At 40.1% G+C, this 144,179-nt stretch overlaps 4 protein-coding genes across 5 annotated transcripts; 1 reads left to right on the forward strand and 3 right to left on the reverse strand.

Moving 5' to 3' along the window:
* Nucleotides 1-788: 788 nt before the first annotated feature.
* safb (scaffold attachment factor B) lies at nucleotides 789-15,674 on the reverse strand. Of its 2 annotated transcripts, none has more exons than XM_017693344.2 (21): nucleotides 15,373-15,674; nucleotides 13,364-13,451; nucleotides 13,202-13,263; nucleotides 12,863-13,081; nucleotides 11,817-11,870; nucleotides 11,627-11,672; nucleotides 10,444-10,891; nucleotides 10,002-10,045; nucleotides 9,714-9,811; nucleotides 9,271-9,420; nucleotides 8,740-8,837; nucleotides 8,590-8,633; nucleotides 8,402-8,481; nucleotides 7,944-8,089; nucleotides 7,326-7,616; nucleotides 7,030-7,164; nucleotides 6,877-6,922; nucleotides 6,540-6,643; nucleotides 6,114-6,169; nucleotides 5,971-6,025; nucleotides 789-5,772 (listed from the first exon to the last, which is right to left on the reverse strand). In XM_017693344.2, exons 1-21 carry the CDS (start codon nucleotides 15,538-15,540, stop codon nucleotides 5,652-5,654), a joined length of 2,553 nt encoding a protein of 850 aa, XP_017548833.1. In that variant the 5' UTR covers nucleotides 15,541-15,674; the 3' UTR covers nucleotides 789-5,651. The 2 variants fall into 2 exon arrangements, with proteins under 2 accessions (XP_017548833.1, XP_017548832.1); XM_017693343.2 differs by having other exon boundaries at nucleotides 7,326-7,619.
* Nucleotides 15,675-21,524: 5,850 nt separating this feature from the next.
* malt2 (MALT paracaspase 2) lies at nucleotides 21,525-38,802 on the reverse strand. The gene is made up of 17 exons (XM_017687099.2): nucleotides 38,474-38,802; nucleotides 35,539-35,700; nucleotides 32,595-32,761; nucleotides 31,830-31,960; nucleotides 31,163-31,301; nucleotides 29,952-30,136; nucleotides 29,399-29,495; nucleotides 29,257-29,301; nucleotides 29,110-29,154; nucleotides 28,448-28,651; nucleotides 27,540-27,717; nucleotides 27,096-27,170; nucleotides 26,880-27,007; nucleotides 26,383-26,532; nucleotides 24,959-25,116; nucleotides 23,169-23,306; nucleotides 21,525-23,077 (listed from the first exon to the last, which is right to left on the reverse strand). The coding sequence occupies exons 2-17, from the start codon at nucleotides 35,673-35,675 to the stop codon at nucleotides 22,655-22,657; spliced, it is 2,400 nt and encodes a 799-aa protein (XP_017542588.1). The 5' UTR covers nucleotides 35,676-35,700; nucleotides 38,474-38,802; the 3' UTR covers nucleotides 21,525-22,654.
* Nucleotides 38,803-41,625: 2,823 nt separating this feature from the next.
* Nucleotides 41,626-53,594, reverse strand: mrpl54 (mitochondrial ribosomal protein L54). The gene is made up of 3 exons (XM_017687098.2): nucleotides 53,431-53,594; nucleotides 44,259-44,415; nucleotides 41,626-44,137 (listed from the first exon to the last, which is right to left on the reverse strand). The coding sequence occupies exons 1-3, from the start codon at nucleotides 53,558-53,560 to the stop codon at nucleotides 44,005-44,007; spliced, it is 420 nt and encodes a 139-aa protein (XP_017542587.1). The 5' UTR covers nucleotides 53,561-53,594; the 3' UTR covers nucleotides 41,626-44,004.
* A 204-nt stretch (nucleotides 53,595-53,798) lies between these two features.
* Nucleotides 53,799-57,188, forward strand: fam32a (family with sequence similarity 32 member A). Its single transcript, XM_017687101.2, has 4 exons — nucleotides 53,799-53,945; nucleotides 55,576-55,717; nucleotides 55,998-56,051; nucleotides 56,721-57,188. The coding sequence occupies exons 1-4, from the start codon at nucleotides 53,872-53,874 to the stop codon at nucleotides 56,787-56,789; spliced, it is 339 nt and encodes a 112-aa protein (XP_017542590.1). The 5' UTR covers nucleotides 53,799-53,871; the 3' UTR covers nucleotides 56,790-57,188.
* Nucleotides 57,189-144,179: the final 86,991 nt, after the last annotated feature.

Consider the following 144,179-nt stretch of genomic DNA (forward strand, 5'->3'; position numbering starts at 1 on the left):
CCATTCCATTGTTTACATCATTTACACATGAATAAAAATATACTACATCAATATAGTTATAGCCATAAGCAAGTAAATTCAGGTGTTTCAGCCACACCCATTCCCACCTGCCAAGCACCAAGCACACAGCTATGCTCTCTCCATATACAAACACTGGTCGTAGAGCTTGTTGACTTGGCAATAGGATGCCACAAGTCAGTTTGTGAAATTTAGCCATGAAGCAGTAGACCACATAAACTCACAGAGTGGGGCTGCTGAGTGCTGAAGCATGTACCACGCAAAATGGCCCACACTCTGTTGTATCTCTCTCTACAGAGTTCCAAAATGCCGATGAAAGCAATGTCAGCACGAGAACCGTGTATGTGAAGCTTCAAGAAATGGGTTTCCATGGCTGGGCAGCTGCAAACAAGACTGAGAACCAGAGCCAGGCCTTCTCGTCCAACATCAATGTCTGACCTCACAAATGCTCTTTTGACTGAATGGGCACAAATTCCCAGAGACACAGTGGAAAATTTGAGGAAGACCTTCCCCGAAGAGTGGAGGTTGTTATAGCTAATGTAAAAAAGTAGCTTATGTAATTGGGGGGGGGGGCACACGGTGTCCACCTAAGCGTTTGTAGGTTCATGGATCATCATCCTGTATATGCTAAACTCAAGCAAAGCTTATGGTTTATCCTCACAATAAGTGGTCATTGTTCTGAGCTCCTTGATCCATGTTCCCATATTACATCAGCATTGTTATTTACAAAAGTGAAGATAAACGATAAAAGAAAACACAAAGACTTGCACTTTAATTTCAAACCAGAAAAACATTTATTTGAGCCATGAATATCATGCATATGTGCCACATATAGATAGGTCTACAGCCCATGTTTCCTCGCAGTAAACCTCTAAAGAAGTTGACTAGGACTAAGAGATTGACTGCCAGTGAAGGATGGTTTCCCAAGAGCTGGTTGGCTGGCAATGGAGTTCATTTACCATCCGGATGTGCTCCAAACGCTGCTTTCCATCTGTTTCCACATTGTTCCAGATGTGAATATGTGCCAAAGTAAACAAGTGGACGTCAACTGCTTTGTTGTTGTTATTCAATGTATGCATATGTTACAGTAATTCTCTGGAGGAAATGATATAAGCCCAGGCTGTATTGTAGTGTTTTAAAACAATAAGTAATAAAAATAGGACAGAACTTTGTACAATTAATAATAATTAAAGCACCTTTCATACACAAATGCAGATTGAAGTGCAATTTGTTTTGACGGATGCATAGAAAAGCACAGGCAAAAGTCAGATGAAGACCCTTGAACCTCACTGTCATAACAACATACAACTAGCATGATTTAAAACATAATTTGGCATAAGAACGTAAACTCAATCTTGGCTCCGCCTAGTTTGCTCTGATTGGCCAATGGCGAACAGCCTGATCAGTGAATATGACATCGCGAACATGGTCCACCCTCTACACTTCAGCAGAGGTTACTTTAGGGCATGTTGGGTGGGCTGTAAAGTCCAACGACCCTTCTGGAGTAACATCCACTGTGTCATCTGTTCCCAGGCTGCTGCGTTTAATTAAAGAGTCAACATGAAGGCCTTCAAAGCTGCTTAAGAGCTTTTCGCTTTTAAATAATTTGGTGAGAAATCAGATTCCTCCATGTTCCATGAGACATGTTTGATGACCAAAGCTTTATTTTGTGATGGGCTGGAGGTCAGGGAACCAGCCTCGTGACCAGAAGGTCGCCAGTTCGATCCCCAGAGCCGACAGCACATTAACTTAAAAGTAACTTAAGTAAAGTTTGTAACTTAAAGTACGGCAAACTGAATAGTAGCACTTCAAAGTACACTCTTAAAAAGATGGTTCTTTAGTTAAGACAGTGGTTCTGTATTGAACCGTGAACATTCAAAGAACCATTTTCTTGCTAAAAGCGTTCTTTGCATCATGAAATGGTTCTTTAGATTGATGGTGTGTGTGTGTCGTTCTAAAAAATGTTTATTTAAAATTTTTTTTTAGAAAGGGTTTTTTTCAATTGTTACAACCTTGGCATCATACCAAAAGAAGAACCTTTTTTTGGTGCTACATAGAACCATACACAACACATTCTACATCAATGTGAAGTACAATTCAAAAAAACATCTCAGCATGCAAGTGCTTCTTTAGTGGAACGATTTTCTTTACCAAAAACCCTTGAAGAACCATCGTTTTTAAGAGTGTAGTTTATTGCTAAAGCTCTGTTATTATTATTTGGCCATTATTTCCAGGTTTGAAAAGGGAAATGCATCAGGTGGCAATGACTTCCGAGCAAGTTCTGGGGGTAATTTTGATGTTGAATGGGAAAAATAACACAAGATAATGGAGATTCGTTCATACTGACAATAAACACACAGTTTGGATCGGTGAGAAAATCCAGGGCCAATTTCTCAGAGGCCAAATTTTAAAAAGTCTCAAGTGGGACTTGTGGCCGAATTCCTAAATTATTCAAACTGTCTGCGTTAGAAAGTGGTTAAGATGCGAACAGTCATTCACAGCGGTATGATGTGTGATGTCAAAAGTTCTGTTCTACAGAAACTTTTAGAATTAGGATTGTTCATTCACTGCAAAGAGGGACGTGCAAAACCAGGTAAAGCTAAATAACTTTCATATTGCTCACCTTTTCACTCATTTGTGATGATTGTGACCCCTGGTTCCCATCACCAACACTGTAAAGAAATCTTGAGTTGCTAAGTTTATCTGCAAGTGAGTTATTTCACATCAGACCGCTCTGACTTGGTTCACATCTCAAGAACCGAATTATTTAAAGCTTTGAATTGTGAAAAAACAGCGAGATGAGAACTGAGGATACTTTTTGTCCTCTGAGGTTACCTAATAATTCCTCATGGTCTAAGGTCAGTATGATGTAAGCATGATGTTAGCGCAATGGTAACTGGTGGCCATTACTTTCTATTTCTAGTAATTAAATTAAGTAAGAAGTTCCAGCATAAAAGCCAAGCAAATTTCAGATAAACATGTCATGAGTGGTCACCTACTATCTATATCTATCTATCTATCCCTATCTATCTATCTATCTATCTATCTATCTATCTATCTATCTATCTATCTATCTATCTATCTATCTATCTATCTATCTATCTATCTATCTAAATAAATAAAAGATGGGTTATGTTGTAAAGGGAACGGTTCTGTTTTAGAATTACATAGTTCTAGAGTTCTATGCACAACCACTTCATGTTTAAATGGTTCTTTGCATGGTGTTGTTCTTCAGATTGATAAGAATGCATTATATATTTTTGAAAATGGTCATACATAGCAAGAAAAGGGTCCCTGACATTGTAACAGTAGAACTCTTTTTGGAGCTATATAGAACCAGGACTATTTGAGCATGAAACTCATGGTTCTCAGCAGAACCATTCCCTAGAATGAAGAATAGTCCTTTTTTTTTTTTTTTTAAATGAGTATTGCAGGGCAAGGGAGAAACTGCACATCACTGAACTGCAACCATAACCAAATGCCCTTTTGTCTATTTCTCCTTATCTTCTGAGCACTTACTCAACTGCCCTGAACTTTCCAAAGGAGAACAGTGGCTCCTCAAGAGAGCCATTTTTATTCTTATCACAATCTCCTGTCAGATTGCTGCACGGGTGACCCAAGTGACAAACTGTTCAGATTGCATTTAAACGGCAGTTGTTCAGCAGAGGAAAGGCAACCCAAAGTATCGTCACTGTCAATTCTGCTTCAGCATTAATAAAGTACTGCTTTAGGAAAATGTAAAAAATGCACGGTTTGAAATGAGCCAAGATCTTTTGTGTAATATTTTTGCTGGAGAGCTGTTTGGTCCTGGCTCAACACGGGTCAAATTCTTTCAACAGTTTCCTGCAAGCTTGCAGACTGAATCTGGGCCTAAATTTCCAGGGTTTACACAACTCTTATCGTACACTGTAACCAGCCCTAGAGAAAACGAGTCTTTGTACAGCAACTCAAAGAAAGAAGGTATGATATCATCTCTACAGGGACAGAATCCCTTGCACAGGCCTAATGATTAGCACATTTAGCTTCTTCAGTAGTGATATAGTAATGCAACTTGTAATATTGCCTGCATGATTAACATTATTTGTGACAGACCTCTGTCGACCTTGTAAATCTGAGAAAATGTGGTTATGGCATCTTCACTTGAACCAAAAATGGCTGGTCAGCAGAGGCAACAGCTAACGTTTTGTCCCGCTCCACACTGCCCCCTATGGTACAGGAAAAAAATTACAGGATAACCAGAAAAAAATTACTTGCTTATAAAATGCTACTGCATAACCAAGATCCTGATGTTTGAGTTCCATTTAATGTTACTAAAAATTCTATCTTGCTGCAAAAGTGGCAGATATTATACTGTCCGGAGCCCCGCTGGTGACATCCTGTATGAATAAAAATAATGCATGGCCACAACTTAGTAAGGCGTGGGAACAAGATCCTAAACCATGGCCAGGATTTCAATCATGCCGTATTAACTCCCTCACCTCACCAAGTCGTGGCAATGCATAAGGATCTTTTATTTATGCAGGATGCCACCAAGTCAGCCCTGTAATACTGTGATCATGGTTTGAATAAATCACAAGTACGGCAGTGCATCTTGCTGTGGAGGTCATGCAAGGTCTTTTCTATTTGCGTCAGCCCAGAAGACACTGAATAAAACCATTTCAGCACAAGGTCAGGCAGTAAGCACTCTAGAACCAAGAACCTAACCAAGACAAGCCAACCATACAAGCTCACACCACCATTTCCACTTTAGCGCTTAAACTCAAATAGAAAAACAGCATTTTAATGTATGGATTTAAACATGTATCCAATGTATATGTACATAATGTAGGCCTCTGGCGTTATACTCATGCAGTACAATGCACAGAAACAGGATGGATGCTTGCTTTCCCATCAGCAAAGACATCCACTTATTTAAAAGTTAAAACCGATTAAGACTTTCTCTTAAGAAACAACTTTATTCAGAGCGTTTGTCCACTTAACCAAACATGTACTGAAAAAGAAAAATGGACAGCATGCACACCGGTGACTAAGACTTCATCCGAAACAGTGACAATGAAAAAGTGTCCGTATGTTACAGCAGGGACTGGAGTTGCTCTCCTAAACAGTACAGAAGAGACATGAAACTTGTCTACAGCAACGCAACAGCACCATCCACTGGGCAAACATGAATTTCACTACAAGGGTTTGGGGGTCAACTGGAGAGAGAAAACTGCAGTTAGACCAACATGATCAAAACAACGAATTATATCAGCATTATACCTACTGTGATGCAACAAAAACGTCTGCAATTTATCCACTGAAACTTGTCTTACAAACACTGGGTGTGACAGCACGCATTACAGGTTTCAGTTGAGCAAACCATTCCTGAGTATGTACTGAGGAAACTAATCCACTACACAACAATGATCCTAAAATGTTTTGGAATGGATGGAGAAGGGGGACAAAAAAACAAAACAATAAAACCATTAGGTTTTACCCATAGCTGTGGTGGGTAATAGATCTTTTTTGTCTGTTGCATGGCCAAAAAAAAAAAAACCCTTTAAAAAGTCAAACAAATTTACAACGCTTTAGAAGCTATATACAAGCTGTGAGCTCACAAACAGGTACAAAACGGAAGAAAACGAGGATGGGGGTTAGTAGCGCCGGCCAAAGGCTCCACCTCCCTGCATCCCACCACCCTGCATCATCTGGTTCTGTCGGTTTAAGGCTCCAGAGAGGGACTGGGATGTTCCGGTCTGCATGTATCCACCCCGACTGAGGACCAGCAAGAAACAGCATTAGCATTTACATTCTTAACATTAAACAGAATTATTACAGGGATTTTCAACAATGAAATAAAAACAAAATAAAATACACACAAGTTTTAAATTTCCTTGTTAGCCAATTCAGCTTCGTTAAAACATCCCTTTCAAGTTAAATTCAATAGGCTGACAACCATCAAATGTTTCTTACTTTGCCATTCCTCCTCGGGCCATGTGACTCTGGCCTGGAATGCCCCGGTCGGCACCTGAAACGGCCAGGACAGCGCAGGTCAACATTTGCTCATTATGGCCTACCTACAGGAGAGTATATGTAACGTTATGAGCTGGACCTACCTTGCCAGGGCCGGTCACCTTCCATCTTGCGTCCAGGCTCCCATTCCCTGTTATCCCTGCACCAGAAAGAAAGTTGTATCTACAGCACTTTTTTTACATGGTCTGTCAAACAGACAAAGCCAACTCTTCACTGGAAATGGTCAGTTTCAGTACCAGTATTCCACTTTTGGTCACAAATTTAATGCTCAAATGAAATGCAGCATGTAGTGCTGTTACAAAATTAGAATCTATGACTTCAATAAACTACTCAAAGAATCAATATTTCACACTATTTTCAATAACATTCGTGGGGCTAAATACACTATACACTATAGGGGATAGATAGACAGAGATATACAGCCAGATAAATAAGATGAACAATTTCACGTTTTAATTTCTTATATCAAGTATTTACCAAATTTAAGCAAAGTTAGGATGCAAGCTTACCTGCCAGGCACTGGCCTTGTGGGATTCATGGGACGCTTATCATAGCCACTTGCACCCCAGTTATCCCTAGAGTCCCTCCCATGTCTGTCCCGATCCGGGAAATGCTGGAAAATAAGAGACAGATGAAGAAAACGTGTGTGTCCACTAAACAAAGTATCATAGTGAATATTAAACTCATAGTTAGCGCCTTTATTATAAACGTAACTGTTTTTATTAGCCCTATTTCAATCTTGGTATATAAAATAAAAAAAAATAAAAAAACAAACTTGTGAAATCCATCAAGCATTTTGTTGATCTATAACATGCAATAAATTCACAGAATTAAAAATATATCTACCTGGCCTTCTCTGTCTGCAGGCATACCTCCTCTGGCACCATCCCTCCTGAAGAGCCAAAAGCATCAAGATCAACCACAAGTCACTGATGGGTAATAATAACTCCAACTCTGAGAGGATCCACACAAACGAGAGACAAATTTGTCCAACATTACCTGTCCATAATCATGTCATCCTGGTATCGGCTGCGGTCTCTGTGGTCGAAGTCTTGGTAGCGCTCCTGTCGTCCAAAGTCTGAGCGGCCATAACGGTCATCTATGGGCATCCTCTTAACCTGCCAGTCGTCTTTCCTGCAAAAAGCATAAACCAAGATGCGCAACAGTTTACACAAAGTACTGTGTTCAACAGTTCCAAAGACAAAGTGAAAACAAATTAGATATTTATATAGATGTCTATAGATTATATAGATTAACACTAAAACTGACTCTAAACATCGTAAATAATACTCTACCTGGCATCCATGTCGTAGGGCCTCTTGAGAGGGCGACGGTCTTGTTCATATCGAAGCTGCTCCTGCTGTCTGCGCAGCTCTTCACGCTCTCGATGAATTCTCTCCTGCTCACGCCGCCGCTCGTATTCCACTCGCACGCGCTCACGCTCCAAAAACTCTCGCTCCATCCGGTCGGCCTCCAGTCGCTGCTTTTCCACCTCTAGCCAGTTGCGCTTGCGCATCATCCTCTCTCGTTCCTCGCGCTCGCGGAACAGACGAATGCGCTCACGCTCGCTGCGACTGTCGCGATCACTGCTGGGTAACAACGTAATGTGTAGGTTTATACTGCTTACAGGTCCCATTCAAACATCTAGTGTAGTGACCTCTCCATTCTTTATAACAGCCATCTGCTGGCGATTTGGCCCCAAAAATAACAGAGGTGGGATTTGTCACAGGAAAACCAGCATTAAAGCATCTTAAGTTAAAAGCTCTACCTCATGCTCACACCTGAACGATTCCAAAATTCTACTCCACCCATTATAACACATCAGCTAATTACCAAGCTCTAAAAATTGAGCTATGCAGTTCTCTGGCCTTAAACGACAGCTTCAGTGTATATCTGTGAACAAGTAGAGGTACCCAGAATGCCGACGTCTCTCTGCCTCACGGATTTCTCGCTCACGCTGCCTCTGTCTCTCACGCTCACGCTGTTCTTTGATCTGGTCAAACGACAGGATGTCCTTCCTCTCTTTGCTGGAGGACTTGCGGTCACGACTCTTCGTGCTCTACAGATCCAAATAATAAGGGTCACATGACTTGAGCAACACCAAAGTACAACCTTCCCTAATAAAATAATAATATGGAGATGCTCCTAAATGCATTAAATTATGGCAGGAGTGACATCACAGGGCAGCAGACATTCTGGATGAGTGTTGGACATCCCCACCATCGCAGAACATTCCTAGTCCAAGTTTTCTGATCTGCTATAATTCATTCTACAGTTAAATGAGCCAGATATATTAGAGCAGGGACTAAGATGTAGATGTGCCTCTGAAATGCTACCACGCATTAACAGAACTGATAGAGGAGCCACTTACCCGCTCCTTGCTCTTTGTCTTGACACTGATGACTGGCTCCCCTTTCGATTTGTCCATCACAACAGTCCTCTCTCCACGGGCTACAGCACAAAACAGCCCATTTAAACAAACACTTAGATACAAAACTAGACTGGCTCTGCATCATTAAACGTAGATTAACAAGACAGCATAGCTGAATAATTACTCACCTTTGTCATCAGAGCCTTCAGCCTTTTCATCCTTGCCATCAGACCTGCAAAAGATGAGAAACTGATGAGGTTCTGCGCTTTTTATACAGCCAACGTAACACTGACTGTCCTCCATGTCAAGCTTTGAAACTTTATGTCTGAGATGCTTACTTTTCAGTCTTGGACTCGGATGAGTGTCTCCTGTCACTGCTGGACTTTTTGGCATCGTTTTTGTCTGCAGGCTTTTTACCAGCTGGCTCATTCTTGGCCTAAAAGACATCACACCAGTGTCACTTCAGATATACAGATAACACCAACACATTTCTGTCTCGCTACACAACCTTTCCGTGAACTTTGTGTAAATTGCAAACAACAAATTGACAAAAAAAATTGGCTGCCCAGCAGCTTTTTTTTTTTGGCTTTACATAATGCCAATTTCCCCAAAATACACTTAGTTTAAAGATTAAAAGTACTTGAGAAATTTCATCTCTAATTTCACTAATGTAGCAACCAGTATACCTTTGACTTCCCTGACCGTTACCTGTTGCTAATTAAACAGTCATTTTTTTTGCCTAAAGAAAAAAAGCTACAGGTTCTCAAACAAGTTTTCTACTGAAGTTAAACAGAAAAAAGTATAGTTGATATTCAGAAAATATTACAGCCAAGTTCCCTTTCCGTAGCAAACATCCAACTTCCACTTGCCCTTTCTACAGAGATCATTCGCCCATGAAGCTCAGTTCGGTGCAGATGGTTGATGCATTTTGTAGCCTCCTCTGTAGAAGACATTGTAACGAAGCCATAGCATCGAGCTCCTGGGCTACGGGCGTTTGTCACTACCTTAGCACCAACAACCTGTGAATAGACACATAAAATATAAGCACCAACACTCCGAACATACTTCAGAAAAATACAACTCTGGAGATACAACATCAAAAGCATGTGTGCACCTTTTATCAAACAAAACGAAATGCATCAATATGGACATGAACCTACCTGGATTAACATTACAGAGAAAAGCTTGTATCTGTATAAATGCCTTAAGTCAAACAAACAAGATAGATACCATTCGTATACCATGGCGCATCCGTAAGACAGAAGCATATTTGCATGTGTTTAATGAAAGCCTTTCCCCACAGCATACAAACCTTGCCATATTTGCTGAACAGATTCTTCAGATCAGTCGCTCTGGTGGTTGAAGAGAGTCCACTAACCCAAAGGTTTCTTCCACTGGCTGCAGCACTACCTGTTCAAATGAATAATACTTTGTGTATCCTTGTAGATAATAAGGAGTCAAAGTCCCTCATTGATATTATTCAGAACATTCTAGTGTCAAGACTCATATTACAAGCAATGGTTAAGGATCTGTTTACTTTCCCCCCTCCTACGATCTTAATATAACTTTTTTTTTTTAAATAATAAAGGACTAAACTTACCTGCGTCATCCTTTGACTCACTTTTCCCTGATTTCTCATCGCCGCTAGAGGAAAAGAAAAAAGAACAAAAAGAAAGTTTAGAGCGTTTCAAAAACTCAAAACAGGGAGACACTGGAACTTACTAAAAAAAAAAAAATACCCACCTGGGGAGGCTGCAGCCTCAGGCAGTGAACAAACTACATTTAAAGTGTTGATTCTATGACTTGAGAAGCCATCTGAAAACAAATTTCTACACATGCCACTAAGGCATTTTTGATGACAATCGCTTTAAAGTAATTAAAACAAGGGGAAAAGGGAAATGGGAATGAAAAAAGGAAAAGAAAAAATGAGGGACGAAATGCGCAGTCCATTACACATCCCAAGAGCACCCAAACTTGTTAACAAAGGAGCCAATGTAACAGATTGTAACAGCCATTGTTCTAGTAGACAGAAAACAACAAACCTCTTTTTCTGATCATCACCCTCTACAGAGGACTCTTTCACTTCTGAAGAATCTGCAGCGCTCTCTTCAGTCTTCTTGTCTTCCTCAGACCCCTCTGCCTTCGACGCGGTTTCCGAATCGGCTGCGTTTGCGATTTCATGTAAGCCCGTTTCGTTTGCGTTAGCTGCCTGAGCAGATGCGCTCTCGGCATCCGTCGAATTGCCCTGAGCACCTTGATGGTCCTTGCATGTTGGCTCGACATCGCTTTGCTTTGACGTGTCAATGTCTGCTTCACAAGCTGACGACTCTCCTTCCATATTGCTGGCCTCCTCAGCTTTACTGAGGTTGGACACATTGACTTCGTCTTTGTGAGAATCCCAGACTGAAGCTTTCTTCTCTTCACTCGACTCCTCAGTTGGTTCTTCTTTATGCAGCTCTGATATACAAGACCCGGCTACTTTGTCACTTTCTACGAATGTAACAGGAATAGAATGGCACAGAGTTTAATTACTTCTGAGACATTGCATTGGTTATCGTGGAACTGGACTAGGACGTGACCCACTGCTTCACATAAGACAAGTATTACCCTATAAAGAGACTGGAAAAACCAAAGAAAGCAAGCAACCTGTTATCTGTTTTTGGGCTAAAGTTGAACCTTTGTCAGTTCACCTGATGCCAAGCTGAGACAATGTGAAGAATGCCACAAGACCAGCACACAGATCCATAGTGTCCATCGTTGATTCATTTTGCAATTCAAGCGTCCATGAAACAGAAGAGAGCTTTTGTGCTGTTTTTAAACGTATCTTTTTTTTCTTTGAATCAAGCAAGTCCATTAGTGAATCTCCAAAAAACAAACATGAGTCCTATAAGTGAATGTGATCCGTTTCTTCATCTTCTTTCCTGAAGTCTTCTTTAGGCAACCTAGAAACATCTGCAAGAACTGCCTAGATTTCACTAGAATCTAACAACCACTTATTACTGGCTCTGTGCATAAGCTTTTAGAGCAAAAACGTAAATTCAGATATACTGCTCTGTACTAATGGTACTCCCAGAAGGATTTGAATAGCATGACTTACACACAAGGCCAGTAACATCTCTGGGTTTCCAGTCTCTTTGTAAACTCTAAGAAGTACTTTTAACTACTACTCGAGCTTAAAAATTGGTCCTGCAATCAATAGAGTTCTCAAACTTCTCCATACAGTACCTATTTCCCCTTTTATGTCTTCATGTTCCTCTTCTTGTTCACGATCCTACAAATCAAAGCAAGAAATACTTTGGGATATCGTTCTATACAGCAAAAAAAACAAAAAAAACAACCAGCAGTCAAACCACTTAGATCATGTAACACCAAACATGCATTTGAAGTAAATGCATAAAGTGCCTTCTTTCAATACCTGAGAATCCAGTTTCTGTTTTCTTTCTGAGCTTGAATCTTTAGTTTCCATGTCCTAAAAAAAGTCAACATAAATAGTAATCAGATTAAACGCAATTTCAATTTTAATTAAGGACATTGGCAAAGTCGTAAACAGGGGTTCTTAACCTAGGAGGTCACATCTTGGTTCCAGGGCAGTCACAAGAGTGGTGTAAAGGGTATATACAAATTATATACAATTATCAAACAGAGAAAAATCTGACAAGTGCATACAAGTTCTAAGGAACGCCTCCACATACAGGCAAAGGACAACAAACTAATGTCGATTATGAATTTCTATCAGGTGTGCTCGTTACAGAGAGAATCTTGACTGCTAAAGTAGAAACATTTTGGGGGTGGGGGGCTGGTTGGTTAATCAGCAGACATGTTTGGTTTCCAAGCTATGCTTATTTAGATTACCATTGAAGCTACATCAATAACACTGCTAACAAAAACAAAAAAATCTAAAGTTGCCCAAAATCTTTTCTGTCAATGCAACCCAAAACTTCTCAACCCCCTAAAACTGCTTTCAGGCCTTGTACAGACTTGTTAATGTGATTTAGAACCAAGTATGACTTACTGTGAACTACAAAATCAGACAAAACTTTAGCGAATGGCTGAATGATGCTGGTATCCAGTTTAGACAAGAGATGTTATGCTGACTTCTGACTAAACTTCATGAAGGCAGCCATAAACCAGATTATATCTGCAATTACTGCATCTATTTACCACGTTCAACATCATGGTAAATGTTTGTTTATTTTTATAGTTCACAGGAAGTTGTCATGGGTCCTAAACAACATCAAGATGTCTGCATGACCTTAACGAAGACCTGGATGCAGTTTCATTGAGCTGAGAAAAGGCCGAGACTTCATATTTGTTAACTACGTTAGTTAACATTGCAGCTCCAGCACCAAGCTAACGAGGAAAGTTTGACAACAAACATGTCTTGGTTGATCAACTCCATCTGGATTTAGTGGGAAGCTGTGCAAACTTGAACCAAACCTTTAAACAAGAGATGGTACTGACCTCCTCTACCTCCGATTTTCCTGGTGAGTCGAGAGCTGAAGCATCCCCGATTTCTTCATTTTCATTCCCTGCTTCATTTGACATCAAGTCTAGAAGTTCATTCTCATCGTAGTCGTCACCGTCAGCCGCCACACCGTTATCAATGTCAGCTTCGTCCAGAATGTTCATGTCCATGATATCCATCTCCTGCAGATTCTCCGCATGAGCATCAGGATCATCCTGGAGGAAAACGTAAATTATAATCGTCACATCAACCTGCTGCTATCAAACAGCAAGAAATTGTAACTTTCGTTACTGTTGCTCTGTTGAATTTTATAGAGAATTATCACTACAAACCACCTGGCCATCAACAGAATCCTCTTCGATTGTGCAATCCTCCGATTCATCGTCTTGTCTCTTCCCTACAAAAACAAGCATCACAGTTAAATAGCAGCCTTGCAATGCGTAACACCTTCAGCACAGCGCTACCCACTTTTATTATAGTGTTACATCCACATTTACCTTTAGGTGCTCTTCTAGGTGTTTTTTTAGGAGTTATTTCAAGTTGAACCACTATTTCATCAGGATTGCCTCCTTCCTCCTCAATGGCCTGAAAAGGAAAATTACCACAAATTTTTAAAATGATTGTTTCCATTCAAACATTTTGCAATGTTATGCAAATTCACAAAAGTTTTGCAGAGAAATGTTGAACCAAGTTGTGTTTCGATTCACTACAGTTATGCGTAGAAACTTTAGATGACAGGCCATCATGACTAGAGGCTGCATCGAAACAAGTAAGATGGAGAGATTTAACTGTTTTTGCTTTAAGTAGAATTATGGTTACAGCCATTTGCCATCTTTTTATGATTGTTTGCAGCTCAGAGACGCCAGGTAGGATGAGCAATGGGCCAGCTAATGAGATCTGAAAACCGCACCACCCCAACAACGTCAACCTTACATCTGTGAGCACAAACACTTGACAATTCTGGGAGCGCACTGTGCAGAGCCATTTTTCAAGTGAGCTCTGATTAGGGATTTCAGGATGTGGAAAACTACTTCGGAAAAAAAGCTGTGCACCACCACTGAACCATCTGCAGGGCCAATCGTTTCCTAGTTACACCGTAATATCATTGTTAAGTCGAAAAACCCTTTTCCAACACTTTATAGCTTTATCTATAATTAACCTTTAACTCTTAATTAACTCTTTTTGCGTGTTTTCTCAAATGTCAGGCCTATTCCAGTCAGCTCTTCTTTTCTGTGCATGTTCAAAATGTGCAAAAGAAATGGTGGATGGAAAACCAGCTAGAGGCAATACATTTATTGTTGTGATCAATTACAGTATATCGTGTCACAATAAGCGTTTCTGACTATGCCGTGGATATCGGCAGCTCTTCCAAACTGCGTGTCTGATCCAACAGCATAGACTTGAGTAGTAACTATACTGCTTAACTGGATTTAATGCAGCATCCTATGTAAATGTTCAGTAAAATAACGGAACAGTGTTTGACCACATTTTAAAAAGCAGCACTACTTTATCGTGAAAAAATAAACAAGTTTGGTGAATTTAACGTTACATTAGTTCCATATCGATACACATTACATCAACCCCTATTTAGCGTTAATATATAAGATAAAATGCGTTTATTGTCATTGCACAGTGTAGAAGGAAATTGAGCAGCAATCCAGCGGCACTTCCTACATACAAAACAATTCAAACATAAGGCTAAAATATATAAAGTGCAGATTTAAGGGGAAAAATGTATCAAAAATCTTAAACATAAAGAAAAAGCACTATAAAACTATATATTCTAAAACAGTCAATAGACAGTAGACAGGTGAGGTAGCAGTTGTAGTTGCACATTCCTTGGGCAGCTTATAGCTTATAGCGCTATATAATACTGCACATTAAGAATTATTGCACAGAAAGTACAGATCGCACTCCCGGGAATAAACCATATAATAAAAACCAACCAACCAACATAAACCAACATCAGAGCTTTAGCGGCAATATGAGATTAATCTGTGTATTCTGATCGCGTTCCCACACAGAAGCAAGGTATTTTTTTGGATAACAGTGACTAAAATATCCAGCGGCGCTGAAAGAAAAAACGGTCGGTTAACACAAAACACGCGGGCCTGCTTAACAGCAGCGGCGCAGCCACGCATTAGCCAGACAAGCTAACCAAATGCTAAGCTAACGTACCTCCGCGAAGGATATTTAGCGTTAGTGAGGGGACTGGGTTGGTACTTCGAGGCCAAATGCAACGCGGAACGAGCAAAAAAAATGACCTATAAGTTAAGCGACTCCAAAATTTGAAACGGGCAACGTCGCGTCGAAAAAGCTTCACCGGCTCGAAACAGAGACCGGCTGGCTAAACCGCGCAGAACTGCACATTAGCTTAGCTTAACTAGCCACCAGCTCTCCTGCAAAGCCGCTGAAGTTAAACGCTGTTCCGGCTGCAGACGCACTGGTGCTCAAATAATCGACGTTTTTTAATGTGATATATTCGCCGGCAGCTCGGCGGCTGTACCTTCTTGAGGCGCTCGGACAGCAGGCTCTTGTTGCCGCTGATGTCCAGGTTTCGCTTCTTCAGCTCGGCCTTCAGGTCGATCACTCTGAGCTCGGACAGTTTGCGGACACCAGCGCCTTCCAGCACCTCGGCGGGTACCAAATCTGCTGCCGAAGTGTTTTCAGACATGGTTGCGATTTCGTGAATGGACTTCGCTGTCGTTATTAAATAAGCCTGGCCTCGAAACTCCAGCGTTGGAATAACACCGCTCCGCTCCCGACCGCGACCCTGCAGCGCTCCAGCACCAGACGAAATGGCGTTGCTGCTTGCTAGTGCGCATGCGCGTGTTGTCTCAATACGCCACCAGCTCGGACCCGAATCGGAGATCCACGGTTGCCAAGTCCGCTTATTACAAGCGACTTTGGGCTTATTCTTTACGGAACCCCCGGTGGTGACACCCTGTTCAAATGAGAATAATGCGTGGCCCCGACTTAGTAAGGCGTGGGAATGAGGTGATGAAGTCGTGGGCACGACTTGGTAACGCGTGGGAACGAGATCGTAATGCGTGGCCACTCCTTAGTAAGCCGCGATATTGTTCCCACACCTTCCTAAGTCATACATTAAAATGCTGTTTTTCTATTTGAGTTTAAGCGCTAAAGTGGAAATGGTGGTGTGAGCTTGTATGGTTGGCTTGTCTTGGTTAGGTTCTTGGTTCTAGAGTGCTTACTGCCTGACCTTGTGCTGAAATGGTTTTATTCAGTGTCTTCTGGGCTGACGCAAATAGAAAAGACCTTGCATGACCTCCACAGCAAGATGCACTGCCGTACTTGTGATTTATTCAAACCATGATCACAGTATTACAGGGCTGACTTGGTGGCATCCTGCATAAATAAAAGATCCTTATGCATTGCCACGACTTGGTAAGGTGAGGGAGTTAGTATGGCATGGTCGAAATCCTGGCCATGGACTAGGATCTTGTTCCCACGCCTTACTAAGTCGTGGCCACACATTATTCTTATTTGTACAGGATGTCACCAGAGGGGCTCCATGTATCCTTCTGTAATTCAGCTTGTAAATATTTCTAGCCATGGGTTGCAGTTTTTTGGGCTTGTTTGTAACTCGTAGTTTCTTCTTTGGGCTTGCTCCCTGACCCTGTCCCTCTCTCCACGATACCCGTCTAACAAGGCGAAACTGCTAGTTTGTCCGGTTGCACGGTCTGTCCACAGCGCTGTCCTCCCCAACTCAAAACTATAAAAATCATTGATAAACATGAGAGAAACGCAGCTCTGCTCTGGTCAGTGAGGCTTATTATTCTCCATACATTAAGTGAGATAGTCAAAGGCCCAGTAGGCCGTGTGTAATATATTTTAATTATCTGTTTTTACCTTTATTGATATAACAGTTAATTACATGATCGGTACTTTAGTTACAATTTATTATTATTATTTTTTAAATCAATAAATTATATCGAGGGCGGCACGGTGGGTAGTGCTGTCGCCTCACAGCAAGGAGGGTCTGGGTTCGATTCCCCGGCCGGGTGACCGGGGTCCTCTCTGTGTGGAGTTTGCATGTTCTCCCTGTGTCTGTGTGGGTTTCTCTGGGTTCTCCGGTTTCTTCCCACAGTCCAAAGACGTGCAGTCAGGCCAATTGGACATGCTACATTGCCCCTGGGTGTGAGCGACTGACTGTCTGTCTGTCTGTCTGCCCTGCAATGGACTGGCGAACTGTCCAGGGTGTATCCTGCCTTCCGCAAATAAAACACAGACATTCATGTGGCATTGAGATTTGCGAGACTTTAATAGATCTACAGAGTAGACGCAGATATATATTATAGCGAAAAGAATGGTGGCAAAGGCAAAGGCTCAGGCCTATGATGAGATGTATGAGAGGCTGGACAGTAAAGAAGGAGTAAAGGACTTGTATCGTGTGGCTAAACAGAGAGATACAGCAGGTTAGGCTGATAAAGGATAGAGAGGGAAATGTACTAGTGAGTGAACAGAGAGTGTTGAGTAGATGGAAGGAGCACTTTGAAGAAATAATGAATGAGGAAAACGAGAGAGAGAGGAGGACAATGGGGGGAGAGATAGTGGATCAGGAAGTGCAGAGAATTGGTAAAGTGGAAGTGAGGGCAGCTTTAAAAAGGATGAAGCATGGAAAGGCAGTTGGTCCAGATGACATACCTGTGGAGGTATGGAGATGTTTAGGAGAGAAGGCAGTGGACTTTTTAACCCGGTTGTTTAACAAAATCCTGGAGAGTGAGAGGATGCCTGATGAGTGGAGAAGCAGTGTACTGGTCGCCATTTTTAAGAACAAGGGTGATGCGCAGAGCTGCAGTAACTACAGAGGTATAAAGTTGATGAGCCACACCATGAAGGTATGGGAGAGAGTTGTTGAAGCAAGGCTAAGGCGAGAGGTTCAGATCAGTGAGCAGCAGTTTGGTTTCATGCCCAGAAAGAGAACCACAGATGGAATTTTTGCATTGAGAGTGCTGGTAGAGAAGTACAGAGAAGGACAGAAGGAGCTACATTGTGTCTTTGCGGATCTAGAGAAGGCATATGATAGGGTGCCAAGAGAGGAACTGTGGTACTGTATGAGGAAGTCAGGTGTAGCTGAAAAGTATGTTAGGGTGGTGCAGGACATGTATGAGGATAGTGAGACAGTGGTGAGGTGTGCAGTTGGAGTGACAAATGGTTTCAAGGTGAAGGTAGGGTTACATCAGGGATCAGCTTTGAGCCCCTTCTTGTTTGCAATGGTGATGGACAGGTTGACAGATGAGGTCAGGCAGGAGGCTCCGTGGACCATGATGTTTGCAGATGACATTGTAATCTGTGGTGAGAGTAGAGAGCAGGTGGAAGAGAATCTGGAGAGGTGGAGGTTTGCACTGGAGAGGAGAGGAATGAAGGTCAGTAGAGACAAGACGGAATACGTGTGTGTGAATGAGAGGGAGGCAGGTGGAAAGGTGAAGATGCAAGGAGTAGAGGTCATAAAGGTGGATGACTTCAAATATCGTGGGTCAACCATCCAGAGCAATGGACAGTGTAGAAAAAAGGTGAAGAAGAGGGTGCAGGCAGGATGGAGTGGGTGGAGACGGGTGTCAGGGCTGATGTGTGACAGAAGGATAGCAGCAAGAGTGAAAGTGAAGGTTTACAAGACAGTAGTCCGTCCTGCTATGATGTATGGTTTGGAGACTGTGGCTCTGTCTAAAAGACAGGAGGCTGAGCTGGAGATGGCGGAGATGAAGATGCTGAGATTTTCGTTGGGAGTGACGAGGCTGGACAAGATTAGAAATGAGCAGATCAGAGGGACAGTGAAGGTGGAGCAGTTTGGAGATAAAGCCAGAGAAGCCAGGTTGAGATGGTTTGGACATGTGTTGAGGAGGAATAGTGGATATATTGGGCAAAGAATGTTGGAGATGGAGCTGCCGGGTAGAAGGAGAAGAGGTAGACCTCAGAGAAGGTTTATGGATGTAGTGAAGGTGGACATGGAGATGGTTGGTGTAAAAGTAGAGGAGGCAGTGGATAGGGCAAGATGGAGGCAGATGATCTGCAGTGGCGACCCCTAAAAGGAGTATCTTATTATCTCATAATTATGACTTAGTATCTCATAAGCATGACATAGTATCTCATAAGCATGACCTAGGATCTCATAATTTTGACTTAGTATCTCATAATTATGACTTAGTATTTCATAATTATGACTTCGTATCTCATAAGCATGGCTTAGTATCTCATAAGCATGACTTAGTATCTCATAATTATGACTTAGTATTTCATAATTATGACTTAGTATCTCATAAGAATGGAAATGGAAAGAATGGAAAAATTACTTATTTGCTCATCATTTAGGCTTATCATAACTATCATATGATGAATGCGATTTGTTCTATCGTATTAAGGACTTCTCCTAAATATGAGAAAATGTTGAGAAAACGATCTCATTATGAGACACTAAGTCATAATAAGAGATACTATATTAACTTATCTTATAACTTAGCTTTTATCTAAGTAAGAGACATACAGGGCTGTATATTTACTTTTTCTATATAACAGTGGCTTAAATGAACATGTAGCAGTAGATGAAAGAATACATTCATAAACTGTTATTTCATTAAGAATAAACCGGATTAACTTAGTCATTTAAAAGTAAAGGAAATCTGTTCTCCACTGCGGATAATCGTTCAGTAGATGTTTGTTGTTGTTGTGCATCGCCGGTAGAGTTTGTTTACAAACAGCTGCTGAAGTTTAGGTGTTTTTCTACGAACAGAGCTGCATAAATCTGAGAGTTCCTGACCTTTTGGGAACTCACTGACGAGCGCGTGGCCGACGCTTCCGTGACGAAAAGCCGTTTGAGGTTAAACCGCCTGCTCTCTGCTATTTACAGTCGCCCGTCACCATGGAGACGAGTCTCTATGATGTCATAGCGTCGGGTGGCCCCATTATGCCCATAAATGGATTTCCGGTTTAAAATGCCTCCACATAGAAAATAAACTGAATTCATTACATCTAAAGGCAAAATCTATGAACAATGGTTTATTTTTATATCTGCATTCATGAATTCTTACATTTACTGATTTATGCATTTATATTTTAATCACTTATTTATCTCAGTGCTTCATCCTTCTAAGTAAAATACCCTTAATCTTCACTCGGTTGTTTATCAATACTAATAATAATGATAAGTTTCTAATCATGTGGAAAAACACTGAGTGTGGTTACCTGTTTAGCTACTGATAGTGGAGATTTTGAATCAATGTTGCTGTCACATTTACAGAATGGCCATAGTATTTTACAGTATTCATGCTTTTGTAAAGTTACTTTTGTAAATAGTGTGAATTTGACACATATATTGACATAATGATACTGCGATAAAATTGATACTGCGGCTGAATAAAGGGTTAGTTTAGCACCTGTAGCCTAGCATTAGCTTTGCCATTACTTATCCAAATATAAAAACTCTAACAAAACCACATTACATGTAGAAGTTGTGAAATCCTTTGTATGTTCATAAAAAAAATGATCAACTCCTTTTGAGATCAAATAAGGCGTAAAGGGTTTATAAACTGGTTTTTATTTAGGAAGCTAGTTCAAACCAATGGTGTAGCTTTGAAAATCTTTCCCAAAGCTTGCACTATAGCAGATTCCCCTGAATTAAAGTTACACTCTCAGAAAAAAGGTTTAAACTGTGACTTTATCACTGCGGTTCCCCTCTTGTCACTGCGGTGGTATCCTCAAGGGTACATCTCAGTACCTCTAGTCAGAGAACATGATTGTACCAATTGTTTTATATAGAACCCTCTTGACAGGGTTCTCTATAGCAGTAAAACTGTTCTTCTATTGTGACAGTGTCAAACCTGTAGCAATAAAAGAACCCTTCTGGGTGCTATATGTACCATTTTCAAAAGGTTCTATACAGAACCATCTATAGCACACTCTATCAGTCTGAAGAAAAAAGAAACCTTTAATCATGCAGACGGTTCTTTGAGTGTTTATGGTTCTATATCGAATTTTCTTTACTAAAGAACTCTTGAAGAACCATTGTTAAAAGTATAGTTAGACACTTGAACAATTTACTACGGGAAACATGAAGAGTACTGGCTGCAGTATTTTGTGCACCATAAGCTGTGAAACCTTTTTGAATCTGTCTAACATGAAGATTTTGTCTGGTTGTCTTCTTATTTTCGATAGTTCAAATATTTTATTTGATTATTCTCACACCTGAAAGCTGCTTTGTGCATTCAGACTTCAAAAAAGGTCCCAAAGTCAACCCTGACATTCACCCATCGACTGGATGGACATGTTAGATTTGTAAATGACTAAAGTATAACTCAGTTAACAAGTTTGAGAATAAGTGCATTTATCTGAAAATGCTCGGATCAGTACGAATCCATGACTAGTTATTACCCTCCTTAAAAGAGTTTCAGACGTACATTACACCATTTGAAGTGGACGGGGAAAGTTGGCGAACAAGCTTAATGTTTGGATAAGAATGTCAATGCTAGGAAGCCATAGGTGGTTGCTAAAGTGTTGCCATGTTGTCCCAGGTGGTTGCTAAGTTGTTGCTAGGCTGTTGCTGTGGTATCCCAGGTGGTTGTTTTCGGTCCCAAAAGCAATAGCATAATTCTATGATTCTGCAAATTTATCTAGAGCCCACTTTCACAACTTATTTAACACTCATCACAAATCACAAACATTCTTTATTAAGGCGCTTGTAGAATATATTCATGACATAAAATATTAAGAAAAATTCAGTATAATGTTTTCAAAAAATTAAATAATGCATAATGCATTGGCCTATCAGAAGCTTAAGATTGCTTTTACATTCACTGACCTCATATGGAGACCAACAGTCTATGGTATTGACTACTGGTTCTCTATAGCTCTACAAAGACATTTGATTCGATTAATTCAATTCATTCATTTTGTTACATTAAAACTGAACACTAACACGAAACAGTACCATACGCTACTATGCTCCAGTTAAGGTAAAGGCTTAAATGGGGCACTAAAATTGGCTTAAAACGGAAATGTACAGTAAGCTGGTGCATTTAAGGAATACAATAAATTACTGCAGTGTTTCTGATGTAAATTGACATCAATTCTTTACTATGTCAAACGATGCATTTCATGTCAAGACACTCTGACTTTGTTTACATCTTAACCACTTAACTAAACAGAACTTTCGAATTGTTCTCTGATGTCTGCAGAGATGGTATGTGACTTTGCTCAGGGTGAAAATGCCCAGATGTGGTTTTACACGCCAGATTACCATCCTATGATTTGGCCCTGGAATGAAACAAGCCGTTTTTCCTTTTTTGATGGGGCTCAGGGATTATATTGATGAACTCTGCTCTGATTTGCTGGTTTACATTGAGGCACCATAGTGGCTCACATAGAAGCAACATGTTGATAAAGACACAGGCAGGAAAATAAAAAGTGAACCTCTGTGTAAATAAGCTTGGTCTTCATACTATTTAGCTACCTATGGTAGTAGGAATGTTCGCTATACTAGCTTCTTGCTGTCAATCTTGACAATAACACAAACTAAATCAAAGTTTTTAGCTCACTATGAAACTTTAACATAATGTGGCTTCAAACGTCAAAAAGTGGATAAAATCATAGCATGGTGAGCTGTGGATTTTGGAATTGGCCCCTTTTACCGCCCTCCTTTGCCAACGAGAGGATTTGCATTTGAAAGAGAGACAACAGTGTTTGAGGTTGACGGTGCGTCAGTTCCATGTACCAAACTCCTTATTCAACTACGCCAGTGTAAATACAGTTTTCCCATTCCATTCTAATCCATTGCACTAGAAGGAATGAAAACTGGTGAATTTGAAAGGTTTCTCAGTACCAGCATGGGTCAAACTTTTAGAGGCAGGAAGCTCCTCTGATGTGAGGAACTCCAGGCTGGTGGTCTCCTCAGGTTCATTTATCCTTTGTGAAGCAGAACCTGGGGAAACTGCATGTGGATAATAGTAGGACTCAGCTGACTCAGTCAAAGAAGCTTCTAAGGAAGGCAAGCTGGCCCTCAGATCCTCAGCAAACGATGAGGAGTCTGGCAGGGTGTGAAGGTCAGAGGAGGAAGAAGGTGAGGCGTGGAGGAGCCTTTGCTCATGGAGGTTGAGTTTGGACACCAGTGGTTTGCCCACAGTCACTGTTTGCCTTTCCAAAACTTCTTCATCAAGGTTAGTGTACTGATAGTGCAGACACACTGTGAATGAGAGCTCCCTCTGTGACAGAAACAAGGACATTTAAACATTTTAAACAGTCCAAATATTTCCACTGCAATATTATAAACACACTAATGAAAATCGCACTGACCTTGAGTCTTTGCAGAGCGCAGAGACGGGTGTACAGTCGTGGCTGCTCTTGCGGTAGACGGTCATCCATGGTCAGCAGTAAGCTCCCAGCATCTCTGAGGCTCTCCTGATTGGTTCGTTTAAGGTCTATTTCTGGGCCCTGAAATAACATCACAGGAAAGAACTACTGAGTGGTTACTGCACTTTTAAAAATAAAGGTGACTAGTGCAACCTAAAAGGAGCAATGGCATAAAAGAAGCACTTAATTCCTCAAAGAGCCTTTTAATGGATATTTCTTTAAAGAAAGATCCATTCAGAATGAGTGTGATGATCCTTTTAATCTCATTGTTTTGGTCCAAGGCCATCGAAAGAGTGGACCTAAACCTGTTCTTTCACAGCCTTGTTGCGGCTCCCCAGCAGAATTAGATTTGTAGTTAAAAATAAAATGATCCACTTTTATAGTAAAATAAAGCTCCGCCTGATCGTTCAACACAGTTTTAAAAATAAATGGTCTCCTCCTCTTAATGTAGAACTGCTAATTCACCCTTTTAACCCTAAAGGTTGGCGTGCAAAATGCAGGTCACCATAGAAATGCAGCCAAAAATCTCGCTTAGGTAGTAGCCAATGAAAGGGCAAAGAGAAAGATCACTCCAGCTGGTTTACTGATATGTTTAATCTGCAACGAGAAACTTTCAAATCTTATATTTTATTGGAAAGAAGGATTATTTTATTTTTATCCACAGGCTGCCGACCCCTGCTCAAGACAGTTATATCTTTCCTGCTCTTGCCATACTTTTCAGATTTATTCAGCTGTAATGACAAACGAAAACTACATGTAGTCCCAGAAATGCATCAGAGACATTTAATGGGACATAAAACAATAACTTAACAAGTAAGCACGAATGAACTAAAAACAGTAATGATCTAGAAATACAGTGATGTCATGATAAACTTATTCACTTCTTATTTTCCTTTTATTTTGTAGTGTTTTTTATTCACAAAATATAGTGTGGTAGTATCTAATATCTGAAACCTGTCTACCTTTGTAGTGGTTTTGTCCTCTTGGCCCTTCACCTACCACAAACACTACACCCCAAGACAAAAAGTTTGGGCACCCCTGCTTTAGTCTTTGTTCTTTCATTTATCTGGTGCTTTTTAACTTTTAGTGCCATGTTTACTGTTTATCGCCTTTTAATTTTTTCTTAAAATATATTTTATATGAAGCTGTGTTTGTACATGTTTGTCTTCACATTCATTGATATTGTGACGTGAAACACATTAAAAATAATAATAATAATAATAATAATAATAACAATAACGAAGTTTAAAGAATCTCAACAATTTTGGGGAAATATTCTATTGCAATTTTTCTGGCCAATATTTCGATTGCAATTTAAATCTGATTATTTGTATATTAAGCTCCAGGCATTTTTAATCAGCAAGACAACCAGCACGTTCATTTCTCTGGACTTGAATGATGTATCCAGTCTGCTAGTTCTGGTTTTCTGCAGGATTAGGTTATATTTGCCCAATTAAAATATGTTAAGACTAAATAATGTAATACATACTTAAAATGGAGGATGTAGTGATTTTAGTCAAATTGCGATTTTCATGACAAAACAATTCTTCATTCAGCCCTACTCTACATGTGTAAATGTTTTTTCGATTTACAGTTTTTCCTAAAACTGTAGGTCTGAGCCAAGAACTCTTTATTAATCTTTATTTTTAAAAGTGTGGCAGAAAATCAGTGGCCACTGATTCATCAGAATAAGGTGTGATGATGCAGATCTGGAGAACAGACACTCAATGTACCTCCGTGAAGTCTGAGAGCTGGGCAGAGCAGGACGTGATGTCTTTGGGTTTCTCTAATATCCGGGTGTAGATGATCATGATGTTGGAAAACTCTGCTGCAAAACCCAACTGGACCTTCACACCGCAGTCAAACCGAAGAACACGACTCTCAGGTAGGACTGTACAAAAACAGCAACAACGTTAAACTGTCTGAATCGTTATTATTGTTAATCATCCACTGCAACTATATGCTAAAAAGAAAGGGGAGTTTAATTCAAAAACTCAAATATGTAGATAGGACATAAAACAGATTCTTGTTGTTTATTGTTTTCCAATAAAGTACTTTGGAATTCGGAAATTTGGAAAGCGCTTGGTTGCATACTTTTCTAAATAATTGGTAGATTACTCAATTACTAATGTAAGCAATAGTTAGAGTCCTTATTACAACCCCATTTCCAAAATGGTTTGGACGCTGTGCAAAATGCAAATAAAAACAAAATGCACTGATGTGCAAATCATTTAAACACTATATTCCATTGAAATGACGAACAAAGACAACATATCAAATGTTGAAACAGACATTTTTATAGTTTTTAAAAAAAAAAATATATATATGCCCATTTTCAATTTGATGCCAAGAACACGGGGGGGGGGGGGGGGGGGGCATATTTCCCACTGTGTTTTAACACCTTTTCTTTTAACAATACTCTGTAAGCGTTCAGGAACTGAGGAGACCAATTGCTGTAGTTTTGAAAGTGAAATGTTTTCCCATTCTTGTTTGGTATAGAATTTCAGCTGCTCAACAGTTCATGTTTTCATGTTTTCAGTGGTGACAGGTCTGGACTGTTGCAATATGTGCAGAATGTGGTTTGGCATTGGTCTTGCTGTGATGCCGTGATTTCCACTACAGAATCACGTCCGTTTTTAACGCAGTACCGTCTGAAGGCCCAAAGCCAGCAAATACTGGTTTTCACCCCTGTCCCTTACATGCAGAGATTTCTCCAGATTCTCAGAATCTTTTAATGTTATTACGTACAATAGATGAAAAGCTCTTTCTTTGCTATTTTATGTTGAGAACCGTTATTCTTGAATTGTTGCACTATTTACCACTCTGTCTTTCCCAGAGTGGTGAACCCCTCCTTATCTTTACTTCTGAAAAACTTTGAGAGGCACTTTTTACACCCAGTGATGTTACTGACCTGTTGTCAATCAACCAGCAGGTGGTTTTTTTTTTGTTGTTTTTTTTTTAGCATTACACAACTTTACCAGCCTTTTTTAGCCCCGTCCCAACTTTTTTTTTTTTTTATGTGTTGTTGCCATCAAATTCAAAATGGGCTTATATTTTTCAAAAACAATAAACCAGTATAATACTGTTCAATACCACAGTCTTTTACTGGCTCTCTACTTAAATGCATTGAAACGTTACTCTAAAGAAGATTTCTCACCATGTGCAATTGACCACTGTAGATTACGTGTTGATGCCATAACTGGGCAGTCAATGGCCTGAATGCGATCTGTGAGTGCACGTCGTTCACAAAGATTACTGCGCAGCTCCAGTGCCTGACGCCCACGGGTGAGCTCACACCTCCCCATGTCTGCAACGCGAAGCAATTAACTCTATCAACCTCCAATATAATAATAATACTAACAATAACAATAATTTGGAATGCTAACACAACACTGTTTAAATGAAAAAGCAAAACACATGAACTAACAGAATAATAATAATTACAAATAATAGAAGGAAAAAAAAATTCTGTGACTTCAACATCCACAGCGAAGAACAAGAGTCACAGCTGAGCTAAACCTCAAAACCACAGTGTCAGTGCTCTCAGCAAGAATAACACCAACTATCACTCAAAATAGCTGGCAGATAAAACTGGTTTGAGCAACACAGGATAAGCAGGCGAAAGAACCAAAAGATTCTCATGAGTCTCAGAACCTTCAGCTACTCTGTCCAGCATGACTGTGACCTTCTCCTGCTCCATCAGCCTTTTCTTCAGGAAGCTGATGAAGATCCCATTGGAGAGGTCATCTTTGTTCACCTCGAAGGCCTCAGCATCAACACACCTGCATGTGGAAAGATGTTCAGGCTGTTTACAAAAGCAGTGCACTTCAACATTGTTCAGCACGCTGCACCAGAATCTGCGAGACTCACGTTGCATAGCCAAACACAATGTTTGCCGTCACTTTCAGGGGTCCAGGCTGTTGGATGATGTCATCATTCAGGTTTCTGTATTGATAGAACAACCATTAAATGAGGCTGGGTGTGAACAGACTGAGCAAAATGCGGAAAAAAAATGCTTATATTTTAATATAAACACTTCTATTTAGGGCTAGAGTTATGAATGTTATTCTGCTATACTACCTAAATGTAATTATGTAGTTAATTTGTTAAGTAAGGAATTACTTTTACATTTGATTTACATTCTGTATCAACAGGTTTAAGTTTGTGCCTGTCAACTATTTTTCCCATTAAAAAGCCAACAATAAGAGGAAAAAGAGCAGTCTAATTTTACTAAACCGCTTGGGTGTATTCTTATGTTTTTGCTTGCGTTATGACCACAAAAACAGCCCACAGTGTTATTTTGATCAACGTTACCGCTTGCGACACATGTCCAGGAGAAAGACATTGAGTCCAGTCTGGCGTTCCTGCATGCGCTGTAGGACCTCCTGCACCCACAGGCAGTGCTCCGAGGTGTACGAGGCCGGAGCATCTATAGGCACCATGAAACTGTTGCCGTAATTTTCATAGCCATGCCCAGCATAGTACAGCAGCCCTGTGTTATTTATACATGCATAACAGAAGCAGGAAAAAAGCTCAGCATATTAACCATGTAAATAATAGGGACTATAGCCAAGTAAGTCAGAGGTATGTTCAAACACATTCCTAAAGAATGACTCCCTCAGAACATTTTAAAGAGGAATTTCACAGATTTTCCAAACTAATTTAAGTCTAAGACTTCATTCAGAACGATCTGATGTGAAATTCTGCGTTCTAGAGAAAAATAAACAAAGTCACAAGTTTACTGCTTCTTAAACCTCGCTCACATAAGAGTTTTTACATCGAATTTTTACAAATATGCTGCCTGCAACATGTTTTATGAGAGTTCTGAGAACTCCTTTGGTCTAAAACGCATTAATTTAAATGCATTCATGTTGGAGAAGTGTATGCAGGGTGCTGTAAGACAGTAGCTCCCAAGCCTGGTCCTGGGGGACCCCTGCCCAGCACATTTTCCTGTTTTCCTGCAAAAGACTAAAATGTGCAGGGCTGGGAGTTTTCCAGGACCAATGCTGAGTATTTTGCTGCAAGACAAAATAGTCCCCAAATGACTTCTATTTTCAGATTTAAAACAGTTGAAACATTTACAACTGAATTATGCAGAAATTTGATGAAACTGGTGGAATTCTCCTTTAATGTAATTTCAATGTAATGCAGCACACCTTCGAATAAGCTTCATGTAGCTTTTTTATAGTTTTTTGCTGTGATGACAATGGTAAAAGGCCTACCGTAGACACCCCGGCCCAGCAGCAGCAGGAATTCAGTAACAGCTCTGTGCATCTCATGCCAGTTGAGGTCCAGAAGAGACACCACCTTGAAGTCCAGCTGCCGCAGCAGATTGGTCAGCTCATACACATCGGCCATGGGGGCTCTCAGCTGCCGGTGGTGCAGGTAATTCATATTCCCCATCAGCAGTGCCACTTTATCCGTCGCTGAAAAGTAGTGCAAAAATAAGACATAAATGTTAGCAGGTATAAAGAAAAGGGGCTCAACTGTTTTTTAAAATTTCCACCCCAATGCAACCCATTTTACAAAATGTTCACATATTCTGTAACTAAAGAATACAGAAAAACATTCACGTGAATCGGCAAATAAAACTACTGTAATCCTGATGTGGAGGGAAGAGGGTTGTTTGATCTTCTTCAGTGCTATAATGCTGTGATAAAGAGCAGCAAACAAATAAACCGGACAAATAAAACATTGATCACAAAACAAAAACCACTGTAATCCAAATAACAGATGCCCCATATGCAAAAATGCCATTTTTCCTACTAGTAAACTATTGTGCCCTACTATATCATTTTCTATGGCAAACCACAGAAGAAGCACCCGTGTGTAGTTTCCCTTCAACCAAGAACACAAAAGGAGGCCGACCTCGTATTCTACATACCATAGAAATCACCCATCTGTCTTGGAGGTGTACAACAGGGCGTATCTGAAATGTATGCACAGTTATGAGTGGGTTAAGCTGACATAACACTCAAACAAGAGAAACGTAATGAGACTAAGAAGCTGTGATGAGGAAGACAAAGTGTACCTTCTTCATCTGTCCTCCAAGAGGCATCGGTACAGGATCCAGGACCTGAAAAGTTATGGACCACCACACCACAGAGTTAAATTCAGAAACTGATCGCTCTGCCAACTTTTGTTTCTAAATTGTAAACCCACCCCATTCCTACCAATTTCAACCTGGACGTGGTCACTCAACAACTCGTGATAAAGGTTGAACACTCTGCAGCTGTACGTCCCTCGATCGGCGGTGGTTACACACGGAATCTGAAAACATCATTAACCAGTCTGTGAAAAGTGTGTTCAGCAAACTGATGGCAGTGATGACCAGATGAAGCTGTGACATATAGATGTTAATCTAACTATCTGCACATCTCTGTTCACGTACGTGGGGTTCCCTGGAGGTCGTGTGGTAGTCAGATGATTTCTCTTGTGATGCCAGTGTTAACAGTAAACACAAACGGCCTCAATATGGCTTTAATTTAACATGGTTATGGCAAAACACTGATGGTCAGCGTGATGCACGTGAACTAGCCACATTTCAATAACTTCTTTAAAACATAAAACTCATGTTTTATTGAATTATGTTTATTTATATTTATGTCATGCAGTGTTTTTATTGGCTGAGATGAATAGGTTTAAACACATTTGTTGGCTGCTACAGTACTGCACTATGAATTTCACAACGTTAAACCACATATCATGATGAAGAACGTGCAACACCTTTAAGAAGCAGCTGTTAGCCTTTGCCAGCGGCTGTTTGTTGTGGTACCACTGAAACTGAGGAGGAGGGTTCGCCTGAGCAGAACATTCTAGACAGAGAGTGTCGCCCTCTGAGAGCATCTGAGAGCGGGGCTGCTGAGTGATACACAGACCACTGGCTGAGGAGGGGAACATCACACCAGAGCCTGTCACATAAACAGAAAAAAACCCTCAAAAATATGAATTTACTTTTGTTCAGTTCAGAGAATATAATTTTTCCATGAATAATATACATCATATCAACACGACTTTTGTTTCAGTTGACTTATTTTGGCAATAACTGTGCAGCTGGAACGCACATGTGGCCATGATATACACTTATGAATCAAATTCGGTATAAGAGAACATCCTTCATTTAATTTCCGGTCAAAATGACTGTTGGTCCTTCTGAGGAACTAGACAAATGGTAATCCTCTTGTATGAGGAAGGAAAATCAAAGGAAAATAAGTGAAAAATCAGGAGTTTCCAAACCTGAAGTTCAAAAGATGATTTAAAGCTACAGGAAAAATGGGACTCCTAACAACCACCTGGAAGACCTGTTAGACCCCAAAACTGCCCAGATAAACAGCACTTAAAGCTTTCCTCTCTGAGAGAGAGGAGAAAATCAAGCTGCTTCAGATCTGAAAACATCCACAGGTGTTCCTCTCCATCCTTCCACTGTGAGAAGACGACTCAGCGCTATGGGTCTGAAAGGACGTGTAGCTGTTCAAGAAGAACCTCACTGAGAAAAGGAGACGGACACATCAAACAAAGGAGCCGAACAATGGACTGACCACCCCAGAGTCCAGACCTCAGCATCACTGAAAGATAATGTAACATCTAAGATAGCTAACATCTTAGATAGATAACATCTAAGACTGAACATCCCTGCAGATTTCTTTGAAAAACTGAAAAGAATGGAAACTATAATAAAAGTAAAGAGTGGACAGACTAAACCCTGAAACATTTGATATTATATTTAGTTGATGAGGTGCCCGTGTAGCTTCCCTTAGAATATATGTTTTCCATAATGATATAAAATGATCATTTTATACATAAAAGACATTTTGACTGGAAATGAAAGCAATGAAATTGACTTTTAAACGTGACTGTAAATGTTATACGTTTTGGGTTTTAGTGTAGGGTTGGTTTCAGCTGGTCAGCTTCGAGTAAAGTGTTTAACTATACGTTACCTGCAGAGCAGACCAAGCGCACATGGGCCCATTTGCTGAAGACACATTTCTCCCCAGCGTTAACACGGCAGATGTAATGTCCTTCCTGACTCGGTGCAACCGAGCTCAGAACCAGCTCTGCTGCATTTGCTCCTGGCACCTGCACAACAAACATACCATCAACTTTCATTAGAGGTACATTCCTGCCTGAACAGAAAGGCATTAAGTTCTTTTTCTGTCTTTTCTTTTCTCAGTGAGGTTCTTCTTGATCAGCTACACATCCTTTCAGACCCATAGCGCTGAGTGGTCTTCTCACAGTGGAAGGATGGACAGAAGCACCTGTGAATGTTTTCAGATCTGAAGCAGCTTGATTTTCTCCTCTCTCTCAAAGATAAAACCCTTAAGTGTTGTTTATCTGATAAGGACAGTTTTGGTGGTCCACCACCAGGTCTTGCACAGCGGTTGGGAGTCCCATTTTCTCTGTAGCTTTTAATCAATTTTTTTTCCCCCAGTTCCAGTTTTCCACTTATTTTCCATTGATTTTGCCCTTCCTTATGTAAGTGGATTGATTATATTCAGCTGCTTTGACTGAAAATTAAATAAATGATGGTCTATGACTTTTGCTCAGTGGTTATAAATAAAGAAGTAACTCCAGAATAGCGCTTTAAAAGGGATTTGTTTATCTCACCTCATCTTCCCGCTTGAACCACTGGTAGTTCAGCCCAAGAGGGCCCACTGCCCTGCAGCTCAGCATCACACAGCTCCCCTCCAGTATCTGCACGCCCTGCGGCTGCACCGTTATCTCTATTGGCACCATCACTAAAACAAACACAGACACACAGACTTTTAGAGTCAGAGTAGTACAGAAAAATGGGTTTGTGCATTGTTATGACATTATTATATGTTAATGATGTACAGAGGATACAGTCACTTGCAAAAGCCTGAACACTCCTGGTGAAATTACATGTTTTGTAATCAACAGAACGTTATTTTACCAGGGGTGCACAAACTTTCACATAGAAATGGAAGTTAACACGGCTTTCCTTATATTTAGTTTGATTATTTTTCACTTGAATTTCATTGAAACAAGTAGAGAAAGTGCGGATCCTAAACTTTCAGTCTACACCATGTTTATGTTCTTACAGGAGATTTTTTCAGGATGTTTTTAGGTGGTACTGTCACAATATTTCTATTTATTTAAGCTGAATAGTCAAACCTTTTTAATACAGAACTCAAGCTAGACAGAGTCATTATGTAACTACGTAATTAATTGCCGTAAAATAAAGCATTATGTAATAAAAACAATAACTCTAGACTTTTAATAACGTTTATGTTTATATGTTTAAACATTTTTCATGGTTACTACTATTCCTACAACACCTTCTGAATAGTCCGGGCTTGTGTTGGAGATACTGCTTCATAACTAAAAGAGAAAGTGCATGTGTGCCCATACCGCTTGTTGTGAGGAAATTCACAGCTTCATGATGCTCAATCTTTTTGAGGCACTGTAGCAGGAAGGCAAGGGAGCAGTGCCGGTCAGTGAGCAGGGCAAGCATGTACCGCCCTGGACTCCCTCTGGCACTGAGCACCTGAAGAGAGCAGCTGGTCAGCTCCTTCTCACTGCACACAGGGAGAGACTTCATGCACACCAAACATCTCAATTTCACAAAATTAAACAGACATTTAATACTAATTTTCTAACTAAAAAGTGGTTCTACAGATTTTTCAACATTCCTGCATAATTCAGTGGTTGAGACGTGAAGACATTCAGAGTGGTTTGATGGTGATGGTTTACAGTTTGAACGCAAACGCAGCCATTGGATTTAGTATGTAATGTTGATGATGGTAAAATAGTGATCAATCTGGGGGACTAGAAATACACATCGTGAATTTCTTTTTTTATAGCATAATTAAACTCAAACTCCTTGAGGCCATCAGTGGTTCCAAAACGCACTTCGTCATGGTCTTCATAACGTTCATATTCCATAAGCTCCGTTCAGAAGCTGGGCGTCGTGTGAGGCTGTAGCTCTTCTCTCCAGTCTAATAGACGGTGATGTCATTTTAAACCCTTATAATAAAAGAAGCTGAATTTTGTTTTTCTACTGAAATTCGACCCGTTTTCCCCCCAAATCTGGGCTCTAAACTATAAACAGACGGCGTCTCTTCAGTGATCTGCTCTGGAAACATCACTTTTAGAAAATAACACAAAGAGCGTCGGAGATTTTTGGCTTTCAGCAGTAAATTGTAAGCGTATAGCGATATGTGTGGTCATAAAACACATGTTCTGTTAATTTGAGGGAAACATCCACCAAAAAAAATGTTACATTGCCTTATGAATTGGTCACTCAGATGGAAATTCAGAAATATATACCAAAATATACCACGGACAATAAGAGGCTATGGTAAAATAGTGGTAAACCCAAACAACATAGTTTCTTTGGGGAATATTTTGCTTTACAACACTCTGCATGTGCTCCACTATGAATAGGTTTTAAAAAGCATATTGTAAGCCAAAACTTTCTCTCAAAACAATGTCTCCGGCATGGTTAGGCATAGATTGGCCAAGACATTTTGGTGTCTGAAGCGTTTCTTTTGCACTTTTTTTGCAATGTTTGTATAGCTAAGAAGTAATGGAAGCTTATAACCCACCAAATCATCATACACTTACCTCAAACCACGTCCAATTGTAAGGTATTCTCAAACCGACTAATGCGGTGAACAAGTAATGGCAGTTTATGCCTCACAACTTAGCACTGTGCTAATAAACAGACTTGCTCATGTGACACTGTATGACATACTGTTATTTGGGTCATTCTACCATTGCGGTGGTAAATAGTGTCCCACTCTGAAACCATGAAAACACCCAAAATAAGAATATATCTATATATGTCCTATTTCTAAATGAACCAACAATCAACTGTAGTAATTCTTCTTTTCTGAATTTTTATTTTACTGATTTTTAGTCATGTTGTGCACTGAAATCAGCAGGTCAAAGGAGCGACTTCACAAATGTATTATTATTATTATTACGTATTATTTAAGTGAATGTTTCTCAGTTTCGATTCTAAATAAAATTATTGGCTGTTTTATGATTTTAAAAATATTTAAACATGATTTTATACTAATGATAAGCCTTGTGTCCAAGACTTTCGTCAGTAGTGTTACAGAAATATGTCAGCGGAAGGCCTTTTGAATGATCTCTTGTTGCCACACCAGTCGTTTCTGGCGCTCCTGTCATGCCTGCACCTGGCTCTGACAGTGAGAACTTACCCATGGACTCCGACTCCCATAATGCCCTGGACTCTTGCATCTCACCTCCCACTGATCACATGACTAACCAGGTCCTGGTCACCTGAGTTTTAGATTGCCTTCACCTGTTACCACTAGTATATATACCCCTTTTTTCCCTGCGTTACTCACTGAGTATTGTTTGTGGTTCCTTCCCAACTCTACAAAGCGTCGCCGTTTGCGAACTTCACCTTGCCTCTGATACTGATCTGCCACGTTTCAAACCCTGGACTGTTAGTTCACCCTGGTATGTTTTGTTTTTTGTTCATTTACTTAACGTTGAGGCCCTGGCCTCTTTTGGACTTGCCCTTTTTAATAAAGCCTCATATCCACGCTTATCTTCTCCCTGCCCGGTCGTGACACTTGTATGTGCATCTCATCTCAAAGAAAGAAACACTATGTTAAGGTTAACTCTATATTTAGTGAAATCTAATATTTCTAATCTCATATTAAATAAAAGTATCTCACTATATTGGCAGATCATTTTGCTTGTTTTAAGAAATGTGCTTGAAACCAGCTAAATGATTTGCCAGTATAGTGAGAGAATAATTTTTTTTTTTTTTTAAGTGAAAAAAGTGTCTAGAAATCTAGACAATCTCTTAAAATAAGTGCACACCAATCTCAAAATGAGCGAGAGATATCGACTAGATTTAAGATATATATATATATATATATATATATATACATACACACACACACACACACACACACACACACACACACACACACACACACTACAAAAAAAAAAGGTACTTAAATAAAATTTGCTGGAATACTTCCAATTTCATGTGTTGCAAAAACATTGTGTCAGTGGTTTTACACATGAAACATGAAGTGACTTTAAACCTGAAACCAAATAACATGAAAGAAGCATTTGTAGTTTGTAAAGTGGCGATGGACTATAATTCAGAAAAGCTCAGCTCTCAGTAATTTTGTCAGTGGTGTAACTTTACTGGTGTTTTACATTTGAACTACACATCAACATTCGTTGGCCACTGTATTTGTAGAAGGACCCGCCTAAAAAAACCACTAAAGACGCAAACTTCATACACCAAACACGCCTTGGCTCACCTACTACTTTACTATTCGGAGTAGAGAAAACATCTCACCTGTAGCGGAACTGCGGCTGCTCTGTAACTGCTTCTGCCAGTTGCCTCCAGCCACACGCTGAATTGTCCAGCATCTCTGCGAGTCTGCACAGAGCTACATCACTCAGCGTCTCCAAACCCACATTCCACTCCTCCATATCTCAGCAACGTTCCTAATGTCTCCTACCAAAGCAAAGAGGTTTGGTGAGTTTTTTGACGGATGCCACGTTGAGCGCTTCAGATGATCTTAATATTACCATGCTTGTACCCTCAGTCCTCTGTTCTACACTCTTGGAAAAAAATGGTTCTTTAGTAAAGAAAATGCTTCTATATAGAACCATGAACACTCAAATAACCCTTCACTTGATTAAAGGGTTCTTTGCGCAGTGAAACGGTTATTTAGATTGACGGATAATGTGTTGTGTACAATTCCATATAGAACTGTTTGTAAGATGTTTCTATGTAGCGCCAAAAGGGTGCTTCTATGGTTACGATGTCAAGCTTGTAGCAATAGAACTCTTTTTGGTGCTTTTCCATCAAACTGAAGAACCATTTCACCATGCAAAGAACCCTTCAGTCATGCAAAAGGTTCTTTGCGTGTTCATGGTTCTATATAGAACCATTTTCTTTACTAAAGAGCCCCTGAATAACCACATTTTCAAGTGTTTATATATCTTATTTAAAACCTTAAATATTCAATAGCGATGTACTTCATGCATCTTGAATCTGTGACTCGAAATGCACTTTTCCTCATTTGTTTTTTAAAGGTCTTAATGTAAATGTACAGTTTGGCCACTAAGCAGCAACAATAGCCTGTTCTGAATTTTTTGTTTTTGTGATGGCACCAAAAAGCAACTCATTTACATATGACCACCAATTCCACCAACATCAATCTAGCCCCACCCAGTCACACTGAAGTGAGGGTTTCAGCCTGCACTGGACTGCGCAGGGCAGACGGTCACCATAGTCAATTGTAGAGTGGTGGTTCACAACCCTGGTTCCGCACAATTTTGTGTTTCCCTGCCAAAACACACTCACTTCAACTCAGGAATGTCTTGTTAATTAGTAGATTCGTTGGATCAGGTGTGCTGGGAGCAGGTCAAACACTACTTTGGGCAGCACAGGGGGTCCTCTAGGACCAGGGTGAGGAGCAACTCGTCAATGGGACAAAGAAAGGCTGGAAAAAGATCAGAGATAATATTTGTGGTAAATAAAACCACACAAATATCAAAGTCACCTTAGGGAATAAAGTTTCCCAGTAGGATAAGGGGCCATTTAATGTTTTTGGCTAATTGGAACGTCTGCGTATGTGACCGTGTTGACCCAAACTCACAGCAGAAACTGACAATAGAGGCAACCAAAGCTTTTCTCAGTAATCATAGTTCAAACGTGGCCAAGCTATTTGGTAAAAATGCCCACAAGAGCAGGTGGTTCATGAGTTTGAACTGGAAGCAGGAGCTAAACATTGCAACAGTTGCCATTATGCATTATTGCATGGTAGGCAATTATGGCACCTCCAAAGCCTGGCACAGACATCACATAATGCAACATGCCAGGGCATGGAAATGAGTGAACATCTGTCATCAAATTTTCTTTATTCCTTTCACTTCCTTCAAGCCTCCCATCACCAGGTAACGGGAAACCAACTAGAAAAGAAAGAGAGTGGGGAAAGTCTCTTGTGCAAAGCTCATTGTACTCCCACGAAAGGTGGGACTTCCCAGAACAGCTCTCTAAGGTCACAAATCCAAAAGAATAGTCATAGCATCAGCAAGGAGCTTGTATTGAACCAGGCCAATGACTGGGGCCAGGTTAGCTCTTAAAACTTCCAAAAAAGACTTGGTCAGTATCACAAGTAGCATTGTGAATATGATGGTCCCTCTGATATATTTCACAAATATGCATGTAAAGTGAAGGTAAGAGACATCTTGGACGTAGGTGTGTCCTTCACAACAGCCAATGTTCATGCTTCAGGTAATTAACCCTAATCTTTTTTTTCATGCATCCCACTATAACTACACTTTATTGGGATATTGACAGAAAAGTGGACTTTGAAAGCAGAGCACCCCCCCCAGATGGCAAGAGCTCTTACAAAGAAAGGTTCTTCACAGGTTCTCCAGTAAGGAAAATGGTTCTAAGAATGGTCCTAAGAACTATGAACACTCAAAGAACCAATCAGGTTCCTTTGTATCATGAAAGGGTGTTCTTCAGATTGATGGAAAATGTGCTGTAGCTGTTTTATGTAGAAACTTTTTGAAAAGGGTTCTTCTCTTGTTACAACCTTGACACTGGAACAACAGAAGAACCCTTTTCAAAACGGTTCTATGTAGAACCATATACAGCACATTCTTAAGGGCCCTCTCACCACGCATAGGCTTCTGGGAGCGTTCAAGGCTCTTTACAGAACCATTTTCTCTCCTAAAGAACCCCTGAAGAACCGTCTTTATTAAGAGTGGAGTCCTTAAATAATTTTCTCACAGCTGTTTCTCGAATTGGTCTTTTCCAAAATAAAAGTCTGTGTGAATGGGAAATCTGTCTGAGGAGATTAAAACCTAGTGAGTGGGGTAATAATCTGGGGGTCCGACATCTGGTGGACCAGCAGATGTATATGGTCAGCGTAAAAGTTCATTTAAAAAAAAATAAACTTCATTATAAGGACATAAATCATTATGTCCTTAATGTCTTCATGCCATCAGCACAGATGGCAGTTAACCGCTTGGTGTATTTACAATTTCTATGCTCATTTAAAGCCACTGTTAGCAGCTAAAACTTGCTCAAATGATAGTTTCACCGTTTCTGAGTGGTCAAATACACGACTTCTTAGATTAAGTGTTAAAAGAATGGTTTGAAAAATGAGTAAAGTTGAAGAGTTACAGGCTAAACTGCCTCCCAATCGTGGAATCAACCACAACATACACCGAGTCACAGGGACTCCGGTGAGACCTCAGAGTCAAAATACCTGCGTAGTGAAGGGTCTTCCAGGAAGTGGTCTCCACTCAAAGGCCCGAATGAGCTCTTTAAACAATCAGGGTGCTGTGCGTCTGGCCGGCACGACGACCACGAAGCTGAGGGCTAATCTCTCTGCGGGGCTCCACGGCGCTGCTCTGCCGGTCACTCTGCTCCACTAAACGCAGCGGTTCACTCGCACCTTCGGGTCACCGTCAGTAACAGAACACGGACAGATCCGCTTCAGAACCCAGAGTTCAGCCCGCAAACCTCTTCTCGATCCGAGTGCCCTTGTTTCGCCGTAGTTCCTCTTTCTAATTCAGATTTGCATGCAACACCCATGCTGCCCCTCTTTACTTTCACCTTTAAACAGCCTATAGCTGAACAGCTGCATGACACGCCGGCCCGTGAGTCACAGCCTGCTCGGCAAAGTGCCTCAAAGGGGAATTCCAGCAGTTTTTCTAAATTTTGCATGATTCAGTGGTTGAGATGTAAACATTGTCGCTCCGACCGATTTGATGTGAATTAATTCACTTTTTCACAAGAAACTTGCAAAAACCACCCGTGAGCCTAACGTCACACATGTCGCCAGCGTTTTTATATGTGATGTCGATGATGGTCAAATAGTAATACAACTGAAAAATAAGTTCTGTTTGGGGACTATGTTGCCCTGCAACACCCACCTCCACCATGAATGGCCAAAATATACGCTTTAGACCAAATATTTACCTCAGAACTTTCCTAAAACAGTGCCTCGGGCATCAGGCAGCGTATTCGTAAATATATAATGTAGCTAGTACTTTACTGTGAAGGGTTAGACACTGCAGACGTCTGGTTCCTATCACAGCTCTAAGGCCAAGACACTGCAGACGTCTGGTTCCTATCACAGCTCTAAGGCCCAGACATTGCAGACGTCTGGTTCCTATCACAGCTCTAAGGCCCAGACATTGCAGACGTCTGGTTCCTATCACAGCTCTGAGGCACAGTCTAGTTTCTATCACAGCTCTAAGGCCCAGACACTGCAGACGTCTGGTTCCTATCACAGTTCTAAGGCCCAGACATTGCAGACGTCTGGTTCCTATCACAGCTCTAAGGCCCAGACACTGCAGACGTCTGGTTCCTATTACAGCTCTAAGGCCCAGACACTGCAGACGTCTGGTTCCTATTACAGCTCTGAGGCCCAGTCTGGTTCCTATCACAGCTCTAAGGCCCAGACACTGCAGACGTCTGGTTCCTATTACAGCTCTGAGGCCCAGTCTGGTTCCTATCACAGCTCTAAGGCCCAGACACTGCAGACGTCTGGTTCCTATCACAGCTCTAAGGCCCAGACACTGCAGACGTCTGGTTCCTATCACAGCTCTAAGGCCCAGACACTGCAGACGTCTGGTTCCTATCACAGCTCTAAGGCCCAAGCCCATTTCTTATTTTTACCCCTACCTCTTGTTTTCGAGTGTCACCTTCCTTCTTGGAACAGAGTTACAAGGGCTAGTGGTTGAAATCTTTCCCTACAAACGAGACCCTCAAATAAAAAAGGACATTACTTCATTAACAGGCTAACTTACTTAGCATTGCTCTATAAGTGACCCAGCCAGAATGGAACTGGAAAGCTTAGCTAGCTACCAAGAGGTCAGCATTACTAGCTACTCTTTATGCTTGTTATGAAGGATGATGGTTGAAAGCGGATAGGACCATGCAGACAGTTTGAAAAATCGATGGAATTCTCTTGAAAAACTTTTACGCACACTTTCACATTAAATGAGTCACTTTATGATGGACAAAACAAGGAAAACTGAGGTTCAGACCAAATTTGAAAGTTTCATGAGCTTGACGCTTTGACAGCTGCAAAAGTACAGCGTTGTAAAACACTCGAGCACCGAATGTAAGAACACCCACTAGATTAATAGTTACGTACTTATGAAGGGAATTTCCACAGACTTTTCAAAATTTCTGCCTCACTAAATTGTTAAGATGTATCCAAAGTCATTCAGGCTGGTTTGATGTAAAAATACCCTGTTCAAGAGAAACTCAGTTTCAGAATTGCTCACAGTGGTGATGATAGGAGCCAAATCTCTGAAGAGTTTAAAAGCTCTAAAAAACTCCCTCACTGAACGTTATTACATTAAATGGCTGCTAATACGTCGCCTGATGCCTGAGGCATTGCATCAACATTACACATGAAAACTTAGAGACGTGTAGGTTCTCTGGTGCTTTTGGGTAGTAAATAAAATGGCTAGATTTGTGTTGTAGTCATTGTGACCTCAGAAAAAAGGTATGACACTGTCACTGGGGTGGGACGCTCAGGGGTCCATCTCAGTACCTTTAGTCAGGGAACATAACTGAACCAGAATCCACTGAAATGCTATTTTCTAAGCTGTACTGACTCCACAGACCCGCCTCGCCTCCAGGCTTTTATTAAACGGCTCTGTTTTAAAACATTAGTTTATAGAAAGGTACAAATATCTACTTTTCCACTGGGAAAACTTATTTAAGGTACATCATTTGACCTTAAAACCGCTGTTGTACCTTTGAGGGAACGTTTATACTGTTTGTACCTTGATGAACGAATCATGTACCTGCATGGTAGCTTTATTTCTAACAGTGTGAAGAAAGCAGTCATTTCTTGTACAGTGAACCACTTCACCATTTCAACAAACTACTCTGATTGACTTTGTTTCCATCTCAGTGGTCGACTTATGAAAAGTGCTGTGAAGTGTAAGAACTGTATTAATATCTATCCATTTTAAACATTAAGCACTTATATGTTTCAGAGATATTCATTTAGAAAGAAAGCATTGGAAATATTTCAACAATACATCATTAATCAGAGAATACTCTCCTTGTGTAACATGTGACAATATTTCCAACAGCTGTTTTCCAGCTCCAGCCCTGTAGTCCACCAGCACCTGGGATTTCCCCACTAAGATAAGAACTTTTTTTAATTTCCCAAGTCGTTTTATGAATTTAGATGCAGACCTTCAAACGCACATGGAAACTGCAGAAGCAAAATAGAAGAAAAATAAAAAATAAGTTGGGGAAAAAGTGATAAGTAGCAAAAAAAGGGTATTTATATGCAGTTGTTGTAAAGTTCATTACTTGAGAGTATAGAGCATAATATTTCAAAGTAGGTCCGGAGAAGATCGAGATATTAGAAAAAAACAATTCCTGTTAAATGCCTGTTGTAGCCTTTAATGATCTCTTATCCACAAGGAGTGACTTAAGATAAACAACTTAAGATGTTTTATGCAAGCAGCCCCTGGCGTTCCCCTACTACACTGCACACTTTGTTTTACATGTAAGAACATTTTTTACAATAACATAATAACAATTCACTTTCCACTAATTAGACATCAATTAAGTTCATACCAATCAAAGTTTTATCCCAAAGTTTTTACTTGCAGGAGTTGAAATCCTACACTGTGACTTAAAAACCCAAAAAGAAAAAAAGGAACCCGGTAAAATGTGGACTTTGGTAGGAGCAACCTTTGAAAATACTGAATGAAATATGAGCCACTAATAACAGCTAATAATTTGAATCATTTATCAGAGCAGGAGGGGAATTCCATGAAACCGGAAATAGTGCAGTAAAAGGCAAGAAGGGAGCGAAATACAGAAACTCGGCCTGAGATGAATCAGACTTTGTAATATCACTGATCTGTAGTAAAAGAGAACACTGAAAAGAAGTGATGTGACTCACAGCCCAGAAAAATATGATGAATCAGTGTGAAAAGGTAAACAGGCAAAGGAATAAAATAAAATAAAATCCTTTCTATAATAAACATAAAGATGGAAAAAAAACCTTAACTTAATATAAACATTCATTTATACTAAGAACGTAAGTGAAGAATAGCAGCTTAAATGTGAAGTAACACATTCTGCTAATATTCAGTTAAAGGGGAAATTCCACTAATTTTCCACAATTTTAATTAAATACTGACATGATTAAAATTTGATGTGAAAGGTTCCATTTTTAGGAACCCTTCAGAGTCAGAATTACTCATAGTGGTGGTGATAGGAACCAGACGTCTGAAGCATTGAATGAAATGTTGACATGAAATGACATGAAATGACATGAAATGTTTACAAACAGGCTGCCTAATACATCGTTTTTCCAAAGTTTTGAGACCACGTTTTGGCCTAACTTTATTTCCTAGTCAGACTGATTACCATTTGACCATCATCAGCTTTTACATATAAAAACTTAGAAGTAAATAAAATGGCTATACTTGTGTTGTACACATTGTGACCCCCGGTTCCTATCACCACCACTGTAAAGAAACCAGAGTCTGTAAGCTTCTCCACAATAAACCACTCTGAATGAATTTCTTTACATCTCAGTGACTGAATTACAAAAAGTAGTGAATTTTTTAAATCAAAATTTAATCCACATCAAGCATTAAGCACTTCTGCAGTAGCCTGATAAATATGTTTGAGATATTTATTTAGAAATAAAACACTGAACATATTTCAACAATACCTCACGTAAGAAGTGACAATATTTCCAACAGTAGTTTTCCAAGTGCGGTCCTGTAGTCCACCTGCACCTGAGTGCAGCTCACAATTAGCAAACAATCTAGGTGGTCTACAAGTCTGCAGGTGGAAGACCACTGCCCCACAGCCCAAAATAACACAGTGAAATGATACACAAAGCAGGAGGCCTAAATGTCAATCCACAAAGGCCAGCCCCACAAGCCTAACAGAGCCAGGGGGGATTTCATGAAGCAGGACGTGGCAGTTAGCCAGAGAATTTGGTCAACAGTCAAGCTCTGTCCAACTGGAGGAGAGCTGAGGCACGTTTCCATTGAACAGGCCTAAATATTTGGCCTACACCTTAAAAATGATGGTCCTTCAAAGATTCTTTAGTAAAAAAAATGGTTCTATATAGAAACATGAACACTTTGCATGTTTAAAGAATTCACTGCATTGTGAAATTGTTCTTCAGAGTGATGGAGAAGTTGTGTATGGTTCTATACAGAACCTTTTCGAAGAGTTCTATATAGCACCAAAAAGGGTTCTTCTATTGTTATGATGTCGAGCTTGTTACAAAATAATAACCCGTTTCAAAAAGGTTCTATACAGAATCGTCCATGGATAATTTGTTGTGTACAACTCCATACAGAACCATTTGAGAATGTTTCTATATAGCAGCAAAAGGGTGCCTCTATTGTTACGATGTGAAGCTTGTAACAATAGAAGAATCCTTTTTGGTGCTTTTCCATCAATCTGAAGAACAATTTCAGGATGCAAAGAACCCTTTAATTATGCAAAGGATTGTGAGTGTTCATAGTTCTATATAGAACCATTTTCCTTACTAAAGGACCCTCGGAGAACCCTCTTTTTTAAGGGTGCTAGTTATGACTTAATGGAAAAATCTGATGAGAAAGCATCCACAAAACCCAAAAAGAGTTTATTACAAGTGCGAGTGGTCTTGACAGTGTGTTAAACGGGGGGCTGAAATGACCTGTCCCAGTTAAGCAGGTTCCTTTTCTCCACGAGGCTCTACAGCAGTCCTCAAACCCTGGTCTGGTCAGGGCTTGGAAAAGTTTCTCAAAACTTTTTGCCCTTGTGCAGTCTATTGAAACGCCACATGTGCTCCTTCCGTAACTGTTTCCAGTATTCGTGACTTTCTGGATCCAGCTCACTGAGCTTCTTGATGGGACCAAGGTCCAAGTGAAACAGCCTGGAGATAAGAATAACCAAGATTAGCAAACTTCAATTTGTGAATTTGTGAATCATTTACAAGAACCTGAAATCAATAATCGGAACACTTGCATTGTTAATCTGTACTGTATCATTCTTACCATTCTGGATATTCCTCTTTAGGCTTAAGTGGTGGATCTTCCCCCTGTTTGTAGACGTTCACTCCTACGGCATGCGTTGTGAGCTTCACTGGATCTTTGCACACTTCTGGACCCTTCAGCACGTCCTTTACCACGCCCTTCCCCTTCCCCTTAACAGCTGAGTGACATCACATGAAACATAATTAAGGACAAATGCATTTCATTAAATATGAGAAGTATTGCTGCTGCTTTAAAACTCTTTCACTGAGATAATTAGAGGCTTATGTTCCTTCATCATTTTTAAAAGGGACCTCATCATGGAAGACGTTCAAATTCGAACTTATTTCCAAACATCAGCCCATATGTGGAAGCTAAGCTGCAAAAACAGCTCATTTTGAATTCAGTGTTTGTGACAACAGACAAAGTTACATATTCAGCATCCAATTGTTTAGCCCTGCCCACTTATAATATAGTTATAAAGAGTGTTTCAGCCTGACCTACTTATTGAATCAAGCACAGTACAGGGCAGCCAATCAGAACAGAGCTCATTTACATATGTTGGTCTTAACTGTACAGTAACAAACTGGTGGATAAACTGGAATAAATAAAATGCTAGAAAAACGTAGGATCTGAGCCCTTGTGATCTGGATCAAGATCAACATGAAACAAAATTTAGATCAATGAAGTCATCAGCAACAATAACGCAACATTATATGCAGATGTTTTATAGGATTCTTGGTCAGAGGTCGGCAGTAACTACTTTTCTTTAGCCTCATTCTATGTGTCTGGGCATGATTTTGGTAGATTGTTTTCTGTGCTTTTTTATTTTCTTGATATTTATGATGATGATGATGATGATGATGATGATGATGATCATCATCATCTTTATTTATATAGCACTTTTCATACTTTAAAAATGCAGCTTAAAGTGCTTTACTAAATAAAAACAACAGAGAAAGAAAAAGTTAATCAAAAAACTAAACAAATCCAACAAATAAAATGCACATACATACATATACACACATATATACACACACATGTGTGTAATATATATTATACACACACAAACACACACACACAGGGTGAGTCAAAAGTCACAGGACACCGTTTTATTTCAGGAACGAAAGGGAAAATGACATATCTGAATACCCCAGCAAGTAATGGGTGAGGGGGCCTATCTTTTAGGCTATGTCCAGAACATGGGATCAAGGGCAAGTTTTTCCAATGGGAAGGTGGTTTTGTAGCAGATTAAAGAAGAGTAGAATGGTCTCAGAAATCAATTGCCGCAATCAGATTTGCAATATCTCTTGTGGTTCAAAAGTTATCAACACAGAAATTTGCAACTACAACTGGGAACGTTACCTGTGATGTACAGCTATTTGACGTGTTCGATGTGCTGTCCCTGGTGCTGAACACAGAGCTGAAGGTGCAGGATCCAATCGTTATGGACCCGCAAGCCTCCACGATGCGGTGCTGAAGGTGATGCTTGTTGCGGATTTTCTCAGCATACACAATTTATTTGAGATTAACCCAGAGGTAAAATTCGATAATAAAATAAAACGGTGTCCTGTGACTTTTGCCTCAACCTGTATGTACTGTTCATTAAGAAAGGCCTGTGTTTATATTCTGTTGATTTACCACCCCCTTGTGGTCGGATTTGAGTTAGGTTTCATTTTTTGCTGAAAGTCAGTCAGTCGAGCATTATCGCCTGCAGCACGGCAGAGAGACAGTGTTTCCAACGTTTTTAAGCCTTGGAGTATCTTTGTCCGTAAGTTGACTACTGTTATTATATGAGAACGTTGTTTTGAGGAGGAACAATTGAGATGTTGTGTTGCTATGCATAATGTTTCTGTGTTAGCCGTAACTTGGCCGAATATGTTTCTAGCTGCCTTAACAGCTATTCAGGTAAGCTAATGTTAATAAGTAATGCATAGATTGCTAACAGGTTTCTGTAGGTGATTGTGTGAGCAGGAATGGGTAAATCTGCATCATGTTTAGTTGACAAGGTTCACACACTTTGTTTAATTCATGTGTTTATTTAAAGACCGTAAAATTTGAGCTGTGCGAAATGTTGATGTATATGTTTATTTTCCTAGTTTTACATAAAAGATGAAAATGCACGCAACGCCTGAAGTCTTTTTTGTCAGCTATCTGTCTAGCATGGTCCAGAACGCTTGTGCGAGGACAGAATAGTAAAAGGACAGTTACACAGCGGGCTAGAACCAGAACCACTGTCGACCACACACTGCGACCACGACAAGAACATCATGGACCAACAAAGGCAAGCAGACCGAACTGGAGATTATGAGGTCATGTCACAAGTTGCAGGGTCCAAGTCATCTGGAAGATCAAGTAGGTCCTCAGCCAGTGCAGCAGCTACCAAGGCAAAAGCTAAGGCAGAGGCGGCCCTGGTAGAAGCCAAGTATGCAGCTCAAGAAGCGGAGATGATGAAAGAAAAGGCCCGCATTGAAGCTGAAAATCAAAAAATGTTAGCTGAAGCAGAACAGCGCAAAGCAGAGTTGGAAGCGAATCTGTATGTCCTAAAAGTAAACAGGAGCGCTAAAGCAGCCTCAGCAGAAGCAGCAGTCTATGAAGCCGCAGCAGCAATAGAGCCAGACACACTGGAAGGAATATCCCAAATATATCCTGAGGATCGCACTCAACGCACAAATGAGTATGTGCAGGCCCACTACGTGACACCAAACGCTCAGCAGCAAGCTCCGGTCTCACAGGAATCACCTGCCTTGCCTATGAGTGCAGAACGAGCACACCCCGACCCAATTCAGTGGTATCCAGTTCATGATCAGGAGCCCCGTTTATCTAAGCTCTGCATTAAAGATGAGGGAATGCCTGGTGCACAAAACAGAGGCTACTCACCTTGGGTTCCTGCTCCAATGTCTCACTCATCCAGTCTTAGAGATTACGCGTGTGAACCAGCGCAAATAACGGATCTCACCAAATATCTTGTAAGAAGAGAGATGGTAAGCTCAGGGCTACTGAAATTTGATGACCGTCCAGAAAACTACTGGGCCTGGAAAACGTCCTTCCAAGACATTACTGGAGAGCTCAACTTAACAGCACGAGAGGAACTTGACCTACTGATAAAGTGGCTCGGTCCAAACTCATCTCCACAAGCCATGCGAATCAGGTCAGTCCATGTCCACAATCCAACATCAGGTGTCGCTATGGTGTGGCAAAGGCTAGATGATACATATGGCTCCCCTGAGATCATAGAGAATGCACTTCTGCTAAAGCTAGAGACTTTTCCAAAAATATCTAACAAAGACAACCAGTGTCTTAGGGAACTGGGGGATATTTTAATGGAGGTTCAGGCAGCTAAGTCAGGTGGAAAATTACCAGGTTTAGCCTACCTTGACACAGCTAGGGGGGTTAACCCAATTGTGGAAAAGCTTCCCTATGGCTTACAAGAACGCTGGATTACACAGGGCTCTAAGTACAAGGAAGAACATAATGTTCCCTTTCCACCCTTCAGCTACTTTGTAAGTTTCATATGCAGTCAAGCAAAAACCCGTAATGATCCAAGTTTTGTGTTCTCTACATGCAGTACTAACACCCATGTAAAGCCAGAGAAACCGCTAAGACACAACAATTACAAAACAGTGTCAGTGAGAAAAACTGAAGTTGCAGTTGCACCTGCGCTCCACAATAGTGCATCAGTAAAGAAAATAGAGGAGCCGGCAGAGCGGTGTCCTATTCACAGTAAGCCGCACCCCTTGGCAAAATGTCGGGGGTTTAGAGTCAAACACTTAGATGATAGAAAAGCTTATCTAAGAGAAAACTCTATCTGTTATCGTTGTTGTGCATCCACTAAGCACTTGGCCAAAGACTGTAAAGTTGCCGTGAAGTGCAAAGAGTGCAATAGCGACAAGCACCTTACTGCTTTACATCCTGGCCCAGCTCCTTGGGTTACAGAGGTTGAAACAACACGGAAAGAGCATGGCGGGGAGCAAGAAAATAGCCCGTCTCCGGAAGTTATTTCAAAATGTACAGAAATCTGTGACACATCTCATGGACTCAGGTCATGTTCAATAATCTCCTTAGTGAGCGTGTACCCTGTTAATGAGCCCAACAAAGTCCAAAAAATGTATGTGGTCTTAGATGACCAAAGCAACCGATCTCTTGCGAAGACAGCCTTCTTTGATCTGTTTGGCATTAGTGCAGTCTCCTCCACTTACACTCTAAGGACTTGTGCAGGAATAAAGGAGGCAACAGGGAGGAAAGCTCACAATTTTGTTGTCTCGTCTCTAGATGGAAAGACTCATGTACCACTCCCACCTCTTTTAGAATGCAATACTATGCCAGATGATCGCTCAGAAATTCCTACGCCTGACATTGTGCAACATTTCCCTCACCTAGCTCCTGTTGCAGGTGAAATACCACCGATTGAGCCAGAAACGCCCATCCTTCTCTTATTGGGGAGAGATGTCCTGAGAGTGCACAAAGTACACGAACAGTACAATGGTCCACACAACACACCATATGCCCAGCGGCTAGATTTGGGCTGGGTCATTGTAGGCGAGGTGTGCCTTGGAGGGGTGCACAAACGAACAAAGGTGAACGTCTACAAAACAAATGTGCTAAACAATGGGCGCATTTCCTTTCTTGAGCCTTGTCTTAGTACAATACACGTGAAAGAGAAGTTTAGTGCTCCCATCCAGCAAACTACAGACCACGCATCTGACATCATACAAACAGCTCCACTCAAACTGACAGACAACCTGGGACTTAATGTTTTCCAAAGAAATCCTGATGATGACAAAACAGCCTTGTCTATTGAGGACAAGATTTTTCTTGAAATTATGGACAGAGAAGTTTATATGGATGATGACAATCACTGGGTGGCGCCGCTACCATTCCGTACGCCACGTCCTCTACTTCCCAACAACAGAGAACAGGCCTTAAAGCGACTCACTGTTCTGTTACGGACACTAGAGAAAAGAAAAGACATGAAAGAGCAATTCATTGAATTCATGCAGAAAATCTTTGATAATGACCAGGCAGAAGAGGCACCACCACTCGAACCAGGGGAAGAATGCTGGTACCTACCAACATTCGGAGTGTACCACCCCCAGAAACCAGGCAAAATACGAGTTGTTTTTGACTCAAGCGCCTCATGCAAAGGTATTTCCCTAAATGACATTCTACTTAGGGGGCCTGACTTAAACAACACGCTGCTCGGGGTTCTATTGCGCTTTCGGCAGGAACAAGTCGCGGTCACTGTAGATGTGGAGCAGATGTTTTACTGCTTCAGAGTCAAGCAAAGTCACAGAAATTATCTCCGGTTTCTGTGGTTCCAAGATAATGACCTTAGCAAAGAAATCATGGAGTTTCGCATGAAGGTGCCAGTTTTTGGGAACAGTCCTTCCCCGGCTATTGCAATCTATGGCCTAAGACGAGCAGCTGAACTTGGGGAAGAAGAGTATGGCTTCGACACAAAGCAGTTCATCTTGCGCAATTTCTATGTGGATGATGGACTGGCCTCTGTGTGCAGTGAAAGCGAAACCATTGAGCTCTTAACACGAGCAAGAAGCATGATGGCAGAGTCAAATATAAGGCTTCACAAAATAGCCTCGAACGTCAGTCATGTGATGAATGCATTTCCCCCAGAAGAAAGAGCAGCGGATCTCAAAGATTTGGATTTGGATGTTGACCCTCTACCTCTTCAGCGAAGCCTCGGAGTTGGCTGGAACCTGGAAAATGACTGTTTCACCTTTCGAGTTGCTAAAGACAACAAACCCTTTACCCGCAGAGGAATACTTTCTGTTGTCAACAGCCTCTACGATCCCCTTGGATTTGCTTCTCCAGTTACAATCCAGGGAAAGGCATTGTACAGAGAGTTAACGGTTGGACAGCAAGATTGGGATGAGCCTTTACCAGTGGACCGGGAGGCAGAGTGGTTAAGGTGGACTGACTCACTTACCGCTCTCGAGCATCTCCAGATCCACAGGCCATTTGTTCCAGTTTCATCATCACATGCTCAGAGAAGGGAACTATGCATCTTCTCAGATGCTTCGACAACAGCAATAGCAGCTGCAGCATACCTCAGGGTCATTGACACTGGTAGCCAATGTCATGTTGGATTTATCATGGGGAAATCAAAGTTAGCACCCTCATCTGCGCACACTATCCCACGCTTGGAATTATGTGCAGCGGTATTAGCAGTGGAGTTGACTCAAGTGATTATGGAGGTAAGCGACATTCAGTTTGATACAGTGAACTTCTACACGGACAGCCAAGTAGTTCTAGGCTACATTCATAATGTCACCCAGAGATTCTACGTGTATGTGGCCAACAGAGTTGCTCAGATTCGCAGGATTACCAAACCAGACCAGTGGCATTATGTCACTACTGACCAGAACCCTGCAGATCATGGGACGAGAGCTGTATCAGCAGCCCAACTGCAACAGACCACCTGGCTCTCTGGGCCTCGGTTTCTCACACTATCTGAGACCGAGTCAAGAGATCCAGCGCAGAGCGAAGAGACCTTTGACCTTGTGGAACCCTCAACGGATGTTGAAATTCGTCCTCAAGTGGTTTCCATAGCAACGAAAATAGAGGAAAAGGAGCTTGGATCTCACAGATTTGCACGTTTCTCAAGCTGGAAGTCTCTGGTAAGAGCAATCAAATCCCTCATTCATGTTGCAAAGTCGTTCTCTAAAGCTTTGAGCGCCTGTAAAGGTTGGCACAGTTGCAATCTTGCAAGTACTACAGAAATCTTACTAGCAAAAACAGCAATCATTCAGTGCGTTCAAACTGAGACTTACAAGGAGGAGATTGAAAGCCTTAAAAAAGGAAAAGACATCTCGCGCAGTCCTCTTGGAAAACTCGACCCCTTTGTTGATGGTGGCTTGTTAAGGGTTGGAGGACGCTTACGGGCAGCAGATCTTTTAGATGCGGAGAAACACCCCCTGATAATTCCAGGTAATCATCATGTAGCCATTCTCTTAGTTAGACATTACCACAACCAAGTAGCTCACCAAGGTAGGCAGTTCACTGAAGGTGCTCTGCGCTCAGCAGGACTATGGATTGTTGGTGGCAAGAGACTCATTTCCAGCACACTCCACAAATGTGTCACATGTAGGAGACTTAGAGGTCGCTTAGAAGTGCAGAAAATGGCCAGCTTGCCCTCCAGCAGGCTTGCGGTTGACCCGCCTTTCACTCATGTAGGCCTGGATGTTTTTGGGCCTTGGAATGTCAAGTTCCACCGCACAAGGGCAAATAACGTTGACTGTAAAAGGTGGGCTGTAATGTTTACCTGTCTGAGCACCAGGGCCGTCCATATAGAGGTCATAGAGGCAATGTCGACTTCGAGTTTTATAAATGCCTTACGTCGTTTCCTGTCGTTCAGAGGACCTGTCAAACACTTACGGTCAGACCAAGGGACAAACTTCATTGGCGCCTGTAAAGAGTTGCAAATCGACATTCAAGACCCGGAGATCAAAGGCTATCTAAGGGACCAAAGCTGCACCTGGACATTCAACGCCCCACATTCATCTCACATGGGAGGAGTGTGGGAGAGGATGATCGGGCTCGTTCGACGCATCCTTGATGGCTTGTTACTGCAAACCTCAACCACCCGCCTCACACATGAGGTTCTGGTCACGCTTATGGCAGAGGTTATGGCCATAATGAATGCCAGACCCTTAGTTCCTGTTTCAAACGATCCTGAAGCACCTGAAGTTCTCTCTCCTGCAATGCTTCTAACGCAGAAGGCTGGTACTATTCCAACACCACCTGGAGACTTTGAACTCAAGGACCTTTACAAAGCCCAGTGGCGGCAAGTGCAAGGTCTCGCGGGATGCTTTTGGAAAAGATGGAGGCAAGAGTATCTTGCTACACTGCAGACAAGACGAAAGTGGAAGGGAGAGAAGCAAAATGTCAAACAAGGTGATGTTGTTCTATTGAAAGACAATCAAGTAAAACGGAATGAGTGGCCAATTGGTATTGTAGTCAAGGCCATTCCCAGTGAGGACAACAGAGTGAGAAAAGTTGAGGTTAGCATCGTAAAACAAGGCACTGTTAAAACATATCTTAGGCCTGTTACTGATGTGATAGTACTTTTGTCTGAAACAAATGTTTAAATAAGAGTGGTATATTTATTAATATACCAGACGGGGAGTGTACTGTTCATTAAGAAAGGCCTGTGTTTATATTCTGTTGATTTACCACCCCCTTGTGGTCGGATTTGAGTTAGGTTTCATTTTTTGCTGAAAGTCAGTCAGTCGAGCATTATCGCCTGCAGCACGGCAGAGAGACAGTGTTTCCAATGTTTTTAAGCCTTGGAGTATCTTTGTCCGTAAGTTGACTACTGTTATTATATGAGAACGTTGTTTTGAGGAGGAACAATTGAGATGTTGTGTTGCTATGCATAATGTTTCTGTGTTAGCCGTAACTTGGCCGAATATGTTTCTAGCTGCCTTAACAGCTATTCAGGTAAGCTAATGTTAATAAGTAATGCATAGATTGCTAACAGGCTTCTGTAGGTGATTGTGTGAGCAGGAATGGGTAAATCTGCATCATGTTTAGTTGACAAGGTTCACACACTTTGTTTAATTCATGTGTTTATTTAAAGACCGTAAAATTTGAGCTGTGCGAAATGTTGATGTATATGTTTATGTTTATTTTCCTAGTTTTACATAAAAGATGAAAATGCACGCAACGCCTGAAGTCTTTTTTGTCAGCTATCTGTCTAGCATGGTCCAGAACGCTTGTGCGAGGACAGAATACTGTATATATATATATATATATATATATGTATGTTGAGTCAAGTGTCACTATTCATCCAGCTAACAATGCCGGACAGACATATTACCAGCCTGTTTACTGTAATAACATCATCTGGTGCTACAGTTATATACAGCTGTGCATCATCCACATCACTATGAAAACTGATGCCACGCCTTCTTAATCTAATATTATAAGCAGTGGGCTGTGACCACTGGTACAGCTGCTACAGGGACGTCTGTAGCTCCCTGAGGAGTTTCCAGACTTCATTATTTCTCAGAGTCTGGCTTTGGAAAGCACTTTTACTATCATTTCACTGAAACAGCAGCACTCCGGCGGGGCACCGCTGCTGCATTTCTGGTACCCAAGGTCAGACGAGACTGACGGACTGACCGCTGCGCCTGAAAATCCACTCAAAGACACAAAAACAGAGCAGCACCAGCCTTACCGACTTTCTTGGCATATCCCCGAACCTGGACAGGACTGCTCAGAACAGCACAAGCACCAAGACCGCTTTGCGAATGTAAAACCCAAAGATTTGTCCCTTTTAAAGGGTTCAGTAAACTCCTCAGCGCCATGGCTCCACCATGCTGCGGTGCAAAGGCAGCGTTTCCGCTCCGCTTTGCGCACGCGCGGTTACAAAGGAGTAACTGAACAGCATATTTCAGATTTTAGTCAATACTTTAATATTTTATATGTTTATGTAATTTTTAAATATATATATCATTGTATATAGCTTGGAGATTTACGTAACGCGCTCTGAAAAAAAACGAAAAAAATATAATTAAATTCCAGTGAGTTGCTGTCCGGTCCGCTAGATGGCAGCACCGTTTAGCCCTCATATGAACAGTGCGGCGCCGCTGGCGGTGTTGTTTTGGGTTTCGAGAAGATGGCAGAATATTCTACAGTCCAGAAAAGCTCGTTAAAACTCAAAGGGCTTGGAGTCGTTACGGCCGGGAAAAAGTACGTGACTCTTTAAACGACCAGGTTACTGGGTGGTTATGTGTTTTAGCGTGAATTTGTAGGTTTCGAGTCCGTCGCCGTTGCTGTAGACGAGGCTGAAGTTGGCGTCTCTGGCTAAATGGCTAACTGGCTAACGTTTATCGTAATTTCATGTTTTGTAAGCCGCATATTTCACATGATGCGTTGTAGGCAAACCCTACAACGACTTATTACATAAAATAATGAATGTCTTTGGAACGCAAGTCGTTAAGTCTGATTTTTTAAAAATAAAGACTGTAATAATTACAGTCAAGGGTATCAACATTGGGCAGTCGTGGGCTGGAGATTAGGGATCTGGCCCTGTGACTGGAACGTCTCCGGTTTGATCCCCAGAGCCGACAGTCCATGACTGAGGTGTCCTTGAGCAAGACACCTAACCCCCAACTGCTCCCCGGGCGCTGCGGATTGGGCTGCCCACCGCTCCGGGCAAGTGTCCTCACTAGAGTGTGTGTGTGGTGTTTCACTTCACGGATGGGTTAAATGTGGAGCTGGAGTTTCTCCGTTTGTGGGATTAAAAAAGTATCAATTAATAGTGCTTAAAGATATATCAGAGGCAGCACTGGCCAGCAACAGACAAAACAAGCATTGGAAACACATCAGACTTAACTTAAACTCAGATATCTTGCATGTGTAAAAGCAAAAATGACTTTTTTTCCATTCCTCAGCCTTTAAGAGGAACCCCACCCACTTTCACTAAGTCTGCATAATTGAGTGGTTGAGACGTAAACAAAGCCGTTCGTAGTGGTTCCATGAGAAATGGTGAACCAGGGGTCGCAACATAAATGTGGTCGTCTTATTTACAATCCAAAAGCACCAGTAAACCTAGACGTGTCTTCTGAGTTTTAATATGTAATGTTGATAACGGTAAAATACTGATGGGTCTGGAATTGATGCTCTTTGGGGCACTGTTTTGCCTTATAATGCCCTACATATTAAAAAAAGTGCATTTTAAACCAAAAGATGATTGCAAAACTATCATAAAATAATAGGGGTAAATCTTACAAGAAAAGAGTTTTCGTTGAGGATCCGTCTTACCTTAGAACACCCTTCATATATCCCGCCACCAGGAATTGGCTTCAGAATGAACTGATTGTCACACTGTAAGGCTAAACTTTGTCTAAAGCCAATGTCTCGGGCGTCAGGCTAAGTATTTATAATCAGTTCATGTAATAACTTTGTGGACTTCACTCCACAACTTCCAGTGTCCATCACTGTGAACAATCCTGACTCTGCACGTTCCTCTAGAATGGAGCATTTTACACCAAACCCTTTTGAACGACTTTCTTGACCTGTTTAATTTAATTGTGCTGACATTTTGAAAAGTGCAGTAAACTCATTGAGAGACTGTTTGCATGTACCATATGTTGCTTTGTGTAATTGATATTTCACAAAAGGAGTTATTGGAAATTTAAAGTAGGGGTGATACTACTTTAAGTCCGTTATTTAGTAGACCCCATGTTTCACTCGCAGCTACGCCACGATACAGATGAAGAATTTAGGATTTCCATTGCATAGTGTCTTCACAGATGGCTGAGACTCTTTATTTCTTTACTGATTGAAGTATTAACTTTGATTATTCTTGCTAAAACAGGAAAAAGAAGAAGGACAAGGAGCGAAAGCATTTGGATGAGCAGGTGCTCACCGCTCAAAATGGTGAAGAGGAGACCAAGAAAGTCTACGTAGACAAGAGGACACCTGCCCAATTAGCATTTGACAAGATACAGGAAAAAAGAGTGTGTCTGCCTTTCTGTAACGTTTCATTCAGCGTGGTATTTGCTCATTCAAAACAGGATACAGTAGCAGTACATCACACCTAAGCATACAAAGAGGGAACAAAGAGAAATCGTGTTTATCTGGGCTGTTCTTGATGTTTTTAAAGTTATTTAAATGCATACGTTTTGTTCCGTCATAGCCGAAGGAAGAGCTTGTGTTGCAGTTTATTATCATGTCTGAATAAACGATCAAATGTAATTTAAACATTTTTGTTTTCTTCTCCCTCATAATTTTCACTAGCAAATGGAGAGGATTTTGAACAAAGCTTCTAAAACACACAAGCAGAGAGTTGAGGTAAGCCTGTGTTCTGTTACTGTGTCTTTTAGGTTCATTTAAAGTTACGACACATCTGTAGCTCTCCACTACGTCCAGGTTGTGCCTCAAAAAACCTTCTTAACCAAGACAAATATGAAAAAAGGGTGGCAATTTAGAACACAGTGCGACCTTCACAGCAATTTCCATTAGGATTTTTTAAACACTCTAATGTGGGAACAGTATGGAAGATTATTATATACTGGTGAATATACTGAGTCGTACTATAAGGCTGGTCTACTGGTTAACTATTGGATAGTAATCACATCACTTCTTCTCACAGTGCAGGTCTTGTCTGATAAATTAAAGTGCTCCCCACACACATGATTTGTTGTCCACATGAAAAGCATAAAGCATGCACTGACCAGTTGTTTCGCTAAGTACACCTCCTTGTTTCTGCATTCTTTGTTCATCTTATCAGCTCCACTTACTGTATAGATGCACTTTGTAGTTCTACAGTTACAGACTGTAGTCCATCTGTTTCTCTGATACTTTGTTTCCCCCTTTCACCGTTCGTCAATGGTCAGGAACTGGGGATTGACTGTTTTTGTATATGATGCGCAACGTTTAGGTATCTTAAAGCCCCACGTGCTGTTGGCTAAAAGATCACTTTGTCCTTCTGTGCTGGTAACTGTTTTCTTTCTGATCTAGGATTTCAACAGACATCTGGACACACTGACAGAGCATTATGATATTCCTAAAGTCAGCTGGACCAAATAATGAGGAACTCCTAACTGAGACCGTGGCTTTAACCACCGAGGATCTGTAGATGTTTTGAGAAACTGTGTTACTTCTGATGTTTTATTTCTGCTGGATCAGGCAGCCTTGTTTTGGTTCCAAAACTACAGAGACTTTAATAACTGCTGCAAATCTGCTGATTCTAAATTGCTGCGTTAACTTAGAAGAATAACAGCCATGATCTGTTTCTGATTTGGTCTTTGAAAGTCCAGAGTGTCTGGAGTTGTATTATGACATGGTATCATTTTTCTTTAGGAAATGCCTGATACTCTCTTGTTTTATGTCCCTTGGCTTATTGTGCTTTTTACTCTGAAATAGGAGTTCTAAGCAGTGTATTCCAGTATATTTACATGGCTACGAGTAAACTTTATTTTTACGGTGTCATTGTGTTTTGCTTCTTTCTTAAATACTTACATTTGTAACAGATGAAATGATTTGTATTAATACTTAGATCATGAATCCAAACAGATGGTGTGCACTCTGTTGTCCTACTTTGTCATTGTCAAAGTTGAAATAGATCTGTAAATCAATAAAAAAGTAAAAAAAAAAAAAAAAGTACATTTGCAGTGCATCATGTTGCCGACTGTCCAGCATACCAATGAGGTTGTAAGGACTGAATACAGCACATTAGGCCATCTGTGGGGTTTTTTTTGTTTTTTTCCCCTCTTTTCTATCTTAGTGATTCATTTTTCCTTTAGTTTTCAAGTCATTTAGAGCAAAATCATCCATTCCAGCCTGGATGTCCAGAATCCAGCAAAATGTGGTCATTTTCCTGGTCAAAGACACCTGATTCAACTCCGTTCATTACTTGATTAACCTCTCTGCCAAGTGAATACAGGTCAAGTGTAAATTAGTAATCATTGCTTTTTTTTTTTTTACATTCCAAGGCCAAAATAGTCTCAAAGCTATTGTAAAGCAACATTTCAGGCATTTGTAACCATTTAATGTAATAAGATAAGTGATACTTTTTTAATCCCACAAACGGCGAAATTCCACCTCCGCATTTAACCCATCCGTGAAGCGAAACACCACATACACACTAGTGAGCACACACACACACACCCACACTAGGGGGCAGCGAGCACACTTGCCCGGAGTGGTGGGCAGCCATATCCACGGCGCCCGAGGAGGAATTGTGGGTTAGGTGTCTTGCTCAAGGACACCTCAGTCATGGACTGTCGGTGCTAGGGATCAAATCGGTGACCTTCTAGTCACAGGGCCGGTTCCCCAACCTCCAGCCCACAACTGCCCCTAATGATGTTCTGTGAGGGAACTTTTAGAGGTCTGGTTCCTATCATCACCATGTAATTATTGAATTAGGAGACGATTCTGAAAAATCAGAGGAATTCCCCTTTAACAACCCCTTACTGAGTTGAAGTGGTTACATCAGGGTTAGGAACCTGTGGTCTACTGAATGCAACCTAACACCAGATGGCGCCATTAGATCTCTGTTGAAAGCCATGCAAGCCTGAGCCACTGACTGATGCAGTGCATTGTGAACAAGGGAGCACAGAAAGACTAGGCAAACTCTTCTAGCAGATTCCTGTATTGAATTTGTGCCAATAAAGAGGGAACTGACAATGCAATGTAGACTGTGTATGATTTTGTAGATTCCTGTTGCGACTCAATGGTCATTTCACAGAAATGTGCGTCTCCATCCATTTGTGCAGTAATGTGAACCCGATGTGTGCATGCTAGCTAACTCACTCCATTAACATGGACATAATCAGATTTGTTAGTGTAGCACTCCACAACATACACACTTCACCACAGTGCCCTGCCATAATTTGGGGGTGGACGAGAATGTTACAAAGCAGAAGTGTCTCAAAAGTAGACGCTTTTGCCAGCCAATGATCCTCAAAGACCACTGATCCTGGACTATTGTCCTTATCAGGGTTTCTCAACCCACAAGTGGGCCTTGAAACACCCTCTGCTGGTCCTCAAGCCAATACTGAGGCAGTGCCAGTGGTCCATACTTGGCCTGCGATGGCGCATAAAAATAAAAAAGAACTGACATGATAAAAAACTATAAAATGCTTTCAAATGGTAAACAACATTAGTATAAGGCCTGCGAAAACCTGCAAAAAGCCCATTTTTTGTCTCTTGACTCTAAAAACGAAATATTCTCCACCCCATATTTCAGCTGCCCACCTCCAACAGTATGGAAAGAAACTGTGGTGTAAAAAATCCACTTAATTTGCTCCCACTCTTTTGATATTTTATGTCCACTAATGCATGTTACTTATTGCAGGAGGGGCACACTGTGCTGAAAAATTCCCATTTTATTTTCTGGTGGGCCTTCATCCTTACTAGAAACAAACGAGTGGGCCTTGAGGCGGTAAAGGTTGAGAACCTCTGGTCTATAGCGACCATGTTTGGCTACACCAGCCATTATTACTAGACTCCTTTTAATGCAGAACTCAACCAGCTGTCCTATGGAAACATCCTTCACATTAATGTTCGAGCAATAAACGAATACATTTTGTTCATCTGGCGTTTTCCTCTCATGTCATTCACTGTATAAACCTGTCCATTCCAACAACGTGTGTGGAGAATTAAATAGACACTCTGGCCAAAATGAAAAATGGAACCATTAACATGCCTCCTTGCATCTTACATGGTGCTTCAAGGGTTCTTCAGTAAAGAAAATGGTTCTATACAGAACCATGAACACTCACTTGCGTGTTTAAAGGTTTTTTGCATCATAAAAGGGTTCTTCGCATCATAAAAGGGTTCTTCAGACTGATGGAAAATGAGCTGTAGTTGGTTCTTTATAGAACATTTTTACTAATATTTCTATATAGCCCTCTATATAGCAATGGGTTCTTCTATTGTTATGATGTCAAGCTTGGAACAATACAAGAACTCTTGGGTGCTAAATAGATTTTTAAAAAAAGGTTCTATATAGAACCATCTAAGCCACATTCATGCACTTTCTTCGTCAACCCTTTAATCATGCAAAGAACCCTTTAATCATGCAAAGGGTTCTTTTGAGTGTTCATGGTTCAATACAGAACCATTTTGTTTACCATCTTTTAAGAGTGCTCAGTGCCACAGTGAGATTTTCCAGAGTTTTCCTAGTTTAAAGGCTTGGAAAACTCCTTTGTGATGTCTTTTGAAGATGGGAGGTACTGTTTTACTGCTTTAGGGTGGTCTTTTCTTTTGTTAGCTAGCAAAAGGAAGGCAAAATGTTAACATAACTACTAGAAAACCGGCTATTGTATCATAGCCATATCTTTAACTCGTGTTTACAATGAGGTGAAATAAACTACTTCACAGGCGGAGGACGACAAGCTTAAACCTAGTTAGCAAGGTAGCTGCTCTCTATGACACTTTACCTCAGTTTGGTTCCTTTTCTCGCACTGAAAGGGCGTGTTTTGCATTTATGTTGTGCTAAGGGGGCAGTTGTGGGCTGGAGGTTAGGGATCTGGCCCTGTGACCGGAAGGTCGCCGGTTCAATCCCCAGGGCTGACAGCACATGACTGAGGTGTCCTTGAGCAAGACACCTAACCCCCAACTGCTCCCCGGGCGCTGTGGATAGGGCTGCCCACCGCTCCGGGCAAGTGTGCTTGCTGCCCCCTAGTGTGTGTGTTCACTAGTGTATATGTGGTGTTTCACTTCACGTATGGATTAAATGCGGAGGTGGAATTTCCCCGGTTGTAGGATCAAAAAATCACTTAAATAAAGATAGAATAACCATATTTTAATTTTCTTTGGCGACCAAGGTAAGAGTTATAGTAAGACTAGCTTGACTGTATTTATTAGCGTATAGATCAGTGGCTCGGAAGACTGGGCGTCACCACAGGGATTCCCAGTGGTGATGTGTTTGCTTAATGCATGCTGTATGTTATACTGGGACATGGATTAATGGAAACATGAAACCAGTTTGAGGCTAAGGTATATAATTCTGCACTGTATAGCATAACAAGAAGCGTCTCAAACTCTAGTTTTAGGTCAGAATGCCCATTTAAATACACCACAGGCATGCACCCCCTTCGAAAGGAAGTGAAGATGTAGCTTGAAAACGTATCAACCTCCTACATGGTAATTTAGTGCACTCTTTGAAACTCTGGCCCCCGCTTTATCAAAGCAGTTCATGAGAACTGGTGAAGTTCACTCTGCTAGAGCTCACACACATCATCAGAAGGGTTTACATAGCCTCACAAGATAATGTGCCTGGCCCAGACCTTCTTTCGAGCCAATATCCCAAGAGTTCTTTAATTAGGACCTGGTCATTAATTATTTCGGAACAGTTTGCCTGGGTGAACAGACTGACCGGGACTATGACTTAGTTCCTTTTTCCATATGGTTCTGATGACAGTGAGCGAGTTTTGATGTTATCTAGGCCTCAGTGCACCATGTTGAACTGCCATTTTGCTGCAACTCTTTGACGCATATTCATTTAATCTCTGGGATTTATAGTCTGGGTTGCTGTTTGGTCATTTAAAGAAAACAAACTTTTCAAAATCAAAGCTGTTTGGTGACAGTTCGGAGATCTGTAGAATATCACATAGCTGCATCTCTCTCTTAATAACCAAGGACCTTATGCCTTCATGTGAAGAGTGGACAGGCTCAGTGGCACTAGGCCTCGGTGTTTAGTTCTTTTTTAATGCATTTGGCAAACTTTGCTTGACTTTGACTTCTGACTTTTGAATTTGGAACAACTGGATCTGAAAACCTTTTAACTTAGTGTTTCTAATGTTTCAGTTGGAAATTTTGCCTGATATGATGTGACGTGCTGGCGCACCACCGAGATCCTGCTACAGAGGATCTCACTCACAGAATTAAAATCAAGTGAGTGAGTTTGATCATAAACCAATCATATGTAAATAGTTTCAGTCTGTTTTCAAGTCAGTTGGACCTTCAAACGATGCAAAACTCCACAGTAATAGTCTCATTAATAAGATCTAGTGTAGGCACTGACCAAGAGCATCAAAAGGCCAATAACATGGAAAACCTCATTTTTTAAAATTTTATATCATATGTGAATATTGGTAAAGATTCAAAATCAATCAAGCCCCAGTCCAAACTGTCCATATACCATAACATAGCTTTTTTGATTTCATTGTGTTACGAAAGAAAGAAAGAAAGAAAGAAAGAAAGAAAGAAAGAAAGAAAGAAAGAAAGAAAGAAAGAAAGAAAGAAAGAAAGAAAGACAGGAAGAAAAGAACAGGATAGAAAACAGAGACAAAGAATGAAGAAAAAGAAAGAAAGGAGGATAGCAAGAAAAGAAAGAAGAAAAAGAAAGAATTAAAGAAAGAAAAAAGGAGGGAAGGAAGCAAGAAAATGAAAGAAAAAAGAGAAAGGAATGAAGGAACTAAGACAAAAAGAAAGCAATAAGGAACAAATAGGTAAATGAAAACAAATAAAATAAAATGAAGGAATGCAGAAACAGAGTGAAAGGAAAGAAGGAAAAAGGAAGGAAGAAAACGAAAAAGAACGGAACGAAGAAAAAGACTGGAAAGCAGGAAACGAGAAAAAGGAAGAAAGATGGGTAGGACGGAAAGAGAAGAAAAAGAGAAAAATGGCAGGAAGAAAAAAGGAGGGAAGGAAGCAAGAAAAAGGAGAGAAAAAAAGAGAAAGGAAGGAAGGAACTAAGATGAAAGGAAAAGAAAAAGGGAAGAAATGGAAAAATGAAAATGAATAAAAATGTATTAAAATGAAGGACGGAAGGAACAGAAAAAGAACGGAATGAAGAAAAAGACTGAAAAGAAAACAAACAAAAAGGAGACAAGAAAAAAGACAGAAAGAAAGGAAGGAAACAAGAAAAAGAAAGGAAAAGAGGAAATCCATGAAGGAATGAAGAAGCAGAAAGAAAGCGTAATTATTAGGCATCCAATCGTGGCAGTCAGAGCAGAGACTATTTACATATATCAGTCTTAAAGTCACACTAACTAAAACAGCCTGTTTAATTCTAAGGAATACACACAGCTTAACAAGTGGTCACGTAAAAATGATATATGACTGTTTTTGGTGCGTAAAATTACACAAGCTTTCATTGCACAAGAGTAAAAAAGGAATTAGCAGATGAATGTAGGCTATGGGCCCTTTAAGCTAGTTAATCTGTCTACTGTGAAGCTGCAGACGCTCATCCTACACATGCAGCCTGCACACCCACCACCCAGGACGCTTGCTCCACCACTCACGGCCTCTAATCAGCAGCCTGAAGCCGCAGACATAATGAAAGTTCTGTAAATGCAGTATTAGAATAGCAGTGAAGAACAGGGCATGCTTACATCAAGCCATAGTTACAGAATGCTGCCCTCACGTCAGATCTTTAGTGACGCGGTGGACATCCTGATAAGATACTCGGTGTTAACAGATGAAAAGTTTAGATTATAAATGCTAGAACATGAGGCCTCTACAGACACAGATAAAGGCTAGGCCCAGACTAAAGTTTTTCAAAGAGCGTGGCCTTAATCTCGTCTGGCGAAAGGTCAGGACCAGCTTTAGGCCTGTTGCAGTCCATTTTAATAACAGACCAGGCCTGAAACTGCAAGCTGAATTTACTTCATTTGAATATGTATATCATTCCCACAGGAATAAAATATATTACCTCAACAGAATTTTGCTTTTTTGTGGCAGTAATTATGTTGGTACATCTTATTCATGCAGAAAGGTTCAAGTAAATTCAGTGCATTGCTGTTGTGGATGTATTCATTTATTAATCTTGAGATTTATTGTTCAGTAACTACTTTAAAGGGCTCATTATGCGGAAAACCGAATTGTGCGCCTTTCTGAAATCAAAAAGTTTGATGTAATATATAAACAAGTTTCAGTATGGTCCTTACAGTCCTCCTTACAGTATATATATATATATATATATATATATATATATATACACACATATAATGTTATATTCATAATTCAAATAAACAGAAAAACAATAAAAAGGAACAAGAATTTCTTGGGTCAATTGTTTCCTTGACTCCTTCACAGCCGCCACAGAGACTCGTTAATATCATCAATGACATCATGAGCTCAATTTACTGAGCACTGATTGGTCAAACCAGGATCTGCTTTTTAACTACATATAATACTGGGCTTCCTCGAGTAGAGGCTTGGAGATGGGTAAACAAACACACTCACATCCAGAAAATCACTACCTATATATATATATATATATATATATATATATATATATATATATATATATATATATATATATATATATATATATATATATAATCATTATTAATTAATATTCAGTACATTTTGTTTATTCAAATATTAACAATTTTCTCAGTAAATAAACACAAACTACACAAACAAATAGATTTTCAAAATGTGTCTTGGGTGGCTAAGACTTTCACACACTACTGTATATATATATATATATATATATATATATATATATATATATATATATATATATATATATATATATATATACATATATGCATTCATATTTACAATTATTATTCACTTTCACCCCATATATAGTCCATAACTGCAAATGAATCTGTTCTGAATTCATTGCTTTTGTGATGTCACAAGAATCATCTCATTTACATATACAGCAGTTTAGCTCTGCCCATTCACACTGACTCTATGAGTGTTTCACACTGGACTGCTTTCTGAATGAGGTACAACACAGGGCAGCCAATCAGAACAGGAATTATTTACACACTACATCAGTCTTAATGGCAGAAACAACAGCCTGTTTAATTCTATAGCATGAACAGAGGTTGGAAAATTGCCATGTAAGAATCAACATAAGTAAAAATGGATAATTGCAATGAATGAAAAATAAATACAAAAAAGGATACTGGCCTTAGGGATTAGTCTGTGTCCTCAAAACCAGTCGGTACAATAAAACTTAACGTACACTTCATCAAAAGGCAGTTTGAAAGCATACTTAAATGAAGACGATAAATTAATACATATTAATAAACGTAAGCCATGAATCTTAAACAATGACCAGACATGAGGCCAGCAATTGCGATGTTGTGCTTGTGTGACGTCCCGGACAGGCCTTATACAGTGATTTTCCTCGATAAACGCTGATTTAACTGACCAGAGGGGAAGTCCTAATGAATTCTGGACATAATTTATGACCACAGTTCACACCGACCCACTAAGACAGAGGGAGAGGTCAGATTTGTTACAAATTAGACCAAAGGAGTTTAGCTCGAGTGGAAGAAAAGCAAACACTGTGAAAGACGTAAGGAAGATTTCAACATCGCAGACGCTGATGTTATCTTTTACAAGGACCATAAAGTGGAAAAAAGAAACAATCGAGGGAAGGCAGAGAAAGCTCAGGGGTGCTTAGAGTCCTCTGTTGTCAACCTGCACTCATGGAGGGAAGGGCAGGCCGGTGCCGGCTGCCAATGACTCTGACCAATACTGCACAGGGTCAGCTGATGACGAATGCATGTTGCCCTTTAGGATCTTAAACACAGTCCACAATTCATACTGTTCATGTTTCACTTTTGTGCCTTTGGGTTATTGGCTGGAATGGTCAGTGATAGTCTAATAATGTGCACATGAACAAATTATCCGGTCCTGTGTGGAAGAATGGCTTTATAAAAGGCTTATCAGAATGACCAGAACTCAATAAAAACAGCCTTATCATTTAGAATTGAATAGGCAATGACCGGTAGCCTACTTTACAGCTGCGCTTTTAGAGGGCCAATAACATGGAATAACACTGAGAGCTTGATGTATAATATGTGGACACTGTTGAAGTTGCAAAAATCTGCAGTCCACATGTGGAAACACAGCCAGAAAAACAACTTGGTTTTGAATTCAGTATTTCCATGATGTCACACAAATGAACACAGCAACACATATCCACCTATTCAGGTTAAGTCCCGCCCATTTGCTCAGAAGTTATAAGGAGTGTTTCAGTCTTGACAACTTTTTGAAAGAGGTCCAATACTGGACAGAGCTTGTTTACATATATTAGTTTTAAATGCACAGTCACATTTTAAAGTGATTTACATCACATGTGCACATCAGAGAAAGTAATATTATATATAAAAAATTAGCATATGGTCCTTTTAAGTAATTTAATTTAGGAATTTTGATTTCGCTTTAATAATCTTTCACCAAGGTTGCTAGTTTGGCAAAATAAATAAATAAAGTAGAAATATTTATCTCTTTTTAATCTCTAATCTCTTTTTCTTCCCTCCCAATCTGTTCTCTCTCTCTGTCTCTCTCGCATGCGTCGAGATGTTCGGTTGGCCTGTCTGGAGGTGCCGATTCGTGTTTGCAGCACTCTGGAATCGGCCCTGTCCCGCTCAACAGGGATTAACACAACCCTTCTAACCTATCTTTCTTCCCTCCCACTCCGTTCTCTCTCTCTATCTCTCTCACATGTGTCGAGATGCCCCGTTGGCCTGTCTGGAGGTGCCCCATTCGTGGTTCCAGCGTTCCAGCCATCTTTTTGCACTCTCTTTGTACTGTTGTTCTTGTTTCTGTCCTGTTTCTTCTGTGCGGGTCGACCCACGGGGGTTGGGTTCCTCGGACTGAGCCTTGGTCCCTTCTAAGGTTTCTTCCTCTTAAAGGGAGTTTTTCCTTACCACTGTAGTCACCACAAAATTGGCTTCACTGTGGTGATGCTCATAAGAGGCGTGGACCTGTTTTTTTCTGTAAAGCTGCTTTGTGACAACCTTGTTGTAAAAAGCGCTATATAAATAAACTTGAATTGAATTGAAACTTGAATTTACTGAAGGAAACGCAGAATGATTGTGCAGCCACTTCCCTGCTTCCTGCTAGGTTGTTGCTAGGTGGTTACTATGGTATCCCTGGTGGTCGCCAAGGTGATGCTAGGCAGTTGCTATGGTATCCCAAGCAGTTGCTAAATTGCTGCTAGGCAGTTGCCATGGTGTATGGGGTGTTTATTTAGTTATTCATAGGGAGTTGCTAAGTGTTGCCTATGTGTTGTTGAAAATTAATGGTAGTCTATGTGAGGAACCAGGTATGAAAACACTACACATAGAGGAGATCAGTATGGCTATGGATTACAGCTTGGGGACCTGTCCGTAGTGATCACATGCACGTTGGTGATTGTTAGTCAAAATAAAGTATGTCTTGTTTGTGGGTGAAAATGAGTGGGAGTCTATGAGAGGCATGTGGGATGAAAAAATGACACATAGAGGAGCGCAGGTCAGTATGACAATCTGGAGTTGGAATGGTGCTGATATCTCCAAAACAGTTGTGTTATGTTATGGACATGTTATGCGTCAAGAATCAGGAAAATAAGAATAATAATAGAGAAGAATAATATAAAACTAAAAACAATATAGTTAATAAGAGTAAATATAGTAAATAATTAAATGAATCAAATTTGTCATTTGGTCCTTTTTTTTACCCCAAAATGTGGTCAATCATCCAAAATATGACTGATTTTTCAAAAATGGTCAAAGCTCAGCTAAAAATAGTACCCTTTAAGTTTGAATTTTGTCTGTTCTTAGGTCGTGCTGCAAGTAACAGTCTCAAACCATGTTGTAAACCACAAAAGCAAGTCTTTTTCAGATTACTTTACACATTGACGTAGTTTGAGGTAAGTGTGAGCAGTTCAAACAGTGCTACGTTCCATTACTTGTTAGCTAACTTGCATTAGCCTTATTGCTCTAAAGAAGCAAATTCAGACACCAAACATGTCTTGGCTGGTCTACATTTGAAGCAAGAGGCAAAATGATACAATTTGTCACCAAACTCTTTCTTTTTATGTAAATTTGAATGAAGAATTTAGCACAAAAAGATCAATGCTAATCACTAGAGCTAGCATGACTTTCGGCTTGCGTGCCTTCCTGAAACTGCATGCTGGATTACTAGATTGCTGTTGATTTGCTTTCATGTGGTCACAACGAAACTCATCTACCTTTATTACATAAAAGATGGCTGCTTTTCTTTTGCTGCTCAGTCTCAGTTCCCCTTACCTCCAGGCAGTTTTCAATAATGATGTGTCTCACACCTCTTTAATTACAGCTTGTCATTAGTCAAAAGGACAGGACGCATTCAACATCCAGATATCAAACGCTGCCGGAAATCATAACAGTGTAATTGCCACCTACATTAAGCAGATGAAAACGGATGAAAAACCGCTACATGTGCTCAGATCCGTACGGCCTGCTTAATGTATTATTCAAGCTGTGGAGAGGAAGGAGATCACTGAGACGCTGTTAGTTGCGTAATGCACTCTGTCTCTGGTATGAAGGAGGAACAGTTTTCAGTTTGATCTCACTCAAGTGGGGACCGCAGTTGCTGTGGTCCCTCTGTAATCTTTCTCAGGCTGTGTTTACATTATCAAATAGTCTTATCTGTGGGAGACGGTGAGGCATTTATGTCTGCGATTATATCATTCTTTTTTGATGCGCTTCAGCTCTCAAAGCATGTATTTCTTGAATAATCTGATGCAAGTCCTCAGTTTGCTGGGCTGCAATAGCCAAGTGTGTGCATGGACACTACATGACAAACATTAGGGGACACAACTTTTTTGCAGAGAGTTTGTTGGGAAAAAGATTAGCAGTAGTGCTACTTTGGGAATAAAATGAAAAAATCACACATTTTATCCCTTTGTTGTGATGTCAGCACTTACCAAAACTCGAACCGTTCAGGTGTTTTAAGCACCTTTGAATAAAGTTTTAATATGTGCTTTTAACAAAAATGGCAAATTAATATCAAAGTAGAGTCTTTGATTAACAAATATTTCACTAATATACTACAACATACATCATATTATTCTATGCATTAGTAAGTAGTTGTTTTATTTTAACAAAATATAATTTTTCTTTATATCATTTACTTATAATATCATTATTATCTTATATTACATTATATTTTATTATATTATATTATATGTTTCTTGTATATAAAGTCTTCAAGCATTATAGTAAGACTCTTATTTCATTAAATTTTGGTTGGAAACAAAATTATTACATTTTAGAAAAGGCCAACAGAAAATGATTCAATCAGGATGTATCTATGGACTCTATCTAGGTAGGTACAACTGAGCTCTCGCATTATTTAGGATTTCAGGAGCCGTACTGAAGGCCTTACGCATTACATTAACCATGTGTGAGGCCTTCAGTTCAGCTCCTAACATAACTGGAAAGTGACAGTGGAATCAGCCAATTGTGGTTTGATCTGCAATGGATGAGACCGATTGTGTGAGGAAAAAAAGGTCACTCGTGGCCTTCTGGAAGATACGTCACTGACCGCAAATATAAGTGGTAGTCTGACCAATGTGTGTCAGATGAACACCAGCAGCTCTATGTCAGCAGTCTTTCCTGAAAAAGTTACTAAAAACTGCTACAAGGTAATATTGACATTTTTTACATTGACAAATGTCTGAATGGTTAAATGACTGAAGGCCTACCTCTAATATTCATGGTTCACCACTGATATTAGCAAATTATTTTAATTTTATTAACATCGTCGTTGTCCAGAGAAAAATGAGACTCTCCAAAATGGCAAAAACCTTCATTACTCCTAATGTAAATGAATATGAAGATATTTTATTCAAAGCAAATTTGGAGCATTTCTATTGACCCATTCATCATGAAATTTTGACACAGAGTAAAGGGCAGCTGCTGTGCTCAAATTATGTAGAAAAATAAAAATGGAAAAATGAGGTACATGCTGTACTTTGTACAGCAACAGTATATGTAAAAACATATATTAAAACATTCTAATATAAGTATTAGTAAACCAATTTTACGTCAACATAAGTTTTAGTATGTACATTTTATAAGGTATACTGTGAAATGTACTGTTGTACTATACTATTGTAAATATTAGTAAATTTGACTTAATATTAACATTTTACTAATATACTATAAAATTTATTATAAAAAAATTGAGTTAATGGCTAGTCTATATTAACAAAACCTTTAACCCCTATATATAATATAGCCAGGGCCCATCAACACTTCTATAACATAAGAATAGCTCAATCAGTTTGCACTGAAGTTCCTGTAGTTACTGAATAATAAGCCTTAGTGTGTAATAAGCTTGAGGTTTTAAGGGGTTAAAGCTAATATTTTATGAACATGCTTTAAAATATGTGTAATATAAGCAATAGAAGTGTTAGTAAAGAGCTGTTATATGTAAAGAAAGACAGATATTTTGTACATATTTAGGAAAAAGTAAATAAAAAATTCAAAAGGAATTTGTCCTTGATTTTTTTTCCAGAAAATTTGAGATGTAATGTGTGTGGAGAGAGAGTGAGCCTGTGTGTGTGTGTGTGTGTGTGTGCGTATATGAATCCGGGAGCATCTCTCATTTGGCCGGCTGTGTGAGCTTGGTGAGTGTGGGGGATTCGTGCTACAGCGCAAAATTACAACCCTTCCACCAACAGCTAGTTACAGCAGCCAGACTGCCTATCAATTACTCACTCGCGCACAGCCTTAAACATTAAGCTCCTCTCGTTCACCCTTTTAATGTTCTCCTCTCTCAAGTCCCACAGGCAACCCGCGCGTGTTTGATGCTTCAGAGGACAGTCATTTTACAGGATCCTTTGGAAGAGGGGAAATAGCTATTTAGATCCATTGTCTAGACTGGGGGCTCCTCGTAGCATGTCAAAAATGCCGGGGGATCTTGTTCTTTTGAGAAACCTTTTTTTCCACTGCAAAAAATTGATATCTTGCTAAGCAAAAGCATCTTGAATGTGGGCAATGTCTCTAATATTTCTCATCATAAGAATGTTATACCATTGTTTAAGCCATTTGTAGATATGTTTACTTATTTTAGGTGATAACATCCAGTGACATTGGGCCTCATTCACCAAGATCTTCCTATGTTTTTTCTGTTGTTTATTCTTGAGAAGGGTCCCAAGATAAAGTCTTCATGACGTTTTCCTAAACCACAGAACTGTTCACACTTTTGTGCTCTTTAGTGTGTGTAGATTCTGCTCTTACCTAAGAACATATCGCAATTAGGAAAACACTGGTCAATGTCAGAACCTTTCTAAGAACTGCATAAGCAGGTTTTAAAAGAAATTTCTTCATAAAAATGTTTGGTGAATGTAGCCCACTGTCTCATTGGCAGAGCTTTCTGCTTGTTCCTGGCATTATTTCTTGAACCAAGCTAAATTATCTGCATGAGCTGTAATGTTAAACTTGAAAAATGTAATTAGACAAACTAACAGAATCAACGTTGTCATTTTTAATACTTGGTTGCAAATCCTTTGTAATCAGTGACTGCCTGAAGTCTGCAGGTGTTCCATGGTGGTTGGAGCTGCTTAGAGTTTTCTTTAAGAGTCTTGTTTTGATGTGATAGATTCAGAAAATAGGATGAAAACTAGAGAACTGACTATGCTAGCAAAGCAAACAGGTTTAAAAATGAGGTTAAAGGAAATATCATTCGGAACCACTGCAGAACACCTGAGCGTTCCAAGAACAACAGCATGAAATATTTGGAAAAAGAGGAAAACTACTGGAGTAGAGTCTGGTCAAGAGTCCGGTGGGGTCATTGTGTCACAGACTTGAAACAGTTATTGGATGTCCAGGGTTTGGGCCCAAATATTAACTTTGCTTGAAATCTATCTATCTATCTATCTATCTATCTATCTATCTATCTATCTATCTATCTATCTATCTATCTATCTATCTATCTATCTATCTATCTATCTATCTATCTATCTATCTATAAATAAATACACTGATCAGGCTCCACTTATTATTTAGGTGCACTTTGTAGTTCTGTTACAAAAATGATCCATTTGACCTCAGTGTCCCAATATTTCTGCTTCTCATCTTAGTGTCTAGATTTAAGATGCTTTCACTTTGCCAGGTATCCTTTTTGCAGTTGATTCATTTACTTATTTACTGTTCAATCCAGCAGAGGCCAGACACTTTTACTACTTCTTAAGAACATCTCAGTCAGTTTGCATCATTTTCCATGTAGTTACTGAATCATAACCTTTAGGATGTAAAAGCCTTTTAAGGAGTTAAAATAAAACATTTAAAAATGTAGCGTGAATCATGATTATTTAATGTGACAGGCTGTTTCCTTACTGCTTGTGTTATTGCGAGGTGTCCATAGCAACCAGATGGATCATATAGTCCATAACTATGTTTGAGGAAAACAGCTTTTGAGGGCCAGTGAGATCAGGATATCTTTAGGCATGTGGGAAAATTCCTTCATCCCTCAACGCCTTATATTCAACACTTAGAGCAATAACAGCTCCTGGATGGCAAACGTTTATGGCAGAATGTGTTAGCTACATGCCCGCACTGTGGTGTAAACAGTAATGTTGATCATGTGCACTTGAGTGAAGAGCAGTGCAGTTTGTGCCAGGGTGTAGAGCTATATGCATGGGAAATTTGCATCTTGCAAACACTACAGACTAAAGTTCAGTGCAGTTTTGCTTTAACATACCAGGTATAACTTGATTAAAGTGATAGTTTGGTTTAGAAAAAAATCAACACAACTTACCCCCAATATACTTGATAGCCTAGACATATTTGATCTCTGAAGTTTCACTGGAGCTATGAGGCCAATGTACGTTTATAACCCACCAGTTACCCACCAGCTAACTGCATGCCTAAATCATCACAGACTCATCTCAAACAGGGATTCTGTTGAACAGGGCCCATATCCTATTTCTTCCCCCAACCCCCATTCCCAAAGTCCACTTATCACATTTGTGTAGGTTTAAGTACCAAAAAGAGCCGTAATTAATTTTTACATGTCTATTTCCCAACTTCTCCGTATCGCTTTTTTGCAACTGTTCCGTTGAGACTGCATATCATGTTTAAATGACTTCTGTTCTGATTGGTGCCCTGTTCTGTGCCTCATTACAAAAGCAGTCTGGGCTGAAATGTTCCCAATAACTTCAGTGTATGTGCGTAGCTAAACTGCTGTAGGCAAAATATATGGATATACACTACATCTAAATCATTGAGTTCAGGTGTTCCAATCACTTCCATGGTCACAGGTGTATAAAGCCGAGCCCCTAGGCCTGCAGACTGCTTCTACAGACATTAGTGAAAGAATGGGTCGCTCTCAGGAGCTCAGTGAATTCCAGCGTGGTACCGTGATCGGACGCCTCCTGTGCAATAAGTCCAGTCGTGAAATTTCCTCGCTACTAAATATTCCACAGTCAGCTGTCAGTGGGATTATAACAAAGTGGAAGCGATTGGGAACGACAGCAACTCAGCCACGAAGTGGTCGGCCAAGGATGATGACAGAGCGGGGTCAGCGGATGCTGAGGGGCATAGTGCACAGAGGTCACCGACTTTCTGCAGAGTCAATCAACACAGACCTCCAAACTTCATGTGGCCTTCAGATCAGCTCAAGAACAGCGTAGAGCGCTTCATGGAATGGATTTTCAAGGCTGAGTAGCTGCATCCATACCTTACATCACCAAGCACAATGCAAAGTGTTGAATGCAGTGGTGTAAAGCACCGCCACTGCACTCTAGAGCAGTAGAGACGCGTTCTTTGGAGTGACAAGTCTGGGTTTGGCAGTTGCCAGGAGAACGGTACTTGTCTGACTGCATTGTGCTGAGTATAAAGTTTGGTGGAGGGGGGATTATGGTGTGGGGTTGTATTCAGGAGTTGGCCTCGGCCCCTTAGTTCCAGTGAGAGGAACTTTTAATGCTTCAGCACCAAGAGATTTTGGCCCCTTTCTGTTCAAACATGACTGCGCACCAGCACACAAAGCAAGGTCCATAAAGACATGGATGAGCAAGTTTGGTGTAGAAGAACTTGACTGGCCTGCACAGAGTCCTGACCTCAACCCGACAGAACACCTTTGGGATGAATTAGAGCGGAGACTGTGAGCCAGGCCTTCTCGTCCAACATCAGTGTCTGACCTCACAAATGCGCTTCTGGAAGAACGGTCAAAAATTCCCATAAACACTCTCCTAACCCTTGTGGAAAGCCTTCCCAGAAGAGCTGAAGCTGTTATAGCTGCAAAGGGTGGGCCGACATCATATTAAACCCTATGGATTAAGAATTGGATGTCACTCAAGTTCATATGCCTGTGAAGCCAGACGAGCGAATACTTTTAGCAATATAGTGTATGTAAATTTGTTTTGTTGACATCATAAAAACAGTGAATTTGAAACATGTTGTTTGCCTAGTTTCTGTCCATGGACTGTTTGAACCGGGGAGTGAATGGTGCATATGAAACTTTAGCATTGTTTACATTCTACATCAAACTCTTGTTTCAGAAAAGTTAGAAAAGCTCAGTTCTTCATTAAACTTAAATATATCATACAGTGTCAGACACCACATAGGCAAGTCTATCTGAGGTTACTTAACAAATCCACATAGTTTAAAGCAAGTGCACAATGATTTAAGCACGCAGTTCTCATGATGCTACCTGGGGTATTTGCTTCCATTATTAGTTAGCGACGCTAGTCTCCAGTGTAAAGCTAAAGAGGCTAATTCTGTCACCAACACTGTCTTGGCTGACCACATTTGGGGTGATTGTGTAAATGATTTGCTCAAATCTCTTTAACTGAGGAACTGAACCTTGGCTGCTTCATGGTTGAATAGCGTTTGCTTGTAGTCATCTCTGTAACAGCTGCTTTAGTCTCACTGAGACAGAGCCAACAGCAAACATGAGCATGCAGTCCATTGTTTGGAGTGAAGCGGATGTCAGGTTCATCTCCACCGCCAGCCTAGAGATTTCAGAGCAGATAGCACTGACCGCTTGGCCCCAGCAAGAGGCCAAAACCCAACACAGCTGTTCCTATACTGAGTAGTGAAGGGGCTTAAACTGGACTCGCAGTACAGGTTACCAATGAGTGGAAGAATTTTCATGCAAATGTGAAGAAACCTGAGCTATATGTTTGACTTCTGAATCAAACTGACCAAATTTAGCCTTGTTATCCCAGTGCACGTGCAGAAAAATACAGCATGAAGCAGCATAAATTCCATGCTGGTCTAAACTGGTCTATGCTGGTCTGGTGCTGGTTAAGCTGGTCAACAATGGCCAGACTTGTGGACCAGCATGCAAATCCTTACTGTTGTTCATACATTTCCCATTTTTTTAGATAGCACTATTTCATATAGTGACAGAACAAAATATGAAAGTCTATTTGAGATTACATAAATGCTCAACATGGTTTGAGGCAAGTGCACAATGAATGCGTGTACATGCACTTAACCCCTTAAACGGCCAAGGCCCACCGTGGGCACAGGGTTTTATTACACACTTCAATAAAACCTAAGAATAGCTCAGCCAGTTTGCATTAAAGTCCTTGTGGTTACCTCATAATAAGCCTTAGTATGTAATAAGCCTGGGATTTTAAAGTGTTAATAATCCGATAACTGCACGAAATCAGGTTTTGTCGGTAATTAGTTCAGTATGCTTACATGTATCTGTATCTACACGAGTCAGGCAATAATCAGATTTCTGCTTGGCAAACTGGCAACAAACACATAGAAGAAGACACAGCGTAAAAATGATGTAAAACTGAAATGTTATCCTGCCTTCCGCGCGATGACCGCTGGGATAGACTCCAGAACCACCACCGCCACCGTGTGTGTGTGTGTGAAATGTTATGTTGTGGCTTTTTTAACATCAAGTCACTTTAGCACTTTATATGAATATACATCATCTAGAAGATGAAGAATATTTAAATTCTTCATTTCATCAAGCATGGGGTTGATTTCAGCATCATTCTAGACGGGTTTTGTAGCCATCTCACATGCGCTGTGTTAAGCGTTGTTTCCTGCTTTTCAGAGAAAAAAAATGAAAGAAATCAGAGTAAGGGTACATGCACGCTGTAAACCCGATTACTGAGCTATAATCCCGCTCTCTTTATCAGATTAGCACAATTCTAGGCCTTAATCTGATCTAAGAAATCAGAGTATGCTGTTTATATGACCATTTGAATAATCAGATAACTGCAGAAATTCAGTTTTTTGTCATTTTAGGCAGCTTGCACGATGCTGACGAGGAGCTATTACTTGTTAGGTACATTTGCAAATGCAGAAATAAAGAAGAAAACTTGTTGAAGCCTTTTCTATTACACCCATTTATTAGCTGGTAATGTGTGGAATCGATAAAGTGGTAATGAACATCAGTACTGGCCTTTTGAGTTTTGCTGACTACTAGTAGTGGTAACTAAACGGTGGTCAGTTCTCATGAAGCAGTGGTTTGCTTTGTGTCCTAATGTACGAAAGCCTTGCGATTCATGTACGCAGATGTCAATGGGGGTTTTCCTCGCTAGTCTGTCCAGTCTAAACCTGATGGCTATTTTCAGCTTCTGAAGTAAATGAAGGCTGCAGCCTACACTCAGATCAGTCGATGTCCCCTCCTGCACAAAAAGCAACCCCCTGGAATGTGGAGGAAGTGGCTCAGGGCCAAACATCCAGGCTCCACCGTGAAACGTGACTGCCAGGATTTTCTTGAAAACAGACACAAAGGACAGAGCGATTGTTTAGAAACATTCAGTATCACACATGGCTCTTCTGCATTGTTCTATATGTGGTGTGCGTCACATTACAGTCAGAGTGTGCTGCAGATGTGACGCATTGACTTGTTGAGGAATATGTTCTTAACTTTTGCTTCGGTACAATTATGTGCATCCTTGATCATATGACGTTCCCATTTCAGAGATACACTATATGTCCAAAAGTCTCAAACAGCCCTCCTAATGATTGAATTCAGCTTATTTGAGGTCACCCATTGCTGACACATGTATTCAGCTGCACACACACTAGTAAAATCTCCTTAGAAAAGCATTGACGAATAGAACGGGGTTCTCTGGAGCAGCTGCACACGAGCCTATGGTGATCAGGCCCAATGCCAAGTGTGGCCTATAGGGGCATAAAGCCACCCAGCGTTGGGCTGTAAAGCAGTGGAACTGCGTTCTCTGGAGTGGATGGAGCTCCGTCCAGTACCTTTGGGATGAGTTTGTGATCCAGAGCTGATCATTCAACACCAGTAGCTGACCTCACTAATGCTCAATCAAATCCTCACAGCAATGTTCCAACAACAAGTAGAGGCTGTTACTGCAGCAAAGAGGAACAAACTCACTATTGATGCCCCTGATTTCAGAAGAAAGGCTGGATAAGCAGGTGTCTACAAACTTTTGTATATATAGGCAATGATAAGTAGGAAATAAACTTTCTCCTTTGCTTCAGTGCAACACATAACAAAGAAACACTTACTGTATATATTTAACAATACACATAATGTTATAGACAGTAGGACGAACAAGGTCACTGACTGTAGTGCAGTGACATCACCTTTGCCTTGTCAGTTTTAGCGTCCTTACATATGTTTTACAGTGAGAGTGAACTGGGCCAAAGTGTCCTCATAATGTGGCCGAATGAACTGCCCTCATGTTAATGTTCTGAAACTCTGAATATTATGAATATTATATATAATATAATATATGCTATAATATATAACATAGGGCGGCACGGTGGCGTGGTGGGTAGTGCTGTCGCCTCACAGCGAGGAGGGCTTGGGTTCGATTCCCCGGCCGGGTGACCGGGGTCCTCTCTGTGTGGAGTTTTCATGTTCTCCCCGTGTCTGCATGGGTTCCTCCGGGTTCTCCGGTTTCCTCCCACAGTCCAGAGACATGCAGTCAGGCCAATTGGACATGCTACATTGCCCCTGGGTGTGAGTGACTGCCTGTGTCTGTCTGCCCTGCGATGGACTGGCGACCAGTCCAGGGTGTATCCTGCCTTCCGCCCGAAGACCGCTGGGATAGGCTCCAGCTCCCCCCCGCGACCCTGACGGAGAAGCGGCTTAGAAAATGGATGGATGGATGGATATATAACATATATACTGAAACTCTGAATATTCTGAAGACACATCTTTCTCTATAGGAACCAATTTTACCTGCAAGCAGCACATTGTAAGATCCATTTTTCATAAAAAAATCATGAAAATCAGCAGCTTGTTGATGCTTATTTTAATAGTGTAACTACTATCTTGTGGGCCCCAGTGCATAAAATGGCCCTTAATAAAAAATAGCCACATGATTTGCTTGTTTCCTCACTATTTTGTCTCAAACAACGATGCTGCCAAGACACACCACTCCACTTACTAACATCCAACGTTGGTCCGAATGTTTAGAACCTGTTTAAGATAGAATTTAAATTAGAATTATCAACAGTAAATATATCAGGTTAGGAAGGATCCCTTTGTATCCTGAATAAGAGGGATATTATTAGACACCAGATCTGTCTGTGTAGTACTGATGGCAGGTAACTGGTGGCGTATGCTGATAAGAAATCCATATTTGGGCCCCCAGCACTATTGGCCCCAATGTACTGCTCTCTCAGTCATTAAGCCTCTGCCTACTTTGCTCGTGTACTCTGTTATAAGTGTACATTTCTTCCAATAATTTCCAATAGTAACTTATCAAGAGAACAAAAAAAAAACCTTTGTAACTTTGAATGGACATAATTTAGAAGTCATTATGGACCATTTCTTTTGATTCATTCAACATAATATTTTCAATTTGTATAAAAAAAATGACAAAACAACAAAAATAAGATAAGAAGGTTTAGTTCTTGTTTAGTTCTTCTATTTTAAAAGATTATTTTTCACTTGCACCAGATGGTTATTTAGCAAAAAAATGGTTCCATAGAGAACCATGAACACTCGAAGAACCCTTTGCATGATCGAAGGGTTCTTCGCATTATGAAATGGTTCCTCAGATTGATGGAGAATGTGTTGTCAATGGTTTTACGTTGAACCTTTTTGAAAAGGGTTCTAAATGACACCAAAAACGGTTCTTCTTTCTTACAGACTTGACGTCGTAACAATAGAAGAACCTTTTTTGGTGCTATTTAGAACCCTTTTCAAAAAGGTTATGCATAGAACCATATACACCGCATTCTCCTTCGAACTAAAGAACCCTTTCAAGGTGCAAAGAACCCTTTAATCACGAGCGTTCATGGTTCTACATGTAACTATTTTCTTTACGCAAGAATCCTTGAAGAACATTTTTCAAAGAGTGTAATTCATTGAAATAAGTGGAGAAAGTGCTGATCCTACGTTTTCAGTCTTCAGGGGTGCCCCAACTTTAAGACAGGACTGTGTGTCTATGCAAAATTTGCATTTCTCACCTGTGCAAAGTTATTATATTCCACATATGTGTTAACTGTAAGCAGGATGCCTTTAACATCTGGCCAAGGACAATAAATGAAAATAAGCTGGCTATTCTTTTAGTTCTAATGATATTTTTATCAGCCCCTTAACAATCCGGGTTAATTCTATAGAAAGGCTTAACATTCAGCAACTACGGGGCCCTCAATGCAAACTAATGGAGCTGTTTTTAAGTTATAGAAGTCTGTAATGAAGCTCTGGGCCTGTCAGTGGGTCCACGGCACGTTAAGGGGTTGATGGGTGATGTCCCTGACAAACACATTATTAAAATAATGCTAAATACTGGTGTCGACATATGCCATGCTCACTCTAATGCAACCATTAGAGACATCATCCACTCCTGTTTAACTAGCGGAATGGGACGTTTTGACATATCTGCGGAGGTGAACAGCACTCAGTCTGAAAGCACTTAGAAAATCTCCCAAATCCCTGCCCACTGTTTGCCTGTCTGATACTGGTATTACGGCTGTTTGAGCAAAAAGTTGTCTAGCAGACGTTTCCGCTGAGTATTATGTTATTATCTAATCTCTGCGGCCGACTCTGGTATGTGAGGTGCTCGTGGCCTGCGTGGCCACACACACACAAACACACAGAATGAATGATAACTGTGTTGTCCTGGAGAGGAAAGAGGGTGAGGAGCAGCTGCCAAGCGCAGAGTCTGATGGATTTAGGAGCCGTGCAACATGTGCGGATGATAATAGAGAGTTAATTGGACAGGACAAAATGTCTTATGAATTTATCTTGTGCACCATTTCAGCCGGAGACAATAAATTACCACACAACATAAAAGTGTTTTCCAAGATTTCACCGATCATTCGGAGAGAGAAATGCTTTCAAATATAAGACGATTAAACAAATACAAGCAAACAAGTAGAAAGGTATGCAATGTAAATGCACTAACTGATAGGGGGCGCCACTAGCTCAAAGCCCAATACAGTCAATCTACTCCCTAAGAGGTTAAGACACAGTGAAATAGCCTCTTTCTTTATTATTAGTGCGCAAAATGCTTTAATTGAATCCGTTAAAACAAGAACACGCTTTTTAAAGCGGTTTACCACATACACAAAGGGGAATGCCACCCATTTTCCAAAATTTCAGCATGATTGTGCCTAAAATGGTTAAGATGTAAACAAAGTCATTCAGAGTGGTTTGATGTCAGAATTGATCACAGTGGTGGTGATAGGAACCAGACGTCTTCACAGACGTCTTTAATGCCTCTGAAAGCTTTCTCAGAGAAAGCTATTACTTAGAATGACCAGGAATAAGCTGCCAGACGCTTGAGACATTATTTCCTGTTTTTGCATAAGGTTTTGGGTCAAAACTTATTTTTAAACTACATGTAGGAGGGATAGACACATGTAGAGCATTACAGAGAAAAGTAGCAGCCAAGAAACAACATTTTTAAATATAGAAACTAGTGTAGATTCAATAATGGACAGCAAATAAAATGGCTATATATTTGTGTTGTAGTCATCAGCTCCTATCACCACCACTGTAGAGAAAAGAGTTGTTAGGTTTCCCCACAGTCAACCATTTCACATCAAACCACTTTGAATGGCTTTGCTTACATCTCAACAGCACAATTATGCAGAAATTTTAAAAATCTGCGGAATTGCCCTGAAGAAGGCTTTTTGGTTATTCGGGTCATTCTCCCCCTCCATTCAATTGATTCTGAGTTATGTTATTCATTGACAGAGTTTCGTGGCACCTGGAATCACATTTACTCCATAAATCATTCCACAATCTATATTTCCACTGCACTCCGCTTGAAGCGTAGCCAAGGCCATTACGCAGCAATGCGTCGTCCTCTGTCACACACTTGTGTGGACGTTTTCAATCACAGCACAATCAGTCATGGAGAGCCAAACATTCTAGATTAAATTGTGCAAAGTTGCGCTTGTGCCATGCGCTTTATTTCTGGATGATAAGTTATTTATGGATAAGGAGATCTGTGAAAGTCAGGTTTAGCTACTAAAAGCGGAACTCCACTAAATCTTCAAAAAATTCTGCAGAACGTAATCAGGTGCTTTGATATGAAATCCTCCATTCTTGAGAAACGTACTGAGTCAGAATTGTTCACAGTGGTGATGATAGGAAACAGATGTCTGAAGAACTGAATGACTCTTAAAGCTCCCTCACAGAAAGTTATTACATAAAATGGTGGTGAATATGCTGCCTTGAAGCCTGAGACATTGCCTTCATGTAGTTTTCTACATTTTGTTCATGGTGGAGATGCACATGCAGGGCCTTATGAGTCAATATAGCCACCAAAGGACATTCATTCCAGATTTATCAGTATTTAACTTTTATCAGCATCACATATGTAACTCAGACGACTCGTGTAGGTTCACTGCTGGTTTTGGACAGTAAATAAAATGGCAGTATTTGTGTTATAGACATGATGACCCCTGGTTCCTATCACCACCACTGCAAAGAGATCAGTCAGTAATGTTCTCTACAATTCACCATTTCACATCAAACCACTCCAAATTCTTAGTAGCAGCTTTATGAAGTTTCCTGTAAGAAGAACTTAATAAAAGAAGTAAAATATTCTTAGAAAGAGCGATTTTGGACCATTTTTCATCAATAATTGTTCACACGATGTACATAGACACCTGACATTTACAAAAACAAAAGACTATTTTTAAAAGATTTGAGGTTTCCCATGACACTGACAGTGTTTGAGATGTTTAAATTGGGCCTTTTGTGCTTCATCTTAATGCGAGAACTGTAAGTGAAAGTGATTTGGTTTGATGAGCTGAGATAGCTGCACTAAAGTGCTGCTGCTTCTGCTTGTGCTTATGACTTTGATGTGGTCTAATTGGCAGTAATGGAGTTCTTGGTGCCAGATCGCAGTTACTCTAAAGCAACCCGGTGGCAGGTACGCACGGAAGAGGCTGTTTGTTTGTGTCTGAGGCAGCGCTGCCTAGCAACCACTGTTCTTTGAGGGAAATCCTTGAGTGTGAGCACACCTGGGGCTGTGACATCAGCAGTCATTCCTGCGCAGGAGCAGCTAAGGTCGCTGTTATCTCTCTCTCTCTCTCTCTCTCTCTCTCTCTCTATCTCTCTCAGCTATATCACCCACACAGTGCCACTGATTGCAGGCCCTGATAACATCCACCACAATATCAGCGCAGGATAACATGAAACATGACACAAGCAAGCTTTCATTTAATGGGGCCCACTTTTTTAATGGGAAAGTTTCTAAAAAACTGGCTTTATGGCTTTCTAGGAATCTTTTGTTGACGAACAACCAACTAAATATGCTCGAATGTAAAGATAAAGCATTTACAAAGACTAAATAACACTTAACCATTTTGATCCTTCAGGTTAGTGACTAACCTTTATGCTTCACAGTTTACAGTATTTGCATACATTTGCATAATTATTTAAATATTTATTACATCCATATTCAATTTACACTCTGTATTATAATAAATCATTCATAGCTCAGAGGTACACAGTGTTTTTGGGCAAACGAAGAAAGTATTTCCTTTAGATTAACCCCTTAAATGGCCAGGGCCTACCAACAGGCCCAACGTTTAATTAAACACTTCTATAACCTATGAATAGCTCAACCAGTTTGCACTGAAGTCCCTGTAATTACTGAATAATAAGCTTTAGAATGTAATAAGCCTGGGATTTTATGGGGTTAATCACTATTTTGCCACTGTTAACATTGCATATAAAACTCAGAAGACTCGTGCAGGTTCACTGGTGGTTCTGGATAGAAAATAAATTGGCTATATTTGTGTTCTAGACATGGTGACCCCTGGTCCCTATTACCACCACTGTAAAGAAACCTGAATCAGTAATGTTTCTCTACAATAATGAATAATCATTTCTCATTAATTCAGTCTGAATGACTCTATTATGTCTCAACAACCAACAACCAAATTATGCAAACATTTTTGATAAAGAATATTTGCTTTAATGGGAAAGTTTCTAGGAAAACCTTCTAATGTAATGGATAACATTAAGCTAGCTATAGCTATTAAGCTAATTACCGAATGGCTGACGCTAAAGATAAATCCAAGCACTAAGTAGCACTTAACACTTCAGACATTCAGAAGCATTACTGCTGGTTCGTTACACCGTTTACAGTCATTTGATACAGTTGTGTGCAAAAGTTTGGGCACCCCGGGACAATAAAATGTTCTGTTGATTTTCTAAGTGAGCATAATTGAACACGTCGTCCACAGAGAGCACACTTCTGCACATTTTAATGCACAGTTGCTATTTACTGAATTTAACATATTAGAAAAATGAAAACAAAGTGTGACCCATGCGAAAGTTATAACACATGTTGTATGTTGTGCTCTAATTTTTCTAATATGTTAAACTCAGCAAACAAATGGTAATTGTAGAAAAATGCCATGTTTAAGTTCTCCACAGAGGGTTTGTAACTTATTTTCACTTAAAAAAAACATCAATGCAGCCTCTCTTTTGACCAGGGGAACCTGAACGTTTGCATACAGCATTAGTTAATTATATAATTAAGGATGTTTCCATTCTGTGTCGAAAGGTTTGAGTCTGCACTTCCATTTTTTCTGTTTGTCTTCTTGTCGAAACAACCAAAGCATGGCAAAAATGTAAAGGATGTTTTTGTCTGCAAAACACGACGGAACACACAAGACTAACCTAATCATAAAAATATATCTCCTCCTCTAATTACAAGCACGAATGTGGTACACAGCACATTCCACAGAATTAATACACGCTTTAAATGATCTACGTCAAGTTACATCATGCTTTTGTTTTGCCAGCAATAACTGCGACTTCTAAGGATTAGTTATGATCCACAATGTGGATGACGAATGCAATCAGAGAAGAACACGAAGAAATAACCGTAAGGACACATCAGTTCTGCTCCAACATGACGATACAGCCTGGAGGTGAGTAATTACAGAACACTATGTCTCCATGATCGCTGTGTGCTGGGGCCCTGAGGCTCTACAGGGATTCCTGTACGTCCAGTAGAGTCAAGCTTTAGGCCTCTTTCACTTTTCACTGAATGTATGCTAGATCAGCGTTACAGGAACACTTCAGTCAGATACACTAATATTGGTAAACAATGAATGAAAGTGAATGGCCATTCATTAATATCTGTCTCAATGACTCTCTGGCCCACTCTGGAATGGCTCTTTCCATCTCCTGTTTATCCCTAGCTCCATCCCTCCCTCCATCATTACCCTTTGTGTGGTGTTGATGTGTTTGTTAGTCAGAGGTCTGGTCCAAACCATCTCAACCTGGCCTCTCTGGCTTTATCTCCAAACTGCTCCACCTTCACTGTCCCTCTGGTCTGCTCATTTCTAATCTTGTCCATCCTTGTCACTCCCAATGAAAATCTCAGCATCTTCATCTCCGCCACCTCCAGCTCAGCCTCCTGTCTTTTAGACAGAGCCACAGTCTCCAAACCAGACATCATAGCAGGACGGACTACTGTCTTGTAAACCTTCCCTTTCACTCTTGCTGCTATCCTTCTGTCACACATCAGCCCTGACATCCGTCTCCACCCACTCCATCCTGCCTGAACCCTCTTCCTCACCTCTTTTTTGCACTGTCCATTGCTCTGGATGGTTGACCCACGATATTTGAAGTCATCCACCTTTATGACCTCTACTCCTTGCATCTTCACCTTTCCACCTGCCTCCCTCTCATTCCCACACATGTATTCTGTCTTATCTCTACTGACCTTCATTCCTCTCCTCTCCAGTGCAAACCTCCACCTCTCCAGATTCTCTTCCACCTGCTCTCTACTCTCACCACAGATTACAATGTCATCTGCAAACATCATGGTCCACGGAGCCTCCTGCCTGACCTCATCTGTCAACCTGTCCATCACCATTGCAAACAAGAAGGGGCTCAAAGCTGATCCCTGATGTAGCCCCACCTTCACCTTGAAACCATTGGTCACTCCAACTGCACACCTCACAACAAAGACACAATGCAGCTCCTTCTGACCTTCTCTGTACTTCTCTACCAACACTGTCAATGCAAAAATTGCATCTGTGGTTCTCTTTCTGGGCATGAAACCAAACTGCTGCTCACTGATCTGGACCTCTCGCCTTAGCCTTGCTTCAACAACTCTTTCCCATACCTTCATGGTGTGGCTCATCAACTTTATACCTCTGTAGTTACTGCAGCTCTGCACATCACCCTTGTTCTTAAAAATGGGGACCAGTACACTGCTTCTCCACTCATCAGGCATAAATTAATATATTGTAAACAAAGTAATTTCGAGTGGTTTGATGTGAAACTCACTGCTCAAGAGAAACTTTCGTAATTGTTTTCAGTGGTAGTGATAGGAACCAGACGTCTAAAGCCTCTAGAAGATGCATCACTAAGTTACTACATGAAATGGTTACAAACACAGCACCTCATGCTTGAGACATTGTTCACAATAGTTTTGAGAATATTACATTTTCATTATTTGTACTTTGATGAACAAAAAATTTACCTGCACAGAACCTTCATTTCTAACAGTGTGTTGTGTAAGAATGGAGAACAATCACATCAGCACTGTGAAAACATTGACACGCTTCTGCTTTTGTGTTGATCTGAGGTATGTATAAGATGTCAGAGCTATGAGAGATGAGAGATACTGTACTGGCTTGCATGAGTAAAAGTAAAAGAAGTGGTGTATTGGTTTTGCCATTCGTACGAGCTGATCCATGTTACATGTGCCATCCAGACAAAGATTAGAAACAATATGAAAGCCCAGATGTTATCACTGTATCAACATTGACCATGCACTGAACTGCTGACAAGCAACGAATGTTATCTGATCTATTGAAAAGAAAAAATGTGCTAAATCCAAAGAAGGCCTTTCCTTCGTTTCATTTCCAGTCAAAATTGCTATTAAGGACAAGCTGATTATTTTTAGGAGGTATTTCTGAGGACATTAAACGTGATAATTGCATATGGGAGAAGGAATTTGCAAGATCTGGCAGACCACCAAAGCTTTCACCCCAGTGGCCAGAACCCAGCATCATTGAATGCGATTGGGATCACTTGGATTGTGAGAAGCAGAAACTGTGACTAACTTCTAAGACTGAACTTTGGAGGTGTGGATAAACATCCCGAGCCTCCTGAATTGAATGGAAGCTGTAATAAATAACTTGTATTTAACTTCTTTTAGACTGGAAACTAAATAAACGAAAGATGACACTTTGCCCAGAGGGTAGAATATTATCTCTATTTGAAGAGGTCACTTTTGTTTAGCCAAATGGGCTTGTACAGAAGATGACACATCATTTGATCTCAATATTTGCTTTAGGCTCAGAGCTACATGCTGTATATACTGTACATTATGCACACACGGACACACATGGGTGCACCTTACAGTTGGAACAACTGAGTAACTGCCATCACTGCCCTGGGAGAGGCCAGAGGCTTCGCTCACGTGGAGTGCTGCTGTTGAAGCCTGACCAAACCAGCAAGTCATGTGAGCAATTATGGTGTTTGTCATATTAATTAAGTGACAGCAAAAGATCTTTTGTGATGGTTCATGTTTAAAGCAGCTTTAAGAGAACAGTTCAGCCAATTATGCTAAGATTCCATAAAATACATATAAATGAATAAAAGTGAAGAGCCACCAATTAACACTAGGTAATAGACATCATGCCAACTAGTGGCTAAGATGTTTCATGTTAACATGTTTAGTTGTGTACTTCAGCTTTTCCCAAGAAAAAGAAGTTGTTAAATGATTGTTTTTTGCAAATACAAGTAATTACAGATGTTAATTAGGTTAATTAAGTGAACATTCTGTCGTTTGTTATCTTCTTCTTCCACTACTAATATCAGCATTATTATTATTTGACACTTTTTTCATACCATTTTCACAATTTTGCATTTTTCAAGCTAGATCGCAGGATCGTACAGCAAATATTAGAATAGTACCTCTGTTTGTTTGGGAACTAAAACGTACAGTTATCATACAGTGATCACAAGTTTTTTTCCCCATAGGAAATGAATGGTGGACTAATGAGAAAGTTCAAAGGACATCTCTCACACAATCACCCATTTTCACCAGCACCACGGTCACCAATGTTTGTGTGGCTTCATGGTGCCATTGGCCACGTACCACCATGAGGTATGGAATGACATTTTTCTCAACGCAACCATGTGAACACAGCATCACATATATACTAGCACATATGCACACACACACACTCCTTAGTAACCATGTGAGAAATCATAAAAATGACCTAGGAAAACCTTAGCAACCATCTGGGATAGCATAGCAACAACCTAAATAAACCTTGGCAATCACCTGGAATAGTATAGTAACGGCCTAGGAAAACCTTAGCAACCACCTGGGATAGTATAGCAACAGCCCAGGAAAAGTTTAGCAACCACCTGGTATAGTATAGCAACAACCTAGGAAAACCTTAGCAGCCACCTTAGATAGTATAGTAACCGCCTAGGAAAAAATGAGCAACCATCTGGGACAGCATTGGAAACAACCTAGGAAAACCTTAGCAACCACCTGGGATAGTGTAGCAATGGCCTAGGAAAACCCTAGCAACCACCTTAGATAGTATAGTAACGTCCTAGGAAAACCTTAGCAACCACCTGGGACAGCATAACAATGTTGTCAAGCTAACTTAAAGTTTGTTCATGAACTTTCCTCATCTATTTTTTAATATACCTTAATTCTTTATTTTTTAATATATCTTAATACCTCAAATCATCTTTCTCAGTTATTACTAAACACTGTCCTTAATCTTTTACAGCTTCCTACAAAGGATTTGAAATGTGTGAAGATTAAAAAGATGTTTTTTTTCAAGGATTCTTTAGCAAAAGGAATAGCTCTGTTTAGAAGGTTCTTCAGATTGATGCAGAATGTGTTGTACAAGGTTCTATACAGAACCTTTTGGACAATGGGTTAGAAGCTTGGCATCGTAACAACAGCAGAACCCTAGAAGCGGTTTCAAAAGTATAAAACACATTCTCCATCGACCTGAAGAGTCATTTCACCATGCAAAGAACCTTTTGAGCATGAGAATAGAATCATTCCCTTTACCAAAAAAGCCTTGAAGAACCATCTTTTGTAAAAGTGTTGCATGTTAGAATGATTTGATCCATTTATCTGTAACAAGTTCTTTTTAGATTATTGAAATTGTGTATAAAACTTTCAGAGGTTCAACTTTTTACGTTACAGTTACATTATTGTGATTCCACATGCTGGATTGCTGATTCCAAATCTTTGAACTTTTGAATGCTAGAAAATGCTAATGCTAGTGCTAACTAGGGGCCGACTCATCCTCCGTGCCAAGCTTGTCCCCATCTGCTGCTCTGAAGACTTCCCTCTGAAGACTTGCCCGCTGCCCCACTCTCAGTCCAGACCACTCTCCTGTAGAGTCATGAAGTGGTTTTCGAGCCCTAATGTCTTTAAAGGGGAGTAAAAATAAACCCTGGAGACACATGTGCTTTTCATTTGCCCCATAGAGGAGGACAGGAGGAGGGGAGGAGAGAGAGAGGCACTCATTGTGACCTATTTACTTTGAGTTGTTGTGATTAAGTCCAAACCAGCATGCAATTCATAGATTATTCCCTTCAAATAAGAGAGTACATGCTGCAGACGAAAGGCACGGGTGAAGGGGGGGGGGGTTAGAAAGGCCTTTCTGAGGTAAAAGACAAGTTAAAAATAAACTACAAATCCCACATAAAGACCTCTGAAGATAGTCTGCTGAAACCAAGGCTGCTGGCAAATGATGAGTGAGTGAATAAATAGTTTCCCGCTATGAGAGCGTGTCCTGCATTGATGTGTCCCAATATTTTGCATATTTCTGGTTCTAAGTTCTGATTGGCTGAGCCATCTGAGACTTGTAAAATGAAATGAAAAGACACATGTGATTGCAACTGAATTTGCCATTAATGCAGGATGCTGTTAAAACCCGTGCTGGGCAATACGCTGATATATTATCAACAGTGTGATAAATTACATCACACTGTGCTTTTCTGAGTTAATCTTGGGTATCGCCAATATTTACAGAACACTTTTTTTAGTGAATCCATTATAATTAATAGTTTGATTTTGAGCCATATTCCTTCTAAAAGTTTTTTTTTAATTCTGCCAAATTAAATGGTTAAGACGTAAACAAAGTAATTCAGAGAGGTTTGGTGTGAAATGCTCCATTCTAGAGAAACTTAGTGAACTTGCTAGAATTGTTCACAGTGGTGGTGATAGGAACCAGATGTCTCTCACAGCTTAATGCATTCATTTGTTACAAATATGCTGCCTGGTGTCTTTGAGACTTTGTTCTACGACAGTTTTGGGATATATTTTGGCCTGCAGTGTACTGTAAAGTAATATAATTCCCCAAAAAACACATTTTTCAGATTTACCACTAGGTAACCATCATCATTGTATGTAAAACTCATTCAGAAAACACTCAATTTGGATAGTAAATAAAACAACTATATTTGTGTTGATGACAAGGCAACCCTTGGTTCCTATCACCACCACTGTAAAGAAATCAGAGTCAGAGTCAGTAAGTTTCTCTACAATTAACCATTTCATATACAAATAGTTGACAAATACACACAGACACAGACACAGACACAGACACACACACACACACACACACACACACACACACACACATATATATATATATATATATATATATATATATAGCTGTTGTTGGAACCAAACCTCATATCTCCAAAATGGTAACTTTACAGGAGAAGGAAAAAACAAACTTTTAATGTAAGTCAATGGAACCAGACGTTTTGGGCTGTTTTTGACCCATTTGTCATGAAATTTACACACGATGTAAACAACAGGCATTTTCAAATTATATCAAAAACTGAAAAACATCAAAAATCTAGATATAAGGTTTTGTTCTGACAACAGCAACATATATATATATATATATATACATATATATATATATATATATATCCATCCATCCATTTTCCAAGCCGCTTCTCCGTCAGGGTCGCGGGGGGGTGCTGGAGCCTATCCCAGCAGTCTTCGGGCGGAAGGCAGGATACACCCTGGACAGGTCGCCAGTCCATCGCAGGGCAGACAGACACTCATATCTAGGGGCAATGTAGCATGTCCAATTGGCCTGACTGCATGTCTTTGGACCGTGGGAGGAAACACACGCAGACATGGGGAGAACATGCAAACTCCACACAGAGAGGACCCTGGTCGCCCGGCCCGGCCATTTGTTGTGCCTCAGAACACCCTAACAACCCTAACAAGCTGTTTATCTAAAAAATGTGCTATTTTGCCTCATCACTGCCACAAAGGCATTAAGTACATATTATGTCAAAAACCTCTGAAAACTATCATCAAACAATGTTTCGGGCAGCATGCAGTGTTATCATATCCTTTAGAGGCATTAACCTGCTTAGACGTCTGGTTCCTATCACCACCACTGTAAGGAAACCTGAATTGGTAAGTTTCCCGACAATGAACCGTTGAATTATGCAGAAACTTTGAAAAATCTGAGGAATTCCCTTTTAACTCACAACCTCGAGACTTACTGCTTTCATTTATATCAGTAAGCAACATTTAACACTAAAGAGGGCAGGAGTGTTACCAGAGCTGGTTACATATTCAGACACAATCAGATACAAGTGTAGCACCAGGTAACTCCACCTTGATAAATCTTCTGGAGCATGCAATATGTCAGCAAGTAGAGGATTGGAGAATTTGTGTTAGGCCAAATGGACATTTGACACAAAATCAAACAAACAATTAAAATAGCAGCGGGCATTGCTTATGGATTAATCTTTCTGAAGAGTGTTATCTCACGTTCAAGTCAAACACTGATGTGCGTGTTGACATTACGCTGGTTTAAAACATTTATTTGAGGCACAGATGAGTCATTCTTCAAATAAAGTAACTAAGTGTTCAATCAATAGCCTCAGACAAGGATTAAGGATGGAACACATCTTACTGAAGCTGAACGGCCAACAGGAGCCAGAGGGTCATATAACAAGACTGCACGACTCTACAACTTCTCAATCATTAATCTTTACAACATTCAAAGCAGACTTTCTGTCTCTTCAGGCTAAATCAAAGTCAGAGGCGTAGCCGTGTAGACATATTTAAGACATAGATGTATTCCTGCAGGAAGTTCCTCTACATTGTCGTAAACAGTCTTTCACAAACCTGCACAGCTATACATGCAGTGGGTCTCCTCAGAGACTATGAACTGCAGTCCAGGGCTGCATCTAACCTCCAGCACTAGAGCTCAGTAGCCGCTTTTAATCACTCAAATGTTGATTTTGTATATGTTGTGTAAACACTGTCAAACCTGCTCACACACAAAAAAAAGATTTAAGCCCTGTAGAGAAAATGTGGTCTCACATTAAACGCCAACTAGCTTGGTATTGTTTTTCAACTGTATGGAGCCATCAACACTGAGTGGAACAAGCCTGAGTCTTCTTTTGGTAAAAACTGCCTGCAAGTCTACACAGATGTCAACATTTAAAGAAATCTAAGGGAAAATCTATCCCACACTAACTTACTGCATCTATTTGTTTCATGATTCGTTGTTAAGATCATTAAAAGATTAACGCTTTTGGCCTTGACCCATGTTCTGCACAGGAGTGTGTGTGTGTGTGTGTCAGTGTGTGTATTATATTTTTAGAAATAAGATAAATGACCAATAAATATGTAAATATCAACTGTATACAGTGACTTCACAGTCACCTATGCCACAAGATTACTGAGAAGTATCAGCCTTCAGCTGTACACTTACAGTAAAAAGCTGTAATTAAAAAAATCATTTTCTGTAATTTGCATAACTGTAAAATTAATGCAACTCAATAAGATTAGTTTACTAGAAAGGTGCGCACGTGAAAAATGTGTCTTTTTAAATTTTTTTCAGACCCATAAACATTACTTTAAAAAATAATAAAAGATCAACTAAAAAGAAATAACAAAAGTAATGAACATATTTATTTGCCTGTTTTGCGTTGTATAGGCGCAGAATATCACAAGCATGCACTGTTAAATGCAAATTCCTTTAACAAACATGTTAATTTATAACTTAATTGATCAATGTGACTAATAATATCATAATATTGGAAAATGGACATATGGAAATCTCTATAAACTATGAAAGTCGTGGGCTGGAGGTTAGGGAACCAGCCCTGCGACCGGGAGGTCAATGGTTCGATCCTCAGAGCTGACAGTATGTGACTGAGGTGTCCTTGAGTGAGGCACCTAACCCCCAACTGCTCCCCGGGTGCTGTGGATAGGGCTGCCCAACGCTCTGGGCAAGTGTGCTCACTGCCCCTTAGTGTGTGTGTGTGTGTGTGCTCACTAGTGTGTATGTGGTGTTTCACTTCACGGATGGGTTAAATGCAGAAGTGAAATTTCTCTGTTGTGGGACTAATAAGGGTCTCTTAATCTAATCTATACAATGTTTTAGGTACAAATGCCAGGGTTCCTACATTTAAACAATCAAAAAATTCAGTGTAAAACGCAATCGGGAGAATAAAAACAATGTTTTTATCAAAATATTTATATTCTTGACTTCCCGTTGTGATCATATCCCATAATAAAGCACAATGCAACCTCATAGTAATTATTATTAAACATCACTATTATTAGAAATAATGGTTGGTTAGTGTAGTGGGTAACACCTCTGCCTTCTATGCTGTAGACTGGGGTTCAATCCCCTACCAGGGCAAACACCCTACACTATACCAATAAGGGTCCTTGGGCAAGACTCCTAACACCACCTTGGCCTACCTGTGTAAAATGATCAAATTGTAAGTCGCTCTGGATAAGAGCGTCAGCCAAATACCATAAATGTAAAGAAATCTGAGTCTCTACAATCAGCCATTTCACACCAAACCACTCTGATTGACTTCATTTATATATCCATGGTTGAATTAAGCATACATTGTGAAAATGTTGTGGAATTTTCCTTTAAAAGTAAAAAGGGATTCAGCTAGAAATAGCCTAATGTGGAAATTAGAAATGTAATGTGTGTGTATATTATATATATATAGTATAATTTTTCTAAATCTGAAAACATTAATGCAGTGTCTGAATGACATATGGTAAGATGCTCAAGGCTGCATCATTCTATATTCTGTGAGATATTAAAATCTGTACTGTATTGGCCAGGACAAAGCCATTAACATTTTCCTGCATGGCTTTAAGTCAAAAAATGCTTTTTTATGCACATTGCACATTATTACCTGATGTGGGGTTAAAAGTTCAGAGACATTTCTGAGACTCTGAATCAAATCCATTCCTGAAAACATTTCAGGACTTATTACATTACAAAAAGAAAGTTAGCTGGATAAGCATGTATGAAAGCACTTTCTTCCCTCTGGGCAAGCAGCTGTCAAAGCTGTAAGGTGCACAAAATAAACCTGACCTGAGCTCTGGGGATGGCATTCTCAGGATTTACTGCAGAAAAGTCCACCACCACCATGCCTGAAGAGATATTTACACTAGTGAACGTTAAAAAGAACTGCCTAACAAGCAGATTGTTTATGCCTGGCACATAAAAACATGTTCAGCAATAACCGATGTGCTCAATAATAGACGTACACAGTGTTCTACTGGAGCTCCATGCTGTTCTTTCCATTATGTTGGTGGATTCCTCTCAGGTGTGTCTTGCTTGTGTTTTGAATGTCTGAAACCTGTGACTCAGCCTGGAATGCACGCCTATTCTTAAGTTCTCTCATGAGTGAAATCAACCTCAGACATCAGAATGATAGCATCTCACTTATTCTCGGGTCATCCCTAAAGAAGGTCCTCTTTTGAACGTTGGCACGTGGCAACATTCAGTCCGCATTTAGAAGTCTAGTGTTGTTTTTGCTGCATTGTTTGAATATAGTTTGGTATTTACATGACGAATTATGAAGTTACATAGTGAATTACATGTACATCCTGCATAGGACAGGCTTGAGTCAACACTGACTTCTCCTGTTTATTTTGTTGTTAAAATATATATATATATATATATATATATATATATATATATATATATATATATAGTTGTATGCAAATTTGATGTTGTATTAATTTCCTAAGTGAGCATAAACACACATCTGCAAACATTAAGGCACTTTTTTCTGGGTTAAACTCAGCAAATTGATAGAAACTCTGCATTAAAATGTGCTGAAAATGTGTAAAGGATTGCAAATTGGTTTCACTTAAAAATCAGCAAATACAAAAAATCTAAATTGACCAGGGGGGCCTAAACTTTTTGCCTAAAATACAATATGAGAAATATGTACACAAGAAAACATCATTTCCCACAGAGGAATCCAGAATTCCTTATATGGTCATCATGGTCATTGTAGTCAACTCTGACTACGACATGATTCACGACTTCCAAGCTCTATCAAAACTTGTTGCCTCCTGATATGAACGTACAGTGATGGTTAGATCGCACCTAAGTGTCTGAAATGTTGAACGACACTTTTTTCCCAAGTCGTTTATTTAAAGTAAAGAACCAAACTGCCATTGTTGAAGACTGTAAGAAGATCCTCACTATAGCAACACGCAACATCAACATCAGCTCCCTGTGAGTGCCAATAGGTGGGCCTACCAAGAGCAAAGCATTTGGAATCAAGGGGCCTGAAATGTGTTTGTTTTTCCCTCACAAAATCCTGCAGCAGTCTGGACCTGTGAATTTGTTCTAGTTTGATCTACACATGAGCTCTCGGCACGACCGTTGAAAGACAACACGCGGCGGTGAGGAACATTCCTCACAAGTTTAATTTGACTTCAAATAATCACGGGGGCTTCAAAGGGTCCCTCCACGAGGACTGCAATATAATCCAGCCAGGGTGTGAGTCTGCAACAAGGAAAATTACGCAGCTTACATCACTAAAACAGCTAATGTGCCCCCCACTGACAGCTTTGAATGAGTCAAGATAAATATTAGCCGAGCGACAAGGCCTAATAAATCTACTACGAAGATATACAAGTTGCTTAAAATGGGACAAGATATCTGAGCCATTTCCACTGTTCATGCTACGGTATGTATCTGGATGAGTGCAGATTCACAAGGACATTCCTGTGCAGCCGTTTCCCACGAGAACCTGTAAGGTGCTTTTTGTCTTGCCACTAAAGCTGCGCTGTTGTAATGTTGTTATGAATGCCACAGGATGACATATTTTCATACCTGTTTGTTTTTATTTTATCTCTCTGGCTTTCATCTGGTCATTACTATAGTTGTCAACACTCAAAATGGAATCCTGCCATGCTCCATGTTTCCAAACCCCCTAACACAACGCAGACGGAAAGTATTTCACTCAAGGCAAAATGCATGATTTGCTGTAACTGTGCATAAAGACGTTCAGGTAACTACAAGCTCTGAATAGCTTGTGCTTTCACTGTGTAAAATGTAAACATTCAACCTCCTATTTATAGATATAAAAAGAAACAAGTATATAAACATTAGTCCAGCCACCACAGCAATAGTTTCAGAAAAAAAATCTGATTTGCATTTACGTTACACTGCTCAGCACATCTAAAAACATTAACGGTGGTCATCTTGATCCTTGAATTTGTCTGGCCATGTTTATAGATAACACGTCAAAAACCACATAAGCAAGTCTATTTGAGATTCCTTAACAGCTTGTGTGTGATAATTTAGACAACGCTAATTTTAAGCTTTGGTCCTTCTTGGCAGCCTCCACTCTTCTTGGAAGGCTTTCCACAAGATTTTGGAGTGAAAAGAGAATGCCTAGCCCAAACCTTGAAAACCAGCCCCAGCCAATTATCCCTCCTCCACCAAACTTTACTATTGGCACTATGCATTCCAGTAGGTAACATTATCCATCAGACCTAGATTTCTCCAGACGGCTAGATAGCGAAATGCAATTCATCACTCCAGGGAATGTGTTTCCACTGCTCCGAAGGCTTTTTTATTTTATTGCTCTGTTTTAAAACATTAGTTATGAAAATGTACAGATGTGTATTTTTTCACTTGGGAAAAACATATTTAAGGTACACGATAAATGGCCTTATGACATTTGCCAAACAATACAACTATTCACTTTTTTAATGTGTTTTCAGTAGCAAGTCCATATCTATTGTCAGCAGATAAGCGATGTTCTTTCCCATGTGTGTGACCCCAGGTGGTCTGGGCCTGTTCTTGGGCCTACAGCATTGGCCCAGACCCTGGGAGCAGACACTGGATCAAGCGAACGTTGCGTCTAGACGAAGATGCTCTACCTGCATTCCTTCCCTAGCGACTCATACCAGCCAGCTTAAGGCTGCATGTTGAGCAACACCAGCACGCACGTGGGCCGTGTGAGGAGTGTGACACACTCTGGAGCGCAGGCTTTTTCACTGTTTGGTCTGCTCACGCTATTACAGCTTGCCTCACATGCTGCTTTGCTTCATATAAATGCCACATGTCAACATTGGGCTGCCCGCAGCCCCCGCGGCCCCCGCACCCAAACGCTTTTAACCCTCTGCCTTCCACACACACTCAAAGGCTGTGCGGTACACACACGCAAAGCCTCCAATCACGTAATTACACTGCCCACCAGAGACGTGTCATTTTAGGTTAGTAACTAACCATTGAAACGTTGACTGACTCTGCAATTTGAAAGGCAAATGACAGACGCTCGGCGCTGTTTGCTGCGTTTAGACTCTGCTGCGCTAGGCTGAAATGAGAAGGAGCGCTGATGTCACCGTTAATGAGTTTCTCCAGAGTCCTCGTGGAGATTGGAGGAAATTAAAGAGTAAGGCCTGCCCTGGATCCCTACAGTCGTCTATTCACAAAGAACTCATTCATTTACAAGGTTTTACACTGCAAAAACATGACATCTGGCATGTGAATGAATTTTAAATGGGAAACCCAATGATATTCTGCATAATTTACTGGTTGACATTATGCAACTTATTTCCGTATATATTTTAAGTGGTCTTATCATGCAGAGTTTTGAAATAAAGTGAGAAGTATCTGAAATGTAGGCAACAAATACCATGCATTATGACTTTGTAATAAAAATACTATATGACTATTTTTAATCTAAAATTATTTCTGTTTTTTAGGTTTTTTTTTACTCATATTTAGTTATTTGAAGTGATCTCATATACTCTCATAACAGATAATGCTCCTAATACATAAAGGTTCTGTTCAGGTACATTTTTCATTCATCAAAGTACAAACAATGTAAATGTTCCCTCAAAGGTACTATAGTGGTTTTAAGGTCCACCTTAAATAAGTTTCTCCAGGGGAAAAGTTTGTTTTTGTACTTTTTCATAACCAAATGTTTTAAAACAGAACATTAAAATAGACGCGCTGTGTGGAGTCAAGTACAACTTAGAAAATAGCATTTCGGTGGATTCTGGTTCAGTTATGTTCCCTGACTAAAGGAACTGAGATGTACCGTTGAGGGTCCCACCCCAGTGGCAAGAGGGGGACAGCTCCAGTGGCAGTTTGCTTCTTTTATTTCTGAGAGTGTATAGAGAAAAATTAGATTGTAGTAGCATCATTTGCTCATTAGAGACCAGGCAAAGCATCCACCAGTTATTCATTTTTCATTAGATACTTCTGAGTAAATTAGATAGGAGATAATTCATTTGCTTAAGCAAGGAGAAAGTCAGAGGAAAATAAATGAAAAGTGGGTGTTTTCAAAACTGGAGTTCAAATAAAAAGGAAAACGCTACAGAAAAAAAGAGACTCCCAACAACCCCAGGGCTGTTACTAGGATCAGAAAGTTAGTGAGGTCCATTGAATAAAATAACTGCCAAATATGACTGTTAAACCAACCAGAAGTTTGTTCTTATAGGGTTTCTTAACCAAATAATTGCTCCTTTTTTACCCATCCACAGCTCTTATGCACCTTTTCCTTTCATTTGCTCCCTCTATTCTTCCATAAACTGCTATTTCTCTTCCATAAACTGATTTGACTCCAATTGCCCTGTTTATTTATTAATCTATTAACTATGTATTTACTTAGATGTTTGTTTTTTTAGCTAAAAATATGTGTTGAAACCTTCATTAAATCAAGTGATAGATTCAAATTGATTTTATTTCATTTACTTCTCTCTCTCTCTCTCTCTCTCTCTCTCTCTGCTTGTATCTTTCTCATTCCTCAGTCATTACTGAAAAAGCACACATGAACAAACATTATAAAAGGCTGTCTGTGCAGCTACTCATACAGTTAGTGAGACAAAATACAGCCTAACATACCTGATGATGGTTTAATAATGTTAGCTACATTATACCATCGATATGCTGGTTAACAGTGAACTTTCTCATGATGTTTGTAATGTGTTATGTGTAAGTAACACAGAACAGCTTTAATTTCTCATCTAATCACTAATATAGCTACTATGGAGTAGCCTAAACTGAGCATCTACTGGAACTAGACTGAATGATGCTCATTTAGCTGGCAGCATTGTGTGCTCCAAATAAAAATGAATAATGGAGTTCACATTTTAGCATGACATGTAAATGATGCTCATAAACTCTTGCATTTTTACTATAGTGGTGCTATATGGTAGCCTACAGCACGTGTGCTACATACCTGAACATCTTAAGACGTCAGAGTTACTCTGGGACTCAGGGCAGCGCAGCCTCTCGTACAGAGATAAACAGAGAGGGCAGTTAAGTCTATGGCCAAAATCACAGCTGTTCTCGTATCTCATAAAACCCTTCAGAAACTTTCAAGAGCCTTGGTCTGCTGACGCTGTCACAAACGTGATACGCACTGATCACTGACGCAAGTGCGAATAGCAAAGGTTGCTAAGCGGCTGTTGGAGAAAATAAGGCAGATTTTGATTGGCCATAATAGAATGACTGCACTCTTCTTCTTCTTCTTTCGGCTGCTCCCTTTAGGGGTCGCCACAGCGGATCATCTGCCTCCATCTTGTCCTATCCACTGCCTCCTCTACTTTTACACCAACCATCTCCATGTCCACCTTCACTACATCCATAAACCTTCTCTGAGGTCTACCTCTTCTCCTTCTACCCGGCAGCTCCATCTCCAACATTCTTTGCCCAGTATATCCACTATTCCTCCTCAACACATGTCCAAACCATCTCAACCTGGCCTCTCTGGCTTTATCTCCAAACTGCTCCACCTTCACTGTCCCTCTGATCTGCTCATTTCTAATCTTGTCCATCCTCGTCACACCCAACGAAAATCTCATCTCCGCCACCTCCAGCTCAGCCTCCTGTCTTTTAGACAGAGCCACAGTCTCCAAACCATACATCATAGCAGGACGCACTACTGTCTTGTAAAGCTTCCCTTTCACTCTTGCTGCTATCCTTCTGTCACACATCAGCCCTGACACCCGTCTCCACCCACTCCATCCTGCCTGCACCCTCTTCTTCACCTCTTTTTTACACTGTCCATTGCTCTGGATGGTTGACTCCATGACTAGATAGAATAGATAGAATGACTGCACTCACAGAAAACAAATCAAGTTGCTCACCATTAAAAACTGCTGCATAAAAAATGATTCTGTACCCATTTGATTGGGTAGGCCTGTGATACTGTGGCTGCGGCCCTGAGTGGACTGTATTATGATAACAGCACTATTTCCATGTTTAATCTTATGAATGGTGATAAGTGAAAAAAAATTCATCTGAAACTACCGTAGCCCAGACCTCGGTGTCCTCATAGCTAGTTACGGCCATGACCAACCATGCGGGGCCACCTAAGGCACGGGCAAGGCACCTAACCCCTACTTGTTCCCTGGGTGCTGCGGATAGGGCTGTGTGCTCACTGCTCCCTAGTGTGTGTGCGCTCACTAGCGTGTATGTGGTGTTTCACTTCATGGATGGGTTAAATGCGGAGTTGAAATTTCCCCGTCGTGGGACTAATAAGGGTCTCTTTATCTTCAAGACCTGGCAGACAATCAAAACTGTCCCCATCCAATAATTCGTCTTTGAGAGAGAGGAGAAATTCAAGCTGCTTCAGATATGAAAACATCCACAGGTGTTTCTACCCATCCTTCCACTGTGAGAAGACAACTCAGCGCTGTGAGTCTGAGGGGGGTTCTATATAGCACCTAAGGTTCTTCTATTGCTACAGTGTGAATATTGTTACAATAAAATAACTCTTTTGGGTGCCTTTTCAAGAGGGTTCTATATAGAACCATCTACAGCACATTCTCCATTAATCTGCAGAAAACTTTCATGATGCAAAGAACCCTTTAATCATAACAGAGCTCTTTGAGTGTTCGTGGTCTATAGAGACCTGTTTGGTCTACTAAAGAACCCGTGAAGAACTATCATGTTCAAGACTGTAGTTGTTCTACAACAGAGATGATAGTAATGGCTATTTCATGTGTAACTTCTACAAATGTAAGATGAGGTGAAGTCTTCACCACACTGTCACACTTTGAATCTAACATCATCCATGCAGGTGCTCTGAGCTTTTCAGGCCAATAAGCACCGTAACCCGCCAAGCACTGATGTTTTTATGGTGTTGGATGAGCCTCACTCTACATTTACAAAGGTTAAACGCTGATATAACTCACCTTGGCACTCTGTTCTTGCCAACTATCTTTTAAACACACCAGCCAAATGGATATCTTTCTCCTTTTTTTTCACTTTTTTTGAGGAAAAGGGGGTCCCGCTGAGAGTAGTTAGCATTTTCATGATGTACTGCAGAGCTCCTAACCTTTAAGAATTGCAAAACAGTGAGTCACAAAGGGAGTAAATCAAAGTGAATTACTGAAAAAAATCAGTTCCATGAAGGTTTACAGTAATTGCATAATGCCTTGGGAGCCGGAGAACGGACTCAAAATGATGAACACTTCAATGATAGACGCGGGTGATAAATTTGAGGATAACCCTGTTCCAAAGTTTGAATTGTTTTCAGTTATACAGGGATTCAGGCCTCAGTGGACTTGAGCAGTGCTGTGGTACTGTAGCTCAGCTGGCTAATGCTTTAGACTGAAACCTGAGAAGAAAAAGGTCTTTGAGTTCTTCAGCTAGAATGAGCGCTTTCCTCTCAGTCATGCCATGACAGTTTGTGGCTGGGATGTGAGCCCAAAGTTCAGGCAAAAAAACAAACAAACAGTGAAGCTCATGCAAAGTTCTTCAAAATGCATGGTTACTTTAAATTACCAAGCTTTTCAATACTTTATTCAGGTTTGTTAAATCAATTTTAAAAAAAGTTTTCTTCTGGATGAAAGGGCAAAAAGTCCCACAGACGTTCTCCAAAATCTTGTAGGAAGCTTTCCAGAAGAGTGGAAGCTGTTATAGCTGCAAACTCCATATTAATGCCTATAAATTTAGAATGGGATGATCAGAAAAGCGCCTGTAGGTGTAATGTGTAGGTGTCCCAATACTTTTCGGATCCATATAGTGTATGAGTCATAGTCTAACCAGGTTTCAGTTAGTTATTAGAAATAAATAACAGCAGCGAATCTTTACCAGGAGTCTTTTCTGAAAGAGTCACTACTAATGGAGAGCTAACTGTGTTGTTGTTTAGTAGTTTGAAATAGACTTGCTTATGTGATTTACACTGTATGACTTACTGTTATCTAGACTTCAACATGGCTACAACATTCAACCTGGCTTCAACATTCACTTTTCCTCTGAACTAACTCTTTAAAGTTCAAAAACAACGAAACTGTACGATTGTACCACCTGACCACCTCGGTGCTGGTTCATTGAAACCAAAAACTAAAGGCTATGCAAATGTCTGTCGAGAATGGATCCCGTGTCCTGCTCCGTCACCATCTGCAGCTATTGAAGGCTTTGGGTTTGAAGTTATTGAAGTGGTGTCATTAACTGGGCCCCACTGCATTATCTAAATGGGTACACAGAATAGAGAATGTGATGAAGTGAAGGGCCCTTCGTTACTCACGCATTGTCATGCAGACCTGCGCTTTGATTCGGCCTGATAAACATTCCTGCCCAAACAAAGCGTGTGTTTGTTTAAGGCCAAACAAACACCTGAGGCAGGTTCACCATAGGGGGGGGTGTTTGTGGGGAGTATGGTGGGGGGGGGTCTGCGCAGGCAGACTCCAGGCCTCCAGCTCTCACTGTTTCACTTTATTATGGGAGAGAGACACCAGTTCACCTGAATAGAGCCTGCAGGACCCCCGCTCCAGACGGCAGCACGACGCTCCAGATGAGGGATTTGCGTGTGTATGTGTGTGTGTGTGTGTGTGTTTGTTTTCATACAAATGTCCTCACTATGAAAGAAAAACAGAGAAAAAACAGAAAACTGAAAGATTAAAATGATTTCTTTTGGGTGACTGAAGATAAAATCAGAGTTCTTGTTACATATAGTTGCTAACATACAGTCATATGCAAAAGTTTACCCCTGGTCACATGTTACATATATATATATATATATATATATATATATATATATATATATATATATATACACACGTAAAGAAATGGCCCCATGAATATATGCTTATAAAAGAAAGTTAACATTTTTTCTTTAAGTTATGACAGCAAAATTACACTTATTCACACTCATTACATTCATAAAATTATTCTTATACTATTAAATGTATTGGTATTACATACAGGTACTTGCATATAATATATTGTGAAATTGAAAAAGGCCAGATGTTGACTTATATTGCTTTGCTTCATTTTAATCAAAAACCTAATCGAAACTCAGTTCAAATGCAGCTTTTTTCCACATATAGTACATTTTTGGGTGGCCTAATGAAATACTGTACTGTATGTATAGACCTCCCCCATTAGCATTAGTATTATTATAAATGACCACACATCCTGACATTGTATACAAACACATCTGAATGTGTGTGTGCGCATAGTAAATAAGCAATAGCAGTGACGTTAGGTCACCTGCACAGACCACAGTCTGCTACCAACAATAGAAAAGCACAACAGCTTGTGCTCACAATAGCTCTCAGTCAGACTCCTGTGAGAAAGCCTCAGACACAATGGCCATGCAGCACACAGCAGGTTACTTTCCCATATTTCCACTAATCCCTGCACCGATGCAGACAAAACAAAACAATATCATTACTTCCATCCAGTGTCTGACATTAAGGCAAAAGGGGACGGATCGAATTTCACATCTAGACTGACACGTCATTAAAAGTTAGCAGTTGTAATAGCGATGATTAGTTGTAATGTAAAGTAACAGGGAATAAATTCCTGAGGATGTGTGAACACTGGAATACTAATCAGTGGATGACAGGCCCGGTGATTTAACGTAACTAATGACCCCCATTAGCAGCACATTTTCACACCCTGCTGATAGAAATCTGATGTTTGCCGAGACCCAGTTTCACACCTTCCCTGGAGGTGCGACAGCCTTTTGTGAGACACAATAGCTTCATTAAGGAATGAAAACGATTTTAAACTACCAAGTGCTTGGCAGTGATATCAGTGTCAAAACACTGTGAGGACTATAATGCTAACTTATAACAACGTATGGCATTGAGTGCAGTTTGAATAACATCACTCTTTCATATTACAGTGGAAAAAATAGTGGTGGAATCTGTATCGGCCTGTTGTGAAGCATGATAACTTCATTAGATAATGCAAATTGCATAAGAGCAGCATCAAGAATTGACTGGAAAGGACAGGTAACAAGCCCACCCACTGCAATACTGGGGGTGTTAAAATGATAATAAATGATAATCAATCTATTATTATCACTTCCACTAATGTATGCATTCATTATTTTGGCCAAAATTAAAGTCAAAGTCCATTTTCACATGAAAGAATCCAATAAAAACTTGTGTTGTTTGTTGTGTTGTTTGGTTGCCGATGGTGTCCCACAACTCTGAAGCCATATAAATGTGCTCAAAATAGGAATAAACCACAGAAAGTGAATGTCTGTGTATTATTTGCTCTATTCCTTAATCAACCAACAAATAAGTGCTTGTTTTTAATTTAGAATTTTTATTTTTGTGATTTTTAGGCATGTTGTGCAAGAAAAACAGCATGTTTTATGAGCAACGTCACAGGTAGTTATTATTAAGTGAAGAAACAATTTTGTTTTTCAAACTAACCCCTAAATGACCCCAGTTTGTAATGAAGTCGCTGTAGTTACTAAATAATAAGCCTTAGTATGTAATAAGCTTAAATTGTAAAAATGCATAAAATGATGATCTGTCAAATGTTAAATTCTCTTAAATGCGTACATATGATTTTATTCTGACAATAAATTACATCCAAAGATTTTTTGTCAGTGGTTACAGAACCATAAATGCCTTGTATTACTTTTATTGCACAGATATCTTAAAGGAAAAAAGACTCTCAGACTGTCAGAAGTCTCCAGTTAGTGAAATCTCTGTTTATATTTACGATGAACTTGGTTAAAAAAACTGACGGCTTCAGTTGTCGCAATACAACGTCAGCGGTGTTACATGTGAAACATCTGGTGAGTTAAAAATTGTAGTAAAACAACAATATGAATGCAACACTTACAGTTTTCTACATACAAATCAATGCGTCGGAACAAAACCTTGTATCTCCAAAAGGTACAGAATAAGGAAAAGCAGTCTTAAGTTTTAATGAAAGTAAATGAAGAAATATTTCTTTTCCAAGTAATTTTGGGCTATTTTTGTTGGTTCGTTCATCATTAAATTTGGACACAGCATAAAAAGTCTTTTTATCCCAAAAAATGGGAAATAAGAAAAAATGAGGTTTTGTCCTGACAGCAACAAAATGGAACTTTATTATATATTTCAGAAAAGCTCAGATTATGTCAGTGCTGTTACAGTCAGAGGTGTAACTTTACTGAATTGTATTGAAATAATCAAACTGAATCAAATCATGGTGAAGCTTGATCTTAAAGAATCCTAATCCAATCACATGACTAGATTAAATATTCAGATTATTATTGTAATTATGTCAAAATCATAAGATAATGGTCTTTTTCTTCTGGCTTCATTGTTGAGACCCAAATCAAATCTGAACAACAACATTCGGATCAGCTGTTCAGCCGCGTTGGGGCTTGTTTACGTGCCTCCTAGATTTCACCTGACCTCTAATCAGGTGACCCACTGACCCATTTCACTCACTCATTGATCACTGACCATATCATGCTTTGCCCAGTGTGATGGAATCTCAGAAGTATTTACAAGGCAATGTGAATCAGAACAGTACATGGGAACATGTGCGGTTCTATCTTGCAAAGGATCCAAAACAAAACAACAGCAATAAATCAAGAGCTGGCACCACAGAAATGCAGGCCTGGCATGCGTTTCTCTACAAAGTGTTCCTTGAGTGACGAATGACTGAGTGCTGTGAGGGGTGTGTCGAACATGCAGGAGAACATAACCTGAAACCGAGAGCATGGGACCCTTTCATTATCTTAACTACCGAGCCAGCAGAACTGGAATAGGTGCCAGTGGCCTTGTCCCCATAAAAGCACACGCCATATCCTCCACTGTATCAGCCTGATCTTGCGCACTGCTACACATCAAACAGACGCTGTAAGGCCACCACACCTCCTCGAAGAGCTGCATGCTGACCAAACACAGCCACGGCCATGCTGAGTGTTTGCTCAGCAGTAAAATGGAAGAATAGGGGTATATTGTTCATCCTGTTTATGAGCTAGTGGGCATGAGGGCCAAGCTCAGGTTGGGAACTTGATTTTTAACAACTCTGGCTGAGAGGAATAGTTTATGAAGTCGAGGGCAGAGAGGCCAAGCATCGGTTTGATATGAAGGTTTGGCTTGGCCTGGAAAATCCAAGATGGGAAATGTTTCAACACTAGTTTGAAATTTAACCCTTGTGTGGTTTTCATGTGGTTGTTATTCAGAGGTCTGGTGGACCCACCACATTATTGTTTTTTATTTTATTTTATTATTTTTTTTTATATCAATACAGCCAGAACAATTTCTGTAAAAATACCAGATGTTTAAAATATCACAAGTCAGTGTAGGGTTCTCCTTTAGCAGCTGTAGCCAGTCAGCAGCCTGGCCATGTTGTCCACCCTCACACACACACACACACACACACACACACACACACACACACACACACACACACACACACACACACACACACACACACACACAATTAATAGAGTTCACATTTTCATACAGTTCAACTAATAGAGGCACTGAGATGTATCCTTGAGGGTAGCACCCAGTGATGTGACAGGGACAGTTTAGTACCTTTTGTCTCAGATTGCACAGTTGAGTTTGGGTCATTAAAAAAAAACAGTAGATATTTTTGCAAAAAAAAAAAATAGGTTATTGATATACAAATAGGTTATATGCTTAAAAATGCATACATTAAATATGTATAAAAATCGTCTGTTATGTCCTTGAAATATGGTTGAGAATGTACATGTGAAAAATCACGAATGCTGGTATTTTGTCGAAACTGAGATTTGTGGATCTGAATGTAGAGAACAAATGATTTTGAGACAAAACAGTATTGTGATGGCAAACTTCAGCTCGTGTTCAAGGCGCAAGTCTCTGTCTAGCTGCTGTGTCTGCTGCTATTGTTAAAGGAAGTTTCTCAACAGCACGTCTTTTGAGACCAAATTTCCACCTTGTTTTAAAAGGTGGAGGAAAATAGCACAAAACTGGCTGTTGCTAGTTGCTCAAACTTCAGGATTTCTCACGTCAGTTATCACTTACATAACGCATCTCAAAATTGTGTTTCCTTAATGCTCCTAAGAAAGAAACCAGTCTTATATGAACTCTAGATCATCATAAAATGACAGCGTTTAGTCTCAGGAGATTCGGACCCTGTCCGAAAACCACCTCGCTCGAATAAAGACAGATTAGAAGCATAATTAAAAGTAGCCTGACTACCTAATTACCCTCAGTTACCCTCATAAAGTGGTCACATAACCAAATATCATTCAACAACCATTAATGGCAGATAGTTTTCTGTGGTTATATAACAGTTCTGTGCTGCCATTTCCAATTTAATTAGGTCAATCTAGTATTGAACTGCATGTACCTTCACACAGGGCATTGCAAGCTGTCGTTGTCATGAACTTGCACATGCAAAACAAATGGCAGGCCAAATCTCTCCTTCAGGCTCTTATTAGCTGCTTAAGCTTGTAATTGCCTCACAGCTGTCTCAAGATCATTTAGTGTTATCCTCCACTTAAGCAAAACAGACAACAAACACCATGAAGGGATTATAGAAATAGGCTCATTACAGCAAGCATCAAACTATTGCAGAGCACACATGATTCAGCAGAGCAGGTTTGTGAGGCCTGGACTGGAGATTTCAGCCTCAGAGTGGAACCACATGGTTTGGGATCACAGCCCTGAAGATAAAACAAGGCCTGTGTCTCAGTTCAGGTACTATAGACTATATTCTTGAACATTTGTATATACTATATACTGTATGCTTATATACGCCATACACTGCATTCTTCTTCACATTATAAACTCTACTCTTATATACACTACATACTGTATTCTTGTATACACTGTGTACATTATTATAACTATACATATATAGGTAGTGAGCCATGAAAATTAGATCAGGCCTTCAATTCATAAATAAATGTCAAAACATCTTTATGATGATGCAAATTTCTGCTAGCACCCAAATAAGACTTATGTTGATACTTCTTCCCAGCTCCTGAAGGCCTAACCAATATGTAAACTCGCTTGGCTTGTATCTAGTTAGATACCATGGGGGAAAAAATCCTGATTGGATAATTTTCCATTGGGCATTTCAAGATGTTAACCCTTTCGCTTCCATCTAAAACTTAATAATGAAATAAAAGTATTACTACAGTACTCACAGAGTTTGCAAATAACAAACAAAATGACTCCTAGTTATAATTTAACACAAATTATAGACATTTATTATATTTTGATTGGCAGAAATTATTAGGCCTGGAAAGCTCTGAAGGTATGGATTGTCCCAAGGGCCCCCCACTAGTATATCGCCGCTGTCAGAACAAAACCTTGTATCTTCAAAATGTTAACTTTACAGGAGAAGGAAAAAACACACTTTACTTTTAATGTAAGTCAATGGAACCAGAGTTTTTGTCCAAGTAATTTTGGGATGTTTCTTTTGGACCATTCATCGTGAAATTTGCACACAATGTAAAGGGCAACAGTGATTTTTAAATTATGTGAAACACTCAAAAACAACAAAGTTTGAGATGCAAAGTTTGGTGCCACTCACCATAACTGCATCAACAAAAGTGATCATCCTTAATTTTTGTTTTATGGTTTATGGCCATTTAAAAAATGTCCAACTACAGCTTCCTCTAAAGGCCTTTCTAAAGGCCTAGTGGCTAGTACACTACAGGAGTTATCAGCTAAAACCTTGTATGAGAATCATGACCAGAGCCACAAGTGTAATTGAGTACAGCGTAGTTTCACTCGGCTTCGGGTTACATCACAATGTAACACAATACTAATTGTACACTAATGAACAGAGAGTTAGTGCATCGCTTAAAGCCACAAGTGCCTAAACAGAGCACCTGAATACAATTCTGAATGGCCCACGCAGTCGAGTGTCTCTGGTTTTTATTAATATCTCACGTCATCCATGAAACAAGAGGTCAAAATATAGCTGGCCCAGCAGCCAACATCGGCCGTCATTGTTTATAGAAATATGCCCATAATCCTCCATCACTCCCCTGGGGCTCGTATACAGGAACAATACATTCCAGCATGAATAAGGAGCGATTCCTCCAGCAAAACGTGCGATTTGTATTCCTGGAAGAAAGCCTGCTTGGACACATGGAGTGCTTAAACATAGATTACCAAACCTAGCGCACTATGTTGATGTGTTTTTAGATGTGTGTCAGGGTCTGTGGGTTTCAAAACCTAAACAGCGAGAGCGTACAAGGAGATGTACTCAGCCCGTCATTATCCCGGTTTGGATATTGACCAGCTGACGCAGTTTAGCCCATCTGAATCAGCGTGCAGAGTGAAAGTCTGCTATTTTCTTTGGAAGCAATGTTGATTAGCAATCAGACCTGAGGGCATCTCATATGATACATTCAAAATTACAGGCAGTCTAAGAGCAGTTAGGACTAGGTCTTCTCTAAAACACTTCATCCCAAATGTAGCTGGCTGGCCAAAACATATCTGAAGTTGGCTTCTTTAGTCTTGCGCTGGAGCTACAGCTAACAAGTAACGGAAGCTAAAGTGGAGATAACATTCAAGCCTGAAAGTGGCGGCTACAACTGATTTTAGCTGTGCTTCATACATCTTTCCATGTTCATAGGCAATAGTATGCCATGTAGTGTCAGGAACCACATAAGCAAGTTTATTTGAGGTTACTTTCCAGCTCTGCACCAAGTGTCTGGTGATTCGTGCAGTTAGTTCGAAGCTAATTGGCAGCCATAAGCTTTGATTACTTGTTAGCTGCGTTAGCCTCCAGTTCAAAACTAAAGAAGCAGATTTTATTGGCTACATTTGTGGTAAAAAGGAAAATTATATGAATTTGATTTTTTGCCAAGCTTTTTTTTTTTTACCCTGAGATAAAGTTTCTTAAGAAAATCAATTCACTGACCTTGAAAACATTGATCAGAATAGGTCAAGCTTTTTGTCATGTACTTGCATAATCTGTATTCTGTTCATAAGTCTCTTTGGGTCCCAAAGAGAAGACACAGTAGAGGATCTCTTGGCAGATTGAGGAAGGATTCTTTTTAATTCAATAGAGACGAGGTAATTACACCTATTCTGGCATATCGCTCACTCAACAAGAGAGAGAGAGAGAGTTATGATGAAGACGCCTGCAGCCCCCACTGTACGTGGCACCGATTCTGTGCTTGGTTGACAGTGGAGGCCTCCAATGAAATGGAGAAGGCGTCTGGTTCCTATCACCACCACTGCGAACAATTCTAACTTACGTTTCTATAGAATGGAGCATTTATTTACATTTTGACCAGAAATTTTGAAAAATCTGTGAAATTCCCCTTTAAGTCCTTAATAAGTCAATAATAGCTTTCAAAAGAAGCATCTTTTATACTTTTTAAAACATTTTTGTAGATCAAAAGCACAGCAGTATTTAAATGTACTCCATATGTGGGTCCACATTTCACTTCTTGGCCCTCATATTTACAGAACCAACATATTAGCTATATATTAAGCACTGCATACAAAACGTTTAAGACTAATAACTAAATGATTGTAAGGGGTTAAAGCTGGGTAGTTATGGTATATGCAGGTGGACAGCAGGTCCTTTTGGCACGGCTGGTGTGGACATCGTCCACCATCCATCCACTACCACATCTGTGTTTAGGCAAACAAACCCACACCAGGCAGCCCCCTGTCCCCCAGCTCAAAGCTGTGTGTCAGAGCCAGGATCAGATCCAGACCAACATCATCACTGTTCACACTCATCACCCCACACATACTGTAAACACACATAAACAAACACACACACACACACACACACACACACACACACACACACACACACACACACACACACACAGCACTGTGCAAAAGTCAGAGACCATCCTTCATTATTTAATCTCCAGTCAAATCCGTTAAAAGCCATTATAAGTAAGTATTTATTTTTGAGGAGATTAGATATAAGATCATCCACTTGCATAAGGAAGGAATATGTTAATGTTAAAATGATTAAAAAGTACAGAGGGAATGGGACTCCTAACAACCATCTGGGAAACCTAGTAGACACCAAAACCGTCGTCATCAGATAAACAGCGCTTAAAGCTTTCATCTTAGAGAGAGGAGAAAATCAAGCTGCTTCAGATCTGAAAACATCCACAGATGTTTCTGTCCATCCTTCCACTGTGAGAAGACGACTCAGCACTATGGGTCTGAATGAGATGTCTAGCTGTTCAAGAAGAGCCTCACTGAGTAAAGGAGATGGACACATCAAACAAAGAAGCTGAACAATGGACCGACCACCCCTGAGTCCAGACCTCAATACCACTGAATGTGTTTGGGATTATTTGGATTTGAGAAGCAGAAAATACAAAATCGACTTCTAAGACTGAAAAGCTGAAAGCGAGTCCCCTAAAACAGCAGCAAAAAGTGGACACTCTAAATACAGATAACATTTTAAATGGTATTTAGCTGTTCTTGTCGTCTGCTTTTTGACCTGGTGCTGAAAAATGAATAACTTGTACTTAATGGATGCTTTGGCTGTTTTGACTTTTGCCTGTACTATATACTGTTAACATAAACACACAAACACGCACAGACATTTGCGCACACACGCAGGGTTACGGCATCTCTGACGTCCGTCAGGCGGGAATCCTTGCTGTGTTTTCTTTGTTTCAACGCTGAAGTGTTTTCTCTGCGGTTTGGGAGACGAACATTCAGCCCTGTAACAAGCTCCAAATTCATTTGCTGTCTGTGCCTCTGTAGCACAGCCAGCTCTGTCCGCACGGCTGGAAAATACCCTGGAAAACACTCAGACACGCCTGTGCTCTCGCGCAGAGAATGGGCCCGCGAGGGCGCCCCTCATACGGGGGAACTGTAAGCTGGAGGAAATTAAGTGTGTATCAAATCTCACAGCTCTGTTTTGGGCCTCACTTACCATGGCAACCACGAAACAAGCCCCCTTTCCCCTTCGTCTGGAAGACTGGATGTAGGAGGCAGGCGATGTATGCTGTACATTTCCTGATGACAATTAATAGCATGTCGCAATCACACACAGGCTGCACGTGTGTAAGGCCGCTCACGCGGACTTTGCTGTAACTCTCAGGAAAAGACCGTTTTAGCCGAGCAGGAAAAAGCTCTCAGCACTTTGTATCCATCTGCAAGCTGATGAATTCGCAACTGACTCACGCTGAGCTCGAAAAGCCATAAAACTTTCACTACACTCTCCAGCAGTACACTGGCTCACGCTCACCTGTGCAATCCTGGTGCACAACGCTGACCGCTTCCTCTGCTCTTATGTTGGGTACTGACTGTCCTGAACAGCTGGTATCACCTGCCCCAGGTCACATGTAGTTTGGGCCTTCTGTTGTCAGTTCTGTCTCTGTTAAGCTTTGATCAGACATTTTTTACCTGACATTTGCAATCATATCCAAAAATGGCCCAAGAAAATAGCCCAGCGGACAGGTTTTTTTCAGGCTACAGTAAGATTTAGACAAGATTCTGCCCACACCCAACTGTAACCCCATAAATTCTGTCTGAAAACAACAGTAGACCAACCAAATTCTGTCTGAACCCGACTGTAGGCCAACTAAATTATGTCAGAACCAAACGGAAACCTGAAAAAAAGTATCCAAACCTGACTGTAGCCCAACAAATTCAGACTGAAACCCACTGTAGCCCAACAAATTCAGTCTGAAACCCACTGTAGGCCAACCAAATTCTGTCTTCACCTGACTATAGGCCAACGAATTCTGTCTTCACCTGACTACAGGCCAACCAAATTCTGTCTGAACCTGACTATAGGCCAACCAAATTCTGTCTGAACCTGACTACAGGCCAACCAAATTCTGACTGAACCTGACTAAAGACCAACCAAATTCTGAATGAATCTGACTGTAGACCAACCGAATTCTGTCTTCACCTGACTATAGGCCAACCAAATTCTGTCTGAACCTGACTGTAGATCAACAAAAGTCTGTCTGACCCTGATAGTAGACCAATCAAATTCTGCCTGAACCTGACTGTAGCCCATTAATCTATTCAGTGACCTTCCCTTTAAGAGGACAGGTGGACTCAAACCATGACAGCAAAATGTCCCTATGCTTTAATAGAGCCACCGGACTCAAGCCTTCAGGCCTGTACTATTCTCTTGGAGTATACTGCGCATGTACTCTCCCACTTGTGGAGAATATAGTGTAGGATGACTCATCTGAACAGATCACTGTTTTCCACATCTCTGTAGTATTTCTTCTTATGTAGTTATGGACAGACTGTTCTGGCTGGCTGTCTGTTCATGTTAATCCTCAGTCACCCGAAGAACAATTGCTCTTTTGATTTTGCTGACATGCTATTATGTAATAATAAAAAATATATATAATAAATATAATGAGTAGTTCAAGCTCTACTCTCTATCAGCTGATTTCACACATCCTGTGTTAACAGTGGACTGTCCTCCCTCAGGTCCAGAGCACATGAAGCAGAAGAGGAAACGGCACTCGCCTTGTCATGCGGCAGGAAAAGGCCTGGAGGAGAGTGTCACGCCAAGAGATGATGGGAAGACTGTGATGTGTGTATGATGAACACTTACAGGTAAACTCATGCACAAATGACCCGTGGGATGCAGCAGGAGAGGTGGGGCAAAGCTGGTAGGCCAGACATGGAAGAAATCTGATCATGGCATTACAGGAAAATATGTATTCGCAGCATAATGGCAACAGTGCAACTCTTGTATGACGTCTTTTTCTGAAGAGGCAGAACTTGTGGTGTCAGAAAATTCCCCCAGTCTGAGGGAGTGTGATGAAATATAGCAAAGCTGAACAGCCAGAACGACTCCAAACCCCCCCCTCATGCCAGAATGAGCTTGAGGCTGGGGGATCCGGAGCAGCTGGCAGCGCATCAACATCGTCTGCAGACCACACACACAGGAGTGTAACATGAGACACTGAGCAAGCCAGAACGACCTGGCACAGTCCACCAGCAGCCATCAGCAGCAGGAAAGTCACCAAAATCACTTCAACTGCACATCCTCTGCCTGTAACATGCTTCAGTGTGCAGCTAAACTGAGGCCAGAAATGACATTGAGTTCCTTTAGGACAGTTAACATGTTGTAGCTGTTCTAGCATGTCGCAATATATTAAAGCCAACTCCTGTTTACAGTATTGCTTGCAGAAAACATATCACTGTTGTCAGAACAAAAATCTTATATCTTCAAAATGTTAACGTTACAGGAAAAGTAAAAAAACCTACTTTACTTTTAGTGTAAGTCAAATGAAACCAGACTTTTTTTCCATTATGGGACGTTTCTTTTGGTCCATTCACCTTGAAATTTACAACGTAAAGGCCAACAGGCATTTTTTATGTCAAAAACTGAAAAACGACAAAAATGCAGATACGAGGTTTTGGTCCGAGAGCAGCGATATGCTAAAAGAGAACTAAAAATGGTATAATATCAGTTTGAGCACGCAAAATCAAATGACATGCTTTGTTGATTTTCTAATTACAAATAATTTACACATCCTCCACAGGGAAAAAAACTTTGTACATTTTTGGTGCATAATTTGCTGAGTTTAAGATTTTGGGGTAAAAAATTATAATACATAAAGTGTGCCATGAGTGTTGCACCAACCTCATATTCCACCTATTATTTAATGTTTCGGTAACACGTTATTTAGATAGTCCACTTTAGATGCTTTGTAAATAGCTAATTCACTTTCAAGTTACATTCAACTAAATATCTACTAAATTAGCCATCATTTTCTCTAACTCTAAACCTGCCTCTAATCCTAACCCTCACCTTAATCTCAACCCAAAACCTAAACCAAATCCTTAACCCCATGTTAGCCCTAACCCTGGTCCAAATCCGATTCTTATCAATTCGAACATCTGTAAATAACTTATAAGGGTCTATAGTGGACTGTCAAAATAAAGTGAGACCAATTTTATTTTTTTTATTTGATTAAATTCAGCAAATAAATGCTAATTGTGCATGAAAATCTGCAGAAATGTGTTCTCTGTAGAGGATGTGTTAACTTACTTTCAAGTCAGCAAAACTGCTGACCCTTTTTCACACAATTATATATGGTTACACACATCAAATCCTTGCTACACTTTACTTCGTACAAATGTGTACATCTTACACTAAAATTTGCAGATGATGTGTGACTTATTTTCACCTAGAACATCAACCAAATATGCACTTTGACTGGCGGTGTTCAGACTTTTGCACACGACCGTCAGCACCTTCCCTGCAGCCGCCGGTGCTGGAAGTTCCCATAACACATCCGGTCTAATTAAGTCAGCAGTAAGTATTGCACTCCTTCCAGTTTAACGTTTTTTGAACAATTGATTAAGAATTCTTACATCATGGCGTAACGACACACTCGAGCAGGATGTGAGTAAAAGCCTGGCTGGATTTTCACACTCATCCAGCACAAGCGAAACGCACCTTCAGATCCCACCGAGAGAAGAACAATGGGATTCCTGCAGGGTGACACGACAAAAGGGGGGGTTTTAGCTGAGTAGGTCAAATCTAAAAGGAGTAATTCCATTCAGTGGTGATCAAAATAAATGCTATTGTCTGTGTCTAAAGGAATTCCACTGCAGCAGCTGTGAAGCACCTGCGTGTCTGTTTCTCTCTCTCGTACTTCCGAGCTTAGGCAAATCTGCAGATAGCATATGTGTCCACACGGAAAGCGCTTTGTTCTCTGTGGATGTAATGTATGATTAACATGTACTGAGAGTATTTAGGGATAAATCTGCTCTTTATTCTTGTGGACATGTGCATCCCTGGACCAATTCCCATTCAAACACACTGGCTTATTATTCAGTAACTATTGTGAAAGAGTGAGAATGCAGATATTGGCCCATAGAGTTGAAGGGGTAATGTGATAATAAAGGAGAGTCTTTATCCCTTTTAACTGTAGTTGGTGTGCTGTATGTCCACTTTGGGCAGTAAAATGGATCAGCATGTGGAGTTTGAGCTTCCTGAGAGCTACCATGTTTCCTATCACTGCATAAAAGAAGCTCCAGGCGACCTTTATTGTTGGATGCACTCAGAGTTTCTGAGTGAGAATTCAGAAATAATTTACATTGCTATGGAAATATTTATTACTGATTTAGTCCATCAGAGAAACAATAAAACACAACTGAAGTGTAATATATTATCACTGCCAGTGCAAAACCTTCTATTTAAAATGGGCAATTTTACAGACAGAAAAACGTTAATATAACAAGATTTCATTCAAAGTAATTTAGATTATTTCTGTTAGTCCCTTCATCTTGAAATGTTTACACGGTGTGAAGAGCAGATGATATTTTCAAATGATATACAAACAACCCTAGCACTAACTAATAAAAAAGGGGTCTCACTTTATTTAGATAGCACACTTGGCATTGTGTATAGTGATCTTAAGCTTGTGTGCAGCTGCTCAGCTATGGAACCCATTTCTCGAAGGTCCACAGTTCTTGTGCTAATGTTTCTTCCAGAACACAGGGCAGGCCATTTTTATGCTTTATACACTTCAGTACTGAGCAGCTCCGCTCTGTAAGTTTGCATGGTTTATAGTGTAGAGTTGAGCCATTGCTGCCCCTAGATGCAATAATAGCACTTACAGTTGTCTGGGGCAGATATAGCAGGGCAGAAGTGTCACAAACTGACTTGTAGCAAATGTGGCATCCCAGTGCCATGTTTAAAGTCACTGAACTCTTCAGTATGGCCCATTTTCCTGCCAATGTTTGTATATGGAGATTACATGGCTATGTGCTTGATTTTATACACCTGTTATCAATGGGTGTTGCTGAAACACCTGAACTCAGTAATAAGGGTGGGCGTCTATATACTTTTGTCCATATAGTGCATATGCAAATGTGTTGGATTTTGTGAAATCACAGAAACGATTAATTCACAAAGAGTTATTTCAGTAGTTCAGCATACGGCCGAGGAGGAAAAAGTACATTTAGAAACTTTATCTATTTTTATTTCAGAAAAACAAGGAAAATTTGGTTTTTGCATTATGCGGGCCTCTTAAAAGGTTAAGAGGTCAAGTTGTAGCCGTGCAGGGGATGAATGGATCTGAACTGAAGGAGTAGGTAGGCCAGTGCATGCTGGGTTATAGACAGACAGACAGAGAGACAGAGAGCGAGGAGAGAGTAAAAAACAGGCCTTCAGTAGTCATTAATGTTCACAACTTAGCGGCTGATCAAGGGAACGTAATCCTGTTAAATGTTCACTTCCATCCACTCACTGGAATGTTGGTTTCCACACAGACACAATACAGAAGAGCTACATTGTTATTATCAGAAGACGTGCCTTGTCAACATATGAATTGCATTCTGGTTCAATTGAATTGTGGTTGATGCTGCGTTTGAATCCCTCCATGTCTTTAGTTAAAGATGTCATCAATCACTTCATTTTTTCCCCTTTGCTTGTTTTTGGCTCCCTTTTTGATTAAAATACAATTACAGTGCATGAGAAGCTGACAGGGTGCAGATTCTTTCTAATCCGCAGCTGTGATTTTATAAGCAGCTGGGTGCGCTTTTCCAGCTCAAAGCCTGGTTATGCTCTGTGGCCTAATTAGCTTAATAAAAGCAGGTCTGTGTTATATGGAGGCGTCTTTAGGGAGCTGTCTCCAGCCTGTCTGAAAGGCTGCTTTTGAGGAAGAGGCTCTGCGGTGCTTCGTCTCCAGTACAGGGACTCTGATAGAGGCTGTAGAGATGTTATCAGCTGTGGAGGAGGGGCAGGGGGGCTGGAGGGGGCAGGATTTACCTGCAGTGTTTACCTGTGGTCACCCCAGGGCTAATGAAAGAGGCTGGAGCAGCTGACCCCTGCTAAGTGTGTTCCATTACATCTGCAGCCTCTTTGAAGACATCAAGGTGATCTGAAGAACAAAATACATGGCTGATAATAACAATAATAATAATAATAATATCAACAACAACTTTATTTATATAATACCTTTCATAGATAATATGCAGCATTTAATGAAGTAATTCACAAAACTTTCCATTCAAATGATCTCTTACATAATAATAACCATTTAATATAATATTGAGTTATTGAATTACAAAAAAGAAATATTATTACATTGTGAAAATCTACTCTAAATTAATCAATATTTTAATCATTTTAAATGTATTTATTTATCATAATAAGCGCTCTCTCTTTTTCGAATGGCATTTGTGGCCATGGCATTGTGGGCATAAAGGAAAATACAATTCGAATAATGTGTTATAAAGTAACAATAATCAAATAAATGAATTAAAAATAAATGTAAAAAATTACTTGGTATAATATTCAGATAACATGGTATAAAAGTAATCCTTAAAATGAATGCAAAAAATAAACAAAAAATAATAAATACAGTTGTACTTTTTTGTGATTTTTCCAAGCAAACCATGCAAAAAAAATCATAGGAATTTTCTAAAAAGCAATGAGGGCAACTCGTTTTGTATGAATCATGTCAAAATAAAAACTACACCCACTAAACATCCTCACTGCTATCTTTACCTGCAGTCCCTCCAGTATATAATGCAGTCTAATATCTATTATAACAGTGGCCGACCCCTGACCCCCGCCCCCTCCATTAGTGCAGCTGCTTTGAAGGCATCAGGGTCACCTGTAGGGTGAAGTGCATGGCTGATAAACCTAACTTTGAGGTAAAAAAAATTCTTAATGCTTTAATTGGTTAAAATGCACAAGAATTGCAACGAGCACCTTAAATGGTGCTGCAGTTACAATGTCGCACCTCAGGCAACATTTAAGGCGTAACGGGAAAATCTGAACGAGAAACTGGAGAAGGAGAAACGACTGCAGTCTCACACAAAGTGAGACAACACTTTGCAACAAAACTTTTCTACTACTGTGGAAAAGTTTCCTGCCAGAGATGCGTGAAAAGCAGCTATAGCTGAGCAAAGTAAGTCTGTGGTATTGTTTATATTATATCTTTAGCCTATACTTGTACATTAATTTACAGCCAAGATAAAATGACATAAAATGTTGTGACTCCAAAGGTGGTTTGATTTTTCTTAAAAGGACAAAATGGCTCTTCTAAACATTTGGGTTGTGACCCCTGAGCTATGCAATGTACATTTTTGTAGACAGCAGCATGTCGTACAGCATTAGAAACCCATGACCAAAGCTATTCCTTGAACTGCGCGTGACTTCTCATCCAGTTTGGTTTGTGTGAATGATGAAATGTTATTGCGCTTGGTCCATCATTCACATGGCCTCTACACAGGCCTACTCTTATTGTAATTGAAGTCACTGAACTCGTTCAGTGTGGGCTGAGCTGGGAACATTAGAACATTCATTAGCAAAGTGATGCACAAAGTATGGAGGACTAAAATGTGCACTGATTCACACCGAACTGTCTGGACCGCTCTGCCCACATACAGTAGCAAAAGACCTGACCTCCACATAACATTTCCTGTTTTCTCTCAGTTAGCAAGCAGCATTAGCGTGAAGTGGGAAAAAAATACCTTCCCAGTGATTCAACCTACACAACCCCCATTACCGTAGCAACTCGCTTCTGGTCAAACAGCCTCTCTTCCGTCCGCAGCAATGCTGTAAGAGCTGTTTAGAGGAATATGCCTGACTTACGCATCCACACAAGTTGGATAGCGTTTCACCACTCTGTAGTCTGACGCTGTGTTGGTATGCTGGTTTGCTGGCCATGGCAGGAGCCTGGCCATCCCCACTGCAGACGAACAAGCGTGCGGTTTGCCTTGGCCTGCCCTTGCTGCCCAGGAGAAGCTCCAAGCTAAATATTTTCCCCCTCGGCAGGTCTGTACTAGGAGCCTGTGGGAAAGTGCTGGAGTTTACAGCAGCGGGAACGCTCGGCCTGCTTTCACCCGCTCAGCTACGTTTATTATCTTGACCTCAATGTGCAACAATACCTTCTCACTTTCTCTCTCTCTGTCTCCCTCTCCCTCTCTCTCGCTCTATCATACTTTCTACACTGCTTTCTTTATCGCTCTTTGCCCACCTTTCTCTATTTCTCTCACTCAGTCTCTCTTTCATTTTCTCTCACGTTCTGTTTCTCACTTTCTCTCTTTATATATAGTGAAAGGGTGATAGCGACATCTCAAACACTTTCACTAACTGTCTTTCTATTTAAACGTGTGTCTCGCTCTCACTCTCTCTTTCTGTTCTCCCCAGGTCTCCTCTTAGTATTCACCTCCCCCTCCGGCTCTCATCACTGTTGGGCCAAAATCTACAGCAGGAGAAATGGAGAAGCTTGGGCAATGTTTCTTTCCACATCAGCAAAACATTGTCTTGTGAGTGCAGGTGTGCATCAGGAGACGCTCCAAGGTAGACCCCCTCAGACCCACGGGTCAAACGCTAGGGTCAGTGTATTCTCACCATCGTAATCATAAGCATAAAGTTGCACGGCTTATTATAAGAGCTGTCATATCACTGGGCCCAAAGAAGAGGTGACACTCATGTGTTTGCTGGCACAATTAGCAGGCTAGCACATTGTCTCACCCTCCCCATTCCTCTTATTCATTTCCCCCATGGTTACAGAGATACAGGCCACTGGAAAGCAATTGAATTTGAATGATTGAATTTACAAATTCAAATGCAGAAAAGTGTAAGATTCACTTTAGCAGCATGTTTACATCTGGTTGGAGGGGGCGGGGCCTTGATGGGCCTACCTTAAAGAGCCTGCTCTCTATCAGATCTCGTCATACATTCAGGCCCTGATACTGTACACTGTTGAACGTCAGGCTGTCTATAAGCATTGGTAGCTGACTGATGCCTGTAGGTCATGTCCACACTGTTCTAGTCAGCCCTTTTCCGAACTGCTTTGGCCAGTTGAACATGTAAACATACTGCTGTTAGTTAATGAGGAGCACAAAATGACAACATAAGCAAGCTCGAACCAAAAGAGATGCACGTGACGCATGTACGCTAAAGTATTAGTCATATTACTCAGCGTGATTTCATCTCTCTGTATGTGAATCATATACTGTTTTCCTGTCTGAATTTGTGCTGCTCCCACACTGGGCATAGATACCTTGGAAAATGACGAATCTCCCAGTTTTGCTCTTCAAATGTCTGAAATTTTAATGAACAATATTTGAATATCTTCTGTATTTACAATTCCTTAAACATCTAATGTTAAGAATAAATATGACTGCACAAAGTCTCTGAAGGTGTTCCGATAACACGTTCACATAAAATAAAGCATTTGATTTCATGGATTTGCTTGCTTTTTGTCATATAATTATGAACGTGCTGCTGCACATTGAACTTCACTGTTTAATGTACACTTATTTTTATAGAGTTATTCCCGTTCTATGGATGACATGGTCCAAAAGACTGCTTTCCAGTACTGTGACGTTAATAACACTTGTGATGTCACAAGCACATGCTCGAAAAGGCAATGTTTCAGTCTGAAATGCAAACTCAACATTAAATTGTTTAAGATATGATGACAACAATACATAATTCACTCAAGGGAGATGCATCCTGCACCAAGTCCCCAACACTTATACAGTGCAGCTTTAAACTCAGCCAATAAACAGATAAATTGTACACTATAATTTGCTGAAAAAATGCCATGTTTAAGTTGTGCAGGATATGTTAAGCTGTTACCAAGGGTGTTCAAGCTTTTGTACACTGATGGAAAATAATTACAACTCAAATGAAGCATAAATTCGACATAAAGAAATCAGCGACTTAGTAGCAGTGGTGATTTCTCATCACACTCGCTCCAGCTAACCAGCACAAACGGCTAAGTAAACATAGCACTGACTTCCTAAAGCAATTTCACGTTGAACATTTGCCTAAAAGCTAGATTCACTTATATGTAACCCCATCACCTAATAGACATAATTACAAGTGCCTGTCAAATTCTTTCTCTTCTTCTGAAGTGCTGTGCCCTTCAAATATTGCAAAATCTTTTCAGCCTGTTTTTCTACAGAGCCTTATTTTTCTGTAACGTCGGTTGATACAATAACAACAGCGCACCTTTCATACAAGCTGCTCTTTGTTACCAGTGAAAGGTTTTTAAGTTCATTCACAAAGTATCTGGCACATGCGTGAGGATCAGACTGTTCTCATGGTGCAGTACCTACCTTCGGGCTCAGATTCCATTCAAAATGCTTTGAACAGGATGTCTCCACTCTATCATAAGCACATCGCAGATGTACAGTAAATATGAAAGACCGTCAGATTTCAAACGCCTGTCAGCATTACTGAGTATATTTTTCTGCGGCGTATTATAAGGCCAGCGTTCTCCTGAAGCCTAAAATGTAATACGTCCTGACACCTCAGCTTTCCTAAACTTCAGTTTGGCACAAACTGAAAGCAGATCCCTACAACCGGGCTTTTGCTTTTAGTCAGCTAGAGTCATTTTACGCAGAATAGTTTTGATAAAATGATAAGAACGTGTGTTTTCAATGCTGGTTCGAGCTTCTAGTGGTTCTATTTACATGCAGTTGAGTTCTTTCTAGAGATGGTAATCCTGAAGGAAATGTACTGCTATCCATTCATGCAAAAATAAGTGAGATGCTTTATATCAAAACCATAAACTCTTATTAAATTTTATCAACAGGGTTCCCAGGTGGCACAAGTTCAATCTCTGAGGATGCCACAGAGGGCATAGCTGGCCTCGCTCTCCATGATATCTGTTAGCTGACATATTAGAATGAACAGTTAGTGTTCTCCTCCAAGCGTGTTGAGCGAGGTGAGCCAGTGACATTGCATATGGAAAGGATGTGGTGGAGCTTCACACGTCTCAGAATAAGTACGTGCTAGCCTTCACCCTCCCAGCTCGGTAGCAGTGTTTAATGGGGAGGCCAAGCAAGCAGATGGAACTGCACATGATTAAAATTGGAAAGAATAATTATAATAATAATAAATACAAATTGAAATTATATTTGGCCTTTACATTATGCATTATTGCCATTTCCTGTTAGATGTAAAGGTCCTGCGCGTGTACATTTTTTGTCATGGTACAAATATGTAAATGTTCCTTCAAAGGTACAACAGTGGTTTCAAGGCAAAGGCGGCGTTAGGAGTCTTGCCCAAGGACTCTTATTGGTATAATGTAGGGGGCTTGTCCAAGCAGGGGATTGAACCCCACCCTACAGCGTAGAAGGCAGAGGTGTTACCCGCTATACTATCCAACCACAATTATGTTCCCTGACTAAAGGTACTGAGATGTACCCTTGAGGTTACCACCCCAATGACCAGCAGGGGACTGCCCCAGTCACATTTTACTGGTACTAATGATTTATACTGCACCAGCTAGAATTTTTCCAATAAAACAAGTGGCTAAACTAACTTATTGCTTCTGCCCACTGACGAAATCTCATAAAGAAAGTATTACATATGGGTACTGGGGCCTACATGTTGGATTTAACCTTTTGCTATTTGGTGAAAAACCTGTACAAAGCCCAACTGTTGCTAATCGGTCCATGTGCCTGACAAAATAAGTGAAATCATCAGTGCTAGATACAGACCTTACAAGATTCATTCCATGAAGCGTCCAATCAAACTCTATTGTCCTTGTGTTCAAATGCTTTGTTTCAGTCAGATGCCCGTCATTTCCCCATCCCAGCTGGCCCTGTGGCTTTCCTCCGCTTTTATCACTATTCAGCACTAATAGCGGCTGATCTTCCAGTTCCGCCTCTTTAAACAAAATGCATTAGGCCTGGAACCCGAAACTGAGCGAAGCACATAATTACACGTCTAATTATGTGTCTATACCTGAAAAAATATAGCAAAAAGGCAGAGGGTATACTGGGGGGATGGGGGTGTATGTGGGGGGGGTTTGAAGGAGAGACAGAGCGTGTGTCTTCAAAGCCCACCAAAGTTGAGTCAACTCTTCAAACTTGACACTAACTTTAGTGCAACAGATGAAGCGAATGGAAATGTTTGCTTTGCACTTGCTTTTGAAAGTAAAGAAAAAGCGTCTTGTTGTCAGACGTTACAGTAATTACGCGCTCTGTATTCTTTAGAATGAAGCAGTCACAAACTTAAAGAGGACTTAAGAACGTCTGGACTTAAGAATGACAAATGCTCCTGCTGATGAGAAGACGAGGCCTAAACTCCACTAATGAAAGCCCCAATCAGAAAGAGCGCCGCGGCTGTCCCGGGACCAGCTCGAAGTTTACTAACAGAGGCCACGGTAAACATTCATAATTACACATTTTAGTGGGTGCAGTCTTGTAGTGTTTTCATTCCCCAAAGGCCTCTGTTGTTGTGGTCCCAAACACTGCCCCAATCAGCGATTCCTGATTAGGGCTTTAACCTCCGACTCAGTCTGCGCTACTCTGAATTAAGCTGAATGCGCTTTCGGTAGATAACCTGTTTAGCCTGTATAATTGCCACTGGTGGAACTTACTGTATAAGTCATTTGCTTTTGGACTGATGATTTGGTTTATTTAATTTTTTCCTAAGTGTCCGTTAGATATACAGGATATACAGCTCAGCTTGTCTTTCTGGCCTGCTGATACGCTTCAAGGTAAACACGTCTGTAAAAGACAAGCTGACCAACACAACAGCTTATCCTCTACCGTTTCAATCTGTTATTGCCATCTGTGCTTAAGCAACTGTTTAAGCTTTTGGGATATTTCTAAGTAATGCTTTTGAGACACAAACCTAAGACACATTTCGCCATTTGCATGTCTCTGAATGCCTGACAGATAGAGCATGAAAAGGTAATGCTAAGAAGCATGCGGTTAAGAAGTGAAGGACACAATACTTATGACGCCGCTATGGTTAATAACCCACAAAGTCAGTATATAAACTCTGTGGTCTATGAGCATTCATAACCCAATTTTTCTGCTCTCTCCACTTTTCCAGCCAGGACAGCAAGTCTCGTGATTTTTAGCCCAGCTAGTGTTGCTGGGATGTCGATTAGCCAGTGTTTCAGGACCTTAGTAATGTTAGCAGCGCATGTCTGAGTGTGTGTGTGTGTGTGTGTGTGTGTGTGTTTTATGACTCTGCAATGTGGTTAAGTGTGTGAGGAAGATTAAAGGAAAGCAGCGTAATGGCATTTAAAGCTCTCTTTTCTGTTAGAATGCAAATCTAGTTAAATGTTGGTGGTCCAATGTTCAGCATATGAGGAGAGCAATGAGAGACGCTTGATCTCTATTGTGTCAGTTTGAGATGTGTTGTGGCCTTCAAAACCTCCATCCTACCCCATTCTACTCCATCACAATCCATCCTACTCAATCCTGCCCCATCCTACCCTCAATGCTCTATCCTACTCCATCTGAACTAATTACCCCCCAACCAACCCCATCCTCACTACCCAATTCCACCCAATCTCCCCTAGTTCTGCCTTATCCCGCCACACTCTACCCTGTCTTTACAACTACATGTAACCCACTATTATCCTGTGCAATCCTCCCTACCCCATTCCAGCCCTTCCAACTGCATTTCACCCAATCCAACTCATTCCCACCCCCTACCCACTGCATCCTACCATGTTCAACCCCATCCCACCCAATCGTTCCTACCCCATCCAACTTCTTTCGGGCCAATACTGCCCCATCCAATTCTCCCAACCCAATTCCACCTCTTCCAACTCCCCATTCCACACCCAATCCAACTCAATCCCACCCCAAACCCACTTCTCCCTACCTCATGACTATATTCCATCCTACCCCATTTCACCCTTTCCCACATCATTCTTACCCCTTCACTTTATCCTAACCCATCCATCCCCATCCTCACTACATCCTACCCTATCCCACCACATCCAACCCCATACTCATTACCCAATCCAAGCCAATCCCAGCACATACATGTTATATCCCTCCAAATTCTACCACATCATGCGACATTCCACTCCATCCCATCCCAGTCAACTTTGTCCCACCCCATTTAACCTCAGCCTACCCCATTTCACCCCATATTTACTACATCCCTCCCCATCCCACCCCTTCCCTCCCCTACTTCATCACCCTTAGTCATCATCCTGATAGACTGAATTATTTACACAGCAAACAGCAGTGTTTTAATTCAACTCCAAACCTCTTTAGAGTTTCACAGATTGTAGTAAAGCCAAGCAGTAAAACAGCTAACAGCGGTTTGTTCCAGGATAACAGGGCCTGTAACTCTAGCATAGCTTCATCTAATCTCCTTTGCTCCTGCGTGCTGTTAAATTCATAGAAGTACCATGGCTTTTCCAAGAGAATGTGCAACTCTTATAAACTACCAGGACAAAGTGGAGCGACCTTTATTGGCTTTCTGAACAAAGCTCAGATGGAGGGTCACGATTCTTCGACATGCTAAGAATATTTTGTAGCTCCTTAGGTTTAATCTCCTGCAGTACACTTACACATCTTAAAGATAAAGGTCCTTAAAAGGCTCTTGGCCACCCATCGACATGTTCTTTAGAGAACCAAATGTAGTTCCTCTATGATATCACTCCATGGAACCCTTTTGACACCTTTAATTTGTGTAAGTTTCGCCTCATTGTTGCTTTCCTATCCATCATCTGATGTATTTGAGCGTGGAGTGGTCCTTGCGTAACTGTCAAAACAGCAAAGTTGGCCTCCGGAAAAGCAGATGAATGGTCTATCCACTGATACAGCACAACAAGTTAAACACAGCGTACTCCAGCAGCCTGCACTCCATCAAACGTTTCAGAACGCAAAGAACTTCTTTCATTCATGAACTCTCTGGACGCGTATAAATATCGCCTCTTACAAAAACACTCCTGACATGAATAGCAAGCAACAGTCTGGCGAGTGGTTGTGGGGAGAATGGGGACGTGTGCTGAAGCGTTGGTTTTGTAATTCCTGTAAAAACCTTCTTGTGAACACACCCGGGCGCAGACCTTGATTGCATTGACATTGATGCATGCTGGGAAGGATTGTTTTGACCCCAACACATCTACACTTCTCACTGTACAGGCCATAACCACAACTCGAAGGTCTCTTCACTGTACCAGGCTGGAAAACCGTTGGCTTGGCACAGGCCTAAAACTGTAATTTGAGGCAGAAATGGTATTTACAGTTGATGATGGTTGCAGGCAGACAGAAAAGCAGCCGTTCCAGACTTCATTAAGAGTTGTGTGGTACGTGGCGGTTTGACCGGCAAGATGGATGTGTTTGTGGCCGGCGTTTGTGTGTGTGGGGGTTAATGTGAGCCAGTGTCGGCTCGTGCCCTCAGTCTGCCCCTCGCACGGCTGGGTTTAAACCGAACTGATGAAAGGCTTCATTACAGGCCCTAAACACGACTTCTCCTGAAGCGGAAAGCTTCCCCCAGCCACTGGGCACACCACTGACCATCATTTACTGAAGATTATCCCATTCAGAAAATGATAAATGACAATAAATGGACTTTTCCATGTTGTCACTGTCGTATATAAAACCCTTTTACTGTATTTTTTGGGGAGATTTGCTTTCATTTGTAAGTTGCAGCTGCTCTTCTCTTTCTGTGAACATTTCATCAGGTTCAAAATCTTCCTACATTAACCAGCTCTAAAGTTCAGCTCAGTTAGAGCAGAATTAGAGATTGAAGTTAATCTCAGACCAATATGGCAAATGTAACCATTGCTATATCTGTTACATACATACTTTTTCATATCCCACTGTGATACTGCAATACATAGAGGGAGATCTTTCACCCTGAAGATGAGGAGAACCACTTTATGACATTATATTTCAAAGGAAGAATTTTTGAGAAACTAAAGGTACTTTGGAGTGGATTTTTAGGAATACCATGTCTTAAATCTTTCTCCATTAGCTGGTAAATGGAGGCAGAAGCCAAAGCTAATGTCAATATTAGGAGGTTTAATATCTTATTGCCGCTATATATGTGTAATAACTCTCTTCAGATCATAAGAGTGAAGAGAATGGACTTGGAGGATAATCTGAGTTAACACAACTGACACAGATGAGTTAGGAAGGAAGACAACAATCTTAAAGCTAAAGTTAGCAAGGTTAGCAACAGACTAAACTACTGTGTCTATTTTGTGTTAAATAAAGAGAACATCACTGTTTTATTATAATTTTGTTTGACCAAGGAATGATTTACGCTAATGGTTGCGTATAGCTCAGATTAGTTGACACCACCAGGATTGGTTGTATGACGTATCTATGTAATGTAAGCTGGGCATCGTAGTATTATTATATAATCTCAAAATCTGTACCCGTATTGATGCATTTATTATGTTTAGTGAGTATATATAAGTATATAGTGTAAATATATATGTGTTACATTTATGAACCTCTGTATAATATGTGTGTATATATATATATATATATATATATATATATATATACACATCAGAGTTTGGTATGGGTTGCCTGAGAAGTCGAAGATGTTTCCTTTTCAGGAAGTCAAGCTCCCTGAAGCAGCTAAGGCATGGCATGTCGATAAAAAAGGTCAGGAGCATGTTGTGGCATGTGTAAGGAAAAACGAGAGGCGTTGTTCATAGTGTCTGATTGCAAGGACTCACAGGTCACCGCAAGATTGGCAGATGTAAACATTCAGCACAACGAGAGGAAAAACAAGTACAAAATTGCAATAGTAACTAGCATAACAGTACAAGAACTCTGGCAACACTTGTTTCAGTTGAATACCTAGCAACCACAAAAATCTATTTTACATTGCACTATTAGAGGCAAGTAGATATGTTTACATCTTTGCTGAGCACCATCACTGAGCATCCCCCAGCTGTAAACACACCCAACCTGCATTACACAGATAAAAATAATAGCCCTGGGAAAAATCAAAGCTGCACAATTTTTTCCCTAAATGAGATTTAAAAAATATATTACCAAAAATCGATACTATCTGTAGCAATTAGCTTTGATCTTATTGTGTTATCAACCTAATTCACACTAAAGTAACAGTTTGGCGGAAAAACAAACTTTCACTCTTCACTCTTAGTCCAAATGTAGTCGATCAGTCAGGACATTCGTGTCTGAAGCTCTTTAGTTTTTGCAATGGAGCTTGAGGCTAACGCAGGTAACAAGTAACGGAATCTTCTTAACATCTTGCAAACAGCATTATGACCCTGTATGACCTATTGTTGCCTAAATAGACAGACATATGTAGCATAGCCTAAAACAGTAGCAGCAGCCACTTTGTAGCCTACGTTTTGGCAGTACTTTTGTACAGATAGGTCGTCAATTCAGCTCCTAAAGGCCTAACCAATGAGAGAAACTAAAGGGATGACTTATAATGAACAAGCAACATAAAATCCAAGAAAAATTGATAGAAACAAAAAGCGCTAAACAAAAAACAGAATATGAAGTAGAAAATGAGCCAACATGAAAGACATAAGAACATCAAACAACACAAAGCTGGTGACAAAGGCACACAATGGATGATCTGTACATTGAACACACACAAGAAACACCTGGGGGCAATGACATGAAGGTGCAATTACAAACTAAATATAGGTGACTGGCATGATAAGGGGGCGGAGCTAGAAATAAACAGCTTGGAAAGAGAAAGCTTGAGGGGGACATTTACTATTATAAATTACATTTATTTGCCAACTCAACTGCTTGGCTGTGATTGGATAATGTTGTCTTGGCTGTTTCAGTAAAAACTAAAAAATGAAATATGTAGTGCTACAATGCTTGTGTGATGATTACTTTCAGTAAAAATTAACTAAAAATGACAGACATGCAATTTTTATTTGTGCATTTGTCTGAAGGCCTGCAAAGCCCTGTGGATTCCCCACTGCTATTCCCCCGCTGTTATCACATCCAGGATTTTCTGTCATCAATACTTGTATGTCTTAAACTTCTATTGTGTATTAAGCTATATAAACTTTGCAGCTGTAGTGCAAAAGTAAAGATGCAAACTTTAGATACCAAACATGTTTCAGCTGATTGACTATTTGCAGAAAACTGTGTATATATGTTTAAATCCTTGGATAAAAGCTAATATAAAAAGACACCGGTGTGCACCTCAGAAAGGTTCCTGCTGTGTTTCCTGCTTGGCCTGCCTGCAAGTCTGTTGTGATTATGAAGCCTTTGCAAATATGTACCCACACTGAGAGTGACTCACTCAGCAAACACTCGCCAGTCACCGCTTTTTTTTCCCCCTCTCCTTCGAGTGGTTCCCATCAAACGATGTGGAGGAATGCAACGGCGATGGGGAAATATTTCTAGAGTTCAAGCTTGCTTAAGTGTTTTTTTTTTCTCTTTCTCTATCGATTGTACTTCAGACGGAGACCAAAACAAACCCTGGGTTACTGGGCAACAGGTCCGCTGTTGAGGGCCTGATGTGGTTCTGGTGTTTCTTGGCAGAATTGATTGGGATTTGATTGTTTTACTGCCAGACGAGATTTGTAATGATTTTACAGATGGGTTACATGCTCTGTACTTGCAACAGATCTACACTGAAAATAGTGACCAATTTTTTTTATAAGTTCTGTGCACTCCACAACATGAAGAATTCAACGTGAAAGTGTACCACAAGAATAAAATACACCAAAAGTCCCCCTGTTCAAGCTTTCTCTTTCCAAGCTGTTTATTTCTAGCTCCGCCCCCTTATCATGCCAGTCACCTATATTTAGTTTGTAATTGCGCCTCTTGTCATTGCCTCCAGGTGTTTCTTGTGTGTGTTCAACATATAGATCATCCATTGTGTGCCTTTGTCACCAGCTTTGCACTGATTGATGTTCCTATGTCTTTCATGTTGGCTAATTTCCACGTTTTCTATTTTGTATTCTGTTTTTGTTTAATGCTTTAGTAGTTTTTCTTCCATTTTCTGTTTGCTTGTTCATGGATACCTCATCCCTTTTTGTCTCTGCATGCCTTTTCACCCCAACCCTAAACCCAGACTGCCTCATTGTCTGTCTTCCCTGCCACCACACAACTGAAAGACATAAATAAACAGAAAGACTATAACTGTATTGTCTGTAAGTCTGGTATATATCTTTTTAGTGTACAAAACATATCATGGTCATATTAACATCAAATATCTGTCAGATCAAAGTATGCCCTTAATATTGTGTGAAAATTTCAGAATGAATTTTTTCATACTTTCCATTACACATATTGTATAACTAATTCATTCTTGTGCACCAACTAGATTTACTGTGAAGGGAAAATGTCATGAAACTTGTTCTGGTTGATTTAAAGAAAAATTTAAATTTGATTTAAATCTTGGTTTTCTTAAAGCATCAATTATCCTGAATTGATGCAATAAGGCTGAATTTATTATAATAAATGATGAAATGCACTTTTTAATGGTTTGATTAATTTGTAAATTTTCTTCCGGTTCAAACTTATTGACCAACAGAAAAAAAAACACTAAAAACACTTAATATGGATATTTTTCCTTCTCCTAGAAACGTACTTACACTAAAGGTGAATCTGGTTTTGTGCGGTACATGATGTGAGACGTTGAGAGCACAGCATAATTGTTTTAATTACATCCTACTTGGAGAGACTGCACAGATCACAGATACATGCTGTTCCTTGCTGTTACATGCAGTTGCCAAAACTATGCAGCAAGGGGACACACTGCACTGCCCGGAGGACACCAGCCTACTTTTGACAGTATGCACAGGTCTACCTTAGATCTACCTCAGGCGAGCGTGGGAGGAATTACTTTTTATATGCCGGTGCTATGCAACCAAACCTAGAACACTGTTCCTCAGGCCAGCACTCTGTTTATTTTTGTTTTCTGAGATCCTGACTCTGCTTATGAAAGCTTTGATAATCATGTGATATGTCGGGTCAGGTTGGTTGCAGTGGAGAATATGGCACTGGCTCAGGGAAACTAAAGGCCTTGCTCTTTCAGGCATGTGCCCCCTATTTTTTAAAAGTCGGTTTCATCCCCCAGACTTTCTAAGTTAATAAAAGGTTGCAGGAGAAATTACTAAATGATGCAGGTCTAGTCCTCCTACCCAGCTGTCATAATCTGAAAGATAGGTAGAGAATTATAATATGCCCTGACTGAGAAAAATCCATGTAAATAGAAATACACCACTGATACAAAGATGAGATAGCTACAGCCATTTCCATGGTTACACTACACCTATTTCCATGGTTATGCTACATGAATTTCCATTGTAATCCTAACCCATTTTCATGGATATGCTGCACTCATTCGTACAGTTACGCTATACCTATTTCCATGGTTATGCTACGATTTCATATATGCAATTTCGTTATGCTACACCCAGTCCTACGAAAATACTACAACTATTGCCATAGCTATGCTTCACTCATTGTCATGGTGATGCTATTTCCATAGTTACTGACCCATGGTTTTGCCAAACCCACTCCAATGGTTATGAATATCCATTTCCATGGCTGTGCTGCACACACCCCTACAGATAAGCTACATGAATTTCCATGGTTATCTACACCTATTTCCATGGCCACCTGCCCATTTCCATGGTTATGCCACACTCATTGCAATGGTTATGCTACATCCATTTCCATGGTTATCAATATCCATTTCCATGACTACACTACACACACTCCATTTCCATGGTTATGCTACACCTATTTCTATGGTTATGTTACACCCATTTCCATGGTTACAACACTCATCCTGTGGTTATGCTACAACTATTTCTGTGGTGTACTATATTTATACATGCAATATAGTTATGATTAACCCATCCTTAAGGTTATGCAACACTCATTTCCATGGTCACTGTACACTAATTTCTATGGTCATGCTACACCCATTCTTATGATTATGCTTGACTCATTTCCATGTTTATCTACACAAGTTACATGCCATGCATTCCCATGGTTACTCCAACACATTATCATAGTTACACTATTACCATTCATATAGTTGTGTCACACCCATTTCTATGGCTAAGTTGAGAAATGAGACTAAAAAGGCGCACATGATGGAAATGTGTTTTTGGTATGTATATATGTGTATGTATATATGTGTATGTATGTGGCTGTGCTCCAGCTTCAAAGTACGGAAACCCTAAATGGACAAATATATTAATGTATTTCATAGCCAATCATATAAGGCATTATAACATATTAAGAGGGCTATGATATAGAAAAGTCTATTCAATAGCATTTATCTCTCAAACCAGAAATGCTGCTTTCAAAAAGATAGTAGCAAATTCCTGATCTAGTACCACTAGGATCATGACCACTGTGATCGTGACCGCTAATTGAGCTGTAAGTGACGAGCCAATATTTTCTCAACATGAAGGTGTTTTGCAACAGATAAATGAAGTACATTAATTCTGGTTTCTAGCTACACTAGTCACATTGTGCAGTGCAGTGCAAACACTCATAGCTATGCTTACAAACTGCCATTAATCTCCTCAAGAAGTGTCACTGTTGCCTTAAGGGTGTCGCAGGTAGCAGTGAAGCTTTTGTTCGGGACACAAAGGATGCCTTTTCTGAAGCCCTTTTCTGATTAGTTCTACAGCCAGGGCTTGTTTGTCCTACAGTAATCCTCCTTCTGAAAACAGATATATAACCTTGCCCTTGTTATTCTTTTTAAAACAGCCATATATTGTTGCACAACTTGCAATCACTCAAATTTAGTAACAGTGAGTCAGGTCGAAAGTTTGTGAGCCGTGGGAAATGGTTAAAGCAGTGACCGGGGCGTTCTCCTTAAAGCCCAGCTCTCACTCAGCCAATGGCAGTGAACTCTCTAGTTGCATAATGCTGGATACTTGTTATAATAACATTTATGCATTTGGCAGACACTCTTATCCAGAGCAATTTACAATGTAATCATGTTACACTGGGAGGCAAACAGAGAGTTGGGAGTCTTGCCCAAGGTCCAATGGAATAGCATGGAGTATTTGCTTGAGTAGGGAATAGAACCCCAGTGTACCACAGAAGGACAGCAATAAAAGACCAAAAAGACCTCTTAAAGCCATACATGACCTGTGATTTTATCATGGTCAAGGGGGGCGTTTAGGCAATATAGATCTAATTACACAAAAATAATTTCATTCACAAATACATGACCAATAAGAAGAATAAACATACATTCTAACTCCCATTTAAAGACATTTTACACTGTGCTTTTCTTTTATACTATTGACACTGCCCAAAAAATAAACAATACAAAACACAGCTAGTGCAGAAGCATCTCATACCCTGCAAGAATACTCTATAAACTATTCAATTACCTTAATGTACTGTCTTAAAAAGCATTGAGACGTTCCGTTTATTCCACCTTTGATTTGGCTAAATTTTAGAACAACAAGGTTTCGTCAGAGCACTCACTGCTCAACCTCACGCTCCGCTTACAAGCGCAGACATTGACTCATGAGCTGCTGATTGCTGTCATGTTATTGGCTTGAAACATCAGCATGAATTACAGCATGCTTCATGTAAATGATATGTAAATTAGGTGCTGGTAGGCTGGTGCTTGATTTCACGCACTGAAGTCGATTCATACATAATGACTTTATACAGAATTAACTGCAGTCATATGAGTCTGTGTTGAATATGAACATCTTTGAACGTGGCTTGATCAACAATTGTGCAATCAATGTGAGCTGCACTTGTAGTAGATGATTATAAACGTTTCTCAGTGATTCAGTGATAATCAGATGATTATAAACTCGTTTTTGTACAGAAAAATGTACAGAAAACCCACTCAAAAGTCATTTATATGACAACCAATCATGTTTATGAATGCAGTAACTTCAACTTCTATTACACCTGTGTTGCAAAGTGTGAAACCTCAGAGAACATGAACGCCATGGTGCAGCAGCACACGCAGCACATACATTTTTGTTCTAGAACTCTAAAGAGACATCAAACGTTTAATAACGTGCAGAGGATATTACCTCACTGGCTGCCTGCAGAACAGCTACACAATACGAGGGAGTGGAGCCAAGGCCTTGCTAGTAATCGACCATTGTTTGAACGTAAATAAAAGGCCCCAGTATATACAGCAAGCCTGTGAACAAGGAAAGGAAGAGAAGCTATTGTGATCAGAGTGCTGTTCCATGATTACGATGGCTAGCACTGAGCTTTGGCCTCATCTCCTCTCAGTTTACGTCACTCTCTCTGCCATAATGGGCCTGAGTGAGGTGTGAAAGCTAAGCGATGTGTCTGATTCTCCTTCTTTTCACTTTCCAAAAAGTGAAATGAAATGGAACAACTGAAAAGATGTTTGTTACAGTGGAAATATTGACCGTTTTGTGTAGGCTTGGAAAGATTACACTTAATACTGATTCTCAAGGAAAGGATTCAATGTGGATTTAAAGAAAGCAAATTATTTAGATGTTTTATTCAATATTTCAAGAACTTTTGAAGTTATTAAACTGCAGATAACACTGTAATTTTCGATAACTTTTTTTTGTCAAGTTATCTTCCTTGAGGCCTGTTCTCGACATTTGAAATGTAGATATTACAGCTTTCTCTGTTATTTTAGGACCTTCTGCAGATTTGTTCATCATTCATTTTCATGTACACCTTCCTTGTGCCCTATTCATTATTTGAAACTATCATATTAGCATTAACTAGTGTGCAAATCTGCAACAAGAACAGTATTATATTGTTGCAATTATATATGTATATATGTATATACAAATGAGACTGGATGTCTTGCACACTTTGTAAAAAATGGCCCTACATGGTACCATTTAGAATCATTTTTTGAAAAAGTTCTTTAAAGAACCACACAGTTGTATGCAGCTTGGGCAGCCCAGTTCAGATGACATGTGCTGTTGGCTTTGTAAGTGTAAATAAGTGAATACATTCTCTAGAGAGAGCACACTTCTGCACATTTTAATGCGCGATTACTGTGGATTTGCAGAATTTCACATGGTGGGAAATAATAACGCATTAAATGCAGCCCGTGCATTCATATTTTATGTTACATTTTTTACCAATATGCCAAATTCAGCAAAAAAATAGAAACTTTGTAGAAACATTTGTTGAAAAATGTAGAACAACATGTACGTAACTTTTTGCAGGTGGTTTTCCTTCATAGAGAAGAACCATTTGACCATACAAAGAACCATTTATGCATTCAAATGGTTCTTTGAATTGTCAGTGCTATATATGACCTTCACCTTCGCTAAGAACCCACGAAGAACCAATTTTTTAAGTGTGATTTACAATATGAACACTAAAAACAACACTTTTTAAATCTTAGCGTTTGAAAAAAAAAACGAATTATGCATAATACTGTACATTATAATCATATACCTAACATTCCGAAATTGAAACACCACCTTCAGATGATGCGCTCCTAATGCTGACACGAGGACAGATCTGACCACTGGAGCGCGGTGACCCTGACCTCCTGTGTCCTCAGGAGTTACAGTAAGAGCTGAGGCAGTGTGAAGCTGCAGGTCCCGTTGCACACTGCAGCTGTGAGAAAGAGAGAGGGAGTGAACACAGTGACGGGCGCCTGAGCAATCCAACATGAGAGGACATGTGAGCTTTATTCTCACCATCAGCGCAGTGTGTGTGCATGTGTCATGTCATCTCAACATTCACCAGTATTCCTCTACAATAAGTCAGACTGATGCACCGAGCTGTTTGTGTCCAATTTCGATTGGTGTCAGGCAGAAAACATGTGAGCAGGTCTGCTGTCACACGCAAAGCATACTCACCCCTTGAACTTTAGAGTTATTAATCCTGTTTTACTTAATGTGTTGCCAGCAATCCATTCAGAGACATTAAGTAATTCAAATCTGCCCCAGAGCAGTTAGTGTGCTCTATGTTCACAGTTAGTGTGCTGTATGTTCATATGTTCATGGTTGTAGCCATTGAATATAAAATATTCAATGGCTACAACCATTTTTTTAATTACTACTATGATATTCAGTAACTACTATTAATTATTTGTTAAATAGTATATACTATAGTATAGATTATAAAATGTTTAAAAACTACCCAACATTTTTAACAACTACTAAAAGTTATTCGGTAACTACTGTTAAGTGTTCACTACATACTATAAAATATTCAGTAGCTATTATGAATTATTCAGTATATACTATAAAATATTCAATTGCTAACATGATTTTTTAATAACTTCTCAAAGTTATTCAGTAACTCTGATCAATTATTTTGTAGCTTTTAGAAGCTCTTTATTTACCGCTATAAATTATTCAGTAAACATTATGAAATATTCAGTAACTACTACAAATTATTCAGGAACTATGATTCATTATTCAGTAACTACTATTAAGTATTTAGCAAACACTACAAAATATTTAATAGCTATTATGAATTTTTCAATAACCACTAAAGATTATTCAGTAGCTTCTCTAAATCATTCAGTAACTATTATGAATTGTTCAATAACTATTTTAAACTTCTCAGTAGCTGCTATAAAACGTTATATAGTTATGAAAGTGAGGATCCACATACTTTCTTAGCAAAAAGGGTTCTATGATCCTAAAATAAGGTTCTATGACTTGTAACAATAGAGGAATCCTTTAAGGTGCTATATATAAAACCATAACAATTCTTTGAAGAACATTTAAATGTTGAAAGTAGGAAGCTGTTGTATATGGTTCTTCAAAGAATGGTTATGGTTATAGGGAGCAGCTAAAAGGGTTCTATTGTCCTAAAATAAGGTTCTATGACCTGTAACAATAGAATAACCCTTTTAGCTGCTACATATAACCAGAACCATTCTCTGAAGAACCATATTCATACATATTTCACTCATACAAACGATGCAAAGAATGATTGATGCATTCAAATGTTCTCCATTCAATATATAACCACTGAAGAACCTTGAAACATGCATAAAAGCGTAGAATTGAAGGCAAAACAAGCAAAGTCATAATGATGTGATGCATACAGAGCATGATGATAACGCAGATGAGGTCCATTGGTTATTCCACTGATTTTCCATGACTCCAAAATGACATGAGCCTTATTCTGTCACTTATCTTTTGCTTGATAAGACGTTTCTTGGCTGGAATGACTGAACTGTGAGCAACTAGTCCTGGAAAGGATGATCTATGAGTAGATTTCTGCGGTACTTACAAAACGACAACTGAGCTGCGGTTCCTTCTCACACGTTCACCCTGACCCCTTCACACTCCGTGTTTAAGCTGTTTGGTTACTTCGTTTGAAAATGTCAGCTGCCTTTGACATTGTGGGCACATTTCCTGATGAACAGACCAATAGACCTGGTCCAACGTTCTTGTTACATCAACAGATAAAGTTACTAATAGTATAAAGTATTTGTTTTTTTTTTCAACATTATTCAATTATGACACATATTCCTATTTAATCAATTAGAATGAAGTCAGTATACATACATCAACATAAAGTTCAACTGCCAACAGAAAAAAACAAACATGTCTGTGCAGTTTATGTGGTTTTCATTGGAATGGAATTCCCTTTGGATCAAAATTCTAAGTTTTCCCTCATGGAAATGCATTTTCATTATTTTTTTTGGTCCATTTTACATCAACCAGGCACTTAAAGACAACACAATTCATTTATTTAACTTTATTAAATATATATTTATCATCATATTTTCAGTTTATAAGCCCAACAACCCTGTCGGTTCATTTTTTTGAGTGTGTAAAGTTTCTGAGATACGAGGTCTGTTGTGGCAGCTACGATATTGTATTGTCTTTTATAAGAATCGGAGCCCATGTGACGCGGACATGTGTGCAGCTGAGGCCCATCGTGGCCGCTGTTTATTTTCAGCCCCAAACACTGGCTCTAATGCAGCGGACGCGGCCATGTGCTGCTGCACACTGCTCTTCGCTATCACACTCAGTGTTTCCGCAGGACTCGCAGAGGTCACCAAAATATTGCCAACTCCGAAACGTGCTGTCCCTCGCCAGTCCGCTATCAACAGGAAACATCTTTCGCAGAACAGGAAGTGCTACTCTCTAATTGGCCCAACGTGATTCAGTGGGAACCGCCTCACAGCCAATAGACGTGAGCTTATTTTAAGGACGGCTATAAAAGCAGGCAGCACTTGTTCAGACCACGCAAAGAGCTGTTTGGGGGCCTTACAGAGAGAGCAGAACTCTTGGGGGTAACCACGAACACGTACAGAGGCTCTCAAAGACAATTAATGATCAAAATTCGAACCCCTTAAAATCCCAGACTTATTAAATACTAAGGCTTTTTATTCAGTAGCTACTAATGCAAACTGGCAGAGCTATTCTTATGTGACAGAAACGTGTAATATAACTTTGGACCCTGGCTTTTAAAGGGTTAAATTATTCCTCACTTGCTTACACTACACAACTTACAGGATTGTGCAAAAGTCAGACCCCCCTACTTCATTTATTTAATTTTCGGTCAAAATGGCCATCAGGAATAAGAATCAGAGTATATTGAGAAACGTTTTAGGCACCTGAGAAAATTAGACTGAAAAACTGCTTATCAGAGCATGAAGTAGTTATTCACTCTGAAAAACACTCTAACAATGATAATAAATAAATATGATAATATAATACAAATAATTTGTAGTTTTTTTATACTTCATTACAATAAGTCAGCTGTGCTGCTAATGGAGTTTAGCAAATGTACAACTCTGCAATGAAACTTTGTTCTTTAGACTAGCAACAAGATATCAACCATTTTTTGGAAAATAAGAAATTCTTGTTACTTTTCCCTGGAATTATGAATCTTTGCATTTATTCTAATGATATGCGATGTTTTTACAAGCACAGACACACTTATTGCTAAGATACGATGTGCCTAGGTTAAGACTTTTGAAAAGTACTATATATTTAACCCTGACCCTGAGGCAGAAGTGGCTTAGAAAATGTGTGTGTGTGTGTGTGTGTGTGTATTTAACACAATGACTACATGTAATATAATGTCTTTCATTATTTGTGTCCTCACTTTGTGTTTATTACATCTTCATTTCAGGAGCCTTGCTTTCAGTTTCTCAAAGAAAACAGACACAGCTCCAAATATCAGTCTCAGAAGTTGGTTGTACTTTATGCTTCTCATGATCCAAGTAATCCCACGGTCAGTGATGTTGAGGTCTGGACCCTGGGGTGGTCAGTCCATTGTTCAGCTTCTTTGTTTGATGTGAGGCTTACTGACAGCTTTAAGTGCTGTTTGTCTGATGGGGGCAGTTGTGGTGGTCCGCCAGGTCTTACGGGTGGTTGTTAGGAGTCCTATTTCCTCTGCATTTTTTAAACTTCACTTTTGTAAATTCCTTTCTTTTCGCTTATTTTGCTTTGACTTTCTTTTATCTAATCTTCTAAAAATGAATAACTTGTACTTAATGGCTGTTTAGACTGGAAATTAAATCAATTTAAATGGTCTCTGACTTTTATACAGTGCTGTATATATAGGTTTGTTAGTAGTACATCATTTACACTAGTTACTATATAATAACTGCTAAATCTAATAGCCTGAACTTTTAAGGGGTTAATAAGACTAAAGATTACTTTAGGAGTCTAATCTAAAACCAGTAAATAACCAACTCATAAAGATTCATTTATGAAATGTATATACAACACTACGCGTCTTCATTAGGCTCTTTTGATCTTAACCACAGTCATGAAGATCCTGTTGTCCTGGAGATAACTGTGGACAGATTGTTTCGCTACCAGCACAATATTAAACCCATTTCCGCTTGCTTTGTTGATCAAACCAAACGATTCATCTTTTTCATCTGAAGCCACGGCCGTTGGTACCGTAAACATTTTCATCCGGAAGTAGAGCGAGTGGCGAGGACAGATTGGCAGAATGAAAAAGGACTTTTTTGGTATCCATCAAAGGCGCTGTAAAACCTCCAGGCGTCACAGTGAGATATGTATACACAGGGGCTTTCAGCAAGTGGACTGGTCTGATTACAGCGCAGCCTAAAGAGCTCAGAAATCACTTCATTAGAGCACTACTGAGGCTGCCGGCCACAGCAATAACATTCTATCAGTGTGGGGAAATCCACAGGCTGTTTCTTCATTACTTAATGCAGCTGCGCTACAACAATCTCATCTGGAAAAGCACCCAAAGTGGAGCCAAGAACACCAACAGAAGACTGCAGCCGAGCAGAGGCCTGCTCAGTTAACCTGTTTACTAGCATTTGCACCTGTGACCAACATTCAATTTATTAAACATCACAAATATTCAGTTAACACTTTAGAAAGTGAATTATGCAAGGTAATGCCCAGTTTCGCATGGTGTCTTTGAGAGCCTTTAGCATTAGCACTGGCCCTTTTGTTGGAGGTTTGCAATCCCTGATGGTGCCACATTCTTCTGTAACTGGGATTCCAACTGCACTCACTCTCTCTAGGTGGATAGGATGGTCCTTCCCTCCCCCGTTATTCAGCATGATGCTCGCCAACACAAGCATCTGTTAGCTGGCATACAATAATTCTCCTTCAAGTGTGTTGAGCTGCCCAGTGATGTTGCATTAGCAGCAGTTTGGAAAGATGTGGTGGTGCTTCACTTGTCTCAGAGGAGGTACATGCTAGCCTTCACCTTCCCAGCTTGGAAGTGTCAAGTGGAAGTGAGTTAAATAGGCAAGAAAAAAAGGAAAAACAATCAATAACAGGTAGAGGAATACCCTTCACCAATAGCGTATAGTGCTAAATAAAAGCAAAAGGCCTTTAGGATGGAGTAGGTTTAATTTTGCACTGTAACTTAATAATTTTTTTAAAGTAGAAACTTAAAATGACAAACCGTGGCTTAATAACATTGGTAAAGTGAGTCCATCTCCTGAAAATGCCTGGTAAATATTTCAAATCACTGCAAACATTCAAAATGCAACATTGGATAAACTATTAGCCTAGGCTATTAACCCCTTCAAATCCCAGGCTTATTACATATTAAGGCTTGTGGGACTTCAGTGTAAACTGGCTGAGCTATTCTTAGACTATAGAAGTGTGTAATCAAACTTTGGGCCTGCTGATGTGCCCTGGCCATTTAAAGGGTTAAAGACAATATCAATTAATGATAAAAGGCCCTTTGCCAGCCTGTCAGAGGACATTCTCCCCACCCTCTTAAAACTATTGTGCAGTCCGCTGCTCTACAAGCACAGGGACTCTGATCCCTTCTGTATGCCGGTACGACTGCTGTGTCATACATGTTCAGTGAACAGCTCTAGTAATAACAACCATCAACACTGCCATAATCAACACTTGTCCGCTGACCCTGAGCAGCGGCCATTCTCTGAGAGCCAAACTCGTGGAAGACGCTAGCATCTATTTTTACTAACACATACACACTCAAATTCAAATACTGATGAGAACCCAACCTTAACTTTAAAATCAACCTTACAATCCAAACCTTTTTACATTGATAGTTCACGTCTCTGATAAAATGCACGACTCATCATATTATATCATTTAAAAGACAAATTTCAGCATCAAAATTCAAGATTTATGACAGGACCAATATATTTCTGACTACTTTCATACCTGGCAGGCTTATGTTTTCAGGTTAGATACTCTGCTCCATTGGAAAAAACAGAGCTGGAAAACAGGCCTTCTCCTTTGTGCTTTATTCAGGCACACCTGCCGCAAGCATTTTTGCTGGACTGACTAAGCTTTGCCGTGGTGAGTTGCATAGTGAGTAGCCACGTGTGTGGAAGGCATGCAGTCCCCTGACCTCAGCAAAGATCCACTGCATGGAGGTCACGTGACTGCTCCAGGGTACAGGACCTGCAATTGTCTTTGCCAACATTTTAATACTCGCTAAAGTAAACAAAAGTATTCCACCCTTCGTTTGTTCTCGGTAAACTCTTAGCAGATTGCAGATGTCTTGCAGTAAACCGTTGGAAGGGATGGACTGGTGTGTTTGCTGATCACCTGTGTGCTTTGATCACCATCTGTGAGTTTAGGAGTTCAATATAGGACTATGAAACACCAATAAACACCCGTGCTCTATTTAAAACGTCTATGGCCCCATTCTCCTCTCCAGGTTATGGCTGCGTCCCTGCCTAAACTGTGAGGAATGCCTGACATGTTGCTTTACTTTTCATGAGGGAAAACAGGTGGATCAGCTTGGGGGCAAGTTTCTATAAACACATCTTGCATCTGCATTGGTTGCATTTGCAAAGCGATGCCACTGATGATGCTGCCCCCAAGTCCTGGAGATAGAAAGAAGAAACAGAACAGCATTTCTATACCACTTGGCCACATTGGCACACCATCAGTCAAGACTAATGTAGTGAAAAAATTAAAACAATGACAAATGCTCCCATAAATAGTTGATAGGACCACAAACAATCTGAATGACTGATATCCAGTATCAAGCAAAAGTCACAGTTATAAAACAACCATTTGTGAACCATGATTATTTGAATCTTCTAATAGACAATGGCATATTGCCAGTGTATCTTCATGCACAAGTTCAAGTATCTTCATTTTTTCTGCATAATTTGAGTTCCCTTACATTGTGTTAAAATTTCTTCTCCAATATTGCTTCAAATAAAATATCTTCACTTTAACTTACATTGAAAGTAAAGAAAGTTTTTTGCCCGCTCCTGTGAAGTTTCCATTTTGCAGATACTTGTTTTTTCTTTGGACTGTAACAATATATTTCAGCCTGTAGCAGTTTTGCAGTAACTTGTCACAGAACTGCCACTGCTGTTGGACCACAGTTCATATTCACAGTAAGTGATGTATCAACAACCCCCCCCCCCTCTCTGCCTGGAGTTATGCAGTGACCAAAAGCAGATCAAACTATCTTCTGTTTTAGATTCTTCAAAATAGCTCCCCTTTACCTTGATGCAGCTTGGAACCACCTGGAATGCTTTTGCAACAGGACTGAAGACGTTCAAAAATATATACTGGGAGCTTATTGGCTGCTCAGCTCATTTAGATTTGCCAGAATTGCTTTTTTTAAGATAATGAAATACATTCAATTAGGTGTATCTGAACTAGTGACTGGCACCATATAAATTCTCACAAAGTTGTGGGACATACTATGTATCAGTAGGTGCAACTTGAGTTGGGATCTGGTTTGCAAGATTGCTTCTACAGCCAAAAAATGTTCAAAACCTGACAAAACACAGGAAACCCCGTTCAAAAGGTACACTTCACAAACAATAAACTGTAACTTCATCAATAATACTAAACAATACAGCATCTGTAATAGCCCTCTCACAACAGGAGGTCAGTAGTGTTGATAACTGTTTAGATGTGGAAAGAAGTTAGGCCCATCCCAATTTCAGTCATATTATTGCCACTTGCCAAAATCATGACAAACCAGCCCACAAAATTCAACAAAATATGTCTAATTTAGTACAAAACTGTCCAATCTGGCAACACTGGTTGAGCTTTGCATAAAGGCTAGATCAGTGACAGAAACCTTCCTTGACCTTATTGTCAGTTGCTTTGTGTTATACTAATTCTACTCTAGGGAAACAATGGGGTGAAACTGCTGCAGTGAAGCATCTCTTCTCATAGGCCAAACTCAGTGTCACTAAAAGCAGGGAAGTCTGGTCTGCGTACGTGACTAAGAACAGTACAGTATTGTGTGGCTGAACTATTGCGACTTTTGATTTCTTTACACAAGCCTCAGCAATGTTGAGAGTTCACAAGAATGGGAAGTGGGATTACTCATCTAAAGGGTGAACTAGAGGACAAAGGGTTTCCCCTTGCAGGCACACTGTATATCCAATATTTATTTTATTTTATTGAATTTAGTCAATCATGGTATATGTCAGCTCCCTTAAGTGTTTTATGAAATGATTGTACTGTACAGTTTTTTGTGTCTTAGTGTAATCTCTGTCATTTCAGTTTAGTACCTTTGGAGTGAAAGGCTTTTGTGTTAGTGCCTAGTAGCCATAGATAACCCTAAGCTTTTACTCAGCCATTAAACTTAAGATTATTAATTAGTAACCAATGTATTTTTTTCTTTAACTATCACTACCATGACTACTACAGTGGTAGATACAGTGAAACAAATGTGAAAGTAATGTACTTCATGAGAACGTGAGGACCCACCTGTTGCTAACAAGGAAGGAAAGCAAACGGCCACCTGTTAGCATTAAGATACAGCAACACCACAAATGAGCAGTTCATGTCACCTTGAAGTGACCAAGGCAGGATGGACAAAATTCATAT

This window comes from Pygocentrus nattereri, chromosome 15 (genome assembly GCF_015220715.1).
Source record: "Pygocentrus nattereri isolate fPygNat1 chromosome 15, fPygNat1.pri, whole genome shotgun sequence".
In the NCBI taxonomy this organism is placed as follows: Eukaryota; Metazoa; Chordata; class Actinopteri; order Characiformes; family Serrasalmidae; genus Pygocentrus; species Pygocentrus nattereri.

Coding starts and splice junctions, on each gene's coding strand:
- safb (XM_017693343.2), bottom strand. CDS start 15,540: ATGTCTGAAAACACTTCGGCAGCAGATTTGGTACCCGCCGAGGTGCTG. Junction 11,871..12,862: donor GAAAATCGGAGGTAGAGGAG/GTCAGTACCATC, acceptor GACTTTTTTTAG/GACATGGAAACTAAAGATTC. Junction 7,165..7,325: donor CCCTACGACATGGATGCCAG/GTAGAGTATTAT, acceptor TGCTTTTTGCAG/GAAAGACGACTGGCAGGTTA.
- fam32a (XM_017687101.2), top strand. CDS start 53,872: ATGGCAGAATATTCTACAGTCCAGAAAAGCTCGTTAAAACTCAAAGGG. Junction 55,718..55,997: donor ACAAGATACAGGAAAAAAGA/GTGTGTCTGCCT, acceptor AATTTTCACTAG/CAAATGGAGAGGATTTTGAA. Junction 56,052..56,720: donor CACACAAGCAGAGAGTTGAG/GTAAGCCTGTGT, acceptor TTTCTGATCTAG/GATTTCAACAGACATCTGGA.
- mrpl54 (XM_017687098.2), bottom strand. CDS start 53,560: ATGGCGCTGAGGAGTTTACTGAACCCTTTAAAAGGGACAAATCTTTGG. Junction 44,416..53,430: donor GGGATATGCCAAGAAAGTCG/GTAAGGCTGGTG, acceptor GATGTCACTCAG/CTGTTAAGGGGAAGGGGAAG. Junction 44,138..44,258: donor AAAGAGGAATATCCAGAATG/GTAAGAATGATA, acceptor TCTTATCTCCAG/GCTGTTTCACTTGGACCTTG.
- malt2 (XM_017687099.2), bottom strand. CDS start 35,675: ATGGAGGAGTGGAATGTGGGTTTGGAGACGCTGAGTGATGTAGCTCTG. Junction 31,961..32,594: donor GAATTTCCTCACAACAAGCG/GTATGGGCACAC, acceptor TGTTTGTTTTAG/TGATGGTGCCAATAGAGATA. Junction 28,652..29,109: donor ACAGATGGGTGATTTCTATG/GTATGTAGAATA, acceptor ACTACTTTTCAG/CGACGGATAAAGTGGCACTG.